Source organism: Polyodon spathula, chromosome 22 (assembly GCF_017654505.1).
Source record: "Polyodon spathula isolate WHYD16114869_AA chromosome 22, ASM1765450v1, whole genome shotgun sequence".
NCBI lineage: Eukaryota > Metazoa > Chordata > Actinopteri > Acipenseriformes > Polyodontidae > Polyodon > Polyodon spathula.
The window spans coordinates 1,056,009-1,200,187 of record NC_054555.1 but is presented as its reverse complement, the minus strand read 5'-3'; the positions used below and the strand labels follow the sequence as shown (position 1 = coordinate 1,200,187).

The window sequence follows — 144,179 nt, the reverse complement described above, 5'->3', positions numbered from 1 at the left end:
GGTCTGGTAAAATAAACACAGACAGTAGGTGGACGTTTTAATTACGTTCTCATTGTGAAAGTATTTTAACAGGGCGTTACTTAGAAGCAATATTAAAAATAAATAAAGTTTACCTGATGTTCAGCAGAAAGCCCCCTTTTTGCTTGCAATTAGCTTTTTTTTTGTTTGTTTTATTCTCCATCATCTCATTTAGCAGCATTCTCAATCCCAGCTCTCATTTACAAGTAAACACGTACGGTAGACAATCAGATCTAAACTTCTTCAGGACCTCATAACAGCTGTGGAAAAGAGCCATCTGTTCCTGTCTCTGCGCAGCCTCACTCCCACTCCTCACAGCTTAGACAGAGACTTTTAAACAATTATCCCGTGGATCAGACTCCCCGCTTGATATTCCACATTGTAACGTGTGCATGGGGTCACAGCAGGGTTTGGCTAGTGCTGTGCATGAAACAATACAAAAGATCCATCACCTGCAGGGTTGACAAATGCTTTTCCCTACTGGACTGCGTTCCCCTCCAAAACCAAAGAGTCAGTCACTGTCTCACAATGTATTACCAGCTGTGCTGCCAACACATCATTTGAGTGATGTGTTATAATGAGCATGTTAGCTAGGCGTGTGGGTTTGTAAAACACCAGAATTACTGCTTGACCCCTGTCTAGTTTGCGTTGTGCTTGGAGGAAACTACAAAACTACTCAATCTGATATCAAACATCATATTTTCTTTGCGTCTTTGAGAAATGCAAATTTACTATGGTAAACCTTTATAGGGTAAATGCAGGACAATGTTATGGGATATGGTGCCTTTCATTAATGGACACGTCAAGAAGTAAAGCAGATCATTTACTACAAATGATGTCATTCAGTGCTGGCATGGGAAAACAGCAAAAAGGGATCCCGCTGATCGGTTGCACCTCACCCTGACGCTGTTATGCTGGGGCCCGTGCTCCAGTGAGCAGGCTGCACAGCTTCAACATGAGCATCAGTTGCTGGAGATCATCCAGAGGAATCCCCTGGACAGCCCCAGTCCTGCAATTTATCACGAAAGCACTATACTGTAGATCTGTTCTCTGTCAGTAGCTCCGCAGGGGGAAGTGCAGTGTAGGCTGTTAATATACTATTTTTAATCTATTGCCTGGAAAAAAAAAAATTAGCTGTGCCATATATCCTTTAATAATGACTGCACACCATTATAGAGTGTTCTTTTTATTTAGTTACCATACAATATCTCTTTCGTACTATGAAATCTGTTGCAGTCTAATCGCTGCTGTTTTTCACAATAAGAAGGAATCAGACACTGTATTCAGGGTACCTTTGTAACAGGGCAGAAGCTGGTCAGGAACTGGCAACCTTGCACACTGCAAGCAAGAGTCTTAACCTCTATGCAATAGAGCTGGGCTCATCTGCATTAATAGCTATAGAGCTTTCTCACTGACAGGGGACAGAGTAGCAGTGCATCACATTACATTTGCTGCCATGGTACCATTGTGTTATATGGTCAGTTCAGCATGCCTCTGTAGATGGAGTGGTTAATTGCTGGAAGCTTTGCCATTTATAGCTGACACTAAATCTCATAACATCAGCAGGAGTCTACAGATTGTAGTGCTGGGTCTCTTGAAATCAAGAAGAAATGTGTAATTATGAAAGTGTGCAGGCTAAGAGCCAGTGTTTACCATATTTTACCAACCCCATTGCATTGGAATTGAAACAGGGGTACTTCATTTAGTTTCCATGGTAGCTCTGCCTTGTAACCACGGCGAGAGTGAATGAAGTCATCACCCAATGATTTTCTCTAACAAGAATCAGCATTGATTGAGCTGATCAAACAGCAGGTTAAGCATGTTGCTTATCTGTTATACAGTCTATTAACTACAAGAAGCACAATTGCACTGTCAGATTATTAAGTAATTGTCAGATTACTTCAAACATCATTTGCTTTGCTAATCGCTCCCTGTCGTTAGCATTTCACTCATGGTCTGCAACAGCATTTCCTGGCAGTGGAGCTGCTGGGAAGAAGCGCTCTGCACCTCCTGAAAAGTATTCACACAGTCCCCGCTTGTCCAGACGGGATAGCTTGACACACAGTTTTGAAGATGCAGTGTGGGGGGTGCGATCCTTGAGAAGGCATGAGCCTGTTTCACGGCTGTTTGGGGATTTCCGCATCCTTTATAAAAGAGCTACATTGGCTATGCTTTCACCAAGTGTTCTGAGTAAAGCAAGGTGCTTTTCTGTCCCTCACTTTACTCAACTCTGCGATTCACATATATGCAAACCAGATTCTCAATGGGAACAACTTGTCCTCCTAATTGCCTTTAAGAAGTATTTCAATCAGCAGGTGATAAATAAATCCATTCATTAATATGTTGATTTTTAAAATAAGAAAAGCTGACCCTCTCTCATGTTTACAGCTTGTTTTGAAATCAATACGACAATGAATGGGTATTTAATGCCTGCTGATTAAATACTTCTTGAAGGCAATTAGCAGTATGAGTAGGAGTATCAGCACACTCCTAGTAACAATCAACCTTCATTTTCTGACAAAAATAAAACGAAATTGCTTCATTGCTTCATTGCTTATCATTTATGTCCAAATCTGCCTTTGCTTGGCTTTGAATTTGAACCAGAGTGCCAGCACTGAACTGGATCTATTCCATTCAGATCATGTGCCAGGCTAAATTCCATTCAGATCATGTGACAGGCTCTATTCCATTCAGATCATGTGACAGGCTAAATTCCATTCAGATCATGTGACAGGCTCTATTCCATTCAGATCATGTGACAGGCTCTATTCCATTCAGATCATGTGACTACTATATGTTTATCAATCCATTTGACCCTGTCCTTTTTTTTAGTGCTGTGTCATTTTACAGCTATGCTAATATCTTGGCGGTCACGCATTATGAGAACCGTGCTATTAATTAAACATGCAAGTCATTAAAAAACGTGTTTGCAATGACTTCATAAGATATTACAGAAAGGTTCTGATTTTACTTACCTAACCATGGTCATCTGGGTTTACAGCAGATGTAACTGGAGTGTTTTACTTGTCATCGATGTTAATCTAGATGTCAGTTCTAGAAAGAGACTATGCCTTTGTAGATACCAGATGTTGTTGAAACGTAGCCATTGTGACCTTTCCCCACCTAATCTCCATGCCTGTATATTTTCTTTTCGGAATGGAATAAATGCATCTAGTTCCTGAAGCAGCCTAGGCAGTGCTCCTCCGTGACTGTTTCATTCTGTGATTATTCAACCATGATTGCTTCATCACTGCGATATACTGTGCATAAAATTCACTATCAACATTGCACCATATATCATATTTCATCATATCTATTTCTCTATCTTTCCATAACAGGTGTAATAAACTGTTTCCAGGACCATCATGCAGTAGAAACTAAGAGGAGCCGTTATTCACGTTGTCATTCACCCTATGTCAGCGGATCGTTCATAACATGCACCTGTCTTTTTGTTTTGCTGTAGTGAAGTTTGTGTTTTTAGTTTTGTCACACGGTGATTTATAGCCATTGTTTTCTTACAATGAGCTGAGCAGTTCGGTACGCTTGCTGGAGCATAGCTGCTGATAATCGTTATCATTGTCATTCTGAAATGAAGGACCAAAGAAGATTTCAAGTCTACAGAACATTGAGAGCGTTGACTACACAGTAAACTTTGAGTCTCAAAGTAAAGCAAAGTATTTTGTTTCCTGCTGCTGGATTCGTGTAACCGGATCGATCCCCATGACTGTTCAGTGTGCTGTTTCATTTGGGGTGACCCGTTTAGGAAATTGGCCGTGCATTCTGCCTGTTTTTTAAGCTGTATTTGTTCCAAAACAGAACAGATCATAGTGAATAGACCATTTGCACTTGATTAAGTGTGTGCTAGCATGCTGGATGTTGCACCCTCAGCATATAAATGCTACAACTTGTTATTAAAGCAAGTTGGGTTTATTGAAAAGTCTGTAATGATGCCTGAACTCCAATCTGTGAAAGGTGATCTGGTCAGGATCCCCAGTAACACACTTTGCAATGACGTACAGCATGTTAACTGAGAATAACTTTTGGCAGCCCCTTAATATTTTTGTGAATGAAAAGAGTTTAAGAGAAGAAGTTTTAACAGGGTCTGCTGGACAATGCAGTGTAACACTAGTCCACATTCAGCTCCTGCACCGTTCTCTTCTTGGCAGATTCAGCCGTTGGTCACCATTAGTCCTTGCTCTTGCCCTTGATCACTGTACACAGTGGGTGTTAGAATAGTAAGTGTTGCAGTCATATAGTTGCAGTTTAGTATCTACCTTTGAACTCAGATTAGGTGAACATAAACTAACGTTGCAGCTCATCCACCAATCAGGAAGCTCCATTCCACAGCACCATACACATGGCAGATGACAGCGGAACATTGAGATAGGACGTCTAGCATAAAAAAAAACAAAAAACAGAATCAGATCTGTGCAATGGTTCCTAGTTTCCAATCACAATACAACCCTGATTGTCAGACATTACCAGGCATTGCCTTGTATCCCTTGTCTTTTCTCAGCCTCTTTCCTTCCTGATTCAGCCAACTACCAGACAGCGATGCCCTCTAATCTGGGTTCAAATGCTTGCACTATCCTAAAGAAGAAGCCATACCTCTCATCATCATTTTGCATTGATCCACACATTTAGTTTGAATTCAACACAAACAGAGATAGCGCTGATATGAGCAGACACAGACTGGTGGCTAATATGAACACAAGCATTCAGTGAGTCATGAACTGAAACAGAATGTCCTTTAAACTAAATGGATAAGCTAGTAAGATATCACATGGTACTTTGCATGCAATTGCATTGTTATTAAAGCACTTAATAGCGTTATCCAATGCTACGGGGAAACCTACAATACAATGACACCAGGGCCACCTTCAAAGTGGATCTCAGCAAGCCACCTTTTAACCACATTTAGAGATATATTTAGTGGCGCATTTTGCAGCTTTCATACTGAATGTCAAACATAATTGCTGGGGGACAGAAAAAAAAGTCAGAGACAAGAGAAAGGCAAACATTAGCCTGGAGAGAAACAACATTATATTTCCCCTGCCAAATGAAGTATATAAAGTGTGATGTTACAAACTTTTAAGCACTAGTTTGGAAATGCCATGCAGTGCCTCGGACACAGGGAGTGAAGGTGGCCTGTTGTAACTCGACCTTCACTTTCCATTCTGCACTTGATAGCTTTATTTGCAGTGTATTTCATTATTATTATTATTATTATTATTATTATTATTATTATTATTATTATTATTATTATTATTATAGTTCTATAGAGAACTTGAATATATGCCAGTATTTATTACTATCACTGCCAAGAACCTGAAGGAATAATGCTATTTTCTTTGTTGCTGTAGTTGTTTTTCATAAAATTTTAGTAGGTACAATATGCAATTCTGCAACCTTCATTTACACTCCTTATAAAAGCTTAACTATAGAAATGTTTTCAATCAGGTTCAAATTCACAGGTATGACAGTGAGAATTGAAAGCAAAACTATTTAATAAATAAACATGAAAAAAAAAGTATTAAAACAAAAAAATAAATAGCCTTGCAAGTAAACCGGCAGCCTTTGTAAATGCTACGGCCGTTTCTAGCAAGTTGTAATGAATTCCCTGGCAGGAGAGATCTGGAATCAAAACAAAGCGAGTCCTTTTTTTAAATTTCGTTTTCAAAATGTTTAAGCGATTTGCAACCCCGACCTTAGAGAGTAATTACCGTTCGCAATGAAAAGTTGAAATGTTCTGCAAGTGGGGCCTGCATTTACAATACTGGGTCTCCCACTGGCTGTGATCAAACACACATCCTCATAACTGACAGACATGTTTACTAGCAGTTATCAGCTCTGTGAAGTGACAGTGATGAACAATGACAAACACAGTCCAGATTAATAACTGTATGTTTTTGTTCCATCTTCAGTTCATTTCCACTTTTGCCTGGCATTTAATAAATCCAGGAACATCACACTGGGAAGACTGAAAAGGAAATCAAATTGAATACTGAGTCGGGGTTCAGTAATAATTCTCTCTGCAGTCAATTTTAATTTCCAAGCTGCTCTTGTCCTGTCAGTGATGCAAATTGCCTTCGAAAGATGGATACTGTACAGTAAAGGGAAATCTCAGCTTTATAAGTGGAAATGATCTTCAGATAAATGAAGTGCAATGCCTTATATTGTAGGAGGCAAGTTACTAGAGAGTGCAGGAAGTCCTAATATGGAAATAATGAGAAATAAATTAATTAATTATTGTTAGTTTTATTCTCCTGCATTTGACTGAGTGGATAGTGGGTGCAGATAAACAATTCATGCATTTTATCAGCACAAGTCTACAAAAAGGACCGATGTCTTGTGCCTAACTTGCATGTTGTGAATCAGAACGATGTGTATATTACTGAGGTCCTGAAAGCCTTTCTGCTTCTGTATTCCACATGTGCCCCCTAGTCTGTATTGGAGTAATTCTGAATGATGTCCAACATGCGTGCACTCAGCATTGCTTACCTGCGCCCATGTAGTCAGGCAGAGTGTTGAATGCAGCAGGCTGGAAGAGCAGTTTATGTGTCATCCCAAGCAGAGGGTGGCACAGCCTTGGAAACTTGTTGCACAGATAGCAGGTTTCACGAGTCAAAGTTTTTGTGAGTCAAAACAAATGAATTCCTCTTGACAGCCAGTGATTTATTCTGTGCACTTGTAAAATAAAAAAGTATATACACAGAAAAGTTCAAGCTCTATTTATAGAGCAGCCTACTGACTAACCATTTATTCTAATTATATACACAATATACTTAAAAGGACTGCTGTGTCACTTCACAAAGGTAGTTCCAATTCCAGAGATGCCCCTACCCCTCTAATGATGGCCTTCTTTTAGTTCTGATGATGCAAGCATGCTGGAATGTCCACCCTCTGCTTGTGTCCTCATGTAAGCTGAACAGAAAAGAAACAGTCATCTCATTTTATAAAACCAAATCCAACTCAAATGCTCAAACTTACTTGACCAGGGGTGGCCAAAGTTGACCCTTCCACTCCTGTTCCAATCCTGCTATACATTGTTTAAAAGAACCAATTAAACCACTATTCCATTGTACCTGTTAAACCTGGAGTGGAATGATCCCTCCAGGACCCTGACTAGACACTGCAAAATTGAACATGCCTGCTCAGTCAATCAGCCAACTGTAACCTGTTTACAAAAACTTACAGTATAAGCTGTGACTGTAAGGTGCAGTTTTCAACACCTGTTGAGATGTCTTGTTGAGATTTTATACCTGCAGTTTTACTTATGTTAAAGAAACCCTGGTAGAATATCATTTGGAGAAGGGTATATTTTACATGACATAGTTCATATTTTTTTTATATAGCGCCTTTCATAGTGGACCACCATCACAAAGAGCTTTACAAGATACAAGACTAGGGTGTGTGAACTATGCATCAGCTGCAGAGTCACTTACATCAACGTCTCACCTGAAAGACGCAGCACAAGGAGGTTAGGTTCACACAATGAACTAGTGGCTGAGCTGGGATTTGAACCGTATATCCATATGTCCGTTTGCTCTATTCGTACTGGTGCTGCAACTGACTATTTGAAACAAGGTACTGTAGAACTTAAAACTTACCAACGAAATGACCAGTCAGCCAAATACCCCAACTGAAATCCAGAAAAACAACAAGACAAGAAATATGACTGCAGTAAATACAGATTATAGTACAGGGTGCTGCAAGATACTAAGTGAGTGTGGAATGTAGAACTATCTTTGATATCATTTGCATGCTATATTGAAACAGAAGTATGAAGTATGAAGTACACCACGACTGGTAAATGCACAAGTACTGCAGCTGGCGATTCAGATTAGAATATTTCAGAAAAGAGACGTCCCTCCCGCTGTTCACCCGCACGCTGAGATTCTGTTCCGGGCTCTATGAGTGTCTTTTTAAAAAATAAAACATCTTCCTTGAACATCAATGGATTTCAGTATGTTTTTACAGGATCAAACGGTGCTTTCCTAGGGCTGTCAGCAGTCTTGCCTTCTTACTGTCAGTTATTCATTTGATTGGCAGTGGTTGGTAGATCCCAGGGTGGAGTCCCAGGACCTGCATCTCTCAGAAGTCTTTCCCAAAACAATTGGGGAGTCTCTTTAAAGTCATTCGATTCTCTGGTCAGATAAGTACCCAAGAGCTACAAGCTGAAGGTGAAAGCTTCAATACATCCATGTAAAAGAATGGCACTTTGAATCATCCTATTTACCTGTACCAAGAGGAGCTTTCTTAACCAAGATTTTAGGCAAGCCGTCTATATGCATCACACAACACTGCCCACTACAGCTGCACAAAGTCACCTCCTGGCTATACTTGAGTTGTGGGAAAACATCTTATAATCAATATAACTGTTACCTTATCTATACTGTATATATATATATATAGGTTAACCTAAGGAACTTTGCACAGCTGTTTTGCAGTTTTCCCTTGCTTTTTCACATTGTTACACAATGCATTTACTGCAGATTACCACGGTTGGGCACAGTTTTATTTAAATGCTTTACCATGCCTCTCCAGGCTTCACAGAGCTTACTAAGATTTAACTATGCTATGCTTTTACTATTGGAAACTTGTATAAGGTTGAACCCCTGCTGTATTGCTATTAAGGGTTAGCGTAAATCAGAGAAAGCACCAGCTTGTAGAACTGAGTCCATTGATTGCAATGCCGGCTAATGTGAAAGGTAGCCTCCAGAGAAATGATATAATCACACTAAACAAGATCAATAATGTGGTATTGGATTTTGAGTACTCTGATAATTACAACCCAGTGAGAAACAGTCTCCTGATGTCTCCCAGTTTGTTATAAAGCACACTTTGTCCTCAGTCCTGTTCCTGAAATGCAAACGCAATGCAAAGAACGGTGAGCCCAAGGGGGGTTGTTTTTGAGGCCATTCGATAAAGATAATTAAAATAAACACAAGTGCTCTACATAAAGAGACTCCCGACTCCTTTTACAGTGCCCAGCATAGTAAACTTTAACAACAGTTTAAACAAGCTTTTTATAAATAGTTGTGCCTCCTTGCAGACCTTGTCTGTTTTGTGAGAGTGTACTGTATTCTGTAGCCTGCCAGTGCTTTTATTTACTCTTCAGGGACCTGATTCCAGTATGTCTGTCTTATCTGTGGAAAATTGAGAAATATTGTCAATATTTAGACAGAGCTCCGCTGCGGCACAGATTCTGTACCCTGTCGGTGAGGCGGTGCTGTGTGATACGCTGTCGTTACAGATTCTGTACCCTGTCGGTGAGGTGGTGCTGTGTGATACGCTGTCGTTACAGATTCTGTACCCTGTCGGTGAGGCGGTGCTGTGTGATACGCTGTCGTTACAGATTCTGTACCCTGTCGGTGAGGCGGTGCTGTGTGATACGCTGTCGTTACAGATTCTGTACCCTGTCGGTGAGGCGGTGCTGTGTGATACGCTGTCGTTACAGATTCTGTACCCTGTCGGTGAGGCGGTGCTGTGTGATACGCTGTCGTTACAGATTCTGTACCCTGTCGGTGAGGCGGTGCTGTGTGAAACGCTGTCGTTACAGATTCTGTACCCTGTCGGTGAGGCGGTGCTGTGTGATACGCTGTCGTTACAGATTCTGTACCCTGTCGGTGAGGCGGTGCTGTGTGATACGCTGTCGTTACAGATTCTGTACCCTGTCGGTGAGGCGGTGCTGTGTGATACGCTGTCGTTACAGATTCTGTACCCTGTCGGTGAGGCGGTGCTGTGTGATACGCTGTCGTTACAGATTCTGTACCCTGTCGGTGAGGCGGTGCTGTGTGATACGCTGTCGTTACAGATTCTGTACCCTGTCGGTGAGGCGGTGCTGTGTGATACGCTGTCGTTACAGATTCTGTACCCTGTCGGTGAGGCGGTGCTGTGTGATACGCTGTTGTTACAGATTCTGTACCCTGTCGGTGAGGCGGTGCTGTGTGATACGCTGTCGTTACAGATTCTGTACCCTGTCGGTGAGGCGGTGCTGTGTGATACGCTGTCGTTACAGATTCTGTACCCTGTCGGTGAGGCGGTGCTGTGTGATACGCTGTTGTTACAGATTCTGTACCCTGTCGGTGAGGCGGTGCTGTGTGAAACGCTGTCGTTACAGATTCTGTACCCTGTCGGTGAGGCGGTGCTGTGTGATACGCTGTCGTTACAGATTCTGTACCCTGTCGGTGAGGCGGTGCTGTGTGATACGCTGTCGTTACAGATTCTGTACCCTGTCGGTGAGGCGGTGCTGTGTGATACGCTGTCGTTACAGATTCTGTACCCTGTCGGTGAGGCGGTGCTGTGTGATACGCTGTCGTTACAGATTCTGTACCCTGTCGGTGAGGCGGTGCTGTGTGATACGCTGTCGTTACAGATTCTGTACCCTGTCGGTGAGGCGGTGCTGTGTGAAACGCTGTCGTTACAGATTCTGTACCCTGTCGGTGAGGCGGTGCTGTGTGAAACGCTGTCGTTACAGATTCTGTACCCTGTCGGTGAGGCGGTGCTGTGTGATACGCTGTCGTTACAGATTCTGTACCCTGTCGGTGAGATGAGAAGAGGTAAAGGCTCTAAAACCATAAATGCAGATGTTGGCGGCCGCCAGACTGCGCTCTGTTCCATAAGAACACAATATTCATCTTTTTTTAAAATAATAGGTCCTCCTTACCACCATGCTGGTGCCTAAGAGCATCTTACTTTTTTTCCTTGATTTTTTTTCCCTTACTTGATTCATCAGCATGCAAGAGTTTGCCTCTGGATCACACTATAAATAAAATGCTCAAACAGCCTGGGATGTGACTCATTTAACTTGCTTTTTTTTCTGTCTAATTAAATATAAATAAATAATTTAAAAATAAAACTCAGTTTTTTCTTATTGGTACTCCTCTTCTTTAATCTTTGTTGTTTCAAAAGGATTTATTTTGATGCTCAAGGCAGGTGCTAAAACAAAAAGGAGAATTCAGCAAGGAACAGTAGGGGGTGTACCGTGTCATCATAATAAGTAGAAAGATAAATATGACTGCAGGTTTAATATAGTACGTATTTTAGCAATATAAAGTATTTTGAGGTTTGGCACAATAAAATGACAAGGGCTCTACAAAGTTACAAGTCTTCCCAGTTGAAATTAAACAGAGATGTTGACATTAGCTAGATTGTTTGGTAAGAATGAAGCTGAATATGATAGTGAAAACAGCATTCAGGATGAATTATAAATCAACTTCCAATGTTAACAAGAACAAAACCACACTGGGATAGCAGACGAAAAATGCAAGGGAAGCTTAGGGAGGAAAAGGAAAATGATCAGCCTCACTAAGGATACTAATTGGCAGTCTTAAAGACAGATCTCTGGTTCGTATCATACGTGCCGGAACCATAACATTCATTCTCATCCTGCTTGCTGCAGCGACACCTTGCCAGAGAGGAGTCTTATGTCATGTGCGTGTTCGTGGAGGTTTGGAGGTATTGAGACACAACTAATTATACTGGACACCCCCAGACCTGTTCCTTACAGCACGTTTTTCTCAAAAAGCCCTCCAGCGAAGTAATGGGAAAATCCTGCGCCGGAGTGACAGGAATGGAGTGAGTCAGTGCTCATTGCAAAGCTGCAGGGCAGGGGTTGAGATAAGTGTATGTCAGCTTAACCTCCTTGAAGCTTAGTGAGGAGTTTATCATGTTCTATTAATAAACATAAATTGCTAATGAAACCCAATTTTAGCTTGTCAAATTTTGGGTGACACTTTAAATTAATCGCTGCAATTGCTAGTTGATGATTTCTATGGTGTTCCACCTGCATTCCTTTGTAACCAAGGTATCTTCAGAACTCGAGAAATCATTACATATTCCCTTCGGTCACATTTCTTTATTTACATTGCATGAACTCTATGGAGTTTAAAAAGTTGCCAAAACTTTTGCATTATATATTTTATATGTTTTATAATATAGTCATAGAGACTCAAGAAGATATGATAACACATCATAAACCATAAGTTCTTTTGAAGTCCACATGGATTTGCAGCGCTCGATCTCCAGCTGTTAATTCAAGGTTAAACTTGTTATAGAAGAAAGAATCCCTTTTATTCCAGGCCTTACGAAAAGTGTTCCATGAACGGTATATTACATTACATGTAAGTTCCCTGTCGTTATTATTGTTTAAATGTAACTCTATACCTTAGATTGAACAAAACAGCTGCATCATCATCCAATTAGAAATGCAATCCAAAACTATAAGTAAATGAATAAACACATAAACAGCTGCACTGGCTGAGACGAGCAGCTGAAAGAAGAACCCCTTTTTCATGCTGTATATGAAATCATTTTCAAACGTGAGATACATTTCCCTACATTATGCAACCCCATGCTGAGGGTTATTATTGATTAACTTGTTGATGGTAGGACACTAAAAATGGATTTGGCCGACCAGAGTAGTTTTGATATCAGCACAAAGCCAGGTACAAGAACCGGTTAAAAATCTCTGTTGTGTAAAACCAAAATCTTGATTATTCACCCCATACCAAATGTCATGTTAAACATTAAACAGTACTTAAAACATCATTTATAGGGGTCTTGTTTACTGTACAAATCCTTTGAGGGTGGCTGAACTGCATTTTTTAGTCTTGATGTATTGCATTTTTGCTGGGGTAAAAAGAAAGACTCCACAGTCCAGATCATTTTGACTGGTCCCTAAAGTTCCTTAAGATAATAACTGCAGAACAAATCACATATTGTATGTATAAGGATCCCTGAAAAAATGTTTATTATTCCCAAATGACTCCTTCTGCATTCTGTATGTCATTTTTTCAGTAGTGTGTCCAACAATTTTGATAATAAAAGTTGGAGACTATGAAGTACTGGTGCCTTAGAAAAGTTCTCCCCATTGATTCCCCAGGGGCTGGTCTTTGTATGTAGCATGCTTTTCCATGCTGATGTATTCCATGTATTAACCCCTTCAGGTACACAAGGAATCGAGCGGCTGTTCAAACAGTTTCTTCATTTCAGAGTGACTCAGGCATCACAACGAGAAAACTGATGTACCTGTCAGTACATCAACTTCCCTTGGACCGTAAAAGGTTGAAGACAAAAGGCAATTCAATATTAGGGGACAGTAGTGTAGGCACTCAACCTCATTGATTCAGAATGCAACCAGGCATCCGTTGAAAGAGTGATGCTATTGAGTACTTCTATTTAACAAAAATAAAGCAAAACAAATGATGTGTAACAAATAATAACACGTTATGGCTGCTTTTTGGCAGGCTCCCACTGGAGCTCCTTCTTAAGCCCCAGTCTTTACAAGATTGAACGTACAGACTAGGTACAGCCTTTTACACTCACCTGCATCATTTTAAACCAGGCTGAATCATTAAATAGTTCTCTCCATTCCCTCCACATTCTCATGTGGAAATGGTATTTAAATCAAGGCTCAAACTGAACCCTCTCCAGTTAATATACCAATTCAACAACATAAACCAACACAAGTGAACATGTACAGAAGTTAAAGATGAACATAAAGACAGCACTGTTAGTGATGTAGCTGGTGGAATAATGATTCTAGATGTGCATTAATAATGTACAGTATAGGAGTGAATGGAAGCAAATACTGGTACAAAATAAATGAGCTGTTTACATGACATGCATCAGGGAATAAGCCCTGTTCACAAGTGAAGGGCCTCACCCTGTTCCAGCCAGGGTTATCTAATAGTCACCAAGCGCTCTGAAACTGAAACACTGTACATTCTCAAATCTATCCTCTCCAAATTGGCATCAGCACAAAGGAAACAAATACCAAGTACAATTCTGAAAAAAAAAAAATTACAAACTTACAATTCTGAAAATAAAACCTAGGAATGGTTTGATAAATATAGTGTTTCCTTTCTGAAAAAAAAAATATACCAATTTAAAAAAAGAAGAAAAAAGAAATCAGCTTTGAGAATCTAGTCCATGGGTTTACACGGGGTTTGCACCATTAAAAAACGACCTCAAGACAATACCAAACTCTTTTTTCTCTGTGTATTTTACTGTTCCCATTAGACCAGGCAGGTCTGCAATAGACTTGTGTTTCCGAAACTAAGTGAAGAGAATAATTGCATTGCAATGTAGAAAAACCACACATTTAATAAAAACATATTTGTAAGAGAAAAAACCTTCAAGGTCAGTTTTATTTTATTCATTCGTGATTGCTTTTTAGTTTTGTGTTGTAAATAGATTTGCTTTCTTTGACAACGTATTATGCTTTGGTTCTGGAAGAACAGCTTTAAACTCGATGAAATGATTTCTCAAAATCTGACAGTACTAACAGTGAGAACTCTGGTGACGCAAGCAAACTGACAGCGACATAGATCAGCAAGCTGATGACAAATGACACAAATATGTGCAGTAATCTGGCAGTTTCCCCATTGTTATACTGTGTGTTTTTCTTAGTACACCATGGTTTTCAATGGTCATTATTTGCGTTACCATACCTCTTGTACTTTGCAATGCTTAGCCATACTTTACCAAGCTATCATGATGTTTTATTATACTTTTACTATGGGAAACTTTCATGAGTTTTGTTACTAAACTCTCCTTTTTACTAATTCTTTAACCCACTTAGTGAAGGTCAAGACCCAAGACTATACATGTATTACTGTTAAGCGGTTTATTGGTTCTACAAACATACATGTGGACTAACATGGCATGGATTTGAACTCAATGCTACTGGACTTGAGTGCATTTCTGGTTGGTGGAACCTCATAATACAGCTCCTCGGCACGAACCCTATAGTGAACAATAGCATTCTGTTGCATGTGCTGTAGTCTGCTCTTTATTTCATGCATGTTTAATAAGGACGGTGGGGTCCCACATGAGTTTAGTGATGCTATTGTAAACAGTGCTGAGTTAGTGTAACTCTGTACTCACCCCTGGCTTGTAATGCAAACTGCAGGGTCCTGGATCAGTGTATATTGCATGAATATTATATCTTGTGTTTTATCAGCAAGCTCCTCTGTACCAGAACAATGTGTCATGGATTATAGTGCGGGGGGGTGGTCCTGTTTCAGTTATTCATTCCTCTCCACTCAATGATTCTGATTTAAAGACAAGGGTAGTGGTAGCTCGCTCATGAACACAGAAAGCAGTAAAATTGCTTCATTAACTTAAAAGCCCAGTCTTATTATTCAGTAGACGAGTTGAAGACATTAACATTTAAAAATGACACGCAACATGAATGGTTTATGTAAATGGTGTGCATGGCTTTGTTTTTTTTATGGAAATAAAAGAAGCTGTAATGATCTCAATTTTAAAAATAACCACATCCCTGATTTTATCAAACAAAAAACACATGTCCATGCTGACAGCAGCTAACAAAGGTTTGGTTTGATCTTTGGTTGATTCTTTCTATCTGTCATTAGTGATTGCTGGTTCTGGCAGATGTAAAGGCAGTGGAACTTAGTGTTTATACAGCTTCTTGGACAAGGAGAGGAATGTAGGCTGGTCTGCTGGATAAGGATACAGAAGATGTCTGTTTAGTGCTTAGAGCCGAGGGGTCTGGGAGGCAGTGTGGCCTAGCAGTTAGGGATCAGGGAATGGGAGGCAGCAGGCCTCGTCCAGGGGTGGCCAAAGTGGTCTCTTCCACTCCTGGTTTTTGTTCCAACCCCAATTAACCAATTAAACCTCCATCCAGACCCTGAAGTAGTTATATACCTCATTTTACTTGTAAAACCTGGAGTGGAATTGCCTTCCCGGACCATGATTGGACACCGTGGCCTAGTGACAGGAGGTAAGGGAAGGGGTTTGGCCTAAAGAACTGAGAACTTGGAAATTAGTGTGGTCTAGTGGTTACACCTGACTGACTAGGAAGCAGTCTACTGGGAGGTAAAAACCAATATATAGGGCTGAGATCCTTCAAGAACCTTACTGGCCAGGTGAGACCCACTCAACCAGCCCTGGCGTGGCTTTAACACTATGTTATGTCTTTAATATTGAAAACAGTGGGCTGAAGAACTTGTACTTTATCTGAAAATAACATGAAAATCTGCAGCGTTTTTTTGCTGCATGGTGTCCTTTGAATCAGTAAGGACAGGGCTTTAAAAGCAGCAGAGCCAGCAGCAGAATCAGCAGCAGCAGCAGCAGCAGGAGGAACGCAGAGCTTCAGATCACCTCTGCATTTGCAGCCTCAAAGTCACAAGGAAATCATTTCCTGGATGTCATGTCTCCTTTCTCAGCAAAATCACACAGTACAATGAACCCTCCCAGCAGTTCCTGCAGCAATGACATCTCCATTTGCTACATGTTGACTGGGTGCTGGGTCACGCTCCTTTACCAACACTTCTAGCCACACGTCTTTGGGGAGCGAGAAGTTTGTTATCTGAGAAGCCTTTATGAGAGAGAGAGATACATGTGACAGCTGCTATCTTTCATCCCACACTTCTGTGGTGGGTAATAACACAGCAGAGCAAGCATAAAAGCATCATTTGTCTTCCAAGTTTTCTGTTGTCTGACAAATGCACTTAAACAGTAGCGGTTGCTACTTCTTCATTGAGCCTTTAGAGGGCACTAAAGAGTCAGGACTGAGCAAGCACACCCCCTGTTCCAAGCCATCATAGGCAGTCAGGACTGTACACTGATTCCATGTGACAAGTTAGCAAGAAACTTGAATTGTTCTGGCGGGATACAGCATGTGACCGGGATTACTAGCGGCATGCTGATATTCACACTCCTGATTGCCTTTAAGAAGTATTTAACGCCAGGTAACCAATAAATCCATTCATTAACGTTCTGATTTCAAAATAGGAAAAGCTGTGCTTTTATCAGCTTGCAATTGAGAACCAAGCAATGGCAGTTAGCTTCCACACCGAGTGTTTTTAAAGGCTCTCATCCGGGGTGCTGGCATTTCTACTGGCGCTCGACAGTCCCGAGTACGGAGACCGAACACATTGGCTCTGTCCTCTTTAAAACACATGTATGTTTCTAATCAAAAGGATGCCATTCTGTGTAACAAAATGCATTCTGCTGTGAGCACTCAGAGCTGGCTGATGACATTACAGTGCTTAGCAAAAAAAAAAAAAAAAAACTAAACAAAACAAGCAAGCTACAGTTCCTATATTCTAATATATTGAGTGATTCTTTATACACATCATTTTATTAAAAAGACTGATAGTGCTGTAGAATAGCCAGTCCAGCATTTGAATGATTCTCAGTGCTCCCTTGGCATAACAAGCAGTGAGTGCTGGGCAGAGTTCCAGTTCCGTATAGACTTGTAATACGTATCTATATATATATATATATATATATATATATATATATATATATATATATATATATATATATATATATATATAATTTACTGCAAATTAAAATAAAAGTAGGTGGAGCACAGCCTCATCCCTTGGAGCATCCTGATGCCACCTGCTAAAAAACAACAAAATAATAAATCTATGCAACGTGTTCATCACGTGAACACAAATGATGAGGCAGAGATAGTGGTGAGTTTACATGCACACCTTATAGGCTGTTAATTAAAACCTGCTGGTAATCATTAACATGAGAAGACTCTTAAATAGATTTTAGAAGATATTATTTTAAAAAAAAAATGATTTGGAGTTAATACCAACCCACACAATATAATTGTGGCAGAGCAAAGCTCTGCCCTTTAAATTGGCAGGGATGGGGTTAACTTCCCCTACCTGCCTGGGTTTATTATGTTCAGGTGGCTGGGGTTGATTAGTTGATTAGGTTTATTAACGATCAATCAGCGCCCAGCCACCTGATATAAAAGGAGGCCTCTGCTTCTCATTTGGGGAGAAGGGAGCTGAGGAAGCAGGTTGGTGTTTGTTTTGTGGTTTTTTGAATTTTCTAAATCCAGTGAAGGCATTGCCCAGCCTGGAAACTTTATTTTTGTGAGTTTTGTTTTTGCTTTATTTGTGTTTGAATATCTGTTATTTTGCCCTTGTGCACTTTATTTTTGTTTATTTATAATAAAATTGTTATTTTTTTGAACTGCAGACTGTCTCTGGGCCTCTATCCACTCGCCAGCCTGCCACAATAATATATTAAATGCAAATGTTTCAGTACAGTGTAAGAGTTTGACTAATGCATACAGTATGTTAGGTTCGGTAAGTTAAGATTCCCATGCTTTATGAGAGAACATAGCTCACAACTGCAGAGTCACTGCATTTCAGATTTCTGCATCTCAAAGTTCAGACCACTGCTAGACTTCCAGGTGATCATTTGGCTCCAGGCTGTTAGAAGCTGCCTGTTTTCTCGTTGGGTAAAGTTCAAGGTGAGAGGCTCACCTGCTTCTTTCAGAGATTAGAAGAGTCACCTGCCTCTGATAAGAAAGACAGGACAATGCAGGAGACAGGAGCGGCTGAAGCATCTCCCTCGTTACACTGTGACTCACAGGAGAATTATTACCAATACGCCCTGTGTTGCAGACTGCTGACAAGTGACAAATGATACATTACTGTGCATTCCCACAATTAGGCAGATTCATCTTTACATTGGTAAAATGGTGGTTTAGTGCCCCTGCTGTTCATTAGGTGGAGCGACCTTTGACCACACAAGAGCTATTGAATTTACTTTAGCAATGGCTTTTAGCTTTATCTTAATAGGAGTCAGCAGGAATTTTGTCAAGAATGATCTGCCCTTGTCACTGTAAATTACACTGGAGTAGGTGAATGCAATTTCAGTTGAGCGCTGTAAGCTGCAAACGTAACCCAGCTTGGAAACCAGGCAGAAGATTGTTGTACTGCTCTGCCCGTGCAAATCGCTTCCTCACATCAAGATGTGAGGTGTAGAGATGAATTACAACGCTTGGAAGTAGACTAAATAGAAAATAATTGTTAGCTGTTTTGGGTGGGACCCTGTAAATGTTTTTTACTGACAAAAATCATTGGATAACAGGTGAAGTAGTCGCTGATAAAAGACAAGAAGGGCGTCTCTCGCAATGCAACATGGGTGAGGGGGAGTCATTTGAAAGTCAAAAGGAAGAGATATATCTCTAAACATGTGAAACCCCACCCCCCACCCCCCAGTCCTATGTAATTAACTAGCTGGCACAGCGACAAAGCCCTGCCTTCCCCCTCTGGAGCAGGACAGAGTGCTCATCTGGGAAAAGCGTTGTGAAACTTCACAACAACTGCCAATTTTTGCTGTCAGCTTGGACATAACTCTGACGAAACCCCAAGGAGGGTTGTTCAGTTGTTCAGTGTTCAATCTGAATATACTGATCTAACAATGTTTAATAGCTAGTTCACTACTTTCGTTCATCTAGCAGTCTGTTAGTCTGTATTATTTGGAACCAATGAACTCTCGTTAAACCCTGTTGAATATTCTGTCTAAATTCTGTTTAATAAAATGTCTGGCATTGATACCTAATTTGAATTATGATTATACTTTATTAATAAATATTATGTTTCATAGAATAAATATGCAGAAGTAAGATGTAATTAATAAACATAGTTAATTAAACCATAATCCTTACAATATCTTTGAAATCTGTTGCTTTTAGACTAGGTAGGGCAGCAAGACAGCAGCCTTGAAGCAGGACAATTGCTTTGTAAACAGTTTTTTATTATTTTAATAAATATAATTTTATGACACGTGCTTTAGAATCGTGCATTTTCTACTATGCACCAAAAACATTTGCACTACAAGAAACAAGACACTTTATCGTCTATGACATGCCATTTAATAGGGTAACAGCTCTGTTCCAGGAATGCTGTGTCGTTAATGTGCATTATCTGTGTCTGTATAGAGGCATGCAACTCCCAGCGTCCTGGTGCTGTGGCAACCAATACCTAGCAGGTTTGGGGATTGACAGATCTTATATTTTCAATACATTAGCTGGAAGAAAAAAAAACTGTTGACCTTCATTCTATCCACCCACAGGAAAAGAGATAACTTCTGGCTACTGGTGACTCATGAGCTTTACAGTTGTGACATGGCTTTTAATCTAAGATACACACCGTGAGGTCACTGAGTGTGGTGGCAGGCTTAATTAAGTCCCCTAAAAAATATCGATATGACATGAGTAACTCTTCTCTTGTGATGCATATTAATTTGTTTTAGATCTGTTTAATGCAATGAATTCATCTTTCCAAACTAATTCCAGTTCTGGGCAAGCAAGCAATCAAGAGCAGCAACATATAAAACAGTTTAGTGAGCACAAATTAATATTGATCTGCTAACAGTACAGAAATACACATACATGACCTGTCAGGTCGTTGGCTTGAAAATGATTCAAGCTTCTACAGTCCGGGGTCCCAAGTCTCTTCCTTGTTCCTAACGTGTGACATTGCTTTGTGCTCCTAAAACTTGATCTCTGGTATTGTTTTCTAGTACTTATGAGATCTCTAACAGCTGTTGGAGTTTTAACAGTAGACTGCTCAGAAATTGCTATACTGCTCTATTGGGTTATCAGTGTGGTGCAGTCATTTGCTCAAGCTGCTTTTGTTTGTGTGATTAACGTGTGATTCTGTTGGCCCAGGGTCAGCTCAGTGGACTATCCTGTTAAATGACAGCATGTATCCCTGAAGCTTTCATTAGGCTAGAGAACCAATCCACAGAAGACAGACAGACTGTTTAATTTCATTAAAGCATTATCTAATCAAAGGTTTACATTAGTTAATGCAAAAAAAACAAGCAAGGTGCAGACTGGTGAAGCACGAGGGAACGTGGTCACAGCATTGCATGATATTAGCATGGTTAAATGTAAAATGATCATGCAAATGGACCATACGAGGACAGAGGTCCAAGACATTGCAATGATGGGTAAAGGTTTGAGTTCGTCTGTGGAAAACATGCAGAGGAAGCCCCTTTGGGCAAAGCTGGTCCCAGAACTTTTCTACAGTTTGCTTCCTGTACCATCCTGCAAAGACTGACACACAGACCAGTGACCCTATTAAACCTGTATCATCCTGCAAAGACTGACATGCAGACCAGTTACCCTATTAAACCTGTACCATCCTGCAAAGACCAACACGCAGACTAGTGACCCTATTAAACCTGTACCATCCTGCAAAGACTGACATGCAGACCAGTGACCCTATTAAACCTGTATCATCCTGCAAAGACTGACACGCAGACCAGTGACCCTATTAAACCTGTACCATCCTGCAAAGACTGACACACAGACCAGTGACCCTATTAAACCTGTATCATCCTGCAAAGACCAACACGCAGACCAGTGACCCTATTAAACCTGTACCATCCTGCAAAGATTGACACGCAGACCAGTGACCCTATTAAACCTGTACCATCCTGCAAAGACCAACACGCAGACCAGTGACCCTATTAAACCTGTACCATCCTGCAAAGACTGACATGCAGACCAGTGACCCTGTTAGAGCTTATCCTGAAAGGAATGGGCTTCTTTTGGCCTGTCATTATCATTAGGTCTTAAAAACAATTTCAAAATCATTTTTTGCACGGCAGGCTGCTGAAAAAGAAAAGCAGCTATTTGATGGTTAAACCTCAAATCTCGACACCAAACAAAGACAGAGTTTTCATAGCAAGGTTATGGTAACCTAGAGACACCAAAAAACATAATTCCCAAGGGCTGAAAACAGCGCCTGTGAAGGTTGAAATGAAATGCAAAGGTTTTTTTTTTTTTTTTTTTTGTTGAATGTGCAGGCCTCCTGGGAAACAAAATGAAAACAAAAGCTGCATGCTTCATAATCTGAATTCAGAGAGGATTTAAATCCAAGTCTTGTTTCAAAAGGGGTTTAATATAATGGCCCCAACCCAATTTCCAATTTGCTTATAAGAAAAAAAGCCAGGTGACACTGTTCAAAATCGAAAGGGTCAAACGTCACTTTGATAAGCTTCATTGTATCGTTTACAGCAGGAGATGCATTTTAATAGCAGCCATTCAAATTGAAAACAAGCTGTCTTGCATGATTGCAAATCTGGATGCTTCTGCCGTCATGACCAAGCGTGCTGCAAGGAGCTCTTTGTGCAAATTCCAATTTCCTGCCAGCATAATACAATGAATTGAGATTTACAACAAGCTCTGTAGTGCACCCAAGAGTTTACTTCAATCTCCGTTCTAAACAAACACTGGTCCAGGGTTCAATCTTTGCTGCCAATCGCCCATCACTCTCCAGGAGAAGCCAGTTAGTTTGTTGCTTCATGATGCAATATCAACTGTTCTGAATCGCCAGTCTTTAATGCACACCACAGTTAATGTTCTTTTATTTTAAACACATAAATTGAAATTCTTTCAAAGTAATAAAAAAACAAAGTAAGAATTACTTTCAGGCATTTCAGGAATAGGTTTGAATGAGGCGTAACTGCCTTCAGACTTTAATCATGCATCCAGAGAAGTGCTTAATTGTGCATCTCACTTCCACTGTTTAATTAAATGAGACAGCCCTGAAAGCTGCTGTGCTACACAGCCACTGCTAAGACATACCTGCAGGCTCAGCTGAAGAGGAAGCCATGTGGTGTCTCTTACCTCCACAGCCCACTGAGAGCTTTATGCGAGACATGTCAATGGATATTAAACTAACTTTAATGACCTGTCTTAGAGAGGAATGTGGGTTTGAACGAGTGCTGAAAAACATCATCTGCTGGTAAAACCATTTATTTTTCACACTTTTTTTTCAAACCTATTGTTTGTTTTGTTTTGCATTCTGTCACATCTATATTCACGTCAGATCCTCCTACAGCAGCACACTGCGAACCTACGATTCTGCACAGCAAGAATAAAAGGCTTCCATCAGTAGTGCACAGTACTGTGTAAGCAGAGAGCTGCCATGTTGAAGTCAGCAGATGATGACAACATGATTTGCAAGATTGGTTAGGAAACCTGTCATTGCCTGCTGGAATGAAGGTCAACCCTCAGGCTCAATGGTTTGTCAATAGGGTTAATGGCTCAGCTGTGCCACGCCATTGATCCGTACATCCACTCCCTAGAGCTGTGGTCCAGAGAGAGAGAGAGAGAGAGACCCCACTGCTTCTGCTGTTTTGATTTGTTGTGCATATGAAATCAAACAGCTGTTACTGAAAATCTTGGAAAATTCTCAAAATAGGCAAATTAGTGATTGTCTAATTTAACTGATGACTTTAACAGACCACACATGCAATTAATTTAAAACAGTAAAAGAAAAGGAACATATAGTCACAAGTGATAATATTCTTGAGACTTTTTAGATGTTGTTTAAGATGCCCAATTAAAGCACAAAGTGGTCTAACATTTTCACACATGAGTGCCTATTGTATCTATATCACTGATTACTGAAAAATTGAAATCCTTCCATGCAGGCAAGTAAATAAAGGCTATAAATGATAAATCTTGAAAATGTTCTAATACATTTGCACACTATTTTATGTGTGTGTGTGTTTGTGTGTGTGTGTATATATATGTATGTATGTGTGTGTGTGTGTGTGTGTGTATATATATGTATGTATGTATATATAAATCTAAAAGAAAAAGGCGATGTATCATATCATATGATGTATCAATCATATCAGGAAAAGTAGTATCATGTGCAGTCTGAGATATAAATTATTTTGTTATCAATTATTACATTAGCATTATTTACACTTACATTAGCTTTTTCTTTTTGATTTTGCACCTTTTAGTACACAGCAGTTTTTATTTTTAAAATGTTTCAGTGACAGCATACAGTGTGTAGTAAGAGCGTTACAGATGAGTTTAATATAAGATTAGGATTTAAAGATAGAAAGATTGAAAATCTGTAGATTGTGGTTGCAATGCTGTGAGCAACTTCATTAAACGTTCATTAAATGACAGATTTTCTTTTCTTATATTGCACACGTATTTCTTATATTGCACGCATGTTTATGTTAACGTCTTTCTATCATTGCTTTATATATTTTTTAAGGAGTTCTGGTTACAGGTCCTTGAGATGCGTGGGTGTAAGAGAGAGTGAGGGAGAGAGGGCGGTCCCCTCCATATGTGGAATTCAGAATCCTGTAGAATTCATTCCATGAGTAAAAGCAGAGGAGAGCCAGGGTAAGCAGGAACAAGTACACACAAGGATAGGTGTTACAAACTGGATTTGTCTGATGGATATTTCTACAGTAGTAAGCTCCAACCTACTAGCTTCATTACGAAAACTAAAACCATGAGCTGAGATTTTTTCATTCTGATTCACGGGAGTTTTGTTTCTAATTAAAGTCAACAGAGATTCCCATTTTTATGCGGTGTTATCTCCAAATTAAAACCGTTTCCCTTTATTATTATGCAAAGATTGTCCAAAATTGCTTGCTTGTATGCTTTATCTGAGTCAATCTAGGGACTTGGTGAGATCGTGGTGGTTAATGAAGGCGGTTTCTTGTCGTGAAGGGTCAGTTTCCTTCTGAAAGGTGTTGGAAGCACAGAGATGAATGGAGACCCTGCTGAGAAAGTGGGAAAGTATTGCAGTTTTCACCAGTGCTAATTCATCTGTGAACGACAAACAATGCTAGACTCTCCAGGGACCCAGAATTATATACTGCTAGCAAACTGTGATCCACAGAAAAGCCAATCTGTTAAAAAGCCTGCAGCCAAACTAGCTTCTATTTTGATCTTCTGTTCAAGTTTCGGATTGGAAAGCCGCCAAGGTATTCCTCTGATAATGATCAACCTGGATTTCAATCAGCTACCTACCTACCTTTTCTGTCCTGTCAAATGTGCAGTGTCCCAATATGAGTATTGAAAAGGTGAGGAAACATGCCTCAGTAAAGTTATTATTTGATGCTCCAAGGTGTAGTTTCTGTCTTGTTTGGTCCTGTCTTCTCTAAACAGTACGAGTGCAGATCCATTTAAAGCAATGGTAACCATGCTGGATTTAGCAGACGTATTTGATTATTTCCAGCACAGTTATTGCCATGGACCTTGTAGGGGACCTTGTTATGCCGTTGAATACTGTGGTGATCCTCAAACATCTAAGCTGTGATTGAGATCAAAGGAAATCTTTCAAATAAAAAATATGTTTGTCGTTTAAAAAGCAATATAACTACATACAGTAAAACAGAATCTGCCCATATACTGTAGAACATATGACACAAACAGAATCACACGCACGCATAACAGTGTGTTATAAAAGCAGTGCTTTCTAAGAAGTGAGTAATATTCACAGTGTCCTTTTTATAACCATTCTACAGGTAATTACTGTACACACACATTTAGCAAGCTGCTCACAGTGTAAAAAGCAGTCCCTCGTAATATTCCAGGATGCTCAAGTCAATTAACACAAGCATGGAAGTTTCCACTGCAGAGCGGCGCTAATTTGTCTCTAATCTACCCTCCTCCCAGTACAATTCTAGAGCTCTCTTGAAAAATGGTGTTAGGGAGGGCATGGACTTCTTAATAAACACAACTGACAGGTGCTTCAACTGCAAAAGACCTTCTGTATTGTGATTCACTGCTTGAATATAATGAATCGTGCCCCTGAAGTTCATTTCCAGAGTGTGAAGAACTGTAGGGTTGGACTGTAGTATCCAGTTTACACTTGGTAACACTTTATATTGTGTCTCTAATGACTGCGTATTTGCATTGTGTCTCTAATGACTGCATATTTGCATTGTGTCTCTAATGACTGCGTATTTGCATTGTGTCTCTAATGACTGCGTATTTGCATTGTGTCTCTAATGACTGCGTATTTGCATTGTGTCTCTAATGACTGCTTATTTGCATTGTGTCTCTAATGACTGTGTAATTGCATTGTAGTTACTCAGTAAATCCATGTGTGCTTATACATAATTACAATGTTAACCAGTTTGAGATTAGTTTGCTTGCAGTGCAAAACTACCCGGCCATGCAAATCCTGTCCAAAGCTTTCTCTTTATTGAATCGAATTGCATGTAGCTCTTCTTTTTGCAACAGCTCTCTTCTATCCATTAATAAAGTGTGGTTGTACTAAATGAAGCGAGGTGGGAGCTAGAATTCAAGCACAATATTAACCCCAGAGTCTCAATACTCCAGGATTTTGCTGGCCACTCCGAGCTCCTCCGTTTCATTCCACTGGTGCTTTCTCTTTCAGTGGGAGCAGGTATAACATCACCAAATGCATCCCTTAGAAAATGCATCCCTTGGTCATAGCTCTGTCGTCATATAGTGATCATGTGCAATGCCTGTTTCAGTAATCCCATCCATTTAATTTTTGCATCCCGGCCACTGGCGAAATTCAATTGAAATAGTAGTATTGCCACAAGTAATTGTACAGGACTTCTTTTTTTCTGTAAAACACCTGTTAAATCGCATTTGCTGCCTGTCTTGTTTTTAGTTAGTTTATGTATTTGATGCTGTGGTCGCACCGCTGCTTGCTTGGTGTTAGCAGAGGTCCATCCCATTACGAATGGATCTTGTACACAATCTTGTATAAATATGTGAAATATCTGTCTTCTAATATCCGTTGTTTCTGCGGCCTTGCCACTGACAACAGACATCAGAGAAGATAACGTCAGTTCTTCCGTGAACACATTTACAGTTCCTTATTTAAGATGCATATGTTATCCTTTATGCTATTTTAATATTTTGAACGATATATTTTTTTTAATGCTTTGTTATTTAGAGGGTGCATATTTCCATGTAAAAGTAATTCTGACGGGGATGCATCTTTTGACGTTACAGAGGTAGCAATAAACGTACACAAGCGCTACATTTTGAAATACTAAAATGAACTTTGTAAGATCCACTAATAAGCAATTCAGTAGTTGAATGTCATGTTCACACACAAGGGCCTATTGTTTCTAGATCACTTATTACTGACCAGAAATGGAAATTCTCCCCCTAGAGGTTTTCATGCAGGTCGCTATATAAAGAAGATCAATGACACATTTGCACATGGCTGTATTTGTGTTTTTTTACTGCCGAGAGCTTGGCATGATGTTTTGTTGTGTGCTGCATGGTGTTTAGTTGACATCTAACTAACACCCAGTAGTAACAGATTTGGAAATACTTAAATGCAATCAATGACACGCGTTTTGACTGGAAGTCTTTACAGTGTGTTGTGTGGGGGTTTGTTTGAATGATCTCACAGTGATCTCAATCACGTCGCTTCTGAATTACCCCAGCTAGTGTCCTTCCACAGCGCTTTCAAGGGATTATTGTGAGAGTAGAGACCATAGACAAGCAGACACAGTGCAATGATATTTATTATAATCTGACAGGACCATCAGCTTGACCCATGGGTTAATCACTTCGACTGACAAGTTCCTGGCTTGATGAGGCTCCTGTTCTATCACTGTCTCTTCCAATTCTGTTTAATTATTCTGAGCAACTGTATCTGAGGGCTCGCTGCATGCTAAATATATCAAGACCATTTCCTATCTGAAGGGGAGCTGTTGATTTGTCTCACCTGCTGGTCATGTGAGTGTATTCCCATCTCCACAAAGCGAAGGCACGGAAGCGCAGTGCAGACACGTTCAGCGCGGCAAGGACGTCATCTCTCCTGCGATCAGGTTTTTCAATGATGGAACAAAAAAATAAAAATATGTGATATTGGTACTGATCTGAAAAAATTCACCAAACACGAACCCCTTTAAACAACACGTCCCAAATTCGAAATAAGAGGGGCTGTATAAAGCGTGCTAGCGCTGGTGATTATTGTATAATCCGCACTGTCTGCCTTTAAGAAAGGCTTTCTGTCCCCAATGCTGCAGGTTAAAAAGATCACTATTTATCTTCATCACCATGGATGCAACTGCCTTCAGGAGACTAACAACATGCTCAGAACTGCTTATTTGCAACAGAATTTCAAAGACCTTTGGAACCATCATTAACCCCAAGCTTCTCTACTTCTTCCCATTAGTCCAAGGTTTCTAAGGGAGGCTGCCACATGACTCCTGCATGCTGCGCTCTGCTGTTAACCCATTCAGCATCCAAAAAAGTTTAAATACAATCCATCTCTAAAGTTTAAATACAATCCATCTCTAAAGTTTAAATACAATTCATCTCTAAAGTTTAAATACAACCCATCTCTAAAGTTTAGACCAGGTTTTTTTTTTTTCTTGGAACTTCAGTGTTTTCTTCTATAGTATAGCTGTTATGTGCCATGCTTCCTCTCCGAGTCGGACTTCAATAAAAGCAGACATCCCGTGGCAGGCTGTGCTGTGGTGGGAATGGGAGCCTTTGTGACTTTTTGTTTATAGAAACTGTATCTGTGTCGCACCTTCTTCAAGCCCCATTTTTTGGAACACAGGGTTACAATGAGGCACTGGTTGCACTGTAGTTCATACAGTGTCTAGCCTAATCACGATTGGTCTATGCAGATTGAAGACGTTGTTGTTTATAGCTTTTAGCTGGTGTTATTAGAGGAAGCTGCAGCCTAGCGATGTTAATAATTACCTGTGAAATGTACTAATTGGGGTGCATGTAATCAGCAAGTGATTAAGTGTGTGACTTCAGCAGCTAGGGCTGTGGTTGAGCACTTTCATGCGTCGATAACAAAGCGTATCAATACATCTGTTTAATTGTTGCTGCCTGAGCATTATCCATTTAAAACATTAGCATAGTAATATTACAAATACAGGCTGTGTGCTAAATTATTTCAGCACAAGCACAACTAGAGAGTAAAGCAGCGTTCAGGAGATGAGCTGTTCTGTTCTAGTGGTCTGTCATAGAAAAACATCCCAGGCTTGATCAGTGTCTTTATAGCTGTATGAGCCAGCACCCTGCACAGCTGTGTGCTCCCTGCAGTACTGATAGAAGCACTGATCCCTGATACCGGCTTACTGGATTGATTGTTTGGTTTACATGCACGATGTCACCAAATAGAACAAAAGAACAACCCCGAAACCTCTAAACGAACTGGAATACGATTATCCTTTATAGTCTTTATTCTGTGGGGGGGGGGAGTGGGTGCCTCTCCTCACTTGACATACAGAATAAGAAATGATTTATTCTGCAGTATGATGGGGCTAACTGTGCGAATACACCATGTGTTAGACATTTTCTTCAAACGTGAAAGTCGTTTGAGTACAAGCAGCTATTACATTTGACACCAGAAACATCAAAGCCTCAGTCATTTTAATTCAGTCTCTTTCATCTCAGACACATGCACTCGGGTTGTCGTACACAAAGAACTGCGTAGGGCCACAGAGTCATTTAAATGAGTCCAATTACCGTCTTGTAATTCCATTGAACATGCAGGAGACTCATAGAGCGCCAGTGCTCTGGTTACAACGTAAAAGACAGAGGGAACACAAAGCCACTTTGTCGCTTGGAACTTGGTTTCAGGAGACAAGGTTTCAGGCCACTGCACGGCACACCAGGGGAGACTTGGGGTTTGATACAGCAGTTGCCTCAGACTAGGTCTCCCGCTCTCTTGGAATCAGGTTTTCAAGCCACTGTTCCTGAAAAAAGCAGCTTTGTGTCCCCTCAGCTTTATGTCTAGTTGTGTCCTACACTGTCTCAGATTGCTGATAAAGTGATTGGGATGTTTGGTGTCAGTTTACAGGGATAATCAATGGCACTAACATATATAACTTCGAAAATAAACATTCAGTGTAACATACTGTACATTTCTAATACCGTTTTCCATTAAACTGAACAAACACATGTCAACATGAGTCTTTTTTGTTTGACATCTCCTTCCTGGTGATCTTAACTATTAAATGATAAGCCTCATTCTTAAAATGAAACATATTTCATCATCTCATCACCCACGCAGAACATTGGAATATTAATGCTACGTCTCTGCTGTCTGCAGCCTGCGTGTACTGAATATCAGTCCATGTCTGCCCTCTGGTGGTCGAGGGTTGTCACTTAACCATGCAGCTGATTCTAAGGGATTTCATGCAGGAATGAAGAACAATGCAAGGAATATGTTGCTGCTGCGAAGTCGTTCTGCTATCTGTGCTCCTTCGTGTTTCCTCAGGTTACAGAATGATTAAACCACGTTTCAACCTGATGACTTTAAATTATGTGTGTTTAAAGGGGAACGAAACAGCAATGGTATTATCCATCACACTGAATTGTGACAAGCTGCTGTGAATCACCAGATCAAAAGTCATGGCTCTGTCACTAATTACATTTCTCCATGATTGCGTTTCACTCTCCCAGGGTCTCTGTAGTCAAGTGTATTTAGACATTCTTAACAGAACAGCACACAGGCTACACGTCATCGGTAGCCAAGACTGAAATATCCATTTGTCATCTGGAAATGTCAAGTGATTCAGCACTGACCAGCTTCATACTGATAATTCAGAGAGACTCAGTTGTGTCATAAAGCTTTTAAGGCAGATGTTATTTTACAAAGTGTTCTGTATTACTTGCCTTTTTGTAAAAGCTTCATGTTGCAGTTCATAGAACCAGCACATCAAGGGGGCAGGCTTCACATGAAAAACACTTTTTTATAAAGCCAGTATTCTCTGCATTTATAGTTCAAACAAGTTTGCCCTTTCCACATAAATGATCACATCCTTATATGTATAGTTTATTTATGCGTCAGCTTCTATCTCAGCACGCTGGTCTCCGCGAAGAAGTGGGACTGTATCAGCTTCTATTTCAGCACCTCCCGGAGTTGCAATATAACTGAAAACTGGCTTCTTGGGGTTTGTGGAGTCAGGATTTCTCATTATCTGAGCTGCCTGGACTGCATGTGAGGGCACAGTGTTCCACAGTGAGCTCTCATTACCTGAGCTGCCTGGACTCCATGTGGGGACAGTGTTCCACAGTGAGTGCTGGCATTTACACACATCATTAGCCCTTGCATTGGTCAAATAATGAGAGATCAGAGAAACACATCTGTTAGATTATGCACCACTTTAAAATAGATCAATTACAAATCAGAATACATGATCAGAATACATGATAAAAGGCAGCGAAGATATACAAAACAGCTAGTCTTTATACAGAGTCTCCTAGAGAAGCATTGAGGTTTATATTTATTGATTCTTCCTGTATCTAGTGTAGAAACTTAATAAATGATGTGGCACTGGGTGTTGCCCCCTTGCTTGGTATGAACCGCATCTTCTTTATTTCAACAAACCTTCAAGTCTGTTACCTTTTAATATTACCATGATCATGTTGAGCCTCTCAGAGATAACTGTTTTAATAATCTATCCCACAAGAGGGCAGTGTTTCTGTCAAAAAATAAACTGGGACGGAAAGGAAAGAACTACTTTAAGACAGACTGTAGTCTTCACAAGTCAGGTCTTTCCAGGTCTTCACAAGGGCTCTAGTGTCTGCAGGTCAGCAGCAGAGCCAATGCGACTGTGTGAATAAATGCTGTTTCAATCCACCGTCCACGTCACGTTTACCATCATCTTTAGTTGCTTTTAAAGTTCTGAACAGACATTTTGTACTTTTTTTTTTTGGACCCACTATAGCATATAATTACTCATTTAACAAGTCCTGGACTTGTAATAACTCCATGCTATACTGAAAACAATATGTTCTTGTAATCTTCATGTACATGCAAAAAATCTATTCCTATAATATACATGTTCCTACGTCACGCCATTCCCTGGTCAGCAGCTTTATTTAAACTAACCTCCAATGTAACAGAAAATAGAAAACAACAGACGGGATAGAAAATATTAGCACACGACAATACGCATCTCTGGCTGGGTTCGGGCTGGTAATACCAACACGCAACTCGAGACCTGTTACTGTGTGATGACAGATTGGGACCCACACACTACTCTGTGTGCAGTGATAGATCTTTGGAATGCAGTTAGACTGCAGTTTACTTACTCTTTGTTCCCGTTTATGCAATTTAAGGCAAGTGCAAATTACTTTGTAACAGCAGTTATAGGGCACGAGCGTGCATGTCTTTGAGTAGCACAGAGAGTAACTCATCTGGACTGTCAGCAGGGGGTCTGGACACCCTCCCGGTTTGTGTCTGATTTTGTCAGGACCTGAAATCCATAGGGGAGAATCTGGACAGCAACACAGTTATTTCTTTGTTAAAAACCTTCCATCAGAATTTAAAATTGCACTGTCACAGTTTTCACTGACATTTAAACGAATCTCTGATCTCTCTGTTCAACAGTGCATCTACATGATTGTGTATTACGTGTTTAATGCTGAATGATTCTAGTGTACTGAAAGCCAGTAAATGCATTGTATATCAAATAATTCTACTTAACTTAACAATGATATAATGCTATTCCTTCAAACAACTGAAGGGATTAACATAAGAAACAGAAGTATATTATTCCCTACAAAAAAAATATCAGACCTTTACAAAGCACACGCCCACTGGCTTCAGGGTTACCCTGAGCCAAATAAGTAAAGATGTTACAAAATACTGGCTTATTGTGACTCTGAAATACACAGCTTTATAAGGCACTTCATATTGCATAACCCTATCTCTATACTGTACATATTTTGTATTTTATGGATGTCTGAATGTTCCTGCCATCATGTTTAGCAGTGAGAGTCTATCTCACAGCCTCCGTTCTCAGTGCAGCGGCTCTGAGTGGATCCCACAGCATCGTTGATGGTACAAAACACCAGCTGTGCATCGTCGCTGCCCTGCTGCAGATAGCCCCCCCTGCGAAGGGAGTCCAGTACCGAGGGATTGCACTGGGCCAGGAGCACTCCAACTCCAAGCTCTTTATAGTCTTTGTAAACCTCCTTCATGGCATTCACACCGGCCGTGTCCAGAAACAGCACTGGACTGCAGTCTATGACCAATGTGTGAAAACTGCGCTTCTCTGGAACAATTGCCTGAGCCATTGTGGCCACATCGCTGTCTGGACTAGCCTCTCCCTTGCCCTCTAACCCGGCCTCTTCCTCTTTTTCTTTGCCCTTCTCCTTCTTCTTTTTCTGCTGCTGCTCTTTTCTCCGCAGGGCTGCCTCCTTGGCAGGGTCCAGCCCCACGCAGCGGTAGAGCGCTTTCTTGAACAGGGATTGGTTGGCGTAGTAGACGGGAGCCTCGAAGCGGAAGACGATGAAGCCGGCATGGGCTCTCAGGCCTCTGTACGCGCTCAGCTCCTCGTAGAGACCGGTCTCGCCCACCCGGCCCAGCTCAGCTGCCCGCGCCCTCTGAGTGCGAGCCAGGACGCAGAACGCAGAGAACGCCACGCCCACCAGCAGGCCCAGCTCTGTGTTGGCCAGGGCTGAGGTTGCCATGGTGACCAGCCAGATGGCTGCGTCCACGCGGTTCACCCGCCACATCTGGGGGATGTCACCAAACTTGCGCAGCGCCCCCCTCAGGTTCACAATGATGATGACACCCAGCACACACCTGCAGGAAAAACGTACACAAAATTGGGTTCTCTTCATTTAGAAAAAAAACATTTTTTTAAACAATTTGTCATGGAATTTCTTTGTCACATATAATATTGTAATGATACATAAGATGATAATAATAATTCTAATAGTAATTATAATAATGTGAATTTTCTGCATAAAATAGTACAAGAAAACACAGCATCAGAGATGGAAATAAGACTCCCATTGCATAGCAGTTTGATCCATTCTGAGTTTAATAACACACGACTGAGCTTGTTACCTACTCTGGCTAATCAAGCTCGTAATAAAACATGTAATGGGTGAAACTGCTATGCAATAGGAGTCTTAATTCCATCCCCACAGCACAGTCAGACGGATTTGGTTGGCTCACTTCTGCAGGGAGTAGAAGAGGGGAGCGATGACCAGCAGCACCAGCAATAGCACTAGGGCAGTGATCAGGCTGGAGAGCTGTGTGTGGCAGCCAGTGGAATCCTTGACCAACGTCTTGGTGAGCGCGGCGCTGGTGGTGAAGCAGCGGAAGAAGGAAGGCAGGATGTTGCAGAAGCCGATGGCGTACATCTCCTGGTTGGCGTCCACGGTGTAGCCGTGCTTCTTGGCAAACATCTCGGAGAGGGAGACAGTGATGGCAAAGCCGATGATAGCGATGGAGAAGGCGTCGAGGGCCACGTTGGGGATTAGGGACCAGTCGGGCATCTGTGGGGGCTGGAACCCTGTAGGGATAGTGCCTGCCACGCCAGAGTGGAACCGCTCCTCAAAGCGGCCATAGTGGGAGGCCAGGGTGGCCACGATGACCACCAGCAGCTCCATGGGGATCGGCGCCTTGAGCTTGGCCTTGTAGCGGTCGTTCAGCTCCTTGGTGGGCACCAGCACCAGCAGGCACAGCAGGCTGGTGACGAGGTCACACAGGTTGGTGTCCTTTAGGTTCTGGAAGAGGCTGACCCAGGTTTTCACCAGGGAGCCCAGACCCTGCACCCGTGGCAGCTTGAGCCCCAGGAGGTGCCTCACCTGGGAGGTGAGGATGGTGAGGGAGGCCCCCGTGGCAAAACCGCTCAGGAGGGAGTCGGACAGGTATACCGAGACAAAACCCACCTGGAAAAGCCCCATCAGCACCTAGACACACAAGCAGCAACCAGATCTTATTCATATTGTTACTATCACTGTTATCATCATTATTATGCAGTGACTTACTGAGGGCGGAAAAAAAATTAAATGTTTTCTGTCTAGATCCTGAGATCCTTTATCTCGTGAACTCGACTTAATGCATTTAAATTTTTTGTCTTTCAAGATCCACCGTATTATTATTATTATTATTATTATTATTATTATGGAAATATCATTTATAAATGTACCGATTACCAGTACTTAGTCATGTAAATCAGATTCTTAATTTCAGCTTATTATCGGCCAAGTCTAAATGTATGGCTGTTAGAGTACATTTCAACTCACTGTTTCAGGCTTCAGTCCCACTCTGGTCCCTCCCACCTGTACCATGCAGCCCCACACTTACCTGATACAACCCTGCCATGAAGGTGAGCATGGTTGCCACAGATATGGCATAGCAGCTCTGGTCGCAGGTCATCCCTGTAGTGAGGTTGCCTGCTCCAGTCATCCCGGTCTGGTTTCTACCCCCTTCAGTGGTGTAGCCAGCTGCCTGCAGCTCCCTGTCCACCACCTGGCCCACCAGCAGACAAAGCACGCCGAATATCCCCACGGAGACATGGCGCGAGGAGGCCAGCACCGCGTAGATGATGCAGGAGAAGAAGGAGGTGTAGAGGCCGTAGACAGGTTCCTGGCCAGCCAGGAGGGAGTAAGCGATGGACTGGGGCACCAGGAGGATAGCCACGATCAAGCCGGACATCACGTCCCCCAAGAGCCACTCCTTAGGCTTGTATTGGGGAAGCCAACTCAGAATAGGGAAGAACCCCAGCACCAGCTCTTTGGCTCGGCTAGGGCTGCAGAGACATTTCTTTTTGAGCTTCCTGGTCAGTACAGACTTGAGGTCTTCCGCCTCCTTCTCCTGCTCTTCTAAAAGCACCGGGATGTACCCCTTCCTGTCCACTGCTCTGCCCAGTGAGGCCCCCTGGTCCCCCGACTGGCCATTCTCCTCTCCAGCCATCTTCTCTACTCCTGCCATCCCTCCTGAAGAAAAGACAGAGGGGTCAGTCCGGTTGTAACTTCTACATATTTATAGATGCAAGTCTGTCGCCTCATGCTGACTAATCAGTGCTTTCACAACAAGACTGGCATTGGGCAACCCACTGAATCCGGAATATCACCTTCACTGTCAGTAGTCTTGCACAGGCCCACCTCTCCACAGCTGCAATAGTTTTCATTAAAAGGGAACTATAATATTGTGTTGAAAAATCAACAAATGGTTAGTAAATGATTTCAAAATAAAACTATCCTATTGAGCTTTAATGACTTTAAAATGTCTTTAAATAACTCCAGTGTGATATTTCATTTATTCTATGCACTTATTCTATGAAGTACTTTTGGACACGTAGTAAACATATTTTCAATTGACTTTTTTTCTCCAAGCCTCTTATGAGGGTATCATGCAACAGGGTAACACACTATCACCAAGCCTAGTACGAGATCACCGTGCATTTTTCTCTTTTGTATGTCCCCATATCGACAAGAAGAGAGGTTGTTTTTGCCCATCCTCATGAGGTCACCACGCATGAAAAAGCTCAAGTCTACAATTGAATTTCCCATCACTTATTATAAAGTACTGTTGGTCTTGCTTTACAGAGTGGCTGTGATCCACTGTGCACAATGGTTTAAAATGAATGGCTGTTATAAAGCGTTGTTTGGTATATTATACCCTGGACCCCCCTCTCCTGTGATGTGCTCCTCTCATGGGGCTCCACTTAAACTGATTCACCCCCAGCCATAAAATGATCCTTAAAAAAACTACTTCCAAAGAGGCAGAGAGGCGCATGGCTGTTCTGAGAGCTGTGTGCACACAACCTTGACGGCTGCTTGACTGATGCTGATTTAAGTCAGTCTCGCAGACACAGAGGCTCTCCGCTGACTGGCCAGCCTCATCATCAGGGCGGGCTCAGTGATCTACTGTGCCGACACACAGGTTTTTTTTTTTATACTTTCTACCGTGTACTTGAGTTTTTTCCGCTGTTGATGACATCAATGTAACTGATCTAAAACAACAACAAAAAAAGAAGCAAATCTAAAGATTCTCCATGACTTCGAAATGCTCAATCAGAATTCTGGGTTAAACCTTCAAGAAGCTAAGTGAAGCAGACCCGCGTTTTGGTGATTGCTCTGAACACCACACACAGCACTAGCTGAAATAGGTGGCAGCTTGATTTATATACCACTGCTGTTTGAATCGCATCACAAACGGGCAAGCAAGTACTTTTTACTTTAAAACCAGATGCAGCTGGTTTCACAAAAGCCAAGTTCTGATCTTTCTCAGACTATCTTAACTAAGCAAGCGTTAGCTAGTTCTAATCAGGGTCTGTGAAACCAGCCAAATGATGTGTATAATACCAAGAAGGGCCCAGTTCTAATGATGTATGCTCAGTTTTACGTGCCCTATCTTGGACTGCCTTGTTGTTACCTTAGGTAAGGTAGTCAAAGATTAGTGCTGATCGAGGCTGTGAAACCAGCCGTGCTTGAGTCATTGTTTAGATAAGGTCCTGTTTGGGGTTCATGAATTGATTATTTGCCCTGGCGCCCCATCGGCACCTCGCTCAGCACATGCATGACTTTAGAACTTTTCTTTTTTTTTTTTTTAATACCAAGTGCTTTGATTATTGTGTATTCAATATGTTGTTGTGAGCTTCTGTTGCAGTGATAGTCAGGCTGCTCAGATAAAACACAGAGACAGCCTACTTTCAGTGAGAATGCTACAAGAGGAGAATGAGCTTCTTTGTAACTTGGCTTACCGAACCTGTTTGCATTTCTGTAGTACAATGCCCCCTCTGTGAGTACAGTATGGGATATCACTTTACACTGTAACACTGTACCTAGAAACCCAGCATATGAACTAAATTAAAAAAGACCCAGAGAACTTTCAATAAAACAACAATAAAGCACTTTGGCAGACATGGGCTAAAATAGCTGTTGGTGGCTCGGTCCATTCTCTCTGCATTGCACGGAAGATCAGACATGCCCCGCGTGTGTTTAACCTCTGTTTTGGGGTTATGTGCGTTGCATGTTATGACGTTTGTTTAACAAGGTACTGAAAGGAATGCAGTAATCAAATACAGACTGTTGTAAAACTCCCAAAGAAACACGTGAGCGTTGTGCCGGACCGGCAAGTAATTTAACCACAAGTGCACCAGTATTTAGTTATTTGTAGAACTGTTTGGTCTACCAATCAACCACCATAATACATACATTATTAAAACAAATACAGCAATAATAATGCAATAAAGCATACATGCATTATACTATATACAAGTTATAATGTTTATATATAATAAATGCATTTTAAACTTTAAATATGAAACTCTTTCACAGAAGAAAAAAAAAAGTTCTCCAAAGTTTCCGCGCATCAGCCGGACAGGAACATCTGGCAGTTTGCAAGTTAACGGTACAAAAAAAAAAACGATAGCAACTACGAAACTTAAATTTAAAGAGACACTTACCGCCGTCTCTGCCACAGTTCTGTTTTCACCGTTAATCATTCAAGCAGAAGCATTGCACAGCACTGGAAGGGATGGAAATTTGAGTATTAAGGGAAACGTCAGCATTTGGGGTTTTTACACTGGTTTTCGTGGCAGCCATAAACACCCCTGTCACGTGATGTGGGAGGAAGCATTGTGCCAATTTACTGTGCAACGTATGTATCATGCGTACGCATAGAATAAGGTATCCGTGTTCAAACGACATTACATAGGTGATTCGTGTACAGTATATGTGCATGACGAGTGCATTGTCCTGTAGTTGAGTGCACTCTGCCTTATTAGAAAAGTTACTGACAGTACATCACGTGTACTTGCATTGCGGCACTTCAGGTTGCTATGAAGACCCTTTCCTATTTCTGAAGCCTGAACTTCTGCTGGTCTTACACGAACACTGTACAGGTTTAAACAGCACACTGTACAGGTTTAAACAGCACATTGTACAGGTTTAAACAGCACACTGTACAGGTTTAAACAGCTCATTGTACAGGTTTAAACAGCACATTGTACAGGTTTAAACAGCACATTGTACAGGTTTAAACAGCTCATTGTACAGGTTTAAACAGCACACTGTACAGGTTTAAACAGCACATTGTACAGGTTTAAACAGCACATTGTACAGGTTTAAACAGCACATTGTACAGGTTTAAACAGCTCATTGTACAGGTTTAAACAGCACACTGTACAGGTTTAAACAGCTCATTGTACAGGTTTAAACAGCACATTGTACAGGTTTAAACAGCTCATTGTACAGGTTTAAACAGCTCATTGTACAGGTTTAAACAGCACATTGTACAGGTTTAAACAGCACATTGTACAGGTTTAAACAGCACATTGTACAGGTTTAAACAGCTCATTGTACAGGTTTAAACAGCACATTGTACAGGTTTAAACAGCACATTGTACAGGTTTAAACAGCTCATTGTACAGGTTTAAACAGCACATTGTACAGGTTTAAACAGCTCATTGTACAGGTTTAAACAGCACACTGTACAGGTTTAAACAGCACACTGTACAGGTTTAAACGGCACACTGTACAGGTTTAAACAGCTCATTGTACAGGTTTAAACGGCACACTGTACAGGTTTAAACAGCTCATTGTACAGGTTTAAACAGCACACTGTACAAGTTTAAACAGCTCATTGTACAGGTTTAAACAGCACACTGTACAAGTTTAAACAGCTCATTGTACAGGTTTAAACAGCACATTGTACAGGTTTAAACAGCACATTGTACAGGTTTAAACAGCACATTGTACAGGTTTAAACAGCACATTGTACAGGTTTAAACAGCACATTGTACAGGTTTAAACAGCACACTGTACAGGTTTAAACAGCTCATTGTACAGGTTTAAACAGCACATTGTACAGGTTTAAACAGCACACTGTACAGGTTTAAACAGCACATTGTACAGGTTTAAACAGCTCATTGTACAGGTTTAAACAGCACATTGTACAGGTTTAAACAGCTCATTGTACAGGTTTAAACAGCTCATTGTACAGGTTTAAACAGCACATTGTACAGGTTTAAACAGCACATTGTACAGGTTTAAACAGCTCATTGTACAGGTTTAAACAGCACACTGTACAGGTTTAAACAGCACACTGTACAGGTTTAAACAGCTCATTGTACAGGTTTAAACAGCACACTGTACAGGTTTAAACAGCTCATTGTACAGGTTTAAACAGCACACTGTACAGGTTTAAACAGCTCATTGTACAGGTTTAAACAGCACATTGTACAGGTTTAAACAGCTCATTGTACAGGTTTAAACAGCACATTGTACAGGTTTAAACAGCTCATTGTACAGGTTTAAACAGCTCATTGTACAGGTTTAAACAGCACATTGTACAGGTTTAAACAGCACATTGTACAGGTTTAAACAGCTCATTGTACAGGTTTAAACAGCACATTGTACAGGTTTAAACAGCTCATTGTACAGGTTTAAACAGCTCATTGTACAGGTTTAAACGGCACATTGTACAGGTTTAAACAGCACATTGTACAGGTTTAAACAGCTCATTGTACAGGTTTAAACAGCTCATTGTACAGGTTTAAACAGCATTGTACAGGTTTAAACAGCACATTGTACAGGTTTAAACAGCTCATTGTACAGGTTTAAACAGCACATTGTACAGGTTTAAACAGCACATTGTACAGGTTTAAACAGCTCATTGTACAGGTTTAAACAGCACATTGTACAGGTTTAAACAGCTCATTGTACAGGTTTAAACAGCACATTGTACAGGTTTAAACAGCACATTGTACAGGTTTAAACAGCTCATTGTACAGGTTTAAACAGCACATTGTACAGGTTTAAACAGCTCATTGTACAGGTTTAAACAGCTCATTGTACAGGTTTAAACAGCACATTGTACAGGTTTAAACAGCTCATTGTACAGGTTTAAACAGCACACTGTACAGGTTTAAACAGCACACTGTACAGGTTTAAACAGCTCATTGTACAGGTTTAAACAGCACATTGTACAGGTTTAAACAGCACATTGTACAGGTTTAAACAGCTCATTGTACAGGTTTAAACAGCTCATTGTACAGGTTTAAACAGCACATTGTACAGGTTTAAACAGCACATTGTACAGGTTTAAACAGCACACTGTACAGGTTTAAACAGCACATTGTACAGGTTTAAACAGCACATTGTACAGGTTTAAACAGCACACTGTACAGGTTTAAACAGCTCATTGTACAGGTTTAAACAGCACATTGTACAGGTTTAAACAGCTCATTGTACAGGTTTAAACAGCACACTGTACAGGTTTAAACAGCTCATTGTACAGGTTTAAACAGCACATTGTACAGGTTTAAACAGCACATTGTACAGGTTTAAACAGCACATTGTACAGGTTTAAACAGCTCATTGTACAGGTTTAAACAGCACATTGTACAGGTTTAAACAGCACATTGTACAGGTTTAAACAGCTCATTGTACAGGTTTAAACAGCACATTGTACAGGTTTAAACAGCACATTGTACAGGTTTAAACAGCACACTGTACAGGTTTAAACAGCTCATTGTACAGGTTTAAACAGCACACTGTACAGGTTTAAACAGCTCATTGTACAGGTTTAAACAGCACATTGTACAGGTTTAAACAGCACATTGTACAGGTTTAAACAGCACACTGTACAGGTTTAAACAGCTCATTGTACAGGTTTAAACAGCACACTGTACAGGTTTAAACAGCTCATTGTACAGGTTTAAACAGCACATTGTACAGGTTTAAACAGCTCATTGTACAGGTTTAAACAGCTCATTGTACAGGTTTAAACAGCTCATTGTACAGGTTTAAACAGCACACTGTACAGGTTTAAACAGCACACTGTACAGGTTTAAACAGCACATTGTACAGGTTTAAACAGCACACTGTACAGGTTTAAACAGCACATTGTACAGGTTTAAACAGCACATTGTACAGGTTTAAACAGCTCATTGTACAGGTTTAAACAGCACATTGTACAGGTTTAAACAGCACATTGTACAGGTTTAAACAGCACATTGTACAGGTTTAAACAGCACATTGTACAGGTTTAAACAGCTCATTGTACAGGTTTAAACAGCACATTGTACAGGTTTAAACAGCACATTGTACAGGTTTAAACAGCTCATTGTACAGGTTTAAACAGCACATTGTACAGGTTTAAACAGCACATTGTACAGGTTTAAACAGCTCATTGTACAGGTTTAAACAGCTCATTGTACAGGTTTAAACAGCACATTGTACAGGTTTAAACAGCACATTGTACAGGTTTAAACAGCACATTGTACAGGTTTAAACAGCACATTGTACAGGTTTAAACAGCTCATTGTACAGGTTTAAACAGCACACTGTACAGGTTTAAACAGCACATTGTACAGGTTTAAACAGCTCATTGTACAGGTTTAAACAGCACATTGTACAGGTTTAAACAGCTCATTGTACAGGTTTAAACAGCACATTGTACAGGTTTAAACAGCTCATTGTACAGGTTTAAACAGCACACTGTACAGGTTTAAACAGCACATTGTACAGGTTTAAACAGCACATTGTACAGGTTTAAACAGCACATTGTACAGGTTTAAACAGCACATTGTACAGGTTTAAACAGCACATTGTACAGGTTTAAACAGCTCATTGTACAGGTTTAAACAGCTCATTGTACAGGTTTAAACAGCACACTGTACAGGTTTAAACAGCACATTGTACAGGTTTAAACAGCTCATTGTACAGGTTTAAACAGCACATTGTACAGGTTTAAACAGCACATTGTACAGGTTTAAACAGCACACTGTACAGGTTTAAACAGCACATTGTACAGGTTTAAACAGCACACTGTACAGGTTTAAACAGCACACTGTACAGGTTTAAACAGCACATTGTACAGGTTTAAACAGCACATTGTACAGGTTTAAACAGCTCATTGTACAGGTTTAAACAGCACATTGTACAGGTTTAAACAGCACATTGTACAGGTTTAAACAGCACATTGTACAGGTTTAAACAGCTCATTGTACAGGTTTAAACAGCTCATTGTACAGGTTTAAACAGCTCATTGTACAGGTTTAAACAGCTCATTGTACAGGTTTAAACAGCACACTGTACAGGTTTAAACAGCACACTGTACAGGTTTAAACAGCACACTGTACAGGTTTAAACAGCACATTGTACAGGTTTAAACAGCACACTGTACAGGTTTAAACAGCTCATTGTACAGGTTTAAACAGCACACTGTACAGGTTTAAACAGCTCATTGTACAGGTTTAAACAGCACATTGTACAGGTTTAAACAGCTCATTGTACAGGTTTAAACAGCTCATTGTACAGGTTTAAACAGCACACTGTACAGGTTTAAACAGCACACTGTACAGGTTTAAACAGCTCATTGTACAGGTTTAAACAGCACATTGTACAGGTTTAAACAGCATATTGCACTAGTTTAAACAGCACATTGCACAAGCCCTATATTGTATTGAGTAAAACCCATTCACTAATTCACCGTCTTCAGTAGTTCCCTGTTTTATAACGTGTAAGTGAGACAGCAGAATAAATAAAAGAGAGGGGGGCTGTATTTGAAAAACAGCTGGGCTCTTGTGAGAATGTTTTCACACACAGCTGTGATACTGCCCCTCCGTGGCTCAGGATCCTGCCTGGTTTAGGAAAGCTGCCTGAAGAAATACTTGAGAAGCTGCTGACTGTTGGTCAATACTTGCGTGTAACAGTGATTCCAGTGTTGTGCAAGTGACTGAGGCCCATTCTGCAATGAGAGGCGCTGTGTGGAAACAGGACACAGGCTCAATCACACATTACTTGGAACATTAATATAACTTTCCCCTGTTCCACCACCACACTGACAAAACCTAAAGCACAGCTCGCCACAGTAAACTAACGTTTCAGAGTACTGCCCTGTATTTTGTGAACGGTTCGATGTACAGAGTCGCCCTGAACCAGAGCACTTAATTCCTGGCGTGGGGTTAAAGTGTTCACTGTATCACACTGTATTTGTGATACAGCATCTATTTTTTTGTGTTCTTTAACTATTAGAGAATGCAAGTATTGCCACCTTCGAATGCATAAAACTGTGCTTGATTCATCTGTGTATTCATTAGCATGCACATTCACAGCCAGCATGCTTAGCTGACATGTTACATGCTGTAGGGTTATACACTGATAGATATAAACATTGACTTTTCCTGTTCTTTTGAGTTTCCTGCCGCTGACATTCTCCTGCAAGAATTCCAATGGATAAACACTTTCATCCTGCAGTTTAGACTGTAGTATTGTTTCTGGTACTGTGTAGAAAACTCAGTATAATTCAATGACATTAAAACTAATCAAACTCAAAACTGTCTGGATAGGATATCATTATGAGACAATACCATCGCCGAAATCAGCCAGGGGGTGGACGGGGGATAAAAGTGATTTATTCTTTCAGGTATTAAATTATAATTTCCTCATGTTCCCTCCCAGGTGGTAGTGCTCAGATAGTGAATACCCACATCTGGGATATTGTCTCTTCAGTAGCCTTTTGTATATTTAAAGCTCAGATGTGTTTTTGTGTATAGGTGTATACAGTATGTGTGTATAAATCTGTACATAACGGGGGGTGTGGGTGTAACCTTGTGGTCGTATTTGTGAAGTCACTCTGAATATGGATTTCTTCACGTTCCGCAAAGGTTAGCTTCTCGGTAGAATCGACACACCTATCCTGTTTTTGGTGACTGTTGTGACACATCACTAACTGACCTTCCTGAGAACTATGATATTCACTTTTTTCAAGTAGAAATATGAAGAAATGTCTGTGGCAGCTGTGTGAAAGGGCAGGTCCCCCTTAGGCTTTCAAATCAGATCACGTTCTAAGCTTGAGGCACCGGGTGTGGTATCTATGAACAACAGAGTATTCTATAAAGTATTTAAATATCTCACTAAACTAGCCCCTAAAAATGAACCCCAGTCCTTATGTCACACCACTAGGGCCCACAGCTCTCCAGTACTCCAGCCTCTCTGCTTGCCAGGTAGCTCTCATTAGGACCACTAGACCACGCTGTGTCACTTCTCCCTTGTGTAAGCCTAACACCTATTGTGTCTTCTTTCTCTCTGTGACATTTGTGATCGACAGATAAAGCATTTTAATCTGATTCCTTCTTAGAAGAGTCTTATAATAATGTGAAATGAAGGGTAGCTTTCAGTACTGAGGTTTTAAACTGTTCTGTGTCTGGTTACACTAGATGCATTATTCTCAGCTTCCCTGTCTTTCAGCTGTTTTCAGAAACCCCTGATTTAGACTGCATGTACTTTACAAGGCAAATGTATTACAGGAAGCTGAAATGGTGATGTATCCATTTAATATATTCTATAGTGCAAAATCAATACGATGCATGGAAACACCTTGTAAAATTTCAAGAGAAAGAACTGGCTACCAAGTAAAATAATAAAACATTGCATCTGCTTGAAGAAGGGTATTTGGAATTTGGTCAAACCCACTGCCTTCCACCCTGCAGCCCAGCACTTTCTCTAACCACTGAGCGACTCAATCCAACTGCCTTCCACACTGCAGCTCAAGATTCTAACCACTGAGATACTCAAACCCACTGCCTTCCACACTGCAGCCCAGCACACTCACCACTGAGCTACTCAAACACACTGCAGCCCAGCACTCTCACCACTGAGCTACTCAAACCCACTGCCTTCCACACTGCAGCCCAGCACTCTTACCACTGAGCTACTCAAACCCACTGCCTTCCACACTGCAGCCCAGCACTCTCACCACTGAGCTACTCAAACCCACTGCCTTCCACACTGCAGCCCAGCACTTCTCACCACTGAGCTACTCAAACCCACTGCCTTCCACACTGCAGCCCAGCACTCTTACCACTGAGCTACTCAAACCCACTGCCTTCCACACTGCAGCCCAGCACTCTTACCACTGAGCTACTCAAACACACTGCCTTCCACACTGCAGCCCAGCACTCTCACCACTGAGCTACTCAAACCCATTGCCTTCCACACTGCAGCCCAGCACTCTCACCACTGAGCTACTCAAACCCACTGCCTTCCACACTGCAGCCCAGCACTCTCACCACTGAGCTACTCAAACCCACTGCCTTCCACACTGCAGCCCAGCACTCTAACCACTGAGCTACTCAAACACACTGCCTTCCACACTGCAGCCCAGCACTCTCACCACTGAGCTACTCAAACACACTGCCTTCCACACTGCAGCCCAGCACTCTCACCACTGAGCTACTCAAACACACTGCCTTCCACACTGCAGCCCAGCACTCTCACCACTGAGCTACTCAAACCCACTGCCTCCACACTGCAGCCCAGCACTCTCACCACTGAGCTACTCAAACCCATTGCCTTCCACACTGCAGCCCAGCACTCTCACCACTGAGCTACTCAAACCCACTGCCTTCACACTGCAGCCCAAGACTCTAACCACTGAGCTATTCAAACCCACTGCCTTCACACTGCAGCCCAAGACTCTAACCACTGAGCTACTCAAACCCATTGCCTTCCACACTGCAGCCCAGCACTCTAGCCACTAAGCTACTCAATACAAATGTAAAATCTTTAATCCTAATATGTAATTGGCCTTCAGATTAAAGGGTGGTCACATGACCATTTAAAACAATCCTGTTAATCCCACACTCCCCTCCGCTCCCTATTGCATTAGGAGCCCAGGGAGACACACACGTTGGAGAAGAGCCATGGCACAGGAGCTGTCTGATCCCAAAGAACACATGCTCTCGTTGATCAGTGAAATGTGGTAAAAATCCTGCTGTCAGTGTGGGTGTGCAATTGCTGCTCTGCAAGGGATCTGTTGATAAAGACACCTGATTACATCTTCCACTGGATTCTATTGGAAGAAAGAGGGCAGGTTGTTTTTTTTTTGTTAAAAGAAAATACAATTTTATCAGTTAAAAATGGCGATAAATTCAGCAGATGCAGAAAAGTTTTTGGACAACAACCCAGCATTCGCCAAGGAATATTTCGATTCCAAGTTCCGCCCGGGAATGATCCGGAACCTGCTAGGGATGAAGGAGGCGGCGGTGGACTTCAGCAGCTTCCATGACGTGAGCATCGTGGAGGAGAGCGAGATCCTCTTCGACCTGATCCGAGACCTGCAGGAGAACCTCCAGATGGAACGCTCCATCTTCAACCTGATGCAGAAGCTCAGCTTCCTGCTGCGCTCCGATTGCATGAGCCTCTTCCTGTACCGCATGCGGAACGGCACGGCTGAGCTGGCCACCCGCCTCTTCAACGTGCACAAGGACGCCCTGCTGGAGGAGTGCCTGGTGCAGCCCGACAGCGAGATTGTCTTCCCCCTGGACACGGGCATCGTGGGCCACGTGGCCACCACAAAGAAGACCGTCAACGTGGCCGATGTCACCCAGGTAATGGCTCTCGAGGTTGGTGGCGACAAAGGCTGTGTTGCTATCAAGGGAATAGGTTGTCTTCTGTCTTGCCTGCATTGGAGGGTATGAGCCTCAGCCTCAACATAGAGTTCAGCTTCCTGTCAGTGCCATAGCAAGAGCAGCCCTGAAGGTCTTTATCACTGTTCACTGATATAAACATAGAGTGACTCCATATTCACTAGGACAGTCCAGGCTTGTTAACTTCCATCCCTATGCATTCTGCTAAGTGTAGTGTTGCTTCTCTTAAAGAAAAGAAGCCAGTGAAATGTACCTGAGACATGTAAATAGTACCAGAATGCACTGCGATGGGAGTTGAAAAGCCTGAACTGTCCCAACCTATCCCAGTGAACATGAGGCCATACGTTCACCCTAATAAACATAACAGCTGGCTGTGACCAGGACACTAGGGTTACACTGTGGGACTGTTCTCTAAAACATGACTGCAGTACTTCAATTGAAATTACATTTTCATAAACTGTGCAGGGGGATTTGTCTGTAGATATAGCTGTAGTGTCAATGTGCCTGCCTGTGCCTTGATACCACTCCAGCTTTGAAGCAAATTATTTCAAATGGCTGAAGACTGCTGGAACCCTATTTTAATATGATAGGGTATAATGTTAAGGTTGTGTAATGCATTGAAAAGCGGAGCATCTGAATGAACTAGTTTCATGTCTTGTTCTGCTGTTAGCCCACGACGTTCTCTCTTCGACTTTTCTTCTTACACATTTTGTCTGTTACTGATCCTTGTGCCTTCCCTTGCTCATCGTGAAGATAGGGTGAATTTTTCATTTATGTCTCTTGATCACCACCTATTGCCATTCAAGTGTTACATGTAAAGATTTTTGAACAGCATCAAATATTTGATTATTTCAGGCTTTTCAAACCTGGGTCTAAGTTTGTGAGCTTAATCACAAAGGGACAACCAGTGACACCAAAGTCACTACGCTGGCCTGGTTCTTGAATCAGACCCATGCCAGTCCAAAGGTCCCCCCTTATGAAAGCATTGCAGTATACTGCATAGTAAAAGCATTGCAAAGTGTAGTGAAGCTTCAGCAGGTAGGAACAATCTGTCTGTTTTCTGCTTGTATATTGCTTTTTGGGCTAATTGTTATTTTTACATGGTTTGTCTAGACATTGCTGTTGATGGATGGGTGTCAAACGTTTTGGAGCAGAAATGGAATGTGCTATTTTGAGTGCCTGGCATTTGGTTTGATTTCACCTGATAAAGGTTATGAAATATAATTTTCCCTGGCTTATAATAGGTATGCATCACTGATAACAGATTGAGGGGCTGAGAGTGTGTCTGAATTTGTGTTAAACTGAAATCTTCCAAAAGTTTCAAGAGAGGATGGGAGAGAGGAGAAGAGGGGGGACCGGTGACATCTCTAGTCCCGTTTATTTATGCTTCGTGTAACATCATCAGGAAATGGGAAGCAATTGTAATGTAAGTTTTGACAAAGTCTTTATAACTATCATAGCTTTCTTTTGGACCAGAATGACCAACAAACGTTTCAAATTACGAATGCAATTACAAATACCATCTACACACGACTTACTGGGCGTGGAGGGGTAAACCAATCCACGCGCTCTGAATCATAAGTCCTTCATTAGTTAATTAGCATGTGTTCGTTAGCATCCACCATCCGCCTTCAAAAACTACAGCCTCGGGGCTTGACACTGCTCTGGCTGTGAATGCTTTCCAGATAAAGCTGCTGCTGGATCTTTATATATGCAAATAGAGCTCTGAGGGGTTATTCAGATAAGCATGTATATAAATATCAGGCACAATCAAGGAATATCCTTTGCTTGTCAGCTGCCACTGGCTAATAATAAACAAGTTAAGCATGTAGGAAAGATCATGATAAGAACTGCAGTGGCAAGCGTCCTCACAACAGGGATCTCTTTTAGGTCCTTTGTTCCTTTCATTATATACACTACCATTAGGTGATATTATCCGCACACACGGAGTGAACTTCCTTTGCTATGCAGGTGATACCCAGCTAGATCTGTCCCTACTGGAAGTGACTCTGCATATAAAGCACACCTCACAGCCTACTGTGAATCGCTTTGTGATGGTGGTCCACTATAAAAGGCGTTATATAAAATAAAGATATTATATTATTATAAAGCCAGGAAATACTTCTGCTGGGGAGTTACTTGCTGCTTGTTGTGCAGACATCAATAGTTGGATGTCTCAGAATTATTTCTCATTAAATTATATTAGGGAAGTTACAAAAAAGTATTTTTTTACCATTTGAGAAATATAGCCAATCTTAGACCTATTTTTTCTGCATCCAATGCCGAGAGACTAATGCATGCCTAATTGCTTAATGCATGTTTAATGAACTCTTAAGTGACTGTCCAGTTAACGCGGGCCCTGCCATGCACGTCTGCCCGCCCGAATCAAACAAAACAGAACAACAAGCTTCCCTCTCCTCCGGGGCAAAGAGGAAGCTGGGTTATTTATGGCGTGATATTGGATTTAAAATCCATAATCTTAATCTAATTAGAACAATCCAGGATTAGTTTAGAGGTCATGCCTTGGAGTCTGTAAGACATTCCCCAGTCAGCACAATTGCTTAAACACCTCCGTTGCAAAGGATTCCTGCTTTAGGAATATTTGAATAGATACACATGTGAAAATTGTTTCCTATCAATGAAGCAAATTTGACCATAGGAACTATCCATGGAAATCCCAAGTTCTGGGTTACATATACCACTCTGTGGAAGTGTTTCTGAACACTGGCACCTTGCATTGCAGTGATAAACTAATGCACAGCTGTACAGTTGTCTTTGAGACCCTGGCAAGCAAAGTTTTTTTTTGTCTTGCAGATACTGGTATTGTTGAGTTTTGTTATATTGAATATTAAAATGGAACAGGTCTGTGCATCATCGGGATTGCTAGACACACATTTGTTTAACCCTTTGTTATCATTGCAACCTGGTTGATGTTAGTATTTGCTGGTGTAACCCCTGGTCTCTCTCTCTCTGTCTCTCTCTCTCTCTCTCTCTCTCTCTCTCTCATGCTCACTATTGCAGGACAGCCACTTCAGTGATTTCGTGGACCAGCTGACGGAGTACACCACCAAAAGCATACTGGCTACGCCCATACTAAACGGGAAGGACGTGGTGGGGGTCCTCATGGCCATCAACAAAATAGGAGCGCCACACTTCAATAAGCAGGACGAGGAGGTGAGGGCTGGGAGCTTTCATCAGTGAAGCATTCACACTATCCCAGCAGACACATTCACTGCTCATAGAACAACAATGTTAGTCTCTGTGTGACCAATATGGGGTAGGTCTGGTCTATTGACCAGAGGATTATCTACAGTCGCTCCCACACAGTGGCTGGAGGTAGTGATCATGGTTTAAAAGCAGTAAACTCCAGTGATCCAATGGCACACAGCAGCACTGAGTTAATCTTCCTGGTCTGGAACATGTGAACATAGTGTTCTTAAAGACCATGTTCAAACTGGAATAAACCTCAATACCGTTCACACTCACTCACTTGCAGAATCAGATTCTGGCCATTGTTTTGCACTATTGAGTGATGAATCTTTCTAGCAAGCGACTGCTCCTGCTTTGTGAGCGTTTACTGCATGAATGAGAACAAGCTCTTTCAGTCTGGACTTAAAGCCTGTGCATTATTAGAGCAATAAATGCAGTCTAATTATTGTGCTTGGTGATCCTGTTGTCTCTTTCAGGTTTTAATGAAGTACCTCAATTTTGCCAATTTGATCCTGAGAGTTTTCCATCTCAGCTACCTTCACAACTGTGAGACCAGGAGGGGGCAGGTAAGAGTGCATTGAGTCTCTCTGCATATCAGGCTCCAAAGGGCCATTGATGGAGACCAGACGAAAGATACCCAGTTCGTTTTGCTCACTGTTTGAAAGCTTGCCTGCACCAAATAATTTTAAATGACAGCTTTCATTTCATTTCTGAATTTGCATTCAAGTTCTCATCGCAGCATCTTGCCAAGTCCATCTTGGAAACATACCCCACCTGCTTAGGCAAGCCTAATGTGTCTCTGAATATCTGTGCATGATGAAACATGATTTTAAGATAAGCTGAGTATCCTGCACTTCAATGTGCAAGATCATGGTGTGGACGTGCTCGCCTGGCACCCCATCGCCTGGCACCCCGTAGTGATGACCCCGTCCTCTGTGCAGCCGTGTGATGAGAAGAAGCCCTTGCTCTCTGTTTCAGATGTTGCTGTGGTCGGCTAGCAAGGTGTTCGAGGAGATGACTGACATCGAGCGGCAGTTCCACAAAGCCCTCTACACGGTGCGTGCCTTCCTCAACTGTGACCGCTACTCCGTGGGGCTCCTGGACATGACCAAGACCAAGGTAGGGGGCTCCCTCCAGTCCTACGCTCACGGCCCCATTCCATTGGCTGCTTCAAAACAGTCATTCCCATCTGCTGAGCGCGTGGTAACATGTGAGTCACAATATGTCTATGTAATCCCCCACTGGAACATAACACTAAAAATGAATTCAACGAATGGCTGCGGTACAAACAGAAGGTCTGTGTCGGCTTCGGCAATCTGCAGCTGTGATACACCACATGAAAATATTATACAGTACAGCCAAGGCACGATGACTTTCTGAACACTGTGGTTCCACGGGCTCTTTGTGTGAGTCTGCAGAGCTGTGTGGTCCACACTGTTCTGATCAGCACTGGGGGAAAGGGGAGAGATGGGGTCAATAGTGACTGATCACAAAGCCCTTCTTCCTCGTTATGTGACCCAACCGCCTATCTTGTGTCTGCAGGAGTTCTTTGACCTGTGGCCAGTCCTGATGGGGGAGGTCCTTCCTTATGATGGACCTAAGACTCCAGATGGAAGGGTGAGTACTTCTGTTCTCTGCATGCTTGCTCTATATGTATGTAGGATTATTAAACCATTGGTCAATCATTGGAATTAATGAAGTATTTGTCTCTGCAATGACATTATCAGCAGTTACAATGTAGAAAAAGAAAAAGTAAAGAGACCAAAGCGCCACCTAAATCGCCCACACTGTGTATCGCCACTATCATGGTCTTTGTGAAGTCACTAAATCGCCCACACTGTGTAACGCCACTATCATGGTCTTTGTGAAGTCACTAAATCGCCCACACTGTGTAACGCCACTATCATGGTCTTTGTGAAGTCACTAAATCGCCCACACTGTGTAACGCCACTATCATGGTCTTTGTGAAGTCACTAAATCGCCCACACTGTGTATCGCCACTATCATGGTCTTTGTGAAGTCACTAAATCGCCCACACTGTGTAACGCCACTATCATGGTCTTTGTGAAGTCACTAAATCGCCCACACTGTGTAACGCCACTATCATGGTCTTTGTGAAGTTATTAAGATCCTTCTGCTTTCCCAGTATTATTGGTACTTACAGTACATATGACTGGTGGATCAGATGACATGGCATGTGACCACTTCACTTGCATTATATGCTACAGATTTTGGCCATACAGTGTACTGCTACTGCTACTACTACTGCTGCTGCTGCTGCTTTTGCATGACATTTTTCTTCCAGTAGAGGGCACTGGCACCTCATTTGTTACAAAGAGCCTCCCAGAACACAGAGGTTACTTGCTGCAAGCTGTGAGACATTTTCACAAGAAAAAATTGCAGCCTAGTTCGTCCATTTCTTTAAAAATTATGAATATCTGAATTACATTTTTACACAGCACCCATGCAATCTTATAATACAAACCTATTCTCCAATATATAACTTAAACATTCATACATGTATAAATCTATACTCACAGCCCATACACCCAGACCTTCATCATAGGAATAGTATGATAACAAACAATCACTATATTTTTTAAAAGCAGACAGTAATATGTAAATCTATATGTATTTTTGTAATTTATTTCTAAATGGGCTCCACATTTTAAGGAGATAATTTAATAATTCCTGCATCTGTTTGGTAGAGTCTCTCTTACTTTCAACACATTTAAATTGTTCATTTCAACAGATTCAAAGCCAGATTACATTAATTTCTGCAAACTGTAACCTTGTTATATTGTGCTGCAGACCACAGCACACTGCACACTGAGCAATCGTGGGGGTTGTGTTCAAACCCCAAAGCTGCTAAAATAATGTCACATGAATAAAATGGGGTTTGCAGAAAGTGCAGGGGAACGAAGGGAAACAGGGCACACATTCGAACAACATTTCAACCAATACCTTCAACAGCGCTATGCTTCTCATAGCTTTGTAAATCCTCTGATTTCATACTATATATTTATTTTTTATTTTTTACAGCTTAAAACTTATACCACTTACAATCTGTTTTAGGAAGTCATCTTCTACAAAATTATTGATTACATTTTACACGGGAAAGAAGATATTAAAGTCATACCGTAAGTCAGTTTATTTGTTTATTATGCATGTATTGAATGTTCTCACTGCTGCAGAACAAGCAGGCTGTGATTGGCACGTCCGGGAGGTGCTGTTGCTTATGCACAGCTTGCTGACTCACACTTACAGCTCTGGACAAAAGTTTTGCATCACCTAGAATTTTAGGATTGACACAAAAATTCTATATGAACATGTTTTATTTAGCATCATGTAATCAAAGAAACTACAAAATGATATTGCAAAAATCTAACGGAAGCCATAATAGCAGTACAGTATATAATGCAGTTTCAAAATGTGGTGAAATGTATGAATTTTGGTTTGTCACCTATGCTATGTGTTTAAATACATACTCACCTCCACAGATCACCCCCAGCTGACCACTGGGCTCTGGTCAGCGGACTGCCTACCTATGTGGCAGAGACAGCCCTGGTAAGAGCTCCCAAATCACTTTCTTTACTTTTAAGTCTTGTTTTTGTTTCGTTCGTTTGTAAGGACACGTTATGATATTTTCTTAAATAATCTCGATTTGCAGATTTGCAACATCATGAATGCCGGCGCTGACGACTTCTTCCAGTTCCAGGTAAGTGTGGCTATTAGCAGCTCTGCTCATCCTCCGATTCTCCAGCCCAGTGACCAGAGGCATGCTTTGGCCGCAGTGCGTATCCAGATCAGAATGCAGGAGGAATGGCTCAGATGCAATTCTTCAGTCCATACACATCCTGCTATTCTATAATATTCATGCCACAGGTAACTATTCATCCCCAAGGCACATCTGCATAGCTCTCCATCTCCTGCTGAACAGTACCTGGGAGGAGCAATCCAGAGGAGGTCCTAAGGAACGATACACATTTCTTAAAGGCGCTGTAAGCAGTGTGTCAGGGGTCACTACGCAACACACTGTATTGTATGCCACTGCTTTTCTTTTCCATCTTTTTAAAATTACTTTACCCAGGCTGCCCTCCGTCTTTGTGTTAACCCCTTGTTCCCTGATCCCTCACCCACCTCCAGAAAGGTCCCCTTGACGACTCAGGCTGGACGATCAAGAACGTTCTGTCCATGCCCATCGTCAACAAGAAGGAAGAGATCGTGGGAGTGGCCACCTTCTACAACAGGAAGGACGGGAAGCCCTTTGACGAAATGGACGAAACCCTTATGGAGGTACAGATGCATCGTTCCCATGGGGTTTAAACAGCACTGGGATAGCGATCTATCGATTGATTGTTTTACCCAGGCAGGAGAACCCAGCAATAATGACCACTGTGCCTTAAAAATAATTTCTACGCCTTGGTCTTTCTCATCAACTGCACAGCTTCAGTGGGTTGCCTTCGCCATCGTTCATTTGAATGGGAATTTTAATGGGTAACATTTTACATGAAGTCTCTCTAATTACTGTGTATTTATATAGTACTTACATAGTAAATGCATGCATGCTTACACATCATTACAATGCTGTTTTGCATTTCCTTTTAATGTTGTAAGTGATTCCAGTGTGACTGTGTTGGCACTCCTGTCCCATTGCAGTCCCTGACTCAGTTCCTGGGGTGGTCGGTGCTCAACACGGACACGTACGACAGGATGAACAAGCTGGAGAACAGGAAAGACATCTTCCAGGACATGGTCAACTACCACGTCAAGTGCAGGAAAGACGAAATTCAGAACATCCTGGTAGGGGAATGACCTCTGTTTGCTTTCAATCCAGAACAGTCATGTGTAATGTGAGGTTGCTTTGTAGATTTGCTGCTGCGTTCATCGCTCTGGGAAGATGTATTGTGGGTTTTATTCATATTTAAAGATTGTAAAATACCAATGTGCTGTGTGTTTGTAGAAAACCAACGAGGTGTATGGCAAAGAGCCGCAGGATTGCGATGAAGACGAGCTGGCTCAGATCCTGGTGAGTTGGCAGGCGGCTCTTCTTTTTTCTCGTGGCAGAGTTACAGTATGTCTTGATGTCCCGCTGTCTTCTGATGGGGTCCTTCCTGTCTCCACCAGATAAAAGAGCTCCCAAGTGCCAAGGAGTCAGAGATCTATGAGTTCCACTTCTGTGATTTTGAGCATTCCCAAATCGATCTGGTCAAGTGTGGTATCCAGATGTACTATGAGCTGGGGGTGGTGAAGAAGTTTCAGATTCCTCAGGAAGTGCGTACAGTGTGTGTGTATATGTGTGTGTGTGTGTGAGAGAGAGAGAGAGAGAGAGAGAGAGAGAGAGAGAGAGAGAGAGAGAGAGAGAGAGAGAGAGTGTCTGTGTGTGTGTGGGCTCGTTCATAGTGCTTAAGTGGTTAAAAAGTCCACATAGGGTGGAAACATTTTACAAAACCTACTTTATGAAGACATGTCTTTTAATTAGTACTATTTAATCATTGATTTTTGGCCATAGAGAATTTCCTCCATCCTGAATTAGATTTTGGTAGTTTGGTAGATGGAGAAATGCATTAAAAGCCAGCCAGGCAGACAGCCCTGGGTGCACAGAAGTCTGGCAGTGAGTGCCTCTCTCTCCTCTGTTTCACAGGTGCTCGTTCGCTTCATGTACTCTGTCAGCAAGGGCTACCGGCAGATCACCTACCACAACTGGAGGCATGGCTTCAACGTGGGGCAGACCATGTTCACACTGCTCATGGTAACCAGGCTTTTCTCTTACTACCACTGACACAGCCTGCTTTGAAACACAGGGAGGGGCAATGGCATTTGAAGATGCATGTTGTTTCTTTCGTTATCAGACTGGCGACCTGAAGCGCTATTACACTGATCTGGAGGCCATGGCTATGGTAACAGCTGCTTTCTGCCATGATATCGACCACCGAGGGACCAACAACCTGTACCAGATGAAGTTAGGGTCACTACTGTATGCTGCTGTACTCCTTTACTAATTCAGCCCAGCCCAGTCCCGCAGTGCAACGCTGGGCTGCAGTGCAGGGTGCCTGGGTCTCTTACTCAATGCCACTTATTCGGTTGCAGTATATTGTGGCTATAACTCAAGCAAGCCCTAGAGTGGCTTTGAGGAGATCAGTAGTTAGACTACCAGACAGGTCTTTTGAAGATGTAGAGGTTGAGTAGCTCAATGAGAGCGCTGGCCTGCAGTGTGAAGGCAGTGGGTTTGAGTAGCTCAGTGGTGAGAGTGCTGGGCTGCAGCGTGGAAGGCAGTTTGTTTGAGTAGCTCAGTGGTGAGAGCGCTGGGCTGCAGTGTGGAAGGCAATGTGTTTGAGTAGCTCAGTGGTGAGAGTGTTGGGCTGCAGTGTGGAAGGCAGTGGGTTTGAGTAGCTCAGTGGTGAGAGTGCTGGGCTGCAGTGTGTTTGAGTAGCTCAGTGGTGAGAGTGCTGGGCTGCAGTGTGGAAGGCAGTGGGTTTGAGTAGCTCAGTGGTAAGAGTGCTGGGCTGCAGTGTGGAAGGCAGTGGGTTTGAGTAGCTCAGTGGTTAGAGTGCTGGGCTGCAGTGTGGAAGGCAGTGGGTTTGAGTAGCTCAGTGGTGAGAGTGCTGGGCTGCAGTGTGGAAGGCAGTGGGTTTGAGTAGCTCAGTGGTGAGAGTGCTGGGCTGCAGTGTGGAAGGCAGTGGGTTTGAGTAGCTCAGTGGTTAGAGTGCTGGGCTGCAGTGTGGAAGGCAGTGTGTTTGAGTAGCTCAGTGGTTAGAGTGCTGGGCTGCAGTGTGGAAGGCAGTGTGTTTGAGGAGCTCAGTGGTGAGAGTGCTAGGCTGCAGTGTGGAAGGCAGTGTGATTGAGTAGCTCAGTGGTGAGAGTGCTGGGCTGCAGTGTGGAAGGCAGTGGGTTTGAGGAGCTCAGTGGTGAGAGTGCTGGGCTGCAGTGTGGAAGGCAGTGGGTTTGAGTAGCTCAGTGGTGAGAGTGCTGGGCTGCAGTGTGGAAGGCAGTGTGTTTGAGTAGCTCAGTGGTGAGAGTGCTGGGCTGCAGTGTGGAAGGCAGCGTGTTTGAGTAGCTCAGTGGTGAGAGTGCTAGGCTGCAGTGTGGAAGGCAGTGTGATTGAGTAGCTCAGTGGTGAGAGTGCTGGGCTGCAGTGTGGAAGGCAGTGGTGTTGAGTAGCTCAGTGGTTAGGGTAGTTGTACCCCTTCCAGGCTTTTAGCATAGTTTACCTGCTTGCTCAGTCTCTTTTCATCTCTTTAGGTCTGGGAATCCATTGGCAAAGCTCCACGGATCCTCCATTTTAGAGAGACACCATCTTGAGTTTGGCAAGACCTTGCTAAACGATGAAGTAAAGCTTTTTTATTTCATGTTTTTCTTTTTTTGAATTCTCTGTACAGCCCATTCTAAGTTTTCAACAGACCAGCTGAGTTTACAAACTGAATTATCATCACAGTTGCTTGTTAAAAATGCAGACTTGCTTCTATTTAAATACCGAAAGATCTTTCGGTTTCTCATTTTGTAACAGAGTCTAAACATCTACGTGAACCTGAACAGAAGGCAGCACGACCACGTCATACACTTAATGGACATCGCCATCATTGCAACCGACCTGGCCCTCTATTTCAAGTGAGTGTGTTACCACAGTACAGTTGCACAGTCATTTTGCAGCCCTCTGAGCTTTGCAATGCTTCCCTTTGCTTTGCTGTGCTTTCACCAGGCTTCATTGCACTTAGCTGTGCTTTTACTATGGGAAACGTTAGTGAAGAACCTTGTACTTGAGCATGTGCATTGCTAGTAATTGTGAACAAAGAGTTGGCTACTGAAGACATGCTGACTAGACCTTTCCTGGGATGCATCTTTCAGGCTATGTTTTCCTGGGATGCATCTTTCAGGCTGTGTTTTCCTGGGATACATCTTTCAGGCTGTGTTTTCCTGGATGCATCTTTCAATGCTGTGTTTTCATGATGTCTCTCAGGAAGAGGACAATGTTCCAAAAGATCGTGGACCTGTCCAAAACCTACGAGGACTGGAGCGCATGGACCAACTTCATGATGCTGGAGACAACTAGGAAAGAGATAATCATGTAGGTGAACCCTCAATTTGAACCCCGCCCAGGGAAGCAAGTCATCCACTCTGGAAAAGGGACATAGACGCACAGATAAGCGATTTGTTCAGCGTTTGTTCAGTTTGTGATCTGAACTTTGCTAAAACTGCCTTGTCTAGTGTTTGCTTTAATGTTTTTGATAGTCTCCTCTATTTATATAAATAGCAATTCATTTCTGGGGGAGTAAAAAAAATACAGACAGTTGTAAATGTTGCGATTGCAACTCTGTGCTTCCTTTCCAGGGCCATGATGATGACTGCCTGTGACCTGTCGGCTATCGCTAAACCCTGGGAGATACAGAGCCAGGTAATCCTGCATTCCCTCTCCCCGCTGCCTTTTCCCATGGTTACGCTGTCCATATACCAGAGTTCACCCTGGTTTGCTTTGTTTTTATAATTAATTTTTAATATGCTTTACCATACCTCTCGGTGCTTTTATAATGCTTGCCTATGCTTTACCATGATTTCACTACGCTTTATTACAGTTTGCTAGGAAACATTTATTAGGGAACTTAAAAAGAATGACATCTTAATGAGGACTGCAACTTGTGCTGCTCTGCCTCTCCTGTAGGTGGCCCTCAATGTCGCCGCGGAGTTCTGGGAGCAGGGAGACCTGGAGCGGACAGTGCTGGAGCAGAATCCCATTGTAAGTAGGGCAGCTGGGAGGTCTGGTAGAACCATACAATAATGTTACGATACGATACATATCATGATATGCGTGGTCGTGATACCATACACGTCACGATATAGGAGATGATCCAGATTGACTTCTTCTATTGTATGAGGCATAATAAGATCAAACGATCATTTAATGATGGATTATTTTGTTAAAAAAAAGAAATAAATGAAATTAGATGGGAGGGTATGTAGAGTATTCATACCAACCATAAAACACTCGTTCTTCACTGAAGAGCCATGTGGTGTCCTGCAGTGAGCAGCTCTGCAAACACACACCTTCTTCACTGAAGAGCCATGTGGTGTCCTGCATTGAGCTCTGCAAACACACTCGTTCTTCACTGAAGAGCCATGTGGTGTCCTGCACTGAGCTTTGCAAACACACACCTTCTTCACTGAAGAGCCATGTGGTGTCCTGCAGTGAACAGCTCTGCAAACACACTCGTTCTTCACTGAAGAGCCATGTGGTGTCCTGCAGTGAGCAGCTCTGCAAACACGCTCGTTTTTCACTGAAGAGCCCTGTGGTGTCCTGCACTGAGCTCTGCAAACACACTCGTTCTTCACTGAAGAGCCATGTGGTGTCCTGCACTGAGCTCTGCAAACACACTCGTTCTTCACTGAAGAGCCATGTGGTGTCCTGCACTGAGCTCTGCAAACACACTCGTTCTTCACTGAAGAGCAATGTGGTGTCCTGCACTGAGCTCTGCTAATGGGAGGCTCTCTTACTCTCCTAGCCCATGATGGACAGGAACAAATCAGCCGATCTTCCCAAACTGCAGTGTGGTTTCATCGACTTCGTCTGCACCTTCGTGTACAAGGTATAGCACTGTTTGTACAAAGTATAGCACTGTCTGTACAAGGTATAGTACTGCCCCACTGTATGTACAAGGTACAAATATTTTCCTCTAGATGTCAGGACTGGCTCTAACTGTTCAGTGGCCCCCCCTTAAAATATCATGCTTCCCAGAACAGTGCTGGTGTGCTTTGGAGGTCTCTTACCCCTGACTGGCTCAGCCCTGCTGAACAGTCTCCTCCGGTTAGCTTCTCAGGTCCTCTCGTGTTCGGAGGGGGATTGTGTGTTTGAGGTCGATGTGTTGCGCTCCCCTCTCCTCCCCAGGAGATTGTGTGTTTGAGGTCGCTGTGTTGCTCTCCCCTCTCCTCCCCAGGAGTTCTCTCGCTTCCACGAGCAGATCATGCCCATGTTTGACAGGATCCAGAACAACAGGAAGGAGTGGAAGGCTCTGCAGGACATACACGAAGCCAAGGTAGCGGCCATCGAGGAGGAGAAGAAGAAGAAAGAGGAGGCAGCCTCTTCAACAGCCATGGCCCAGCAGGGTAACTGGGAAACAGAGGGAATGGACGAGACTGGGAGAGAGCAGGAGAGACTGGGAGAGAGGAGGAGAGACTGGGAGAGACTGGGAGAGAGGGCGAGGGGATCAGGGTCAGGATTAGGGTTAGAGAGCTGGATTGAATGGAAGGCACTGGCAGGTGGATGGGAAGAAGCTGATGAACTAATTGGAAGGGACAGGGATAGAACAGGGCTGTATGTTCTGTTATGCTGGCAGGTTATATGAACCAAACACTGCAGAGGCTGAGAAGTGAAGTAGAAATTGCCTACTTCTGCTCTGCACTTTGGCCATGCTCTGAATGCATCCAGCACCCTTTTGCCCTATGATCACTGTGTCCTTCTGCTTTCATTCGCAGCCCCTCCGCCAGCTTCCCAAGCCAAGACCTGCATTGTCAGCTAAACAGGAAGTGCAGAGGCATGGCCACTTCCTCTGGAGGCTGACACATGGCTGGGTTTTTCCAAGCAGGCAACGCCTGGAAACCATTACCAAAGATCCATGTATAAATATAAATATATTTCTATAATAATCTAGATATATACCTGATGAAATTCATTTGGACCCATTCAGGTTTATTTTTGTTTTCAATAAATAATCAATACATATGAAGATCTAGAATATAGCCACACACTGTCCTCACAAAGTGGTGCTCAGGAAGAAATCAAGTGAACTCCTGTTGCTTTGCATTTTTTTTGTAGTGGATTTGGAATGTAGAGAATTGTTTGTGTATCTATCGGAAGGCGGTATACCAGATTGAGAAAGTGTTTGACGTTCATTAAACCAGGATGCGATTTTAAAAAAATGTTTACAGAATGTAGTTACTCTAGCATGCACTAGACCAGAAGAGCGTGCTTGCATAGCCAAGACTGCTGGTATGCTTGCACTAGAATACATATCAGTGCTGGAAACTATGCGGCTCTACTGGAGCATTCCTCAGTGATACATTGTTGGGTGAATTTCAATCGAATAATGCTGCTGATATTAGTCCCACACATATCATTCTCTTCCAGTATTCCTGTCCCCCAATATAGGAAGCTTGTAATTTTACTCAGTCTTCTGAGAGGGTTTGCCCTTTGACTTGTTACCCTAGTAACACAATTCTTTACCTGCTTCATTATGCGAGTCTCACAATGAAAGCCTTCCCTACATTGTACTATTGTTCTCCAGCTACTGTAGAGCTGAGACCCTCTGGCATGGGTTTGTTAGAGAAACATGTATCTTTCTGAGGCTGCCTATAATTCCATAGAACACAGAGAGCATTGCACAGTATGTGTGGTACATATTAGTTACTTTTGTATTTCTGGGGTTGGTAAACCACTAGATGTATATGAGGGTCAAAATTAAATTAATAAACTGAGGTTCAGGAGGATGGATGGCGTCTACACACATTACATCATCTGATTCTGGCCTATATGAATAGACTGGTAACTTACCCTTCTATTCTGCTTGATTCACTCACAATCTAACCCGAACCCCATCCCTAACCCTATAGCTATCTCTAACCATATGGCTATCCTTAATGATATCATTATCCATAACCCTATCGCTATCCCTCACCCTATCCCTAACCCTATCGCATTCACTAACCCTATCGCTATCCCTAACCCTATCCCTAACCCTATAGCTATCTCTGACCCTATCACTATCCCTAACTCTGTTGCTATCCTTAATGATATCATTATCCCTAACCCTATCGCTATCCCTAACCCTATCGCTATCCCTCACCCTATCCCTAACCCTATCGCAATCCCTAACCCTATCACTATCCATAACCCTATCGCTATCCCTATCGCTATCCCTCACCCTATCGCTATCCCTAACCCTATCGCTATCCATAACCCTATCGCTATCCCTATCGCTATCCCTCACCCTATCCCTAACCCTATCGCTATCCATAACCCTATCGCTATCCCTATCGCTATCCCTCACCCTATCCCTAACCCTATCGCTATCCCTAATCCTATCGCTATCCCTCACCCTCTCCCTAACCCTATCGCTATTCCTAACCCTATCACTATCCATAACCCTATCGCTATCCCTATTGCTATCCCTAACCCTATCGCTATCCATAACCCTATCCCTAACCTGAACCCTATCCCTAACCCTATCGCAATGCCTAACCCTATTGCTATCCATAACCCTATCCCTAACCCTATCGCAAGCCTAACCCTATCGCTAACCCTATCCCTATCCCTAACCCTATCCCTAACCCTATCCCTAACCCTATCGCTATCTCTATCGCTATCCCTATCGCTATATAAAGACTAGAACTTTTTTTATCCATCCCCATGCGGTTGCCATGCATGAAAAGGTTTAAACACATGTACATATTTTGCCAGGACTCAACTGCCACAGTGCAACTGATTTCAAAGGAGCCTCTCTTTTGCTCAACCTGTCTTGTGCAAACTGCATGGGGTCGAGTGTGCTTAACAGAGGATTTGAAGTCTGCAACGACTGGCTGGTCTGAAACAGAGCCGCTGCCTGCCTGCCTGCCTGCAGTGCTTGTTACAAGATTGTCTTGTTGTAAATGTAGACTGTATGATCAGCTACTGTACACAATATGGAACAATACAATAATAAAAAGGCATGGTTTGAGAAGCTGTCTCTGTGTTGTTACTGTAGTGTATGTCTTTGTGCTGTGCAGCGCATAGACGTGCACATCACACTAAAACTACACAACAAAGCACCAAAAAAAAAGGTACAAAAAAATAAAAAAGCATTTCAATGTATTAATTTGCCATATCACATACTTTTTTGGTTTTTAATTTTAACTCAGTCCTTGATTTGGCATTATAGTGTTTAATCCTCATCAGGAAGCATTACCGGATCTTGAATGCGTAGAGCATTCAGGACCTCTGTCTGAATGGGCTGGAACGCTGCTGGAGTGGATAGGAGACCCTCTTTGATGGCCAGCAATTCTGTTTGAGGTGGTGCTGGTTCTCTCTATTGGTGGCTGGTTCACTCTATTGGAATAGTGCCACCAATAGAGTGAACCAGCACCACCTCAAACAGCATTGCTGGCCATCAGAGAGGGTCTCCTATCCACTTGCTAAGCAGGGCCAGCGTTGCTTCGCTTCCCGGGTCAGCCCCATTATGTATTTATATACCAGGCAGTTTCGAGTTACACAACACATGCTAAATGAAGCAAGATCTATCTGGCACGCAGACAGTGCCACCAAAATAGTTTTGAATGTTAAAACTATGTAATGCACGTGGAAACATGACTAAGTTGTTAAACTATTTTGTTTTCATCATTTGAGAGTCTAGATATGACTGTTGCTGAGAGAGTGCTGATTGAGGGCTTTTACGGCTCACTCATAGGGCTTGTTTGTCAAACACATTCATTGCTTTAATACAATTAACACACATCTTTGTTTTCATTACAGTTTTTATTATTTGGAGGCAAATCAACAGATATATTTATTTTTGACCGTATATGAGCGACATCTCTACAGTTTAATAATGTAAACAATCTCTCCAGAGACATTTTCTTTAGTTTAAAAGGAAGCTTTTCTTTCAAAAGTATTTACATGAATTAAAATAGAATTTATAACATCACATAATTTCAGCTATTTTGGTAAAATTATCTACGAAACTAGAGGATTTGAATTCAAAAACACTGAAATGCATTTTTTTTTCACACTCTGAATGCATATTAAAATCACACAATTATGGGGCAAGGAATAAGATTCGAGCTAAAAGCAAGAAATAAATAATAATAATAATAATAATAATAATAATAATAATAATAATAATAATAATAATAATAATAATAAAAAAAAGAAAAAATTAAGCAAACATATGTAAAAAATATAAAATCTTACTACCAAACAATACTAAAAACAAAAACAAAAAAATTACAAAAATGAAGTGCCTGATTTGATAGTCATGATTAGATGTAAAAAAAAAAATAAAAAAAAGAAAGTTCAAAATAAAAACGCTATCTTTTTGTTTTCACACATTTCTGATGAAAATCGCATACCTTTTCGGTGATACAGTCGACCCAACACCAGGTTACACTCTGCAATGCACGCCGGCACGCTGAAGGGTGCTTTGCGATACAGTTAAAATGGGGCATGAATGGGTTGCATGGTTCAGTTTGACATGGCTGCTTTGAAAATCTACACTAAAAACAAGCATTTACAATAGTTGCCCAGCCTCACCTCAAGCAGCAGCCCGGTCCAGTGTGCAGCGTGCCCTGTGCAGGTACAGCTGATGCATGCTTCAAGCAATGCTCAGCACTGCAGCTTGCAATCACCTCATCATCTACAGTATATGGAACTATAGCTATCTTCATGAGGCTGTTTTCAATAGGAAGTGTGCAGTTTCTAACCACAGTATTTTAAAGGGAGACATTGCAATTCAAAGACAAGCCTCCTGGAGTTATTGGGGTTTCAGATTCGAGGCTCACACTTCCAATTGTTTCCTTTTGGTTTTTGTTTTTACAGGTGTTTTTTTAAAGTTTCCCACAACTTAAAACAGCAGGATAATGAAGCCAGCGTTTGGTTTCAAGGTTTGCCCAGTCCACCACATTAGCATACAGTAGATAGCAAAGCCAGTGGGACTTGCTCACAGCTTTGATTCATATATAGTCTAGGAAGGCTTGTATTGACTGTGAGTTTACAGAGAGCCTTAATGGCTATGAATAATACGCATGCAGTAGAGGGATGTCAAACCCTGACTGGATATTCATCCCCAGACTGACCTGAATATTGCTCATATCCAACTATTCCTCTGCAGTAACAGTGCCAGAGTGGATTCTGAGATTTAATGACAGCTAGCGGGTGCTATTTTACAGGTAACCTTCTATTTGGAGCTCACCTGTAAGCAAGCCAAGCGACCTGCAAAAACGTTTCACAGCAGCGCCACTGGTAGGCATCTTGCGCAGGTAGTGTAACACAGAACTTCATTTTTTTGTAAATTCCAAGTTGGCTTAATTAGTATGGAAATGTTTTCTCGTGAGCTTGTGAATAAAAAATAAAAAAAGAAATTCCCTTCCTTTATAACCCGTACACTTAACTTTTGAAACTAATGCATTTTTTTTTTTTTTTTTTGTAGCCTTTAAAAAAAACAGGACTACTAACCCTCCACCATTATCGTCCATTTTCTACTGACACGTCCACATTGAGCAGTACAGCACACAACAGCACACTTCAAATCTAGGCATGGTACTATATATATATATATATATATATATATATATATATATATATATATATATATATATATATATATAATATATATATATACACACACACACACACACACACACACACACACACACACACACGCCATAGAGAAGCCAATATAAGAAGATTAATAATGTAAACCAGCACATTCTCTCACCATTTAGTAGTATACATACTAAGTACAGATGCTCATTCAGGACCACACGCCATCAGTAAGGTTAACGCAGGTACAGTGTGTATAACACTAACAGAATCTCAGTTCAATACCAAGAAAAGCTCAGACTGGCAGGTCCTTTCAGAGTACTGGCTGAATACTGAATAAGGCTGTTTTTTTCTGTTGTACTTAGTTTGCATTCTATTAAATTAGAAGGAGAATCAAGTGATGTAAACATTTTATTGTGTAGAAAGAGAAGGAAAAAGTGGGGAGAGGAGGGGAGGGGAGGTGGATAGGAACAACCACAACCCCTCACCCCCCCACCCCCCCCACCCCGGTTTGGGTCAAGAACCAGACGTAGAGACAGAAAGAGACTGGTTATCCAGACGTCTCAATCGCAAGCTTTCCACGACAATTACAATACAGAGACGAGACAGGGACGAGACAGCGATCCTACGCAGATATAGATCTCTACTTACAGGAGGCTAAAGAGACACATGGAACAATGGGATATATAGAGCCACAAGTGCTTTTGAGGATGGCTCAGATTTGTGCCCTGTCCCCCCGCTTGTGAAAGGGAGAGAGAAAAGAAATGTCACATGAGGTAGAAGAACCCCCCTCTGATTACTCAGCGGCACGAGGATGCAGGATTCTCCGTCAAAGCCTCTGAAATCTGCTCGGCTCTTTAGAAAGAAGCTCATTTCTGTCGCATCCAAGTGGCAAAGCGCCGTCGCACAGGCAAGACACTGAAACGTGCTTCCTTCCTTCGGGGATCTCACTAGAAACCCAGGAGCCTCCGGTGATACAGCAGGCCCCCTCTCTGAGGAGAGTTCTCTAGCAGTGTGTGGAACATTCAGAGCAAGGTGGCGCTTGTTCGTGGAGCAGAGCAGTGCGTACAGGAAGTTCTCTGCATTTCCAGGCAGCATTAGACAATTAAATTCACTCTTGCTCCCACACCTCAATCCTGCTTCCTCCACAAAAACCAGCAGACGCTGAGGGACGGGGACAGCGGGGCAGAAAGATCATCACCTCATTCAAAGTGCATAGATGACACAGAGGAAGCACTAACATTTACAAAACAAGCTGATTTTGTATACGTGTAAACCATTCAGTTTTGTTTGTTTGTTTTGCACAAATGCACGCAGTTTACATCCAACGATTCAGGTAGCAGACGCTGCTTATCGACGATAACGATGTTAAAGCAGTTGCTAGATGACTAATTGGATAATTCAGCTGTGAATCTGACATCCCTTCCCCCCAGGGATAATCAAGGATACTAAAACTGACAAACACACACACACACACACACACACACACACACGTCACAACGACCAATGGGGGAAACCCTATTGCTACACAGCCCTGCCCTGTGGGGTGGGGGGGTGTTCATGTTGTGAACACACACACACACATACATACATACACACACACACACACACACACATACACACACACACACACACACACACACACACACACACACACACCACACACACACACACACACACACACACACACACACACACACACACACACACACACACACACACACACACACACACACACACACACACACACACACACACACACACACACACACACACACACACACACACACACACACACACACACACACACACACACACATACACACACACACACATACACACACACACACACACATACATACATACACACACACACACACATACATACACACACACACACACACACACACACACACACACACACACACACACACACATACACACACACACACACACACACACACATACATACACACACACACACATACATACACACACACACACACACACACATACACACACACACACACACATACACACACACACACACACACACACACACACACACACACACACACACACACACACACACACACACACACACACACACGTCACAATGACCAATGGGGGAAACCCTATTGCTACGCAGCTCTGCCCTGTGGGGTGGGGGGGTGTTCATGCAACACACACACACACATACATACATACACACACACACACACACACACACACACACACACACACACACACACACACACACACACACACACATACACACACACACACACACACACACACACATACATACACACACACACACACATACATACACACACACACACACATACATACACACACACACACACACACACACATACACACCATACATACACACACACACACACACACACACACACACACACACACACACACACAACACACACACACACACACACACACACACACACACACACACACACGTCACAACGACCAATGGGGGAAACCCTATTGCTACACAGCCCTGCCCTGTGGGGTGGGGGGGTGTTCATGTTGTGAACACACACACACACATACATACATACACACACACACACACACACACACACACACATACACACACACACACACACACACACACACACACACACATACATACATACACACACACACATACATACACACACACACACACACACAGGAAGCAGTTTCTGTTCAATGTAAACTTTTTTTTGTTTTTTTTTTATAAAAAAAGAGACAAGGTATTTTTCTTCTTCTTCCAATGTTAAAAAGGTAAACATAAGGAGTTGCCCTGGTTGAGGTACTGAGGCGTGCCCCCGTTGAGTTAAGGCTTGTCAGCGATGCAGGCTCTTCTGTGCCTCCTTCAGCAGGGTGTCGAAGTCCATGGCATCGTACTTGCTCTTCACTGGGCCCAGGCCACCATCGTCTGGGGAAACACATTCGTTTACATTGCGGAACTAGCTGGATACCAAAGGATTAATGCTAGAAGTGGTTTCAAAATACACTGTGCAGCGATGGAAATAAGACTGCAAAGCAGTGTGATCCATTCCTGGTTTTACTATGTTTAATAAGACACAGCTCAGCTTGTTGCCTACTCACTGTGACTAATGAAGCTCCTAGTAAAACCTGGAAGGGGTGAAACTGCTATGCAATAGGATTTGTATTCCCATCCCTGCAGTAAAAGCCCTCTCCCCAAATGTTTTTTCTAAAAGGTATAAAATGCAGAGTCTAAAACTGGTTGACACTTTGATGGTTCTGTGGTTCTGTAACGAGCGAAGACTTAAAAGCTAATTGTTGTTAAGAAACCAAATAGAGAAAAGTTTAAGTGTAATTGTGAACCATTTGTCAGGTAGCAGCCGGCCCCTGTTTCAGTGCAGCAGGGGCTCTCTGTAAGCAACATGAGAGTCAGTGCCCTTCGCCTCACCCAGGTCGATGTAGGGCTTCCTGCAGAACCTCCGCAGACCTGCAATGGTAATCTGGGGGGCGGGCTCTCGTCTCTTCCGAGCCACCTGCTCATTCCTCCAGCCCGGAGGGGTGGAGCTAGTCTGCTGGTAGGTAATGAGGCCACACCTCTCGCTGAGGAGAGAGCAAAATAGTTTACAATCCCTGCAACACAAAACCATTTGAAGTGCATCAATACAGCACAGATCGATCTGTTCTTTTACAGAAACACCAAAGCCAGAGGATCGAGCTTTCTGGGAACCTCCTCTTTGTGTTTGGGGCTGTGGAAATGTAACCCAGTTAAAATAAGGCTCCACTACGCACTTGTTCTTCATGACGATTCTGCAGTCTTCCAGCTCCCCGAATGACTCAAAGCGTCGCCAAAGCATTGGCTGGGTGACTCCGTTCGGGAGGTGGTGAATGCACAACACGCGACAATCATCCTGCACAAAGAAACACAATAAGGAATGTGTTTATTAAAACTGCACGAAGTCCTTGAGATGCACATATGTTTCAATAATAGAATAGACACCCACACACACACACAAACACACACCCCACACACACACACACACACACACACACACACACACACACACACAACAAACACACACACACACACACACACACACACACACACACACACACACACACACACACACACACACACACACACACACACACACACACACACACACACACACACACACACACACACACACACACACACACACATACTCACTGACACACACACACACACAACTTTACTCCCACTTACACTGCTTTTATTTCTTTGTTTCTCCTGGTGACACGTCTCTGAGTTCTCGCAGCTGTGGACAGAGATAGGGAAGCTTTTGGTTTTCTTGGGAAATTAGGCTGATAAAAAGAACAGCTTTAAAGAAGTGGTTAAGTGCTTTGCTAGCAGGTTGAACAATGCAGCCCACACATGCTTAACATATTCAAATATTCAAACCTTCCCAAAGCATATCCAGCAATATGTGACACTTACAGCAGAACCATCTTGTATAAATAGGCTTCACAGTTCACACATATAAAGAAAGGCACTATTTGCTGCAACTTTATGGCATGGGATGAAGAGGTGGGACGACAGAAATAAGCAGCGTCTGCTACCTGAAGCTCTGACGCCCGTTTGGAGATCTGGAACGACAGCAAGGGGTGAACGAGGCGGGTCGTCCCGGAGTCGGGAGTCGTGACGAACGCTCTGGGGACTCCCCGGAGTTATGGGGTGCTAAGGCTAGGGGTGACCCGGATCGGGATCGCGGGGAGCCCTCCCCCTCGCTGGAGAAGAGCCGCTCATCACATAGTGGGCCGAAGTGTCGCCTCAGCCTGGCGTTGACCCCATGCTCTTCCTCCTTCTGGCAGGCAGGGGGCAGCGGCTTCTTGCGGCGATCCCCTGGCGCGCTCTGCAGGCAGTAGTCGTGGTCCCCAAAGGTGCGCTGGACGCTTCTCCTGCCCCCCTGGCTCACCACTTCTTCACTCGCCTTGCCCTCTTTACGCAGGTGTGCGTACAGCTCTGTCTGTTCAGGCATCTTTCGCAAGGCTGATCTCCCTCCTCCCCCCGCGAGCAGGCAGGAGCCTTTTGGGGGGGACTCTCCTTTGACCTCCGGCTTGAAGAGGTCGTCCTCGAGTTTGTGTGGAGGTGTGGTGGGAGGTGTGAGCCCTGTGCACACAAACAAACAAACATCAACGCGAGTTGGTCATGTTTTAGTTAATTAGTGACGTTCAACAAAAAGGTGCGTCATCAAATGATCAGTGATCTCATTACGCATCAGACAGGCAGACTATCAGGAGCCTCACGCTTCTCGTACTGGGACCTGTATAAGGAGATACGTATCGCATTGTAGCACTAGTGTATAAAGAGTGGCTCTCTGTGAAGAGACTGCTTACCTGCTGTTCCACACAGCTCCACTCTCAGCGTCTGTTCAAAGGGCTTGTTATCACTGCACAAGACAGAGGAGAACATGAATGTCACACATTTCAGAAGTCATGCCAAAGGTATTATACCAACATCTAACCCCAATATAGTGCTATGGGCAGTATGCCAACACAGTGTGGCAAAACATGTTCACATATACGACATGACAATATGCAGATTGCTATGGTACGGAGTTTGCGTTCTCACAAAGGGAAGCAGTGAGTTACAGCCTCTTGGTAAGATACCTGTTTTGCAGTTGACTGATTTATAAATCTATGATGTAAGCAGACACCTACCCTTGGGGCTTGGGAGCCAGAGGAAGGGTCAGGCAGGCACGTTTTTCTGTAAGAAACACCAATGTGGAAATGAACAACAATTAACAGAATGAATTAGTCAACACAAAACAGACCCCTGGCCTGCGCAAAGCATAATAAGTTTAAAAATATCAGCTGTACCATTTTGAGCTGCCGATGAGTTGATCACTGCTGACTTTTCCAATTCCTTCTTGCAGCAGGTGCTTTGACTGGGTCTTTCTACTGGGTGGCGCTTCGTAGACCCCGCCTCTTTCTCCTCCCCCAGGCCAGGCACTGGCTCCGCCTTCACCCTCCATGGTCCTCCCCCCCTGGGCTTCTTGGCGAAGCGCCTGGGGCATGACGCCAGTCTCCTGGAGCGCCTCACAGAAAAGGAGGCCCCTTCCACTTTCCTTCCCTGCGCTGACGCTGCAGGCTCCGGGGTGCAATCTGGAGTCGTCTCCTGCTCCGTGGCTCTCGGAACAGCATTCACTGGCTCCGGTTTGACATTCGTCACAGGGGGCCAAGGCAGAGCCCCTTTGGGAGAGCGGGAGGTGACATAGGGAGGGCTGCGGATCCTGTAAGGCTTGCTCACATCGTAGCAGGAGGCTGACTCCAATAGCTCCCTGAGTAGAGACTGCCCCTTCACCTCTCTCTTGCGCACAAACACGCCCCGCGTGCGCTCGCAGCTGTCTGTCTGAGGGGCCGCCTTGACACTCGGCAAGGGGCAGTCTGGCCTGGCTCTCTGCACGGAGCCTGGGCACTCGCGCTCCTTCCTGTCCGCGCCGGGGTGCTTGCGGACGGGAAGGCAGTAGGTGTGCATGTACCTGATGAGATCCACCACCGAGCGCAGCTCCTCTGGCGAGGAGTACTGTGGGGGGCCAGGCGGAGTTGGGGCCTCGGCCTCGCTGGAGGAGTCCTCCTCAGAGCCTCTCTCCTCCTCACTGTCCTCAGTCTCGGGGCCGCAGGTCAGGTGCCGGTGCAACTCTGAGCATTTGCGACTGGGGGGGAGGAATCCTCTGGGCTTTCTGTCCAAGCTGCTCAGACACTGTGGGGACAGCAGGGGACAGACGTGACCTCTCTGTTAAAGAACTATCTTAACATAAGATCATCTCACTCATCGGAATTCTAATGTAAAAGCACAAGTTTTTTTTGCAGTTTTTCTTTACCATATAAAAGAGATGTGCTGATAAATTGACAACAAGTTTTGATTTAATTTTTAGTTGGCAAGAATTTGCTCTAAAACTAGAAGGTTTCGTGTTAAAAACAAAAAGACCACTCAGAAATATCAGCCCATCTCCAAGCAATTTGCTTAGTAAACGCTGCAAATATATCCTTCACAGTAATGCAGCTCCAACATCTTCAGTCTTAAAGGAGGGAAGAGAGGCTTTTACCTTGACTGAAGGCCGCTGGGATTTCGACTTGTGGACTGTGCTGCTATGGCGATGGATGCTGCCTTGTTTGTGTGTTTCATCACTGACAGGTACGTTGGCGGGGGAGAGTAGGAGCTTCTTGAGCTGTGGGGAGAAGTTTGGGAACAACTGTAATTCACACATAACAGACATTGACAAAGATCACTGCTTAAAAACACTATAATCCCCTATACCCCCGAAACCACAAACCCCTCCACTCTGCCCCTTGCCCCAAGCTGCAAAACCTGGACATCAACCTCCTAAATTGAAGCCCCACTTCCAGAGCTGCATCGAGTCCTTGCTGAGAACAATTGTACAGTTCACTTCTAGCAGTTTCAATTGCTGGAAAAGGACCAGAGGAAGTTGCTTATAGACACTTGCATTGAGATTGACGAAGCAGGACACATGTGAGATTATTTTCTATAGCATGGTCTGGCTCATTCTCGTTCTACAAAACAGTCAGGTTGAAGGTGAGAGCCCCCCACTGACCAGGAGGACAATAGAGGGCGACACACAGTTCCCATTTGTGCCAACTTGGCAATATCATGAATGATTTTGTTTTTAATAGTATCCGCTGGGTAATCAAGGAAACGGGGAGAGGGTTACTACATTCAATGAAAAACAGTCTGGCACTATGAGAAGTTTCCTTCATAAAGACTGTGCTGCTGTCCGCAGTCTTCTGGCTCCTCTTATGAATACTTCCCTTGTTCTCTATTGAACAGGCGAATCACTTTGAATGAGGTGCAGTTACAGGAAAAGAACACAAGGTGGAGCTCTACACCACTTAGAAGTAGACAATTTCACAGGCTTACAAAAACCAGAAAAAAAAAAAGAAATCCTGTGGTTAAACTTGTGTAGGAGCTTTCTCAGAGCCATTCAGGGATGACTCGCGCATTCTTACTGCTTACACTGTTACTTGTTTATCCCTTCATATACACCAACACCAGACAGAAGGATATTTACATCATCAGATGGAACACAACGCAAATGCATGGCGATGCAGACGGATCACATTAGTTTACTGCAAAGCTACGTCTTCGCTGGTGTTTATCTTGGCGAGAGCCGAATTCAAATTAGCATGAAGTTCAGCATCTAATCTCATCTAATGTAACGGAAATCATACAGTTTATTAGTCATTCTCCAATCCCAGCTAGAAATTCCAGAAGTCATGGTGCATAGTAGCTTCACTGTAATATTCTGTAGCATCTACACCCTAGTGGAATTAAGTCCTCCAGTAAACTAACCCAAATGTGGCAGGATTTTATAAACCAGCTTGATAACCAGTCACCTGCAGACAGACCATTGCTGACGTTTGCAGCTTGGGTCACTTTCAACGGTATGCACTCCGTGGCTCCTTGCCATTCAAGGACTAACATTAGCATCCCATGGAAATAAAAAAAAAGTCCTTGAACTATTTGTGCTGAGCAGCGGGGCCTCAGCCCTGAAGAACTCGCTTGTGTTCCTGCTTGTCTGTATTCTGCACCACATGGTCCTGTTACTGGGGGAGATGTTTTATAAAGGAAAATGCATTCAAGACACGTTTTGCACAGCCAAGGCTACAGATCAACCTGGAATTCATTGCCGTGCCCCGCTCCTAACTCCCAATTCTGAACTTTTTAATTACACATTTAAAGGCACTTGCCAAAACAGAGGGTTTTATTGAACTCAAAGACATGCTTTTAAATGAAAACACCTTCCTTCCTGAACAAAACCCATTTCCAACCTAAGCCCGTTTCTTAATTACTAAATGCATACTAATCTTTTAAACACATCACTTAAACATCTTACATACAGAAAAAGGTGTAAAAAAAGGACAAAAGCATCCACATGCTGAATATACCACCCCCTTTACACTCGCCAGATCAAAAGCTGCACAGTGTTGAGTTTCAATGCAAAACACATCACTCAAATCCCTGTGTGATTTTAATGAAATCTGGAACGCTTCTGCATCCAGGCATCGCCAACAAGCCACAATTTACAAAACACAGAGTAAGGTTGAAAAGGGTAATTTGATGGAGCCGCTGTTCTCTTTACTTGATTGCATCCCCACTACTGTCTTGCTTGCAGCAGGCAAGTGTAAACGGGGTAACATCAGCTTATTTAGTCAAATGAAAGGACAGGGGGTAGTCACACTATGAGAGAGGGTTCAAGTGAAAAGGGTACAGCTGTTCACTCTGTCAGTCACAGCTCCACAGACAGGAATAGGGGACCTTATCTGGACAGGTAGAGGATATGAATCACAGTAAACCCTCCGAGAGAGAGAGAGGGCGAGAGAGGAGAGCGTGAGAGTGAAAGACAGTCATGAGAAGGAAGGGGCGCTGCAGGAGAGGCTCTGAGAGTGTGAGAGAGTGAGAGACAGTCATGAGAAGGAAGGGGCACTGCAGGAGAGGCTCTGAGAGTGTGAGAGAGTGAGAGACAGTCATGAGAAGGAAGGGGCGCTGCAGGAGAGGCTCTGAGAGTGTGAGAGAGTGAGAGACAGTCATGAGAAGGAAGGGGCGCTGCAGGAGAGGCTCTGAGAGTGTGAGAGAGTGAGAGACAGTCATGAGAAGGAAGGGGCGCTGCAGGAGAGGCTCTGAGAGTGTGAGAGAGTGAGAGACAGTCATGAGAAGGAAGGGGCGCTGCAGGAGAGGCTCTGAGAGTGTGAGAGAGTGAGAGACAGTCATGAGAAGGAAGGGGCGCTGCAGGAGAGGCTCTGAGAGTGTGAGAGAGTGAGAGACAGTCATGAGAAGGAAGGGGCGCTGCAGGAGAGGCTCTGAGAGTGTGAGAGAGTGAGAGACAGTCATGAGAAGGAAGGGGCGCTGCAGGAGAGGCTCTGAGAGTGTGAGAGTGAGAGACAGTCATGAGAAGGAAGGGGCGCTGCAGGAGAGGCTCTGAGAGTGTGTGAGAGTGAGAGACAGTCATGAGAAGGAAGGGGCACTGCAGGAGAGGCTCTGAGAGTGTGAGAGTGAGAGACAGTCATGAGAAGGAAGGGGCGCTGCAGGAGAGGCTCTGAGAGTGTGAGAGAGTGAGAGACAGTCATGAGAAGGAAGGGGCGCTGCAGGAGAGGCTCTCCAGCTCCAGGGGTCTCCAGCAGTAACATGTCTGAAAGAAGGGGTCTGTTAGAGCGGTTGCTATGAGAATCGAAAAGCCCAAAATTAGAAAAATTCAGACCTTTGTTGCCTATCATACCCATGCTGAGGGGTAGTCAGAGGCCCATCCAAATCCACCATAAACAGGAAGGAAGGGTTCTTACTAGAGACAGGTCTTCAGTCTCTGGGCTGGGGGGGGCTGGGAATGGGTGACTTTCTTCCAAGTTGGGCTTCTCCTCCTCCTCCTCCTGCCCCTCAGCCACCTCCCCAAGCGAGGGGAATACAGACAGCCCCCCCACCTCGTCCACCACCATCCCATCCAGACTGTCTGTGAGGGCAGCCAGCAGCGCAGCATTCTCCTCTTCTGTCTGAGGGGGAGAGAGTGAGACAGAGAATCAGTGAGACAAAATCAGTGAGAATGAGACAGTGACTGAGAAAGAGAGTGAGACTGAGGGAGCGAGAGAGTGAGACTGAGGGAGCGAGAGAGTGAGATAGTGAAACAGTGAGAGAGTGAGACTGGGGGAGCGAGAGAGTGAGATAGTGAAAGAGCAAGAGAGTGAGACTGAGGGAGCGAGAGAGTGAGACTAGGGAGCATGAGAGTGAGATAGTGAAAAGATGAGAGAGTGGGACTGAGGGAGCAAGAGAGTGAGATAGTGAAAGAGTGAGAGGGTGAGACTGATGGAGCGAGAGAGTAAGTCAGTGGGAGAGTGAGACCGAGTGAGTCAGAGGATGATGCTGATAAAGTGTGGAAAAGTGATATTCTATGAGACAGTGAGAGAGTGAGACTGAGGGAGTGACATTATAGAGGGATTGAGAGTAAGTCAATGGGAGAGTGAGACTGAGTGAGTCAGAGGGTGATGCTGACAGAGTGTGGAACAGTGATATTCTGTGTGAGACACTGAGAGAGTGAGACATTCCACCTGTTTAAAAGCCCCATTATTTCTATCGGGGAGAGAGAGTGAGATTACAGAGAAACGCCAATCTGCTGCCCTGCCCTGGTTCCCCCCTGCTGTAACTGTGCACACCTCAAAGAGCTCTGAGTCGCCCACGCTGAACTGGCTGGAGGCAGAGGAAGCTGCTGATTGGTCATTGCACCATTGCAGCTCGCTGAGGCAGTTGGCAGAATCGAAATCGCTGGAGTCCAGCTGGAAGAAGTCAATCTCAGGGAAATCAGCGTCCAGGCGGTCAGTGCAGACTTCCTTCTCCCCGAACTGCAGGAAATACACAGCGAGGACGGGTCAGTGCAGCACAGCAAACACAACAAACACAACTGTGTGAATTAAACGCAGCAGAGCAAAGGCTGTCCCTCGCACGACACACAAACAGGATCAGGTGGGTCCATATCAAACACAGAGGATTACTGATGTATCACAAGAGCTCCACCACCAGGCTTCCTGCAGGAATTAGAGGCTATTAGACTGGTCAATACATCAGAGTGCATTGCTGAGTCAGGGTTAGACCGCCATGCATTACACGCTATCAGTTATGTCAGGAGTTCCTATGTTCATAAGAAAATGTACCAAAACTAACTGTGGATTATGCAGATATCAGGTTGTGATAATAAAACAAAACAACACAGTGCATTAGACAACATTGTTTGGAGCTGCTGCAGGCTCCTGTGCTGTTCTGAGCTATCATCATCACTCAGAACCGTACAGTAGTAGGTCAGCTGCTTGCTGAGCACACTGCTTTTTATATTGAATTATTCAAAGCCTGGAGTACGCTGTGTTCTTTCTTGTGTTCTTACAGTTGGTCATGCTTCAGCATACAAATAATATTAGAACAGGATTGCTTCTAACCCGCAGCTCTGTATAACGTGTTAAAAGGATAGAGTTAAGATCAGAGTTAGGGTCAGGGTTAGGGTTAGGGTCAGGGTCAGGGCCAGGGTTAGGGTTAGGTCAAGGTTCAGAGTTAGGGTTAGGGTCAGGGTTAGGAGGGTCAGGGTCAGGGTCAGGGTCAGGGTCAGGGTTAGGGTCAGGGTTAGGGTCAGGGTCAGGGTCAGGGTCAGGGTCAGGGTTAGGGTTAGGGTTAGGGTTAGGAGGGTTAGGGTTAGGGTCAGGGTCACGGTCAGGGTCAGGGTTAGGGTCATGGTTAAGGGTCAGGGTTAGGGTTAGGGTTAGGGTTAGGGTTAGGGTCAAGGTTAAGGTATGCTGTATTTAAAAGGAAAGTGCTGGAGTGTTTTTTTTTTTTAATTTCAGGTGGAGAAGGTTAATCAGTGCCACTGTGCTTTTCATTTCCTTTAAAAGCTCACCCCTCCCCCTGAGCCTGTATCAGTGCTGACTTCTGTTTCAATACTGACAGAGACACACCCTGGCAGGCTGAGGGAAGCAGGGGTGCACTTTCCAAACAGGCCTGGTCCCAAAGGAGCAGACATTAATACTCCTCTCACACCCGCGCTCATGTGCCTCGGTGACTCATCCCAGCTCTCCGGCAGCTGCTGCTGCAACCCCCCGTATCCCCTCCCTTCCTCTCCGCACTATTCCTGGCTCACGGCATTAAGAAAATGGGACTCAGCAAAATCAATTCTAATGCATTCTTCCAGCTGGGTTTTATTTCCAGACCATCTCTGTCTTTCTATTGTATTCTTTACGGTTTGCAGCGTTAATCAATGAGAAACAACAATCTTTCATTTTCTTTTCTTTTTTCCCATTAAGGTATTGATATGATTTCCTCTGCTAGATTAGCCACCTGAGAAGTAACATTCCTTATTACAAGACAGGACTGATTGGACAAGGGAAACATACTGCCTGCCTACTTGCCTGCCTGCCTGCCTGCCTGCCTGCCTGCCTGCCTGCCTGCCTGCCTGCCTGTCTGCCTGCCTGCCTGCCTGCCTGCCTGCCTGCCTGCCTGCCTGCCTGCCTGCCTGCCCTGCCTGCCTGCCTGCCTGTCTGCCTGCTGTCTGCCTGCCTGCCTGCCTGCCTGCCTCTGCCTGCCTGTCTGCCTGCTGTCTGCCTGCCTGTCTGCCTGCCTGCCTGTCTGCCTGCTGTCTGCCTGCCTGCCTGCCTGCCTGCCTGCCTGCCTGCCTGCCTGCTGTCTGCCTGCCTGCCTGCCTGCCTGCCTGCCTGCCTGCCTGCCTGTCTGCCTGCCTGCCTGCCTGCCTGCCTGTCTCTGCCTGCCTGCCTGCCTGCCTGTGCCTGCCTGCCTGCCTGTCTCCTGCTGCCTGCCTGCCTGTCTGCCTGCCTGCCTGTCTGCCTGCCTGTCTGCCTGCCTGCCTGCCTGCCTGCCTGTCTGCCTGCCTGCCTGCCTGCCTGCCTGCCTGCCTGCCTGCCTGCCTGCCTGCCTCTCTGTCTGCCTGCCTGCCTGCCTGCCTGCCTGCCTGCCTGTGCCTGCCTGCCTGCCTGCCTGCTGCCTGCCTGCCTGCCTGCCTGCCTGCCTCTGCCTGCCTGCTGCTGCCTGCCTGCCTGACTGCCTGCCTGCCTGCTGCCTGCTGCCTGCTGCCTGCCTGTCTGCCTGCCTGTTCTGACTGCCTGCTGCTGCCTGCCTGACGGCCTGCCTGTCTGCCTGCCTCCCTGTCTGCCTGCCTCGGATGCTGCCTGCCTGCCTGCCTGCCTGCCTGCCTGCCTGCCTGCCTGCCTGCAACACTGCTTCCCTCAATCCCTCATCTCAATCTTTTTTTCAGAAAGCAAAAATGTTGTGCATTTCAGGACAAGATTGCGGTAATGCCCTCTCGAAGCACAGTTAATAACTGTGAAAGTCTGCCTGTGTCGTTATTATTCTAATAAACTTGTGACTTACTGTAACTTCAACTTGTAACTGTAACTTGTAAGTATATCTTTTAGATCGGCCAGTACCAGTGCAAGGGGAGGGGCTCTGAAGAGACACAATCCTGGCTGATGCATTCAGACTGTGTTGGTGCACAGCAAGTGCTGAATTCTGCAGCAGTTTCTTTTTTTACTGTACGCCACGTAGAGTTAAATGCTATCTCTGCAACAGCGTTCATCCCAGCCTGGCTTGAGAGTAACCCTTTTACACACGGTATTGAGACCACTCAGCAGCGACAAATCCAGCCGTCTGTGTTTCTAAGACCTGCCTGGCTGGTGCAGATTTAGAAGTTCCTGTTTCCAATCAGCCAGGTATTAGGGCATTAAAGATGTATCAGCAATCCATTAGGAAAGGGCTTTCTGTTCTGCAAGTGGCCCCAGGGCATCAGTACAGCATTTGTAAGCAAATAGAATAATCAAATAAAACAAGGAAAGGTAAACACAGCTCAACATGCTTTCCAGTTCTGTTCTTCGAATTCCATCCTTCCTGCCTCTACAGCGCAGGGCTCAGTGTCAAGAGGAGTGCTAAAAATACCCTCATAATTACATCCCACAGCATCCATTGCTATGTGTTACACAAATGTCTGCCAGAGGTCCACAGCTGTGTCCCACTCAGTCACCGAATAAGGCTTGGCTGCTTCCGGACAGTTTATTGTTGTCTCCTAGGAATCCGTCAAGCTGAGGGATGTGTGCGGGTCGTGCTGCCATTCCTGTGCCCTTTACTTTGAACCACTCTCTCTGAAACCAGCACAGGACCAAAACATTCAAGACCTTTGTGTACAGGACCCAAAGTCGACCGTCAGAACTCACAGGAATTTAACAGGGCAAAGGATAAGAGGGTCCCATTATTTCAATGCAGAAAGCTGGGATCTTACAGGACTGAGAATCACAAAGCTGAGATCTGACAGCCAGCAGATTCAGCTCGAGTTTCAGACTGAATAAGCTTCCAGCCCACTCAGAAACGCCTGCCAGGTAACAGACGCCTATCTAGGAGCCCTGCCCTGCTGGAGCTGGCTGCTATCTAAGCAATGTTAGATTTAGCCATTATCCCCAGTCTTGTGACTCACTCATACACAAGCTGCTCGTGATGGGTCAGGTTTCTCAACAGCTCAATAGCTAGCGATGCCAGATTCAGATGGATGCTACAGCCCTGAAAGGAAGAGGTTGGCAATAAACACTGATCTGCAGCCAGAGGTAACTGGTTTAGTGTAAACCTGAGCCAGTAAATGTGGAGAGCAGTAGTTAATGCCAGGCCACGAGGGACTGTCTCCAGAATCCACTGGAAGCCACAGCGTACCTGATAATTCAGAGTTTCACTGCAGCTTCCCAACCATTGCATACTGGTGACTTATCCCAGGACAGAACACCTTCCTGACATTGTCACATTAAACGCAGGGCTGTCCTGGCAGCCCGCAGTGACCCTACGCCTGACTGACATTTGAACTTGTTGTCGCTCTGCATCGGATCTCTTTTCGTTCATTCCGTTTGCACCTCTCAATTTCAGAGCACTATAAGATTGAGTTACAACTATAATTTGCAACGGCATGTACAAAGGACTGAGCAACAGCAAGTACTGTAGCGAGTGGACCGGTCAATGGGCTTCAGTAAATCCACGTGGCAAGGCTGGCATCTACGTGCTGCCCGCTCTTCACCACAGCAGTAGAGCCAAGTTCCCACGCTACTATTTCTAATCCAAGCTCTGTGTGGCCAACAGTTAAGCCCATAATTAATGTAAGGCACCTGAAGCCAGCATTTTAGCCGTTCGAACAGGCATTTTCATCAGCACCAAGCACAGTGACCTAACTGGCCCCAGGAAAAGCAGCTCAGTGCAAATCGGAATTTTATCCTAGATAATGAACACCAGATTACAGGGCAAGCATGACGAGGACCTGGAACTGCAGCACTAACCCTACATACACACAGGGAGTGCAGATCAGGAACAGGCTCGGATAGATTCCGGCAAGATCTGCAAACTCAACAGGAAGAATAAGAAGAATAAGGACCAGAAGAGGTGCTCTACCACCACTACTGTAGTAGCTTCTTACAGGATACTAAATTAGACAAGTATGGTGAATGCAGCGATGTAGAGTAAGCACACTGTAAAAGCTTTTAAACACATTGTAAAGCATGTTCAAACACATACAGTCGTAGCTCAAAGTGAAATAAAGCACACATGACAGGGAAGCACAGTACAGCACATCACAGCCAAGCAATACAGCAATACTGTACGTATTTATAACTTCAACACTCACAAACATTCTGGTCTGGAAGACAAATTTGTTGCTTTTTTAATGTCTGAAAGCAAACTTAGGGTCCAACCAAGACAATGAGCTTTACTCTGCAGACCCCCATGCTCAAGGCATGTCCACACACGCACACAGACAAGCACATGTGAACATGAACACGCACACACGTGCAGATACGCACGCTCTGGTAGAAAGCTGGGCTCTAGCCCAAACTCTTTTCTTTTTCTCTTTTTTAAACTCCACAGAGGCCAGCATCGCTGAACATTACAACAGGAAGGAACCCCGAGCAAAGTGAGGTGCAGCGCAAACCGTTAAATCATATCGAAGTGACCCAGACGATCCTCCCAAACTAATAAATCCTGGGAAAGCAGTCAGCTACTCTGTGGCAGAGCACAGCTCTGCCCTTTAGAAATTGGCAGGGATGGGGTTAAATTCCCCTACCTGCCTGGGTTCATTGTGTTCAGGTGGCTGGGGTTGATTAGATGATTAGTTTAATTAACGATCAATCAGCGCCCAGCCACCTGACATAAAAGGAGGCCTCTGCTTCTCATTAGAGAGGAGGGAGCTGAGGAAGCAGGTTGGTGGTTTTTGGAGTGTGATTGTTGAATTTTGATAAATCCAGTGCAGGCATTGCCCAGCCTGGAAATTGTTATTTTTGTTAGTTTTGCTTTTGTCCTTCTTTTTGTGTTTAAATCGCTTTGTTTTGGCCCTTGTGCCCTTTTATTTTTGTGTATTTACAATAAAATAATTTATTTTTTTGAACTACAGACTGTCTCTGGGCCTCTATCCACTCGCCAGCCTGCCACATACTCGCTGAAGGGTAAAACAAATAATGAATGCTGATTTTTTTTTTTTTAAACTCTCCTACAGTTTAGACAGTACAAAGCTGTTTGTTTGTTAATATAAATGGCAGGGCAGGGCTGTGGGCTGTTGAATCCCTAACCTTTGTAACTCCCAGTCAAAAAAAACTGATTGTGATGACATGCATTCAAATCACTGCAGAACCCCTCTGTCATGGGTGGTTGTTTTGGCTCAGGTCCGTTCCCAGTCTATTGTTCAATGCCTTTGGGTTGCTTGTGAAATGGTTCATTATGAATGTAAATTACTTCTTTCATGTCAGAGTTCATGTTTTGTTTTTTTTTACTATACAGTAGCACCTGTGTTGCCTCTGATTCAAATGCATGGCATTCAGAAGACTTTAACTGCTGTCGGTTTTTGCACTTTAAACTAAATCTGAAATGCAAACCCCTATAAATCAGCAGACTCGGTGGCATGTGGGGCTGTAGTCAGAGAAACAGCAAATAATCAAGGCAAGCTCAAACACTGGAACAGGGAGGGTACTGTGTGTTAATCAGAGGCAGTGCATAAAGGAAAAGTTTCACTAAGAAATAGAGAGTTAACACAGCGACTCACTCAAGCTGCTGCATCTTCTTCTTCCTTTGCCTTTAACATGGGTGTTGCTAGGCACCACTGCTGCAGTCTCATCTCTAACCACTAGGGGTGCAGCGATACATAAGTTAGTGCAACTGCATGCCAGAATTTATATTTTTTTTTAAAAAACGCTCCTGCATTATCTGTAGAGACACAGCCATCCAGTGAGCTAATAAAACCTTTTGCTAACTCTGGTCCAATGCCAACAGCTTTAATCTAGAAATATATTGTGCCCTGAGGGGGTTCAGTTCAGTGCATTTCTCAGTGTGCAGCATGTTCTTTCCTGTAACAGAGGGAAACACCAGCACTACAGCAGCATGCCAGAATCCCAATTATCCAAAAAGAGCACAGCCTTCCGTGTCTGGGAATTGCGTGTGATGGATTCAGATAGCTCTTTGAAATGATAGCCTTGGCATGCCTATAAAACAACACAGCTTGGATTGCACAATATCGGCACAGCGTTCGCTGCAGCACACGGCAGCCTGCATCTCACCCCACGTGTTCCAGTAACCTCACACCAGCCGAGGGATAATCAAGGGTCCAGACTCGGGACAAAAAAACACCTGTAATGCAGATCCGAGGAATAGGAATCGAGCCTCCACTCTCCCATCTGTCACACACGGGGTGAACACACGTCACTGCCAGTGTAGCGCTTTACTGGGTCACTGGCAGGGCATAGAGGAGCCAGTTGAAATCACTGCTGAAAACTGATTGTACATGGATAGAGAGGGACTGGGTGTGTCAATGCAACAGAGGCATACAGGACCAGTCTGTAACTGGGAGAGTGGTCCCCCATCCCGTACCATGGATAGAGAGGGACTGGGTGTGTCAATGCAACAGAGGCATACAGGAAAAGTCTATAACTGGGAGAGTGGTCCTCAGTCCCGTACCACATTGGCACATGCCAGTAAGTGTTAATTAGCCCACGTATAATTGCCACAGGTATAAACGGTGAGTCCAGGATGCTGTAATAGGGTATAGGAACCTGCCACATGTAGGGGAGTGCATTCAGCTAGAGGACTGAACTGGTACAAGCCCTAAAGAGATTTTAGGAGCTGCTTCTCCCAGATAAAAGTGAGCAAAAAGCACCTTTCTACCCATCAGGTCATGATACAAGTTACTGCCCATATGGTCTACTCTGTAATATTATAAAATGATCATCATTTTTTAAGTGAGACAGGGGAAGAATGCACACATACTTACTATCAAGAACCATTTAGTGTACTACTAGGTACAGTTGATATGCAGTGCTCAGGGTTATGCACTAAAATACACAACCCCTGATATATTCATGTAAGATTCATGTAAGCTTGCATGATCAATCAGGAGGGAGTGATTCATCTAGCCAGACCAGAATCTAGCTACTGTGTTTATTTTTTAAACCAGTATCAAAGTTTTAACCAGGCTTGTTCATTAAAACAGCTGCATATGGTGCACAGCAAGGCAATATTGTGTTTTAACTGACAGACTCTCCCACAGATCAGTTCCTGGAGAAGAGATGGGACAGCAGACCACCGCAATACAGACTGAAGGAGATCTGCAGCCATCCTATACGAGGTGAGACTGGCAGCCCCTCTGGCATAAGCAGCATGGAGCAGGAAGAGAAGCAGAGCTGAAGAGCGGAGCTTCAAACAGCCACATCTGCAGTGGAAACAGGGAGGGGTGTTTTTTCCCTGTTCTCTGAGAACGGCCCATGGAAGAGCTGCATGCCTGTACCAGCGAGTCTAAATATGGTCATAGTTCTGCTGCACTGATCTCGTGCTGCCTCTGAAGACATCCCCGAGGAAATATTTCATCTGCTGTATAAACTGCGGAGAGGAGGCCACATATTTTCTGGAGAGGTTATGTAAAGAGGGCCCTGTCATGTGACGCTGCACAGTCCTGTCATGATGTGATGTACGTGAAATACTCTGCACCTATTCTGGGGTTTGTTTTGAAACCTGAGACCTGAAATCTTTTGCAGGGAGTTCATAAGACATCTTCTGTTTAGTTCTATAACCTGACTATTAGATCTTTTAGGCAGAAGCAGAGTGGGCTGCAGAGCTGGACCTGAAAGGGGTTACAGATCATTTAGGTAGAAGCAGCGTGGGCTGCAGAGCTGGGCTCTAGCTGAAAGGGGTTACAGATACACTTGTTCTGCACTGCGATATTTAAATTTACATTCCAGCATGCAAAGTGCTGTGCTATGTAAACGTATTCCACTATCACGTACATGCAGTGTATGTGTGCCGTCGACTATGGAAGCATGTTCCTGGGCTGGTCGAAGGTCTGGAAGGGTGCCACTCTGCCACAAGCAGACCCTCCACATCCCTCACTTGGCTGACTAATTAGACTGAAAGTAACTCAATCCCACAATCAGACAACGAGGAACCAACAGGCACTGTGGCATTGAACTCTGAGACAAACCCTTTATAAATGAATGATCAGGCTTATTCTGCTTTAAATATTCATCCCACTGGAAGCCCTGCCCTGCCCTGCCTTGGTTAAACTCCATGAGCTACCTTTAACTGCCACTGGAGTGATTGATGCAGTCACAAGTGATTTGGCAGGAGGATGTATTTGATTTGAACTCCGTTCAAAACCCTACCTTTTTTTTTTTTTCCTAGTATACCATTTAGAGAATACTGTCCAGTCCCTGATTTGTAAACACAAGGCTGCCCTGCCTCCACAGCCCCCCAGTCCTTCAGAGACAGACAGTGCCAGTGGGCCCTCACACCAGGACCGCTGCTTCATGCAGGAAGGGAGTTTCTCCTGATGCTGTGACTCAGAGACCAGGCTGCTTCCTTGCTAGTAGCCAAAACTGCCTGCATGTGATTGCTCTCCCACTTCAGCACAGCACAGAGCCCCTTGTAATGAATCTGCTAGGAGCAGCAATCAGGTGAGGTCGTTAAGGGTAATTAAACTTCCAATTCCCTTCCCTCAGCTGTGCGAGGCAGCTGCAGTCTCAAGGACGGGGGAGATCTTGTTCTGATGTGCGGTTTCAGTGCAGCCCGGAGGAGCGGTGAGGGCAGCTCAAGGTTGATGACTGCAGAACGATGTGAGCGGGGTTATTAGGAATCCCTTGGGTCGTTCTTAGAACCGCAAAGTAGAATGACATTATCCAAAATGTACACCTTCAGAGACGGAAAATGAAGTGGGCTCTAAACCATCATGCAATCCAGCTCTCAAATAAATCAGCTCTCAAATAAATCAGCTCTCAAATAAATCAGCTCGCAAATAAATCAGTTCTCAAATAAATCAGCTCTCAAATAAATCAGTTCTCAAATAAATCAGCTCTCAAATAAATCAGCTCTCAAATAAATCAGCTCTCAAATAAATCAGCTCTCAAATAAATCAGCTCGCAAATAAATCAGTTCTCAAATAAATCAGCTCTCAAATAAATCAGTTCTCAAATAAATCAGCTCTCAAATAAATCAGTTCTTAAATAAATCAGCTCTCAAATAAATCAGCTCTCAAATAAATCAGCTAGCAAATAAATCCGTTCTCAAATAAATCCGTTCTCAAATAAATCCATTCTCAAATAAATCAGCTCTCAAATAAATCAGCTAGCAAATAAATCAGCTCTCAAATAAATCAGTTCTCGAATAAATCAGCTCTCAAATAAATCAGCTAGCAAATAAATCAGTTCTCAAATAAATCAGCTAGCAAATAAATCAGTCTGCACATGGAATGTTTTCCACATTTCATGAAAGCTATAGTAACAAAACCTTTCAAAAAGTTTCTTCCACAAATCAAAGCAAGATTCAGAACTCCTTGAAAAACAAAAGAAATATCCAAACCTGCACTGTACCTGACAGATAATTGATTTGTTCACAGTGTTGCAGAAAACATTAAATTGTATTCCCGCAGGCCTGCACTAGCATAGTAAGCTCAGTGTCATTCCTGCTCTACATTGTACCTGAAAAAACAGAAGATACGACAGAGCTGTATTTAAATTACTCAATTCCGTGCCGTGGGATCTAGGTGCTCCAGGGCTGAAGGATTGTTCAGCTCCAGTACTGCTTGGTGAAATCTCCTCTCTGCACCAACACAAACATGCAAGGTTTTTTCAACCCTGGAACATTCTCTGTCCCAACAGCAATTAATAAACAGATCTGGCTTTAAACGTTCCTGTGGATACCTGCCCTCTACTACAAGAAGAGCAGCAGGGTACGTGTGATTTGTATAAAAAAACGTGGGACGTTGTTACCAGCTCTTCCAATGAGAATAGAAATTGAAATCTAAAAAAATGTGCGCACACTGACACGGTTCTCCCTCTGAACGCTTCAATTACAATCTGAAGACACAAAGTGGTTCATGCTGATCTGCTGTTCTTTTATGTAGAAGGTACCAACAAGCCACCGCACGTGGTGGAGGAGGACATATTGAAAGCTTGGTTTAGCCAGGAGCACCAGCACTGCATTCTCACACACTGGGCTGAATGATCCAGCAACGCCTGAACAGCACAGTGCTCTTCAAACACCATGGGATGCTGAGATAATACACGATGGGTTTTTAGACACTCTGAGTGGCCTGGTCTGAGATCCCTGCCCAGTCAGACCATATTGTTTAAATGACTACCAGTGCTGGGAAATTAACAGCACTGTCAGTTCTGCCAAATGTGTGAATTGCTCATCAGAGCTGATCTCTGTTAGTAACCTGTAGTTTTCTCCTAAGCTGACACCTTTGGTTTCTGCAAAGGTTATTCGCGTCTCGGAGGAAGCCTGTGGCGCTATCTCCCGGCAGACCCCCGTTTTCCGAAAGGTCATGTTTTCTGGTTTTAAATTAGGGTTTAAATATAGGAACATAAGAACATAAGAAAGTTTACAAACGAGAGGAGGCCATTCGGCCCATCTTGCTCGTTTGGTTGTTAGTAGCTTATTGATCCCAAAATCTCATCAAGCAGCTTCTTGAAGGATCCCAGGGTGTCAGCTTCAACAACATTACTGGGGAGTTGATTCCAGACCCTCACAATTCTCTGTGTAAAAAAGTGTCTCCTATTTTCTGTTCTGAATGCCCCTTTTTCTAAACTCCATTTGTGACCCCTGGTCCTTGTTTCTTTTTTCAGGCTGAAAAAGTCCCTTGGGTCGACACTGTCAATACCTTTTAGAATTTTGAATGCTTGAATTAGGTCGCCACGTAGTCTTCTTTGTTCAAGACTGAACAGATTCAATTCTTTTAGCCTGTCTGCATATGACATGCCTTTTAAGCCCGGAATAATTCTGGTCGCTCTTCTTTGCACTCTTTCTAGAGCAGCAATATTTTTTTTATAGCGAGGTGACCAGAACTGCACACAATATTCAAGATGAGGTCTTACAAGTGCATTGTAAGACCTCATGAATATGAAAGGGCTTGAATTCCTGAATGCAGCAAGCATCACAATCAGGGTCGTTGTATAGTTCATTTAGTCTACCTGGATTAAAAAAACAATAAACTAAACAAACGCAATCCACCTTCAGCACAATCGTGATGGGCCGCTTCCTTTTTACCCCCTTGTCTCCCACTATAACTGCGAGGTTCTGCAGCCTCCAAAGAGGACCTTGAGCATTTCATCCGAACCTCGCGATACATGGTATTGATCATTCCAAACGTGTACACAAGGGAAGCTTCAGGACCACTGCTGCTACTGTACCCTCTCAGCGCCTCCCTTCTAGCACCAGGTTCTCATTGTAGGGATTAGTTACATACTAAAACCTTCCCCGCAGACATTAAGACACACACACGTTTTCATGGGAAGGAATTTGTACAAAGGGCAGAGCTCAACTTGATAAGAAGCACAAATAGTAAAAAAGAAAGTGTTCTCATTTTGCACTCTGACTGTTTTGACCGTTTCAGTGGTGTACGTGCACGGCAAAATCCGGTCAAATATTAACTGTCATTGTGATCATTTAGATTAGTGATTCATGAGCCTTTACAGAAGATGATAAACCACTGCATTGATTAGTTACCGATTTAAGATATTAAAGATACTCAAGTCTTGATTTGCAAAGCCAAGCTGAATGATGTCTGCAGAACAACTGGATTCTATACCATAGGAAAGCAATCATGTTCATTAGCAAAGCCAAGGATTCCTATCAGCCCCTCATAATGAATCCTCCTCCTGACCACTCTGGTCTGGAGTAAGACAGATGGATCGCAGGCATGGCAATGCTAGCCTACAGCCTTAAGACACTTTCTTGTTCAAGTGTTTTTCCACTTCTACACCCCCCTGCAGAGAGCCCTGTGCTGGGAATAAGGTACAGGCTACAGGCACTGTCACAGCGCCTCCTGCTGGTCGCCATGCAGTGCAGGGAGCTGGATGTCTCTGAACTAAGGCAACATCAGGCTACAGTAAGTTAATAAGCCCGAGGGGTCCTTAGTTTCCTTTCTTTCGCATACTCAGATCTTCTAGAACAATCTGAGCATGATGTCAATGAGAAACTTTCTGTCTACACTTCTCAGTCTTGGTGTTTCTAACCACAGTGGCTAAGCAAGGCAGGAACTGGTCTGTTTCTAGCTGCATACGTGTGTGTGTGTGTGGGTGTGTGTGTGCATCTGTGTGTGTGTCTCTGTGTGTATATTTGTGTGTGTCTGTGTGTGCATGTGTGTGTGTATGTATCTATGTGTGTGTGTCTGTGTGTGTGTATCTCTGTGTGTGTGTATGCCTGCGTGTGTGTATCTGTGTGTGTGTGTGTGTGTATCTCTGTGTCTGTGTGTGTATGCCTGCATGTGTGTGTCTGTGTGTGCATGTGTATCTGTGTGTGTACGTGTGTGCGTATCTGTGTGAGACTCTGAAATGTGTCTTGGGAGGTGCATTGCTCCAGTTGTCTTCATTTGCATTCAGACCCAGTTGTGCTGCTGGCTGGGTATCTTGAGCTGTTTAGCAGTAAAGGCAAGTTGTACACGCAGTGTTTCAGCTGAGGGATGTCAAGTCGTGTCATAAGCATCGCCCCCTCCCCGCATCCCCTTGCTTAGAAAAGCCTGAGAAAACGCTGACACACAACCCCAATGAAGGCTGTTCAGAGCACATGGACAGGTTGCCTGGTTGCCTGGTTCCCGGAGAGCCTTGCTGTCAATGATGCTCACGTATGGGCGATGTCATTGAAATGTTGTAAAAGTGTTCCTCGTCCCCCGGGGCCCATTACACTTCCATGGCCCAGATTCAGAGCCTCAGAAAAGCATTCCTGGACACCTTGTTTCCGACTATATCACATGCTTACCCCGGTCCAGAAAGGTGCAGTGTTCTCTGAATGAGAGAGCAAAAGAGAGAGGAGGGGAGAGGAGACTCCCTTAAAGCACAAGGATCTGCCTGTATCTAATAGAAATGTAACACCCATTTTAAGAAGACAGAATTTTTACAATGATTACATCTCTCTCTCTCTCGCTCTCTCAACTACACTGTTTAAAAATGCATCAAAATTATGAAGTGTCCAGGAGCCAGCATGTCTTGGTAAGGCAGTCTGTGATCTGTGTACATATTTCTGCTGCAATCACAAGACCACACACAGACCACACTGTAGTGGGCCCATAAGTAGATTATTTTTCCCATTGTTTGTTACAGAGCTCCGGGTGCCACTGTCCTAAACCTTCCCAGATTAATATTCATTGTTTCTAATCTCTATTGTAAATCCTTCAAGCAGTGAGATGCCCACTCCCTTTTTCCTTCAGTGTACGTTACGGGGGTTACGGGTTTGCAGCCAGCCTCTGCCTAGTTACACAATACACCCTTTAAACAGAAAGCCGGAATGCATAAACTCCAGTGTCTCATTCACTGGCAAACCGCTCAGTCACATGATAAACCCCAGTGTCTCACTCACTGGCAAACCGCTCAGTCACATGATAAACCCCAGTGTCTCACTCACTGGCAAACCGCTCAGTCACATGATAAACCCCAGTGTCTCACTCACTGGCAAACCGCTCAGTCACATGATAAACCCCAGTGTCTCACTCACTGGCAAACCGCTCAGTCACATGATAAACCCCAGTGTCTCACTCACTGGCAAACCGGCAAACCGCTCAGTCACATGATAAACCCCAGTGTCTCACTCACTGGCAAACCGCTCAGTCACATGATAAACCCCAGTGTCTCACTCACTGGCAAACCGCTCAGTCACATGATAAACCCCAGTGTCTCACTCACTGGCAAACCGCTCAGTCACATGATAAACCCCAGTGTCTCACTCACTGGCAAACCGCTCAGTCACATGATAAACCCCAGTGTCTCACTCACTGGCAAACCGCTCAGTCACATGATAAACCCCAGTGTCTCACTCACTGGCAAACTGCTCAGTCACATGATAAACCCCAGTGTCTCACTCACTGGCAAACCGCTCAGTCACATGATAAACCCCAGTGTCTCACTCACTGGCAAACCGCTCAGTCACATGACTCGCCAGTCCTCACAGTGACTGTAGCTACTGGCCTGTGCAGAATGAGCATGGCGATGGGCACTGCTTCACCATTGGTACTGTAGTCACCTGCATTACATAAAACCCTAGCTGTGAAATCTAAAGCCGAGAAATCAAATTGCACTCATACACGAAAGCTACAGTGGGAGCACTTAGTTTGCATGAGAAAAGCAGTGAACTGGGACAAGCCATAAACCGGATCATGCGCATGCCGTGTTTGTTTTCTATTGAAGGCTCCCAGGGGGGTAGTGAAACATGCAGCTACAGGTCTGTGTGTTCAGACAGAGCGTGGTGTCAGAAGGGAGCGACCCCTGGGAGGGCATACACCTCCTATTTATCACAAGCAAGGTCAAACCCCTGACCTGGACACTTAATAACCCCTTGACTGGCCTGCAGTCACTGCCTCTTGTTTTATTATCAGAATTATTCTTTAATCTAAGAATATCAAACCTAAACTAGCATACTGATGCGTTACGTACAGCACCACACTTAATTAAGAACACTACAAAGCTAAAACCTACACATCAATCACAGCTGCTGATCGCATTGGGTTAATTTGCTGCTCAGAGGGCCTCTCTGAGCATCTCTTATTCTATTGTAATTCCCAGCTAGCTCTTTAAAGCATTCTGGATGAATGCACAATATCTACCGTGACACTGGGAACTACCAGCCAAGGCTAGCAGGAACATTACTTCACACTTAGCTTGAAGTAGGGAAAAGAAACTTAGCCACTGTGTACAACTACTAAGGATATCTATCTAAACATTTAAACCCTTTGTAACACGCCTCATTAGTACTGCGTGTGAATCTGACCGCATTGCACTCCTGAATCACCCACACCCCACACTAACACCCCACTTTCCTCTCTTCCTGGGTCCCAAACCAATCAACAGCCGTTACCCTTGAGAGCTGAACACAGAGTGAAGGATGCCTCTGTGCAAAACCACAGCGGCTGTGCACTGCTTCCCTCGCCACTACTCTCAACGCCTCCCCCAACCACGCACGTCCATATCTAATCATGAAAGAAGAGCTACTCCACAGAGACACACACAGTCCAGCCCTCGAAAAGCAACAAACACGAGGGACCCTGTGCTGAAGAACGGGCAAAACAAGCACCCTTTAAGAGACTAATACAACCATTACAACGGTATAAAACACTACAAGAAACAGATCTGCCATTAAATTATTATCTTCAGCAGTTTCCTGCTGTGTTTTAACTGCTGAAATGATTGAATTCCTCTCAAAGAATTGTGCTTGTTTCAAAACTGGAGCGACATTTATGTCATTTCTTTATGCAGCAGTGCAGTATTTAGAGCATAGCATATTCTAACAGGGTCGTTCACACAAACACGCATGCACAAAGACAGACACAGAAAAATGTATTCCGAGGTGTTTATAGAGAGACCTTCTACTGAGGGAGAAAGCAGTGCCTGAAATAAACTGATAGCAACAACAGAAATAAATACTGCTGATAAGAAGAGAAAAACAGATTTGCCTGAGATACACAGGAAGAAATGGACAGACAGAACCGGACAGAGGGACGTGCAACATGCAGCCAGGGAAAACTGCATGACTTAGGACTGCAGAAATATTTCACAGTCATTGAATATTGTAATCTAAGATTGAACACATTCACATAATGTTAAAAAAAAATCAGACTCAGTTTGATTTTGTTTTAAAATGCATTTTGTGCTGGAATACAAACTATTTTTCTTAATAAAAGATATATTCATAGTAATAGTAACTACAGGAGACTAATGTCTAACATTGAGCTGTCGCATATCAAAATACAGAACGTTATATACGTTGAGCATGGGGAAGTCTATCATGTTCCAGAAATATTGAAAAGGTATTTTAGTTTTTCGAGTATAATTACACACAGTAAAAACCAGTACAGAATAGAGTGCTGAGAAATTGAAATGAAGGAGAAGTGACTGCACCAGATCTAAGTACCACGAGGCACAAGAACGAAAATGTTTCCTTACAACTCAAGAGAAAAAAAAAAGCACGCATGTAAGCGTACTGCACGCCTCACAAGGGCAGGAGGTATGAAAGGTCAGTGGGCAGCTGGCACCAGTCCCACGAGATACGCTTCCAGGGAAAAGCGACCGCAATGCTCCGCTGCCTCATCACTCTTTAGAGGATGTCAGCTTTTACAACAGTGGGATTCCCAGAATTCCCAAAACGGTTCCCTATAGGAAGTGGGTGAAAGAGCATCAACGCTTGCATCAGTCACACATCCCTCAGCTGTTCCTTTCAAAGCCAGATCCTCTGCTCCTCTCTTAAGAATCATTTGCCAACATGAGGGCATCATCCCATTTTATTAATAACAGATTTGCAGTTTTTTTTCCCCAATCGGTTTTTCAAATGAATTTCATTCACCGCTCTAAAGCAACGTGTTAAGGATGGTTTTACCCCCAGGAATGAATATTTATCAGAGTGCTTGTCTGATGATTTCTTTTGGAGTACTCTAACACGTCCATGTTATTCAAGTGTACACTTCTCACATATAATTATGATATTTATTGTAGCTCTAAGGACGTCTTCATCAAATTGAAAATGTTACGAATAAGTGTTTTCATTCATGGCTGATGGACGGTTTACTGGAACTGAATGGTGTGGAACTGAAGTACTGGACTGAAACCGGCACCACATCCTAATGTTCTTATGCAAGTCATCAGTGGCATTACATGTAATGCAAGCTCCTTGTAACACTCAACAGGACGAGACTGTGTTTTAACCCAGTTGCCACGGCACTGCCCCTCACTAGAGCAGCTGATCGAAACAGACAACAACCTGGCCTAAAATGGAGGCCAGCGTTACAATGTGTCCGAAACACCTTTGATTTTTCAACCAGGCAGACAGCCAGCAGAGCGCTGTAATTGAAAAGAGAGACACAGACTCTCAACCACCGACACAAGCAAACACACAGGAACATGCATTCACACGCACACACACACACACACCAGCCCTTACACACACAGAGACACACACACACACACACACACACACACACACACACACACACACACACACACATACACACACACACACACACACACACACACACACACACACACACACACACACACACAGCCACCTTCAAACCAATTAGATACAATAAAACTGTGTATGATCTCTGTATACTAAACTAAATACATAAATACAAACTGTTGTGCATCTGGGCTCGTAAGAAAATGAATATTATACTGCTCCTGTAATAGACGCTAGCGCCCACACTGCTCCTGTAATAGACGCTAGCGCCCACACTGCTACTGTAATAGACGCTAGCGCCCACACTGCTCCTGTAATAGACGCTAGCGCTCACACTGCTCCTGTAATAGACGCTAGCGCCCACACTGCTCCTGTAATAGACGCTAGAGCCCACACTGCTACTGTAATAGACGCTAGCACCCACACTGCTCCTGTAATAGACGCTAGCGCCCACACTGCTCCTGTAATAGACGCTAGCGCCCACACTGCTCCTGTAATAGACGCTAGCGCCCACACTGCTCCTGTAATAGACGCTAGCGCCCACACTGCTCCTGTAATAGACGCTAGCGCCCACACTGCTACTGTAATAGACGCTAGCGCCCACACTGCTCCTGTAATAGACGCTAGCGCCCACACTGCTACTGTAATAGACGCTAGCGCCCACACTGCTACTGTAATAGACGCTAGCGCCCACACTGCTCCTGTAATAGACGCTAGCGCCCACACTGCTCCTGTAATAGACGCTAGCGCCCACACTGCTCCTGTAATAGACGCTAGCGCCCACACTGCTCCTGTAATAGACGCTAGCGCCTACACTGCTCCTGTAATAGACGCTAGCGCCCACACTGCTACTGTAATAGACGCTAGCGCCCACACTGCTACCATAACAGACACTTCTGCAACCATTGTTTTTATTGTAAAGGTTTTCTGTGAATATTATTTTATTATTTTATTTTAACTGTTCAGTGTCTCTGAAATGAGGATAGGAGTTCAGACACTGTGTTGCAACACCTTCGAGAACTCTGCCAAACTGTTTCCACAGGCTGCTGTGGACTGAGATCTGGCCAGCCTGCACCAATCACTGGAGCAATGATGGTCAACTCCCCTATACCAGGATCGAGCCATTGCACAAGCACCACTCCTTCCGCAATCCGCCTTCCTCGCCAGGATGCTCCTGCCAGCTCCTCTCCTGCCAGTTCCTCTCCTCAGCAGTGCAGGGTCCAAGTCCGGCCCTGCCACAAGTGACATGAGTTTGCAGGCCTCAGTTTGGCTCAGTTCCGGCTCCATAGGGGAGGTCCTGTGAGGTAAGAACGCTGTCTGTGTGCACTGTGTCCCAGATATACTGAGCTTTCTCTCCATTGCAAAGAAATGTTTCAAAACAACAAAGTCTATAGAGGTCTAAATCTCATGTGTTTCTTTATTTTGAAGAAGGCACTTTGTCGAGACCTTTGACACTCAACTTTGCTTGGTTTTATGTACTAGTTACTGTGATTGTTCTAAACCATTCTGCCCAGAGCCCCCCTACATGTCAGTAATAAAGCACCATATTCACAGGGTTCCCGGTAACTTGTTAATACTGTAAACTTTGAGTAATTTGTTAATACTGTAAAGTTCAGAAAGTGTTCACATTCATTTAAGATAAAATACCAAAGTGACAGCAGATTTTGAGAATTGTGAAATAATTCCACCACAGTACTTGCTGCAATATGGCAGTTTGTTTCCCCACTCCCTCACTCCCCCGCCCCCTATCCCCTAACCCCTTGAACCCAGCCAGGGCTTATTCACTGCAGCTCGCCAATAATCCCAGCGCTACTCACTTCTTACATCAGCCTGGAGTTATTTGCAATGAGTAACTGGGTTTTTGTGTGTTTTACATCCTTAATGACTGTGGAAAAGGACAGCACAAGCCTCACAAACTGCCCCCCCTTTCCCCCTGCACAGACTGGGAAACGCTCAACTCAACAAGCCCTTCGACAGCTGCAGCGGTCATTGCAGTGTCGCTACAAAGCTCAGAACTCACTACAAAACATCTCTCTCTCTCTCTCTCTCTCTCTCTCTCTCTCTCTCTCTCTCTCTCGCTCTCTCTCTCAAGAAACGTGTTGTGATGCTACCCTTCTGAACACAGAACATTGCTAGATTCACCCTCCACACTGATCTCCTTCAACTGAACAGGGTCTCTTTGGAATAGAAAAGACATTAGGCTTTCAAATCAGCGTGGTCCCTCAGAGCTCCCCTACTGGACACATACCTTCAATAAATAATCAATAAGCAATCATGGAACCAGCTAACAGGAGACAGCCCGCTTCTCCATCTACCCCTAAAGGTCTTCAAATGTTTGTTCAATCTTATCATCAGTGTGTTTACCGTCAGCGTCCTCGATATTTTATTTGAGCAATGCACTAAATCTCTAATGAAGGCGCTGAACGTGGGGTTCACTGAATGCCACTGCTGCCCAGGAGGGAACGTGAAGACAGCATTCTCTTTATGAGGCACAGTTAATCAGAGCAAAGAAGCACAACACTCAACTGCAGGACAAATGAACTGGGGAGGTCAGTCCTAACAGATAGAAGGTGGACAGTGGTTACATCACACACAGAGAATAACTACTTAGAGGAAAGATGAAGAACGAAGGAGGAAAGGGAGCCGCCTTGCAGTCTGGGGGTGCATCAACAGTACCCAGTGCATGAGCAGCATTGGGAAATGCATTCAAACAACATTCAGCGTTGAGATCTGCTACTGGGACCTGCACACACATTTGTTTATCTTCTGCACATCTACTGCCTCTGCCCCGCCTCCTCACTGAATCTAACAGAAATGTGCACCTATAGATCATACTGGCACGTGGCCCAGGAAAGCAGAGTTCCAAAAAGTGTCAGGAAAAAAAAAAAACTACAGCCACCTACTCTCCCAGAAATTACTGAATACAGTTGCACTCCGGGAGAATGGAAATGTGCACACAAACGCTTGCAGGTGTTGGCTTGTCACAACGACTCACCTACGGGCTGAGCTGCTATGAATGGAATCCTGGTGGGAGATGCCTCAAGCCTGCCTTCCTGACAGTCTGTGTGATGGGGTACTGCAGCCTGCTTAAAAACACACTATTTACACAGGACAATATCTACTGAGGTGCAAGACATGCTACCCCCTCCAAGACAGAGGGGCTAAAACCGAGGGCTTCTGAATCACATGGCTAGCGTATGCAGATTGAGAGCAGAGGGCCTCGTAAACAGTGCTGTGAAATAACCATGCAGTGTTTGCAGCTGTGGTGCCTCCTCAAAGCGTACTTCAACACATCTTACCTCCGCCCACATACACATTACTGGCACGGCATCAAGTGTCTGTTTGAGTACCAACGGTATCAGAAAAAAAAACAAAGCGCTATAAGGAAACGTATTTCATTTTCAAATCCTCATTAACCATGATCTCCCTTGTAAAAGTTTACAGCTGTAAATCTGCGTGGTAAGTTTCCAGTTTTCCCACAGCTACACTGTGCACTTACCAGAGTTTGCCGTGTGTTTTTATGTGGTTTGCACTGCTCACCTGTGCGTTACCATGCTTTATTACACTTTGCTTTTGTTATACTAACCCTTTATAGGCGCTGTGCTTGGGAGAATGCTGGGTCCCATTACTGTGTATCAATGTATACCAGCACCAGATGAAAAGCACCCAGTCATTTCTGTGGAGCACACAGTACACAGGCTGCCAGTATCCACATATTCAGCTGATTACACACCTACAATCCTATTGACTTTTTATAGCAGGGTTTATTCATGTCATCTTGTCATATCTTTTCAATTGTCAGATTATATGAATGCTGTTAATATATTTTGCTTGTGTGTGTGGCGCCGGGCATGCTGGCAGACTGTTTGTAGTGGGAGGGGTGGTGTGTGCTTCATTACACATGGCGTCGATGAAATGGTAGGACCCTGTGTTTGTACAGTATAGGAGCTGGCAGGAGTGCTCCTGGTGTGAACTGTATAGGTAGAAATCCAGTTGAGGCAGACCTACAGCTATGGCCAATCTTTTGGCCCGAGCGGCTCTTACGGATGCTTCAGCAGTAAAGCACACTATCGCTTCATTGATGACCTGTTCCGTTATTCAGAAGGATCGCTCCACAGGCCAGGCTCGTTGGTGTTATTCGGGCTAATTTACTGTTCTGAGTGAAACAAGTGAAGAAACAGCTGCTTGGATTTGTGTGGATCTCTGTTCTGCACAGAGGCTGAGAAAAGCAGCGATCCTCACAAACCCAAGCAGCTGTTCCTTCGCTTGTTTCAACTGTTTCTTCACCTCTTTCACTCAGAATGGTAAATTAGTCCAGGCAACGCCAATGACCTTCACCTGATTTCTGTGCACAGCTCAACCCTAATAATCGCTTTGTGCAGCTCTAGCCAATTGCTAACTTCCAACATTGCTTAAAAATGACATCAGATCACCATTCTGGTAAAACATGCAAAACTGTAACATTTTTTTGTGAAGTAAAATGCGATTCTCGTTTTTTTTTTGTTTTGTTCCCTAAGCTTGGAGGCACTAGTTGCTGGGTGTGTGTGTGTGTATGTGTCTCTCTCTCTCTCTCTCTCTGTCTGTCTGTCCGTCAGGTGTGTCAGAGGTTTCTGTTTGCATTCCTTCAGCTTAAACTAAATGGGAGAACAGATTGAGGCAGTCAGCAAGGTCTGCATTCTCATTAGAGAGGACACAGAAAGCAGCGTGCAAACAGGAAGGGATCTTATTCTGGTATAAAGATGGACGGGGCTCCACTGTGATCTGTTTGAGGACAATTCGTTTGCATATGTTATTTATATACAACTGACAGCTGCACAGTCTTCCATGTGAACACTGAGACTCCCTACGTCAGCTTCCCCCTGCGGGATCTGTTTGTAAATGACAAGATATACTTCCCTTGAGGTTTAGGAAGCAAGACATGTTAATATTCATCATTTCTCAGTAATCTGGCAGTGGGGGAAGCTGCATCAAAGTTGTAGGATTGCAAACAGATGAAACCGGGGGAAATGACTCAAATACACAGATCCCCAAATGTTACGCTTGCAATAGAGAATTCACTCGCTAATGCTGCTTCCTCTGGAGCAGACTTCACTTACATAACATTACTTTGCATCTGCATGATGGTAGAGAGAGCGTGTGTGCTGGATACATACATATATATATATATATATATATATATATATCTATATATATATATATATATATATTCAAGTTGTTTAAATGCTTGATAAAGGCACTAGCGAGCTGGAGAGCAGCGTGAGTCATACAATCAGGGGCTTGCTGGCTCGAATCCCAGCAGTGCTGATCTCCACTGGGGGGGCACGCTGCATTGCTCACTGTGCTCACGATCACTTGGGCACAGCTTGATGAGGTGCACCTTGGTGGCCCCTAATAGTCACGGTCCCCGAGCGAGACCAGGCTGAGAAGCCCTTGCTGCTCAGAAGCCTGGTCAGATCTGTTACTTGGGTTTCAAGGTGACACAAGGAGACGGCTGGTATGACAGCAGTAACAGTGTTTCCTCTGTCTCCTCCAGACAGGGAATGCACTGTATTGTATGTCACCTGTGTCTCAGTTACCAAACATACAGGTGTGGATATTGTTAGAATGAACAATGAGCCACGTCCTCGCCACTGACAGGTTAATCCAATAATCTGCAACAGCTCAGCCAACCATGAGGCAGCCCCATGGACAAGCCTACCGCCACCTACACACAAGCATGCAGAACAGACCACTGCAAAACTGGACTCAAATTCAGCAAAGCAGTTTAAAAAAAAAAAAAAACAGTACAGCCTTCAAAAGCTCAGCCCATTTTGGCACTTTGCAAAGTGCTGTGAAATGAGCATCTGTGACATGAAGCAAGCACGTCTGCAAGGTGAGGGAGCCTGATTGGAAGACTTCGACACGTTTACAGCGCATTCAATTCACGCACGTCTTTGATAACCACCAGCCTCCTGAGCTCGAAGCCTATTTATTATTAGCCCGTTTTAAAGTAGTAAGCCTTTTTTTTTTTTTTTTAAGGTCACATTTGGTGACCTTTTTTGTAAAATAAAACACGTCTGAATAAACGACTGCCAAACGTGTCCAGATTTCCACCGCTATTGAACAGCTCTGTCACCGAACTGCCTGCCCGCAGCCGCGGACCTCGGCAGCGCGCACTGGCACCAGCGGCTCTGGAAGGGGAGTGCGTCAAAGGAGCCGCCGCCTCTCGCAATAACTACTACAGCAGAGCACATGACTGCAGCACTGGCGATTACACCAGCCTCGAAGAGTGGAGAGCAGGGCATTGACGAGACACCGCAGATAAGCAAAATCCATTTACTTGCTTATAAAATTACGAGGAACTGCAATAACGCAGACGCACGCCCTGCATGTCTGCTCATATCCACACTGTCAGGAGCCAGTTTTTTTTAACTGCATGCAGCGCGGTGTACTGCTATAAAACTGCACCTTTCGTTTTAGGACAGGTTACATCATATCTTGTTGCAAAGAGCAACTTCAATTTTTTTTTTTTTTTACAAGGAAGTTTAAACTGTTCTGCACTTTGCTTCTGACTGTTCAGTAAATAATCTACGGTGCTCGTTTTCCAAGAACTGGGGTGCGGGTGGCAGCGGGGGCGGGCTGACAGACAAAGTCACAATTTGTGTAATACCGAACAGCACCGCTCGTAACCAGCGGGCTCTCAGATCACCTTGCAGGCTTTTTACATTCAAGTTGCACTGCGAGCACAGCCTTTTCTTGGTGTGCCACGGGAGCCCAGTGCAGTCTCCCTGCAGGAATGAACCAGTCGCCTATTAAAATACACTTCTCTAACTTCAACGCACAACGATAGCACACTACAGTGGCATTACGATAGGGTTACGTATTCTAATTCATGTACTACATACACTTTTGATCCTGCAAAACAACATTTTAAAGTTTAGCAACAACCATAATAAATAAATCTCTCTGCACATAAGAAAAAAAAAAAAAAACGCAATCACATAAAAAGCTAAAAAGCACTCCTCGAACTGTTAATAATGCTCGTCTATACCCAGTCACCGTTTCATGTCAAGTAACTGTTACATATGAGACAACACTGGGTTACGCAAACAGCGCAGCTATATAAGTACTCGGTTACGCAAACAGCGCAGCTATATGTCAGGAAAAAAAACCATAACCACAAAAGCATCCAGCCAACTGTTAAATAATATTCGTAGTGTCTATAATTCATCATGTGATGTTAATTAACTGTGTTACATGTGATCTGAGCCCGTCTCCAGCGACACAAACAGCTACAGTGTCAATATAGAGAATGTGTGTTTTTAAGCCGCGGTACAGCAAGTACTACGTAATACCAGCAAACTCATCAGAATTAAAACAAAAAAATGAAAGAACATTTCATCAGCAGTTTAAAAGCGTTATCTTAATCAATTAAACCGGTTACTGACCCTTTGTACCACATTGCAATTGAAGAAATTACAACTCACTCTGAAAGATAAGCAAATCACAGGCACACACACACACACACACACACACACACACACACACACACACTGACACACACACACACACACACACACACTGACACACACACACACACACACACACACACACACACACACACACACACACACACACACACACACACACACACACACACACACACACACACACACACACACACACACACACACACACACACACACACACACACACACACTGACACACACACACACACACACACACACACACACACACACACACACACACACACACACACACACACACACACACACACACACACACACACACACACACACACACACACACACACACACACACACACACACACACACACACACACACACACACACACACACACACACACACACACACACACACACACACACACACACACACACACACACACACACACACACACACACACACACACTGACACACACACACACACACACACTGACACACACACACACACACACACACACACACACACACACACACACACACACACACACACACACACACACACACACACACACACACACACACACACACACACACACACACACACACACACACACACACACACACACACACACACACACACACACACACACACACACACACACACACACACACACACACACACACACACACACACACACACACACACACACACTGACACACACACACACACACACACACACACACACACACACACACACACACACACACACACACACACACACACACACACACACACACACACACACACACACACACACACACACACACACACACACACACACACACACACACACACACACACACACACACACACACACACACACACACACACACACACACACACACACACACACACACACACACACACACACACACACACACACACACACACACACACACACACACACACTGACACACACACACACACACACACACACACACACACACACACACACACACACACACACACACACACACACACACACACACACACACACACACACACACACACACACACACACACACACACACACACACACACACACACACACACACACACACACACACACACACACACACACACACACACACACACACACACACACACACACACTGTCACACACACACACACACACTAACATCAATGTAAGTTAAACAGCTGAACATTATTGGTACACACACACACACACACACACAACTGACACACACACACACACACACACACACACAGTGAAATACACACACATACACACACACACACACACACACACACACACACACACACACACACACACACACACACACACACACACACACAACAGCGAGTTATATGCGCAACATCAATGTAAGTTAAATAGCTGAACATTATTGGTACTTAATTATCGACGCAAACCCGGTGGGCCAGTGAAATATGATTATATTTTAGATGTTCAATCAAATCCAAAAAAAAAAAAAAAAAAAAAAAAAAATCAAGTTTATTTTTTGTTCAGACTTTTTGTATTATATATTATGAATTAAATATATATTTTTATAAGCGTATTCCCATTTAATAAGTTCGCATAGAAAAACACCACGTGCGTGAATGGGAAGGTCCATACATGTTCTTATCACACTATCTAGATATATTTTAATTCAAAATATTCTACATTAAGATGATGGTTCAGCTGGATATAACAAAAAAAAATAAAAAATCCCTAACACTGCTAACAAAAAACAGCAACTGGAGTGTTTTTTTTTATAATTTCGATGCTGTTCTAATAAAAGTGAAACGTAGTAGTTTATGAATTGAATGCACAATGTCATTTCCCGGTCCCCCACGTGAAGTGCAGTACAGCACGTCAAGCAGCAGCGCGTACCGGCTGCAGTCTGTCTCACACACCGGCTGCCACGGCTCTCAGTGCTGCTTTTTCAATCGGACAATTCTGACGGCAAATGGGCAAAGCTGCGGCATGCAGGTGCTGGATCCGGCGTCCCCTTACCTGGCTCCCGGTGTTTTCTGTCAAGTAATTGAAGACGAAGGAAGAGAGCTCTTCATCTAACAGTGAGGTGCAGTCCGCCATCTTCTAGCTAATGAGAGCCGGAGAGTGAGAGAGCGGAGAGTAGAGGGTTTGAAGGACTGCAGAGGCGGCTGGCAGCCGGCAGAGGGTGAAGTGTGCAGTGTTAGTATGTAACACGGCTCCCCGGTGTTGTAACAGATTATAAAACCGAGAACACATACATAACGCAGGTAAACGACGCCTTGTTTGTTTCGGTGTTTTAAGGACTTTTTTTTTAACACACCTGCAGTGTTCAATGCACTGCACTGTAAAGCATATATCATGATGCTTCTTCGGTAGAATCTACCCTTAGATGTAGAGAATGCTTATTTTAAATTTCAAAGCATGATGACTCATTCACAACACAGTTTCATCCATACACGACCATCTCAACAGACTGATAAAAAAGCAGGCTCATCAGTAGCACTCATCAAGCTTGCAAATAACATACATCTCGGGGGCGCACTGGTCTGGAGCAACCCCCCTGTACAGGCCTCTGATTAACACTTACATGCATTGTGACCTCATGTGGGGCTGATACAAAATAAACTCTTCTAGTGTTTATCTATGGGGACATATGGAATGGAGCGCCATGGATTGCCTGCTATGAGCCCCATATAAAGCAATGAAAATAAATGTAAATCAAAATTATATTTATTGTGTCCAAAACTCCTTTTAATTTTTCAACATTTCATGCATGAAAGAAAGGGTAACTCAACCAGGAGAAGAGTTTGAATCCTTTTAAACTGTAAAGGAGTTGGGTGTTTTTTTTTTTTAAAGAATGATGTAAAGGTCCATGGGGATGTGTTAGAGGTGTTCTGGACACAGGTGAATGTCAGACTGTGCTGTACCTGTTCAAGCACACAGCAGCCTGGGGTCGCTTTCATCAGCCAGCAGGCATGAAGGGAATATTATACATGTTTAAGACAATGGACACCGTGAAAACATTAAAGGATCATCTGTCATTTCCTGCTGGCATTCTAGCTTGCCTTTGTTACAGAGCTGCTTGCACTGGAGTGATGCAATCTGGAGAAAAAAAAGGACACATACTGTAATGTTTGGAAAAGCTGAAGTACAGGAATTAAAAATTCAAATCCAAATAGCATCAGAAAAACACACACACACACTATATATATATATATATATATATATATATATATATATATATATATATATATATATATATATATATATCTCGAACTTCCGCAGCATTGCCCAATACCTCTGCATCTAGAACAGGCTTACCCAGGGGTTTTGTTTCTGCGTTTGACCTGCTGTTGTTTTAAGGTTTCTAGCAATTAGTAGGTCTCTGTGATCTGGGGGAAATAAAGATGAGAGCTCGTCACGAATACCTCCAATTAGCATGCTCCCAACCGGGCACATTCTCCTTGCACAGCTGGGCTACACACGTGCTATTAACACATGGGTTTTCAAATAGAGCCCGCAGCCTGCTGATGGCAGTACAGTACTAAAGCATCTTTGACAATAACCAGGACCTGAAAGAGAAACGGATTCAAGTGATATATTCTAGTTATTGACTGTCTCCAGTTTCACTTTGGGTGCTTTCACAATAGCCTTGCTTGAGGCGACATTGATCAGAGCCTACAGACCTCTTGATTGATCGAGCACGTATTTATGCCTATGGGAATGCTATTAGGAACAAGGACTTTAAGGAGAAAGCTGAGGCTGAAGTCAGATTAAAGGATCCTGTAAAGTCATTCACTTGATTACAGTGAGCTGTATAGTGTTAAATGACCAGAAGGTGGTATTGGTGTATATAGCGCTTAGTGTCCAGTTGGTAGATTAAACGTATGTATGCAGTAGTGTTGCCGTGCTGTCAGTAAAGGATTTTAGCGTGTAGATATCTAAAGGTTTGTTTATCCCACCTGCCTCTGACTCTTGTTACATAGCTGCTCACTCAAAGGATCACATTAGTTTCAGGTCACTGAGATGCTCAGGCACAGCCATTGATTGTGGAGTAATGGGAATGAAAATCATAGGTCTGATGTGAGGGTTCAATAGTCCAGCACACACAATAACACAGCCCCAGCAACTGTAGGGTATACATCAATAACACAGCCCCAGCAACTGTAGGGTATACATCAATAACACAGCCCCAGCAACTGTAGGGTATACATCAATAACACAGCCCCAGCAACTGTAGGGTATACATCAATAACACAGCCCCAGCAACTGTAGGGTATACATCAATAACACAGCCCCAGCAACTGTAGGGTATACATCAATAACACAGCCCCAGCAACTGTAGGGTATACATCAATAACACAGCCCCAGCAACTGTAGGGTATACATCAATAACACAGCCCCAGCAACTGTAGGGTATACATCAATAACACAGCCCCAGCAACTGTAGGGTATACATCAATAACACAGCCCCAGCAACTGTAGGGTATACATCAATAACACAGCCCCAGCAACTGTAGGGTATACATCAATAACACAGCCCCAGCAACTGTAGGGTATACATCAATAACACAGCCCCAGCAACTGTAGGGTATACATCAATAACACAGCCCCAGCAACTGTAGGGTATACATCAATAACACAGCCCCAGCAACTGTAGGGTATACATCAATAACACAGCCCCAGCAACTGTAGGGTATACATCAATAACACAGCCCCAGCAACTGTAGGGTATACATCAATAACACAGCCCCAGCAACTGTAGGGTATACATCAATAACACAGCCCCAGCAACTGTAGGGTATACATCAATAACACAGCCCCAGCAACTGTAGGGTATACATCAATAACACAGCCCCAGCAACTGTAGGGTATACATCAATAACACAGCCCCAGCAACTGTAGGGTATACATCAATAACACAGCCCCAGCAACTGTAGGGTATACATCAATAACACAGCCCCAGCAACTGTAGGGTATACATCAATAACACAGCCCCAGCAACTGTAGGGTATACATCAATAACACAGCCCCAGCAACTGTAGGGTATACATCAATAACACAGCCCCAGCAACTGTAGGGTATACATCAATAACACAGCCCCAGCAACTGTAGGGTATACATCAATAACACAGCCCCAGCAACTGTAGGGTATACATCAATAACACAGCCCCAGCAACTGTAGGGTATACATCAATAACACAGCCCCAGCAACTGTAGGGTATACATCAATAACACAGCCCCAGCAACTGTAGGGTATACATCAATAACACAGCCCCAGCAACTGTAGGGTATACATCAATAACACTTAGAACTTAGATAGGTCTCAGTGTGTTCCTCGTTGAAATGTATTGCTAGACACTGCCTCGCTCTCCCCCCCCCCCCCCCCCCCCCCCCCCCCCCCCCACGCTGTTCCTCCCACTCAGATTTAAGCAGAATCACTGATCACCCTGTGCTCTCTAGAAAGACACAGTATTGATTTATCTACTGTGTCTGAAATCCCCACCCAACCTCTCAAAAGAGCTTCTCTGTGAACGACAGGCTTTTACCTTCCCGGTAAAATAAATAATTCACTCTGCTTGTGAGTGTTCTACCATATAAACACTGTCCATAAAAACAGGGGCCTGGCCACCTCTCCCTCTCTCTCTCTCTCTGGCATTGAGACCCTTCCGATCTCCTGCAACTCACAAGTGCCTGCACATCACACGACCCAGGCAACGTGTGCATGAGTCGCTCAATTATGCAGCACTCATTTTATTGTCGTTCTAGTTGAACAAATCAGTGCCGTGAATCGTTCAGATGATAAAGGGTTTAAAGTCGTCAGATCTTACACAAACACACAGAGCGCCGGGCAAAGTTTACTCTGTCTGCATGCCATGCATTGTTTTACACAATCCCTAACTCATAGTTCTGTGTGTACTCCAGCCCGACAGCAATGACAGTCACCTGCCCTGAGATTAGTAAGAGTAAAGGGGTACCAATTTGGGATGCACAGGGACTCTGAGAGGAATGGAAGGTACAGAGCGAAGCTCAGTTTAACAGTGTAAGAAGGCACTGTGTAAGAGTTGGAGAGTCTGTTAGTCCGTATTGTATAGAGGGGTACATTTCAAGGGGCACTGTCACAGCGAGTTGTATTATAGAGGGGTACAGACTGAGGGAGAGTTGGGGGCTCTGTTACAGTATAGAGGGGTACAGATTGAGGGAGAGTTGGGGGCTGTGTTACAGTATAGAGGGGTACAGATTGAGGGAGAGTTGGGGGCTGTGTTACAGTATAGAGGGGTACAGATTGAGGGAGAGTTGGGGGCTGTGTTACAGTATAGAGGGGTACAGATTGAGGGAGAGTTGGGGGCTCTGTTACAGTATAGAGGGGTACAGATTGAGGGAGAGTTGGGGGCTCTGTTACAGTATAGAGGGGTACAGATTGAGGGAGAGTTGGGGGCTCTGTTACAGTATAGAGGGGTACAGATTTAGTGGGAGTTCCTGGGCTCATTAACAGTGAGGTATATTACAAACTGTAAAGAGTTCAAGATTGAGGGAAGTAAAGGGACTCTTCGACCATAGTGGTATGGATTTCATGTCGATGTGCACTTACATCATGATGATATGTACTACATGTCTGGTGCGTGTGGATATGGATTCAGACAGAAATTATTTGTAATTGCAGTTGAGTTAACAGTAGGCCTCTGGCAAGTTCCACACCCCTTCCAGTCAGCTTGAGGCAGGCAGCTCTTGGGAGCTCTTCTGCTGACAGTTTTCCAGAGCATGTTCCCTGAGCACCACATTGTGCAAATGAGCCTTCCCACTTCCTCAGGGGCCTTCATATTTGCATTCTGTGTGCAGCCTGGTTATACAGGGAGAGGGGATACAATTCTGCCTTGATATGTACAACTACATACTTGTGATGAATCACAACACAGCGTACAAGATACCTCACTGTACCAATGCCCCCAACTCTGCCTCAATCTGTACCCCTCTATACTGTAACAGAGCCCCCAACTCTCCCTCAATCTGTACCCCTCTATACTGTAACAGAGCCCCCAACTCTCCCTCAATCTGTACCCCTCTATACTGTAACAGAGCCCCCAGCTCTCCCTCAATCTGTACCCCTCTATACTGTAACACAGCCCCCAACTCTCCCTCAATCTGTACCCCTCTATACTGTAACAGAGCCCCCAACTCTCCCTCAATCTGTACCCCTCTATACTGTAACAGAGCCCCCAACTCTCCCTCAATCTGTACCCCTCTATACTGTAACACAGCCCCCAACTCTCCCTCAATCTGTACCCCTCTATACTGTAACACAGCCCCCAACTCTCCCTCAATCTGTACCCCTCTCTACTGTAACAGAGCCCCCAACTCTCCCTCAATCTGTGTAACATTTAAAACACATTTACTATGTTTCATTTGTTAGTGGAGGTGTTTCCAGGAATGAGTTCTTCATGTGCTGTCTGGCTGCTGAGAGTAATACAGGACCAATAGGAATATGTTCCCAGAGTGTGATTCTCTTGGGAATCCACATCATTCCAACACAATATTGGAAAAGTTCTTTTGGAGGAGTAGCAATAACAGATTTGACTGTGTCAGCTAATGGCCATCGCATGCCAGCATTTTCAATTAAACATTTCCTTACTATCGCAGAGCACTGGAAAGTTAGGCTGTTATACAGTAGTTGCTGTATTTGATCTGCTTTCTTTCTATTCTACCTGTTTCTATTTGAGGCCGAAGTTATGAAGTACATGTAAGAATGCCCATAGTGTTTAAACATAGAACAGTGTAAAGAGCAGGTAGGAGTCACGGTCAGGGTTAGGGATAGGGTTAGGTATAGAGTCAGGGTTAGGGTCAGGGTCAGGGTCAGGGTTAGGCATAGGGTTAGGGACAGGGTTAGGTATAGAGTCAGGGTCAGGGTCAGGGTTAGGGATGGGGTTAGGGACAGGGTTAGGTATAGAGTCAGGGTCAGGGTCAGGGTTAGGGATGGGGTTAGGGACAGGGTTAGGTATAGAGTCAGGGTCAGGGTCAGGGTTAGGGATGGGGTTACGGACAGGGTTAGGTATAGAGTCAGGGTCAGGGTTAGGGATAGGGACAGGGTTAGGGTATAGAGTCAGGGTCAGGGTTAGGGATAGGGACAGGGTTAGGGATAGGGTCAGGGTCAGGGTTAGGGATAGGGACAGGGTTAGCTATAGAGTCAGGGTAGGGGTCAGGGTCAGGGTTAGGGTTAGGGACAGGGTCAGGGTCAGGGTCAGGGTTAGGGATAGAGTTAGGGACAGGGTTAGGTATAGAGTCAGGGTCAGGGTCAGGGTTAGGGATAGTGTTAGGGACAGGGTTAGGTATAGAGTCAGGGTCAGGGTCAGGGTTAGGGATGGGGTTAGGGACAGGGTTAGGTATAGAGTCAGGGTTAGGGTCAGGGTCAGGGTTAGGGTTAGGGTTAGGGATAGGGTTAGGGACAGGGTCAGGGTTAGGGTTAGGGATAGGGTTAGGCTCAGGATCAGGATCAGGTTTAGAGTCAGGGATAGGATTATGGCTAGGGTTAGGGTTATAGTTAGGGTTATGGATAGGGTTAGAGTTAGGGTTATAGTTTGGCTTCGGCTCAGGGTCAGGGTCAGGGTCAGGGTTAGGGATAGGGTTAGGGTTAGAGTTAGGGTTATAGTTTGGCTTCGGATCAAGGTCAGGGTCAGGGTCAGGGTCAGAGTTAGGGTTAGCATAGCAGTCAGGGTTATGCGATCTTCTCTGCGTTGAGTAAACTGGTTCCTCGTTCTCCTGCTGCCTCAGATATGTAATGCACTCTATACAGTAACGTGATTGAATCCCTTGTGTCTGCCCCTGCCCTGTGATTAATTGTAGAAGTGTGTGCTGAATATATGAGGCACCGTGGTGAGGCTGACATTCCTTGTGTTCTCTGTAAAGGCTTGTGCCGATCTAACAGGAAAACCCTGAGGACCATAGTTACTCAATTCTTTGCCTACGTATTGAAACACTGTTACAGTATTATTTCTCATTTTCACGCTAGGCTGCAGGTCTGGTTCTGACTCTCCTAGCACGTAACTCTGTAGCTTCTTAGCAGGTGTTTAAAGGAGACACAAGGAACACTGGCACTATATATTACTTAAACAAACAGGAAATCCTGCAGAGTTAAAAAAACAGGTTCTGTTAGAATCTCCGTGGCTGCAATGCAGCCGTTTATATGAGACGCTATCTACTGAATCCCTGTCACTTGAGTAAGGCCGGCTGTTTTGTGTTGAAATGTTTGTTATTTCAACAATGAGAAACAGAAATGGCTGGAAAAACTAGTTAGGGTTACTGCTAAGCTCACTTTTTTCGTTCGTAACTTTACACTTTGTTTTTGTTACTAAGCAATTGTGATCAGCGATGCACAACAAAAAAAAACAGTAAAATAAAAGCTAACTGCTGAAGAAGGAGAGTCAGAGTGGAACTGGTTTCAGTAAGGACCTGCCAGTCTCACCCGGGTCCTAGCAAACCTGTGCAAGCCAGACACTACGATTTTAGTTAAGCCTCTGTACTGTATACAATATATATAGAATCTTTCTCATTGGCCAGTGTTAACACGCCTCCTTTGTGGTTGCAGTCCAATAAAAAGGCTTGGTGTCTCTCGGGAAAGTTTATCAACGAAATTAATTATTCCCACCTTGATTAATATTTAAGCAGCCACAGACTAGAAGGGGGACAACTGGAATTACTAGCAGAGATGCAACCCTGCTCCATCTGTCTCCGTCCGGCAGTGACTGCTCTCAGTTACATCTCTCCTGAGACCGCAACACCCCCTCCTGCCAACTTCCTGTTTGACCCCAATTGATCAAACCCAACTGAAAGGGGAATGCGAAGGCCAGCTTTGCCTTTCCACCCTTAACTGCACATGGTAGGGCATCGTCCACCCTGACGCAATTCATATGCATAGCCTAATATCCCAAGGACATGGCACTGCCCTTCAGCTTCTCTTGCTACTCCAGAGAGCTGGCTTTACCAATGGGAGACCTGGCAGCTGGGAGGAGCCCGCTGTGTGTGCGTGCGTGAGTGTGTGAGTGTGTGTGTGTGTGAGTGTGTGTGCGTAAGTGTGGGGGTGGGAGCCTGCTGTACAGAACACATCATGTGTGTGAATCAGTCGTCGTGCTTCAGTGGGAAATCTGGTAGAAACCCAGCTAATGCCTTCTTCAGATCATATTACATTAGGGATGCTTTTACTTGATTATTCTGACCGGGCGTTCTGAAGTCATTGCATTGCCCTTCTAGAATGTTAGCACAGTGACTTCAAGTTGAAGTTACAATGCAGGAACAATGCAGCTAAACTAAAGTTACACTGCAACAGTATGAGGTTGGGTTTATGAGTTTTATGGCTGTAGCCTCATGGCTATAGATATTGACTTGGCTATTGAAATAATAAGTATGCCACCAAACGTTGGACTGTGACTGTGACATTTCTCACCCTTTGCACAACATACAGGACAATGGGGCATATTTTCATTGAATTTTTCCTCTGACGGTGCCAAGAAATTAAAATCATATTAAGGTATTTGAGTGAAGACAATCCATCAACTTGTAAAAGATGATGCTAGGTGTGCAAATTGAACTGGGACCAATAATCTGCAGTTTAACTCTGTTGCAGGTTCATTAGAATGAACTACACTTTCCCATGAATGGATCTGCGCAGTAGCATAATCTGCAGTTTCGTAATCTGCAGTTCATGTGCAGACTAACTCAATTGCTTTCCTGCTGGAAAGGAGATGGGAGAATGTTGGTAATAGATAAGATAGATAAGCACAGGCTCCAGTTCCATCGCTGCCCTGCTTGTTTCAAATCAACGTGTTGCTATTTGAAGCAGTGTTGGGGGTCGCCACTGGCTGGTTCAGGCTGGAGTGTGATCAAGAGGTGGCTTGTTGCCGATCTTGGCTGGGGGTTCCAAAGGGTGTGCTGAGTTGGCCCTCACGTTCCCATGGGAAGGGTTCAAGTTCGGCACCCTGCACATGCAGGTGGAGACTCTTCCCAAGCTGGAAACTTGCTTATGGGGTTCAGCAGCTTGGATGCACCATTAGCTTCGGTTCAGCAGGTTTAAGGGGGTGTTTGATTTGTCAGTGGGAATGGAGGTCATCCATTGATCTTCAGTCCTCCTGGTCAGTGGTGGAGTGAAATTGGGCATTTGGACGGGGTAGAAAAACAGGGAGAATTTTTTTTTTCTTTAACCAGAATGGGAACCCATTGAAGAGAGACCAAGGGGGTTAGACACACTGCCCTGAATATTATATTGCTCTACCAAAAGACTGCAGTGGATAAGACTGACAGCTTATTGTGTTTCAGTGCTGCTTTACTGTGCAGTGCTTTGGCATCCTGCAGGACTCCAGCAGTTTAAGGTTGTTCTCAGTGACCTGCAGTGGATGAAGCTGGACTTGCCCCAGCCTGCGCTCACCCATTCTATGTGTAAGGTAAATGCTGACCATGAAAGATTTGTTCCACTTGAGCAGCCTAACAACCATCGGGTCTCTGTCGGAAAACAAAACCCAAGCAACGGCTTTCTCCTTCAGCTGAGAACGCTGACCTTGAAACACAATTTACACTGAAATCCATTCAACTCGTCCTGCCGGTCTGCTAACATCACAAGCCTTTCGCACCGTGGACTGGCAACTATAACAATTCTCTTAAAATAGTCGCCCAGTCACCGAGGGGATCTGAATTGAATATTTTCCAGATTGTTGTAGGAAATAATAGTCTCTCGGGCTCTTGATTGATTTCTTTGAAACAGCTGAAGGTTGGCGCATCAACGGGTAGAAAGCTGAAGCAATCCGGCTTATCTTTTATGATGCAAGCAGAGTCTTCCAGTCCTAATGGGTTTTGGCTGCAGGCTCAGCGGTGGCCATGAACAACCCCCTGATTGAAACACAACCTTGCATTCAAGCTGGTGCCATCCTTTGTCCTATAAATATCTCATACTATAAATCTCTACTCCACAGCTTGTAAAGCTGGAAGCTGAGCGATAGGATAAGAATAGAGCTAGACTATAAATGATGTATTAGCCTCTCACACGCCTTCCTGTCAGTCCTGTCCAAAATACGGATCAATTTATAACGCCCACAGTACATCTAACAATGCACACACATGTTGGCTTTGCTATAAGACTTTTTTTATTATTATAAAGCATGAAATGCAAAATATTGTACCTTTGGAGCTACACTGTCAAATCTAGCAAGAAGGTAATTTTCTATTCTGTAGCGTTTTCAAACTTCCTTTGGATAGATTAATACTGGAGACTGTTGAATCCTCCTGGTTGCTAGCTCAGGTTACTCTATAATGTAAATTATTCAGTGGTTTCAATGCCTCAATGAACTCTCCTGCGGCAGTCTCTCCAGACTGACCATGAAGCTTATGGTTCTGGCTGAGTGCAAGGTTACTTATTCCCAAGGAGCAATTTCTTACCCTGAAGACTGAACCTGAATTGCAGCTCTCCCCAGCTCTGTTTGTTGTCTTAACTCCCTATGCTTGTGAGAAGGTTATTCAATTACAAAGATAGGCATAGAGATACACAGGCACGCACATGCACTGTGATAGAAAAAGATGCACATGAATACAGAGATGCATAGATTCACTGAACTGCAAATGGAACTCTATTAGACAAGACTGAAGCAAGAAGAGCGCTATAGGGGAATAGAGTCTTACAAGGAAAGAAAAATTTGGACCAGCATAAGGAGTAAACACCAATACAATCTAACCATCTGTGAGCAAGGGGATTCAAACCAACCACCACCCGAAGAAGGAGGGCAGGGCTCGTCAATTGTCGATGCAGTCTGGCAGTCTGTAAATCCCTAGATTGACTTGCAAAGGAAAGTGACCCACATGAGTCAATACCAAGCAGGTCAGCTCTGCAGCAATTACTGCTCTTATATGCAAGGCTGATCAGAGATCTTGCTGAGTTGTGTGATCCTGTGACTTTTTCCCCTTATTCAGCAGTGCGTCTAACCATATAATGTGTTACCTATTATGTGTTGTACAGTATATTACTGTGTCTGGACATCCCAGGGGGTTATGGAAGCGCCCTAGATGCCGATCATGAGCAGACGCTGGAAGAGTTGCCCTGACCCTGGATGTGGTCGAACTTTTGTATCTTAGCATTTTGCAAATAAATTGATTAATTCAAGAATGCTGACTCTTACAGTGACAGTCAAGTAATGGAAACATGATAGTAGCCAAAACCATTTCAAAAGATGAGCTCTTTTATATGCTGTTCCCCAATGTCCCAGCAGAATGTACATTGCAGGTGCAGAGTTTCAATAATGAGTCAAAGTATTACAGCGTATCAGCAGACAGTGTTTCCTGGCACATATGCTGCAGTAATGATTTAGGAATAAAAATACAGGTACTGTACTGATATATAAGAGGGATAAACAAAAAACAAGATAAAGATATGACTTTAAGATAAAGTCGTGACTTTGTCCCTCGTTGATTATTTTGGTACAGTCACTTTAACTTGTGCTCTGTTGAGATCGTAGTTAAAAAAAGAACAAAAACACATTCTGGATGCTGGCAGCTCTCACAGGACAGACGATAGGAATCATACTTCATTGCAGAGTGGTTTTCTCAATGGGTAATCCTGCTGTTCAATTGAGTCTCGAGCATTAAAAGTTTAGCTGTAATATAAACATCAGCAGATCCATGTACTGTTATATACGAAATATTCTGTGGGAATCGGATTCCCCCTTGGTGTTCTTTGACAGTTCATTGGGAAGAAAAGAAAATGAGTCACAAGACTCACTTGGAGACCCATAAACACCTTGACGATAAACGACACAAGCATATCATGACGTTTTACTCTCTCCAACACCTTTCTCTAGAGAGTCGCTTCTTGCTGGTTCTCCTGTTACTACTACAACCACTGCCAAGACTTTGTGCTTTCCAGAAACTCAAAGTTTCCAAGCCAGGCCTCCAGAGATAAGAAGTTCTCCATCCACAACTGTGCCCTTTCCAAAACAGACACATAATACAGCGAGTTCCCAGTTACAGAAGAGGAGCCAGGAGGCAGGAGCCAGGAGCCAGCAGTAAGTGTCAAAAGAGTGCCCTGAATCGTCACTGCTCATCCCTGGCTCCTGGTTAATGTGCGTCCTCTCCAGGAACTACTCCTGAACTGCTATAAAGAAGTTGCCATTGATTTTTCCACATCAATTATTTTGTGTTAAGAAATGTATGCACCTAGTCCCAGTTCTTTTCTGTTTTTAAGATGTCAGAAGTAAACATAAATCATTTAGTCAATGGATATGTGGGTTTCTAGCTTTATTTAAAAAATGAATTATTCAGGGATTTATATAGTGGACGTCGGGATGATTTAAGATTCAGAACTGCAAGCTACCCTGCCTTCCTGAATGTCGATTCAATTCTGTACAAACCAGAATACAATACTGCAGCCCAGCACTCTCACCACTGAGCTACTCAAACACACTGCCTTCCACACTGCAGCCCAGCACTCTCACCGCTGAGCTACTCAAACACACTGCCTTCCACACTGCAGCCCAGCACTCTCACCACTGAGCTACTCAAACACACTGCCTTCCACACTGCAGCCCAGCACTCTCACCACTGAGCTACTCAAACCCACTGCCTTCCACACTGCAGCCCAGCACTCTCACCACTGAGCTACTCAAACACACTGCCTTCCACACTGCAGCCCAGCACTCTCACCACTGAGCTACTCAAACCCACTGCCTTCCACACTGCAGCCCAGCACTCTCACCACTGAGCTACTCAAACACACTGCCTTCCACACTGCAGCCCAGCACTCTCACCACTGAGCTACTCAAACCCACTGCCTTCCACACTGCAGCCCAGCACTCTAACCACTGAGCTACTCAAACACACTGCCTTCCACACTGCAGCCCAGCACTCTCACCACTGAGCTACTCAAACCCACTGCCTTCCACACTGCAGCCCAGCACTCTCACCACTGAGCTACTCAAACCCATTGCTTTCCACACTGCAGCCCAGCACTCTCAGCACTGAGCTACTCAATCACACTGCCTTCCACACTGCAGCCCAGCACTTTCTCTAACCAATGAGCTACTCAAACACACTGCCTTCCACACTGCAGCCCAGCGCTCTCACCACTGAGCTACTCAAACCCACTGCCTTCCACACTGCAGCCCAGCACTCTCACCACTGAGCTACTCAAACACACTGCCTTCCACACTGCAGCCCAGCACTCTCACCACTGAGCTACTCAAACACACTGCAGCCCAGCACTCTCACCACTGAGCTACTCAAACACACTGCCTTCCACACTGCAGCCCAGCACTCTCACCACTGAGCTACTCAAACACACTGCAGCCCAGCACTCTCACCACTGAGCTACTCAAACACACTGCAGCCCAGCACTCTCACCACTGAGCTACTCAAACACACTGCCTTCCACACTGCAGCCCAGCACTCTCACCACTGAGCTCCTCAAACACACTGCAGCCCAGCACTCTCACCACTGAGCTACTCAAACACACTGCCTTCCACACTGCAGCATAGCACACTCACCACTGAGCTACTCAAACACACTGCAGCCCAGCGCTCTCACCACTGAGCTACTCAAACACACTGCAGCCCAGCACTCTCACCACTGAGCTACTCAAACACACTGCCTTCCACACTGCAGCCCAGCACTTTCACCACTGAGCTACTCAAACACACTGCAGCCCAGCACTCTCACCACTGAGCTACTCAAACCCACTGCCTTCCACACTGCAGCCCAGCACTCTCACCACTGAGCTACTCAAACACACTGCCTTCCACACTGCAGCCCAGCACTCTCACCACTGAGCTACTCAAACACACTGCCTTCCACACTGCAGCCCAGCACTCTCACCAATAAGCTACTCAATCCCAGTAGCTTCACAATCCAGAGCTCTCCCTACCAAACCTCTTATTCCATTGTATTGTCTTTTTTTCTGTATTATTTTGTCTTCTTTCTTTTTTAACCCTTTGGGGTGGGACTGCTGAGACTCTTCACATATCAGATGAAAGGCACTGCATATCACAGCTTCTGTAGAAAGTAAATAATACAGTCTGTTTGAACAAACAACACTGAGGTGAAGGACATCAGCATGATATATTATATATATAAGAAAATACATCAAATGCATCTCTGATATTAAAAAATACAATCTGTGAACTGTATTTCATTCCCTCTCATCCCATTCTGTCACTGTGACTAACAGTCTGTGGGATGAAGAAGCTGACACCCATCTTTCACTTCCTCAGGGCTGCTGAGTTAGTTTCAGGAGATTACAAACTGCAGAGTTTGTGTTCTGTAGAACAGAGTCAGGCTGGGGGGAAGATCAGCAGAGCCAGACAGCTGCAGCAACACCCATGTTTGGCTTACATGCACTGCATAACAACAATGCATGCAGGCCTATCTTTGTGCAATTTTACCAATCGCTCTTGCTGGTGCAGATACAGAAGCATTGCATTACCAGTGTAGCTCTGACAGTTAACACGATCAGATCTGCTACAGATACAGCTGCACTAGCCCTGCAGGTAGAAATATTGCATGGCTACTTAAACGTCAAGAGCCCAGTTTTCCTCATTACTGCACTTCTGTTATAATAAGGAAATATTTTTCAACCGAAATGCATCTCCAAACAACAGCCAACCCTTTCCAGGTGGTTAATACTGGGAGGGGAGAGCCAATAAGCTGAGAGACCCATGAGGTGAAGGGCATGATCATTTCTCTCTCTTGACATTTCATTTAACTTCTTATTCCAAAATGTAAAAAGAAAAATCAGATTTAACAAATGGCACAGAAGCAGAGCGTGAGAGTACTGGTGTGTTAACAGTAAGGATTATGTGCTTCTAGTATCATTTTGTACAAGCCTTGCGGAGCACCATTCACCATCACTATCGTCCTTTTCCATTTCTCTTCTCTCGTGACAAGTGACCACAATGCACTCAAGCAATATGTGTGCTAAACTGAAATATAACATAGATTCAAATGCTCAGGGATCAGCTTGTGTACCTGTAGTGAGGACCTGTGTCTCTATTGAAACACTCAGCTGTGTAAGTACTCAATTATGTGATAAGTATTAGGATTTCATATTCCGCCTCGATAGCCATGCAAGATGACCCCGCTATTACACTCACTGAGCTGCTACTTAGAACAGACCTCAGATGCATTAGCAACTTGGCTTTATAAGGATGATTGTGTCACATTAGGGAAAGCCAGTTTTAATATCATAAGCTACATCACATAGCTGCCAAAATGCAACTTTAGGTCCCTCTGGTGGGAAAACCGAGCACTGCAGAGCTCCAGGCTAACCTTTTAATAGCAATGCTTGTGTATTATAAAGTATTATAAAACAGAGTGCATAAGTGGTGACTGCCTGGCGAGACGACCAGGAACAGCAGCCAGCAAGATTGATCTATTCAAGGTTATAATGAAACTCCATTCCTTATCTGTTGAGAACTTTTCTAATGAAATATAAAAGGATGAAATGATTTCGCAGTGAGGAAGGCGTTTAATGAAACAACTAGTCCAGGGTTGGGCAATTCCAGTCCTGGAGGACCACTGTCCCTCCCGGTCTGTTCTAACTTTACTCTAAGTTTTAATTGGACCAATTAAGTGCTTATTAGAAGCTTAATCGGTCAGTTGGAATGAACACCAGGAGGGGCATCGGCCCTCCAGGACTGGAATTGCCCACCCCTGAACTAGACAGTATTCTTAGTCAACCCTCAGGCACTTCGCTCCTGCTGGCCCACTCTTAATGGTATAACAAGTTAATAGTTCTTATGATTGCAGTTTATCTATGCCTTTCCCATGGTTATACTATGCAATTACCATAATTAACATGCTTCACCGTACCTCTCTGTGCCTATGCTTTCACTGTGCTTTATTACATGTACTGCAGTAAACTTTAATAATGCTATGCCAGCCAGTTTCCATTCTGCCATTTTCTGTTTTCTTCCGCTTGCCACTCTACATCACTCCTTCACTGTTGTATTCTGTTGCCAGGGTTGGCTGTGATGCATTTGGTCTCCATGGTTTTGTTTTGTTGTTTTTTTCCTTCTCTCCGTGATTGTGCGCCATAATCCAAACCTGACTCTCTGTTTAAACATTCAAGCCTTTCAAACATTCCTGTCCATTCTCTTAATGCACGCCTTCCTGAAGTCACGAGGTGAGGCAGCAGAGAATCTGCCTTCTTTAACATGCTTTGGGCTTGCATCTGCACAGCATGCAAGATCAAGAATTAGAATTTAAGTTTGCCCTGCGAAATTCAATATGGCTTGTAATTCCATTCATGCGGCACATGTGATGAGATAGCCTTAACTGGTCTGCGATTCTTCAGCCTCAAGCATGCAGTGTGCATGTGATGACTGATGAGAGACAGGTAGTGAGGCTGAAGCAGGGACCAAGACACCAGGTTCTACCCACACTGCAGTTACAGGCTGGTGACTGCATGCAACCTCCAGGGAGATTCATTTGACCTTTTTCCACTCCATCTTGATCACAAGCCCCGGTGTCTGGCTAATTGCAAAACCAGACACCTTTCAGCAGCTACACAACTTAAAGGAGACATTTGTCAAGCAATATTTTCCACGTTTCTCCCTGCTGATGTTGCTTCCCATCACCCTTTTATATCAAACTTCCTTTGAAACTTTTCTTCAGTGATACCTGGCTATAATTCCTCTGTAAACGCTGAGGACAAAGTGCCTAAAAGAACAGAGTGGCCCACTTATTATTATTATAATAAAGCTAGGGCTGCGTCACAGAAATAGCTTTACTATTCTCTTTATTGAGGACAAAGCAAAGTACAGTGCATAATACTTCTGGCTTTGCAGCTCACACCTGCTCTGCATTTCATGCAATATTGTTAGGGTTAGATGACACTGTGCATTCCTTCAAAGTCCTGTACAGAGCAGATGTACCTCACCAGCAGGGTCTCAGAAGCCCAGTCACACTTTTTATTAGGGGCTGCGGAGTCCCTACTCCATCACGCTGCATGGGGAAACACAGCGCTACACAGCCAGGTCTCTCCAGTTTGCAGGGACTGGGCTGCTTAATTGATCTGGGGAGGGCTGTGCCATGCGGTGCCCCCAGCCTAGTCCTAGGGGACGATGCTAGTATTGGGTTTTGTGCCACACACAGGCTGTGTGAATGAATCGAGATCTTCAGCAACCGGACCTCTTTCACTTAAACCAACACAAAGCGTTCGTACTGGAGCACAGCTGTGAATGTCGTGGGGAGCCTCGCAAAAAAGCTGTGCGGGAGTAAGGCCCAGATATTAGAAACTGGATTACCATGGTGTTATCTAAACTGGCTGTGCAATGTGTCAGCTGACGAGGCGCAGCCCTGCCTAGAGAAGCTTGTGCACATGCCTTCACAGCAGCTATTCATACACTGCACAAATTAACAGGGATATAAAGGAGCAGTTTAGTTCTACATGCACTCAGATTACCCTTTTACATTTAGAATCCAGCAGCAGCTAGTTCTTTTATATTGCTTAAGTTCTGTTCCAATAGAAGGCTGAAGATTTACATTGACGTTACTGTAGACCGTGTACTATAAACTATTAAACGCTGTTGTAAAGCTGAACAGGATAAATCAGCACAAAAACCCAACTGTGTTCCAATTCCCCCTGGAAGCAGTTAGCCAACTGATCTGCAGATACCTGAATCCCAGTCTGTGGGAGGCCTGAAGTTTGTTCTGTGTATTGCAGTCTGTCAGCAAGAGCGCTCCCTAGTGTTACTCAATAAAGAAAGAAACTGACAATTACACTGTGTGCAGAAACAAGAATCATTGGAACTGTACCATGCTAAAAACATTGCGTGATGTTTAATACGCAAACAGAGCTTAGTTATTTAAAAACAAAACAAAAACAAGGTGCCGGGCAACAGGCCAAACCCCAGGCCCCTTAGCAGCGGATTAAAAGGTAGGTAAAAAGAGTTTCACTACAACCTCTGAACTCCTTCTCCCTGTGCAAGCCTCACTGCGAACTCACAGCACTCGCCAGAGGACTGAGTCTGAGGATCGGAGTGCAGTGATGTTGGGGTTCACAGCACTCACCAGAGGACTGAGTCTGAGGATCAGAGTGCAGTGATGTTGGGGTTCACAGCACTCACCAGAGGACTGAGTCTGGGGATCGGAGCGCAGTGACGCTGGGGTTAGGAATCTTGTGTCCGACACCCATGCAGCTGTAGGCAAAGAAACCAAAAGCAGAGAAGACATAAAGTGGCACATTTCCAGTGCGTGCTTGAAATTGGTTTAACTTTCATGCCAGCATCAGGACATGCAGCTGGGGATGCAGTCAGTCAGAGTACTTTATTCAGCAGTGCTGCACTACCAACCATATTAATAACAATGAAAGCACTCTAGCTATTATATAATCCCCAGGGTCTTCACGCTTGGTCACTGTGTAATTAAAGCGTTGCCTCTTGGAATCCAGACAGATCTGTATCAGTGCTCTGGCCAACCACTGGTGTCCAATGGACTGAACATTTGCAGCCTGCTGAGCCAAGGATGATGTTACAAGAGAAACGCTGTCCACGCTGTGCAGGCCCTCTAAAAGCAAGCTTCTTCAGACCAGAGCCCTGGATTTCCAGGTCTAGCAGCCACTGTGTTTCTTTTGCAAGGACTAGTGACTTAGTAAAGCACAGTGCATGTTGGAGTTTCATTTTCTCAGCAGATTGGGGGAGCTGGGGGCGCTGGCATGGCCCCCCACCATTGGCACCACCATGAGGTAGTTGGATGGGGCGTACCCCCTCTGGCCCCGCGCCTCCACCAGGCTCCATTCGGGGCTCCCTCGTTTGTCGTGGGGCTCCAGCACCGTCACCTGCTCCCCAGCCTGCAGGTTCAACTCGTGGGAGCCACGCGCTGAGAAGTCGTAGCCCGCTAACACCTGGAGGAGGGGAGGAAGAAAACGTACACGTGCTGCATTCGACCTGTGATTCCAGATACATGCAAATACTATATCAGGGTCATCTGTATCATGAACAAGCAGATCACTGTGACGCACAGCCACTGTGTGCGCATGTAAACATGTCATTGTTTACAGACAGACAGGCTGGCAGGCAGGCATCTGCATGTACAGTACCTCCATATTCTGATAATCGCAGTGTTAAAGAATGTCCTAACCAAGTTTCATTACAATTGGATCTCTCTCTCTCTCTCAAACACTACCACTGTACTTACTTTAGAGATTTAAGATTTACAGTTTTATATATATTATGATAGTTAATAATATATATTATATATATATATATATATATATAATATATATATATATATATATATGAGAGAGAGAGAGCGAGAAATCACTTATCCAATTTGTTTTAGCACTGGGATTATCAGATTCTCTTCAATAAAAATAAATTAGAGATGGCAGGCTAACCACACTTACATCTGCTCCATAGCATTCATCAGAGGAAGAGAACACTCTGTGGCTCTTTCGGTACTTTCACTGCTCCACCTGCTGGCTTGTTGTGGGAACTTTTTAAACATGGTCTCGCTCCAGCACTTGTCTAGTCTGCTGTGGGGCTCCACATTTTACTATGCGGTCCTTGGACCAGCACTTCTAACACACCTGGTGTGAAGTGCAGCTTTCTGTAGCTCTGGCTCTGAGCTGGATGTGCCCAGGGCACTAGTCATGTCTCTGTGATGTCACTGTGATTTCACTAACCTGGAAGCAGGGAGGGGCTGTAGTCTTGTCTGTCATTGTCATCTCAGTGTAGGAGTGTCTCCTGCACTCTGCACCGCCCACAACAGGAGATAAATACTGGGAAGAGGGAAAACAGGAGGGAGAGATGGAGAGGGATGGAGAGCGGGAGGGGGAGAAGGACGGAGACAGGGAAAGGGAGGGTGTCAGCGCCACCTGGTGGTAGGGTTTTAGTTTTCCAGCTGGGACGTACCCCCTTCGACCTGAAAGAGACCCCAACGGGATACAGTCAAACAAAACCACTGGTGATCCTTCAGTCTGTATTAGAAATGCACAAAATAATTCAAGGAATATGCAACATGTTACATTGTATTATACTATACAGGATGTACCAGTACCTCCAGCCTCCACCAGCCACCGGTGCTGGTCTCCACGCGTGTCCATCTCTTGCAGGACCCCCACCAGCTCCCCCCTCAGCAGGGTCAGGTCCAGCTCGCGGCTGCCCCCCACGTTGCTGCTGACCTGGTAGATGCGCTCCGGTCTGTACTTCTGGGAGAGCGTTCTCAATCGCTGCTGGCTGGAGGGGCTCAGGGGCTGGAAGGAGAGGAGTTAGTGTCAAACGCCATGACCACAGCGTCTAAGACACTCACACAGAGAAAGCAGAGCTGTTTAATGGAGTCACAATACTACTTCAGGCTGTCCTAGGATGCAAAGTAGGAGCATGCTAAAAACAAGGCAAAATGCAAAATTCCCAGAGGAGTATTTATTTAGCAAGGGCTTCTTTACCATTGCTATTGGGGTGTTGAGATGTTTTCCGATGATCTGGCTGGCACTCTGCACCTTCTGGGTCCCTTCTTGGATAGCATCTCCCACCCAGCCCCAGAAAGCACCTGGGGGCAGGTGGCTGTGAGGGAGCTGAGGGGAGCACAGAATGCAGTGTGAGAAACCGTGGGACCTGGTAAGAGGTTCAGTCCGGGGAATTGGTCCCCCAATCCTGTGATAATAATTACAGTTTTTGAACTATCCCATGTTTTAACTCTGCAACGGTTACCAACTAGCTATTCCTGTTAATAATATATAGAGTTTCAGTGCTGTAAGTCAAGCATCACAAAGACCATATCACATATTCTGCTGGTTAGCATGTTCTCTGTGAAAATCAGGAGGACACACCCCATTGACTATCTGCACCACACATCAAAATGATCTGAATCTGCTTAATTTCACACCTGAAAGAAACAGAGAGACATGCGATATGAACATGCCTATGATGGCTGATTTATTGGACCCCCTGCAGTCTGCCCCATGCAGGTCCAGGGCACACCTGTTGCAGGTACCCTTCGCTGAGCCGCTCCACCTCCGCAGCCAGGTCCCTCTGTATGCAGCTGAAGGCCCCCAGGGTGTTCAGGAGGAGCTGAGTGCCAGTGGTGTTGAGCCGTGGCAGCTCTGACAGCAGCAGCGCATTGAGGGCCTGGTAAGTGTTTGCGACCTCCTGCTCCTCGTAGCTCACGGAGCCCAACCGACGCTTCTCCTCGATCTGCTCGAAGTCCAGCAGCTTGTGCAGGCGTTTCCGGATCAGATTACGAGGGCCAGCCATCAGCTCTCTGAGCGTGCAGATTGGCCTGAACACCAGGGCCTCCAGCCTGCGCCTCTGGAGAGAGAAAGGGAGAGAGAGAAGGGGGCAGAGAGAGGGATAGGCTGCGCCTGTTCCAGATAGAGCGTCGGGGTATGGAAATCATTACTCACGAGCGTGGGGTATATCCACTGGTGCATTGCTTCTGAAATCTCCTTATAGCACCTGACAGCCTCTTCATTTTCAATGTCCAGATCCCGCTCGTGTGGTCTACTTCTGACGAAGTCCTTCAGAGAGAGAGAGAGACGATTACCTCATCCTCCCTATTGTAATCAGAGAGCATGGCCAAGCTGTAAGAGATTAGAAAGAGAGGGTGTGCTTTTTTGTGATACTTCTTCAAATACACAACCTGCATACCCAAGACCTATAATTATAACCGTGATTGCGTTTTCATGATAACCAAGAGGAGGAGGTGGTCAGGGCTCAAGCAATCAACGTTCAAGCTCAACGAAGCCTCCACACAGAACGAGAAAATCACTTCAAGAGCAGCTGCTTCGCCTCATTGTCACCCTCAGAACAATTACAGGAAGAGAACAAGCCAAGTCACAAGCACACTCACTGGTTTGGCTGCATGCTTGTGCATTAGAATTCACTTTTCTTATTCCTCATGCCTGGGAGAATCAAAGGTAACGCCCTCCCTTGACAGGCAGGTGCAGTGGAGAAGCCAAAGAAAACTAAAACAAAAACTCCCTGCTGTACATTACATCTTCTAAAACCCACCCACAACACAAAGCTAAAACAAGAACTCTCTGCAGTGCATAGTCTCCATATTAAAAAGGCCACGTCTTTTCCTTTGCATTCCACAGTCATATAAATGAGAACTGATTATCTATTTGAATTGTGTTTTGCAGTATAACTGCAGTGATGGTGAGAGTAACCCTTACCTCTAAATGCTTCAGATAAACAGCCACGTTCTCCTGCAGGTCTGCAACCCCCTTTTCCAGGACACACATATATTCTTCCAGGGCGTCAAACTCTTTGTCTTCTGTCTACAATCATAGAAAGGTCTGAGTAACATTGACTTGCTTAATCAAACCTGTGTTTCTGATATCTTACTTCTAACTGTAGCCTAACTTTTGAAAAAGAAAGACCACTGAGATTAAGAAAGGTTTGGGTTTATTTGTGAACAGCTCTGCACAGCTTTGAACAATGTGATCTTTAAAATGTAAACAGAAAGGTTTCCCCAGTTAAAGTCTTGCTGGCCTGTTTTCTGTCAGCACAGTGGTTTAGATTCTCAAAGCTATTTACTCCAAATTGTCGTAGATAAACTATTACAAGACCCTGGATTAAAAAGTCATTTCTTTTTTGCTATCTTTACTGGGTGTGTTTTTCCTTTCTGAAATAAAATAAAACACATGAATGACAATTTAGAGTTCAAGGGATTTGAGAATCAAGCCCAGTCTATAAAAACACAAAATTAATGACAAACACATAAACGAGATGCTTTAGCCTAGCCCCAACTCATAAACACTACTGCCAAGCAGCATAGCAAAAAAGCCCCCACCTCAAACACCACTGCCAAGCAGCACAGCAAGGGGTTTGATTACAGAACTTACCTTGGGTACAATGCCAGCTTCATGCTTCATCATCTGGCTCAGCCTGGCTGTCTTCTTGGCGATACTGTGCCTGTTGATCCGGCACAGTTTATCAATGATTGTAAGGCTCTCTGTTTTCTTGTATTTGTCGGCTGCAAGGATTACAAGTCAGGCAAGTCACATGTGTTTGTGTTAGTGACTTATTTGATAAAGATGTAGACTGGAATAGCCTTCAAGGAAGGGTATTGAGGACCAGTGCTTTAGCACATGGTCGAAAGAACTAAAGAATGAAAGGTGTGGAGTCCTCATCCTTACCCACTTCCCTGAGGCGCTTGTACTCATTGATGTGGATGTTGAGCTCCACAGCGGCAATTGCAGCCTCTTGAAGCGGCTGGTAGTCGGGGTGAGAGGGCTCTGTGTTCTTCAGCACATTCTGCAGGAGCAGCGGGTAGCGGGCAATCCTCTGCACTGGCATCACCATGAAGAAGGACAGGCTTGAGGCGTTGGTCTGGGGTCTGGAGGGGGCGCACAAACGGAAACGGAGTCATTGAGTGACAGGAGAGATGGTGCAGAGGTTACTAGCGCTTCCAAAGTTACTCAAGAGCAGGGTTAAGTCATAGCTGATGAGGATCCACAAGACAAAACCAACCTCAGTTTAACTGCTGAACAAAATCCACAGAAGAGGAACTTAAGCACAGAGCTAGACCGCAGCTGAGGAGTTACTGAAACTGCAGTATCCTTTGAACACAGTTAAGCTGAAGTTTTAGTGTAGCGATAAGCCTGGAACAGCCTCTACCTGAGCCTTGCTTTCTCTGAGCTGTGTATCCCCTAGAGCAAATGGGACACAACGTTTCTCCAGCCCTGTTATCCACGTGCAAGTCAGTTACAAAGCCCTGCTAGAGGTGCAGTTCAACACAATAACCTACGCAACAGTCTTTATCGTTTGCATGATCTCCTGCCAGAGTCCCTCACTCTGCTTGTAGCTGGATTCCAGTGCAAGCGTGTTGGTGTAGCTGGCACAATACTCCTTGTAAACACTCTCCAAGTCTTCTCTCAGGCCCAGAAACGCATCGCCTATACAAAACACAGGAAGACACTAGGATTTGTAAAAACTGGCAATATACTGTTCAACATATTGACTCATCAAGATTACCGTCCTTATTGCAACACTGCTTGTTTTCTGTTCCCCAAATAGTCAGTTATTTCAATCGAGGGCATACAAATTGTTGCAGGAGGGAGCATGATTTTGATGCACTGTATGATGCACACAAGCCAAATACTCCTTCTCTTGGGTGCACGTTGGCACATTTTTCTCTGTGACTGTATATTCCCCATCTGGTTTATTGCCGTTCTTAGCCTGAATAATGCAGGCAATGAGGGTTGAACTCTGTGTGCCCCCAAGCTGTAACAGAACAGAGGTGCATGGAAGTGTCTTTACCGATGAGGCCGAGGAACTGTGGGTCTGTGGGGGCAGTCCTCTCTAGGAGGCTCAGCAATCGGATGGAGACGTCAATTACGTCATCGATGTTCGCAAACAGTCCTGCCAGATCCACTGCAGGAAGCTGAAGGGGATAAGAGGAACAATAACTTTCCTGCTGTTTCAATTCCGTTGACGTCAACATTTCCTAACATATTGATTGTCTCACCAACCCTAGAATTAGACTGTAATTACAATACTGTTATCCTTAAAGCAGTTTTCACCCAGTGCGTGTCCATACAGAGTCTCCTCATAATCTCATCATTATCTAGAAACATATCTCGGTAAAAATAGAGAGCCCAACCCAAAAGTCTATAAGAGGTTGTGATAAAAGTTTGTTGAAGATTTGCAAAAAGTTTTCAAAATAAAGGCAGTTGTCGTGTTCACCCTGTAGAGTGAAAGCTGATGGACGGGCACACATAACTGCATTGGAGAGTTCCCATTGAATGAGGACCCCAAAAAGCACCTGCTGATGTTTATTATTCATTGAGATTCAGCACCTGCTTGAGCTGCAGGCTGCTTCGGATGTCCACAGTGCAGAGCTGCAGCATGTTCAGGTAGTTCCTCTCGGTGGACAAAAGCTCCTCGACAGCTTGCAGCTGATTTCGTTTCATTCTGTCAGGGACGGGGGCAGCTTCAGCAGGCACCTCCTCTCTGGAGCTCTCCGTCTCAGGAGCGCTGCTCTCAGGATCACCCTCCATTTCGGCAGAGTCTGGAGAGGGAGAGAGAAGAACAGAGGGAACCGGATCTGTGAGATGCTATATCCCTATCCACAGTGTACCGCAGCACTGTGGCACAGATAGAGTAAGAAGAATTTTAAGATTTAGGTTTAGACTGAAGGACTCAGCAGAAAGCAAATCATGCAGCGTTATTTAAGAATTGCTATAATGCTTTGTGCCATTGTTAAATGAATTCTGCAGAAACAGGCCCTGGTCTTGTACTTTCCAATAGGGCAACACTGCCGATATATCCCTGTTGATATAAGTTTGACCCCGTCAATTTGCACAGTCAGTAAATTTGCCCTGTGCATTTCTCATAGTTTGCCATTGTTTTTAAACATGTGCTTTACAATGCTTGACCATGCTTTAACTGTGCTGTATTACACTTTTGTTATGTGTGCTTGTGTCTATATAAGAAGAAGCACTTGCACAGAAAGCCCCATGCACGTGATAACTCCTTCATCATGCCTCTGTAACTGCCAGGCCTGTAAAACCACTGCCTGTCCTACAGCATTCTACACAGGTGCTTCAAGAATTTGAGATATGAGGGTGTTTGTTTTCCGATTAAACGAACCTTATCAGAAATGTGCATGCAACCTCCAGTACGACGTGAGCTACACCTTGAATGGCTCTCCACTCGCACATTCGCGACTGACACGATATTCTATTTTAGTAATGCGGTTCCTGTAAACAGTAATGGAGCGCTGCCTGTTCGCCAATGCTCTGAAGCTTTCATCTTTTGTCACCCTGCTTTTGTTTGTAATGTTATTTTCTACACAGCTCTATTTTCAAAAGCTGTACAGCAATGTCACTACAGAGATAGGTCGCATTTGGACCCGACAGCTAACACCTTCGCAAAGCAAATAAAAGCCCTACACAGCACTCCTGTATTACAAAGGTCTTAGTGCTGGTGAGGGGTGTGAGCTCATATTTAAAGCATATTTAAGAATGAGATGACAGATGCATTGGACCAATTAAAATATGATTTATATTTGCAAAGGCTTTTCTAATTTCCTGAGGTAGCAACTACAGGCACCGGCTCGGTGCAAACACAGCGATGGATGGTTAAATATATAAATACAAAACATCCTGGTTGCCAGAATAACAACAAAAACAACAATCTAACAATCTAACAATACAACGGGGAAGAATAGCGACATAATACAACAACAACGCCTTGCTGCGATACAAAACCGTAGCAATGCAAAGCTAGTGCCCACACAGCCCCACAACGGGGAAGAATAGCGACAGCCACCGGCACATTCTACCCCTCTGCCGCTCAGACGCCTTGCTGCGAGCATGTTCTTTGAGCAGGGCTACCGCTTGCACACAATGGTGCTGGCAATGATTGCTTTACCAAGCGTTCATAATACCCTACTGCAAGGCTATGCGCATAACAGGTTATTCTATTCCGGCATCTACAAGCTGCATCCGAGAATTCTTGGATAGGTGCAGCTAGAAGAATAAAAAAAAAAAAAAAGAAAACCCTAATAATAACAGATTTCCTTTGATTAACAAATATTAATTCTGCAAATTAAATGTTTGTGGGTTTGTAGGTTTTCCCCCAGAAAAAAAAAAAACATGTCAAGGTGATCTGCCTTTACTGTGTATTCTACACACTTAGATTTTAACATCCTGATTTAACATAAAAAAGACAAGTGACAAGAACTCAGATATTCCCAGCACAATAAAAGTAAATAATAATGCTAACAAACGAAGGAGAGACCTGATTTGAAAGCTTAGCACTTCTTTGATCACAACATGATCCGAGTCTGCGCCGCAGTGTAGGTCTGTGCAATCCAGCCACAGTCTTCACAAACCCGTCACCTCAACCTGAAATACGTACGACGATGAAATAGGGAATTAAAGACGACCCAAAGATACAAAACCGTAGCAATGCTGCCAGCCAAAGCTAGTGCCCACACAGCCCCACAACGGGGAAGAATAGCGACAGCCACCGGCACATTCTACCCCTCTGCCGCTCAGACGCCTTGCTGCGAGTTACTAGGTTACAGGTAGGCGGAGAAGGGGCTGTTCTTTGAGCAGGGCTACCGCTTGCACACAATGGTGCTGGCAGGGAGCTTGTTTGCTCAGACTGATTGCTTTTATCATCAGACAATGACCAAGCGTTCAGGGCTGTGCTATACAGTACCAAGAGCGCACACCTGCTGTAATTGTATGCTACCCTACTGCAAGGCTATGCGCATAACAGGTTATTCTGCATTCCGGCATCTACAAGCTGCATCCGATTTCACGGATATTCTTGGATAGGTGCAGCTAGTTTATGAGAAGGAAAAAACAAACAAAACATTTTTAGAATTATATGTGGAAACAAAGAAATTAATACATCTTGAACATTTATCTAAAAAAAAAAAAAAAAAAGAAACTCAACTATCATCAGAAATGAGAGACCATACTCCACTATCATCAGACATGAGAGACATATCCACTATCATCAGACAATGAGAAGTACTCTTATCATCAGACAATGGTGATACTCCACTATCATCAGACAATGCCATCTAAAATACACAGATCACAGACAATGAGAGACACATTCCTTTCAGATTGAACAAATATTAACAATGAGAGACACATACTGACAATGAGATACTCCACTATCATCAGACAATGAGAGACGCATACTGACAATGAGAGACGCATACTCCACTATCATCAGACAATGAGAGACGCATACTTGACAATGAGAGTACTCCACTATCATCCCCAATGAGAGACAGACTCCACTATCATCAGACAATGAGAAACATGTCATCAGACAATGACAGACACATACGACTATCTGCAATGAGAGACTACTTATCATCAGACAATGTATTCTACACACTTGATTTTACTATCATCAGACAATGATACTTACTATCATCAGACAATGAGAGACACATACTCCACTATCATCAGACAATGAGAGACTCATACTCCACTATCATCAGACAATGAGAGACACATACTCCACTATCATCAGACAATGAGAGAATAATATACTCCACTATCATCAGACAATGAGAGACGCATACTCCACTATCATCAGACAATGAGAGACACATACTGACAATGAGAGACACATACTCCACTATCATCAGACAATGAGAGACGCATACTCCACTATCATCAGACAATGAGAGACACATACTCTATCATCAGACAATGAGAGACACATACTCCACTATCATCAGACAATGAGAGACACATACTCCACTATCATCAGACAATGAGACTATCATCAGACAATGAGAGACACATACTCCACTATCATCAGACAATGAGAGACACATACTCCACTATCATCAGCAATGACTACTCCACTATCATCAGACAATGAGAGACACATACTCCACTATCATCAGACAATGAGAGACACATACTCCACTATCATCAGACAATGAGAGACACATACTCCACTATCATCAGACAATGAGAGACACATACTCCACTATCATCAGACAATGAGAGACACACATACTCATCAGACAATGAGAGACTATCATCAGACAATGAGAGACACATACTCCACTATCATCAGACAATGAGAGACACATACTCCACTATCATCAGACAATGAGAGACACTCCACTATCATCAGACAATGAGAGACTATCACTATCATCAGACAATGAGAGACACACATACTCCACTATCATCAGACAATGAGAGACACATACTCCACTATCATCAGACATACTCCACTATCATCAGACAATGAGACATACTCCACTATCATCAGACAATGAGAGACACATACTCCACTATCATCAGACAATGAGAGACACATACTCCACTATCATCAGACAATGAGAGACGCATACTCCACTATCATCAGACACTATCATCAGACAATGAGAGACACATACTCCACTATCATCAGACAATGAGAGACACATACTCCACTATCATCAGACAATGAGAGACACATACTCCACTATCATCAGACAATGAGAGACACATACTCCACTATCATCAGACAATGAGAGAGACGCATACTCCACTATCATCAGACAATGAGAGACACATACTCCACTATCATCAGACAATGAGAGACTACTCTACTACTCAGACAATGAGAGACGCATACTCATCAGACAATGAGAGACACATACTCCACTATCATCAGACAATGAGAGACACATACTCCACTATCATCAGACAATGAGAGACACATACTCCACTATCATCAGACAATGAGAGACACATACTCCACTATCATCAGACAATGAGAGACGCATACTCCACTATCATCAGACAATGAGAGACACATACTCCACTATCATCAGACAATGAGAGACACATACTCCACTATCATCAGACTGGAGAGACATGAGAGACACATACTCCACTATCATCAGACAATGAGAGACATACACTATCATCAGACAATGAGAGACACATACTCCACTATCATCAGACAATGAGAGACACATACTACTATCATCAGACAATGAGAGACGCATACTCCACTATCATCAGACAATGAGAGACACATACTCCACTATCATCAGACAATGAGAGACGCATACTCCACTATCATCAGACAATGAGAGACAATACTCCACTATCATCAGACAATGAGAGACACATACTCCACTATCATCAGACAATGAGAGACACATACTCCACTATCATCAGACAATGACAGACACATACGCCACTATCATCAGACAATGAGAGACACATACTCCACTATCATCAGACAATGAGACACATACTCCACTATCATCAGACAATGAGAAACACATACTCCACTATCATCAGACAATGAGAGACATCATACTCCACTATCATCAGACAATGACAATGAGAGACACATACTCCACTATCATCAGACAATGAGAGACACATACTCCACTATCATCAGACAATGAGAGACACATACTCCACTATCATCAGACAATGAGAGACACATACTCCACTATCATCAGACAATGAGAGACACATACTCCACTATCATCAGACAATGAGAGACGCATACTCCACTATCATCAGACAATGAGAGACACATACTCCACTATCATCAGACAATGAGAGACACATACTCCACTATCATCAGACAACTCCACTATCATCAGACAATGAGAGACACATACTCCACTATCATCAGACAATGAGAGACGCATACTCCACTATCATCAGACAATGAGAGACACATACTCCACTATCATCAGACAATGAGAGACACATACTCCACTATCATCAGACAATGAGAGACACATACTCCACTATCATCAGACAATGAGAGACACATACTCCACTATCATCAGACAATGAGACACACACATACTCCTCCACTATCATCAGACAATGAGAGACGCATACTCCACTATCATCAGACAATGAGAGACACTCCACTATCATCAGACAATGAGACACATACTCCACTATCATCAGACAATGAGAGACGCATACTCTACTATCATCAGACAATGAGAGACGCATACTCCACTATCATCAGACAATGAGAGACACATACTCCACTATCATCAGACAATGAGAGACACATACTCCACTATCATCAGACAATGAGAGACACATACTCCACTATCATCAGACAATGAGAGACGCATACTCTACTATCATCAGCATACTCCACTATCATCAGACAATGAGAGACACATACTCCACTATCATCAGACAATGAGAGACACATACTCCACTATCATCAGACAATGAGAGACACATACTCCACTATCATCAGACAATGAGAGACACATACTCCACTATCATCAGACAATGAGAGACACATACTCCACTATCATCAGACAATGAGAGACACATACTCCACTATCATCAGACAATGAGAGACGCATACTCCACTATCATCAGACAATGAGAGACACATACTCCACTATCATCAGACAATGACAGACACATACTCCACTATCATCAGACAATGAGAGACACATACTCCACTATCATCAGACAATGAGAGACGCATACTCCACTATCATCAGACAATGAGAGACACATACTCCACTATCATCAGACAATGAGAGACGCATACTCCACTATCATCAGACAATGAGAGACACATACTCCACTATCATCAGACAATGAGAGACACATACTCCACTATCATCAGACAATGAGAAACACATACTCCACTATCATCAGACAATGAGAGACAATGAGAGACGCATACTCTACTATCATCAGACAATGAGTGACACATACTCCACTATCATCAGACAATGAGAGAAGCGTACTCAACTATCATCAGACAATGAGAGACACATACTCCACTATCATCAGACAATGAGAGACACATACTCCACTATCATCAGACAATGAGAGACACATACTCCACTATCATCAGACAATGAGAGACACGTACTCCACTATCATCAGACAATGAGAGAAGCGTACTCCACTATCATCAGACACCCGGAGAGATACGTACTCCACTATCATCTGTTAGCTTACGTTTTGTTTTATTTTTTTGTAAGAAATGCAGTCACAATAATGGGGAACAATCCTATTACACTCTCGTGATCTGCAGCTGGTGTGCAATGATGTGGGAACATCTTTGAAAAGCAGAACTTCAGGGCAAAACTGATGCAACACCTCCTGGTGACTGGGTTGTTCAGAAAGTAGAGAGGAAGCTGGCATGATCAGATGATGTTTTGGCATGCCAAAAAGGAATTGTGATCAGAATATTGGCAGAAGAGCAAGCACAAGACCATTCGTAAAGGAGTTAGTCAGACCTCATTATTGCAAGCCATTTTCACTTCCAAGGCTGCAGGGTGTGTGGATTGAGTTTGGAAGAGAAAGATGAAGCCACGTAAGTATGAGCCTGTTAACAACTACCATTCTTTTTTTGTTATTACTTTTTTGTAAAGGTATGTCTAGAACAATATAGGCCTTCTAAAATGTGGCACTTTGAATAACATTGAACAGGTTAAGGTGTCTGTGACGTTTAAAGGCATAGCAAAGTGTAGGAACAGGAAAAAAGAGCAGAACGATAAACGCAATGTGCAGCCTTTATAAAAACTACCCATGGTATATGCACTTTTACCATGCTTCATTACGTCTGGCTATGCTTTTGCTAGGGTCCATTTCTCTAAGCAATAATAGCATTGGAGACTGTATACTGGAACAGCTGAGCCTGTGATTGTGGAGTCCCTGCAATGTGCATGTGTTGCGTTGAATTTGCTATGCAGAAGGTATTTTGGCACCTTGTAAAGATTAGATAATTTCTGTTCAGTGTTAAGCTGCTTTTTTCAGTGTCAAATTATTAACAAAGTTCATTCACAGCTTTTTCATCAGCGAAAGTATGGTTTAAAATATTTACAGCAAAGTATAATAAACCACAATGAAGGCATGTTGAAGCACATCAAAGAATGGTAAAGAGGTTTATAGGGCATAATAAAACCATTGTACATGCATAGTATAACTTCAGAAAAAAGCATGTGAAAACTGCAAAATTACAGAGCACATTTACTGTGGTAAACTTTTAGAAGGGGAACCCCTTTGTGGTAGCCACTCTTTTGTGTTCTCGTGGTAAAATGCAGATAGAGTATCGCTGTCTAGAATGGAGACACATAGTGGAGACTCATATACATTGCATGAGAAGTAAGACACAGTACAGTGTTTAACTTATTGATTATGAGAGCAGTCAAAACAGCTTGCTCCATTTATTACTGAACACACAGGTTATCTACCTGAACAAGTTTCACTTTATATTAGCAATATGTTGTTTAGATGTTTCTCAGTCATGTAGAAAAGAGCAGGGTATCCACACATCCCTAATGTAAAATAGTATGTCTTGGTTTTAAATATACATGTATTTATAGCCATATCTGCTGAGATCTAGGCTACTGATACAAAACAAAAAAGTATGAGACACAGGTAACAAGTATATTCTTCTTGCTTTTTCCTATAGTGTGCTTAGATGACTCATTGCATCAAGGCTGGAATCTGGTGTTACCTGCTCTTGGAGGAACTGGAAGCTGAGAAACTAACTCTACCCCTCCTGCACAAAATAGACCACTTCCCTGTTAAGGGAGAGCAGAATACTGCCTGTAGCTTTCAGCCCATGTTCATGTCACAGAGATCTCTGACTGACAAGAAACTGCAATCACAGAAGCTAAAACTTAAAGAAGGAGCTTTTTCTCGTCATGATGCTTGGGATTCTCTTAACCTTTGCTTTTTTCCTCCTGGAATCCTGGGTGCAGATTGCGCCGACAGCAGGATACTCCCTAAGGAACTGTACGGTCCAAGGCTCTCTAAATTACACTGACCGACTGAAGGTCCTTTGCTATCAGATGAATTTCTACCACGTGCCTTCTGATATCCCTCACAACACAAAGGTCTTAGACATTTCTGGCAATCGTATCTCACAGCTTCAGGAAAATGATTTCAGAAACCTGACAAACCTGAAGAACCTGAACGTGTCTCACAACCAAATCTCTCACGTGGAGCCGGGCACGTTCCGAGATCTCGCAGGCTTGCAGGAGCTAAATCTGACCCTGAACAAGCTGAGCGTGCTCTCAAGCAACATGTTCTATGGACTGTACAACCTCACGGTGTTGAAACTGGCTTGGAACCGCATACAAAAGATACACCCCGATGCCTTCCTGGTCCTTGCCAATGTTAGGGTGGTGAACCTGACATCGAATGCGCTCTACCAGCTTGAGGAAGTTCAACCTGTTTTAAAATGCCCTCACTTAGAAGAGCTGAGCCTGGGATCCAATGGCTTTTCAACTTTCAACACCAAAGAGCTGACAAGCGTTCCCTTGAATTTGAGAGTGCTTGACCTGTCTAGTAACCCATTCACTAGTTTTAATGTTAGCACAGACATTTTCCCCCACCTCGTGGATCTGGATCTCTCCTACTCAGGTGCAAAGGATGGGCTGCACTGGGAGATGAGAAATCATTCTTTTTTAACTGGTGTGAAGACACTGTCTTTAAACGGCACCCGCATTTCAACACCTGGGATCTTCCCTGTGATAGAAAGCTTCGCTAGTTCTTTAGAAGTTCTCCACCTAAATGATTTACATGTGGATACAGTGGATAACATCTTAAAGAACGTCTGCCTCTCTTTACCTAATCTCCAGATCCTCAGCCTGCGAGGGGATAACCTTAGCACTCTCCAGGACAGGCTCTTTGAACGCTGTTTGCTGGTGTACCATTTGGATTTATCAGATAACCAACTGAAAAGCGTGTCGGATTTCTCTTTCAGAGGGATGGACAGCTTACGTGTCCTGTACTTGTCCCACAACCAGCTGGTCGCTGTTCCCAATGCCACCCAGAGCATCAGCAACCTAGAATATTTGGACTTCAGCTACAATCTGATCGATCATCTACAGAGCTGGGATTTCAACAACTTGACCAGGCTTAAGCATCTCATCCTGGTGGGGAACAAAATATCGATGATCACGGGTTCTCTGTTCGGATCCTTAGTCAGCCTACAGGAGCTGAAACTTGGTATTAATCTGATCCTGTCCATCCCAGAGCCATTGTCAGGCAGCCTACATAAACTTGAGATCCTGGAACTGCGATCCAACAAGCTGAGCATCATAAAAAAAAACACCTTTCAGAACCTGGGTTCCCTTAAATCCCTCAACCTAGTGGACAATCAGATAGCTGACATTGAGGAGGGGGCTTTTAAAGGGTTAGTCCAGCTGAAAGTGCTGCTGCTGGGAAGCAACAAGCTTACCAGAGACACTTTTACAAGAGAGAATGTTTTGACAGGCATGCCTTCCCTCACTGAACTTCAGATCTTTGACAACTACTTGGAGTATGAGAGCAACGCAGAGCTAAAGACCCCTCCTTTCAAAGCCCTGAAGTCTTTGATCTTCCTTGCCATTAACAGCCAAGGTCACAATGGCCTTGTCCATCTGCCTTCCAATTTTCTGGAAGGGTTAAGCTCCCTCAAAGAACTACATGCTGGCAACCTGAACTTGGACTTTATACACCCCAGTACCTTCAACCACACTCCCCAGATGTCCTTCCTTGACATTAGCAAAAATGCTCTCAGTTCTGTTGACCCAAAAACCTTTCAGACGATGCCTAACCTCACAGAATTCATCTTGAGCCAGGCACGCCTGCCATCATTTGATTTTCTGGCCCAGGCCAACCTTTCCAAGCTTAAGTTCCTGCGAGCGAGGGGCAACGAGGTTTCTGTGGTCAACAAGACTCTGATCCTCTCCCTCCCTGCGCTCAAGTACCTGGACCTGCAGCAGAACCCATTCACCTTTGGATGTGAGAACGCCTGGTTCCTTAACTGGTCCAGGCAGGACCCCTACACACAGGTTATCTACCTGAACAAATATTCCTGTGGATATCCGGACAATCTCAGAGGAACGAAGCTAGAGGACTTGAGGATAGAGTCTTGCACTGTGGATCTGGAGTTTATCTTTTTTGTCTCAACTTCCACCCTTGTGACTCTTACCATGGTGTCCTCCTTCATTTACCAGTTCCTCCGCTGGCAACTTGTCTATGCCTACCATCTCTTCCAAGCGTTCTTATACGACAGGAAGCAGAAGCCGTCCCGACGCTACGAGTTTGATGCCTTTGTTTCGTACAACACGCACGATGAGCCTTGGGTCCTGAGGGAGCTTCTGCCCAACCTGGAGGAGGGCCGTGGCTGGAAGCTGTGTCTGCACCACCGAGACTTTCAGCCCGGCAAGCCCATCATTGACAACATTGTGGACAACATCTACAAGAGCCGCAAGACCCTCTGCATCATCAGTCGCCACTACCTGGAGAGCGAGTGGTGCTCCAGGGAGATCCAGGTGGCCAGCTTCCGTCTCTTTGACGAGCAGAAGGACGTGCTGGTCCTGGTGTTCCTGGAGGACATCCCTGACTGCCAGCTCTCCCCCTACCACAGGATGAGGAAGCTGGTGAAAAAGAAAACCTACCTGAACTGGCCCAAATGTGAGGAAAAAACCAGACTGTTCTGGCACAAGCTGAACACAGCACTGGAGACCCGAGAAGAACCCGATGAGGAGAGTCCGATTCTAACTGGCTTAGACTCCTGACTGAAACTTTATGCTTCGTGTTATTATAGTTTAACTTTAATTACTGGTAGAATGTTTTTTAAACTCTCTTCCAGGGATGAAGACTCTCATTGCAAAGCAGTCTGAGCATTTGCTGGTTTTTCTGAGTTTAATAAAACACACCTAACACTGAAGAACAACATCTCAGTACCGGTATCAGAGAACAATAAGCTACATTCGTTTTATATTTTAAAAACATATTTCTAGAGAAACGATGGATGTTTTTGCACCACATTTACTGGTACTGAGTCCTGGTTGCAACACGTTTTAGAAAATAAATACATAGATACAATGGGGTTAAAATGAACTAAAAAAGGGAAAACGACCATTAAAACGTTATTTCAAATAATCATTGGTGAGGTATTGTGGCTTTGGCAGTTTGTATGAAACAATGACAGCTCAGGTAGTCTATAACTATATTCAGTGAACTCACAGCGATGTTAGTGTAAAGCCGCTTTGGATTCAGTGAGAGACACTGTATAAGACAGCGCAGCATTGTGCCAGTGCTCGTGCTTTACTCTTAATACTCACAAGGGGGAGCTCTTGCACTGGATAAAAGCAACGATACCTGGGCTTCTGCAGCGTTAGTATTTAATACTGCTGTGTGGGAAATGACGGAGAAGGGATCTCTGAGTACAAGAAACATAAAAATGAAAAAGAAAAAAAAAGTTTAATTTATTTATTATGTATGCATTTTTTTTAATGCTGTTTGGCAAGATTTGTTTTGTTGTTGCATTCAATATTCTTCTGTGAATTCTACTCTGTAATAAACAATTAGGCCTACTAGGATTTAATGAAAAATGTCAAGAAACTGCTTTGGAACCGCATTCAAAAGCTGACGACTGTTCTGAACCTGGGAAAGTGGATCTAATCAGAGCTGCTTCCCTTTGCAGCCACCTTCTCCAGTGCAGTCACTGGTTGCAGTCACGGTCGCAGTGTGTGCCCCCACACTGTCTGGGCGGGTCTCGTCATGTAGACTCTTGAAACCCCCGTATTATCCGAGCATGTTCTCATCTTCCATTCTTCTCACACATGATTAAAACACAAAGAATTGTGCTTGGATTACTTCAGCTTAGAATGTGTTGCAAAGTTTGCAAACTTGTTTTAGATAAAAGATTGTTTTGGGTCTAGGAAGACACGTTCACTTGTGATCTGCTTATCAATAATTAACTTCAAATGCCTTGCAGTAGATACTATCCAAATGCACATTCAGTCATGCAGGAGAAATTCATGCAGACACTGTGTAAAGGTGAATAAAGGGTTTCCTCTTGAAGTTTCAATTTGTTAACACTCTTTTTAACATTAACTTGTACAATCAAGCGACTGTTCTATTAATCAATTAAAACCGCTACCTGTGTATGTATCACCCTCAGCTCACTTTCCCACTGCCTGGTACATTTTCAAAGATCACTACTAGAAAAAGCCCCCTGAAGGGGGAATTCAGTTGCAAGATACAATAGTTCTATTAGATCCACTTTTTGCAGTAACTACATACTGTAGTTATATAGCTGAGCCTACAATAAAGGCTGTATTTTATCATGGGCTCGGGTATATATGTCACGGTTCATGTGTAAAGTCAGTACATCTATAGATTAACCAGTACATGTGTAGATTAACCAGCTCAGCGGACAATCTATAAAATATATGTGTAGATTTACCTAAGGAGACGGTAGTTAATGCTGCAGCATTTGAAGCAAATTCAGAAATAAAGTAATATCAGGGAGCCTAATGGCAAAAAACAAATACATACAAAAATTAGAATTTCTCTAAGATCTGTTAGGCATTTGGGTAAAATAATGATTTATTATTTATTTTTCTTAAACTCCAGCTTTAGGATTTTTTTTGGTATTATTTGATGAATCTTTTTAAACTTCACTGCATCTCTTGCATTATCATTCTGCTTTTATGCTTTATGTTGTTATAGTTTAACTTGTTGAATTACTGCTAGAATGCTTTTTAAACTCTATTACAGGGATGAAAATAAGACTCCCATTGCAAAGCAGTTGAGCCATTGATGGTTTTACTGAGTTTAATAAAACACACCGAACACACCTAACACCTAACACCTAACACCTAACTACGTCATCAAGCCTCGGCTGGGAGGCTGTTTATCCCAAAGCTCACAGTGTGGCGTTCATTCAACATTCAAACTCTCCACTCTGCACATCTACCTGCGGTCTACCTCTGCAACTACTGTTCTGTGTCCTGCCGTTCCTGTTACAGGGGTCTGTAACAGGAACTGCAAAATCCCACAAATCTCAAATCCCAGTAGCTTTTGATCTACTGGAGGTTGCTTGGTGCCCTTCTCCCTCCCACCAACGTGTTTAACCTCCTGCTTCTCCCCTCCTCCCCTACTCACACATCTGGTAATACCCTGGACCTTATCTTCCTCTCCGGTTGTAAGGCATCACCATCGTCCATCATAACTGCCCTGTCTCAGACTGTCCAGCAACAGGAATAGCAGACACGGAATTGGAAGACTGCTGCTCAGCACAGCTGGATGCCTTTATTTAAGTAACAAAACAAGCAAAAGAGACTAAACAAAGCACACAAAATAAAGTAATTCACTCGAGCTGTGCTAACACAATGCAGGGACAGGGAGCACAGCCAGCTGCCCCCAGTCCTTTCCGTAAATAAGCAAGCCACAATCAAGACTCTGGCTCCTCTTATATATCATGTGGTCAGGGCTGATTGGCAATCAGATCAATCAATCATCACCTAGCCACGTTCTGCACGTGGACTTGGCAGGGATAGGGTTTAATCCTGCCCCTGCCAAATGTACATTCAAACTAAACCAGCTTTAATAAAAAAATAAAAAAATAAATAAAAACACACACCTACCCCTGTAACAGATCTTTCAAAACACTACGTCTAAAACAGGAAGTGAGAGAGTCGGTCGCATCTTTAGAGGAAACTGCAGACTTGCAACATGTCCTGTGGCAGGAATTGGTCACGCATTTGACCGAGTGCTTCTTTAAAGTGTTTTGACGTGTTAAAGTGTGAACAGAACTCTCCAAGCAAGGCATCCATTCCTCTTTAGAGTGCTTCCGAATGACATTTCAACACAATAGCAGTCCTGGCCCCATAAATAGTAACCTTTTGCATTCTGATTCTGAGGTTTTTTTTCACATCTTATTTCTTGTGTTTGCTGTGGTCGTGTTCCAGCTCGTCATTGGAAATGAGAATGTGTTCTCATTCCAGTCATCTGGATAAATAAAGGGTTTCACTGACTGATTGTTTACAAAGGCGGGGACCCCACATATGTGTATATTATCTGTTATGTGTTGCGTGTGGTGTGTTTAAATGTTGGTGTATAGACATTGGTACACGGGATATAAACGGGTCTGTGTAACACGAGTGTTTAAAATGTATATGTGTATTTAGGCACGAGGATTGCACAGCACTTCACGTGCAAGTAAAATGTAATAATATGTGAGCACGGGGAATTGCACTTTATTAATTCACGTGCTGGGATGTGAATAATTAATTGGTAATTGAATCCCAGCACAATAGTATATATAGATGCACGTTGTCACATACTGGGGTTGGGTGTTCCGGAGCGGGATTGGAGACGGAGAAAATAAGCAGTAGCAGTAGCAGTAGCAGTAATAATAATAGGGGAAAGTATCCGCTCACCGTGTTTGTCAGTGTCTGTGCGTCCACCGTTTTGTTAAGTATTAGTCCGTTTTTTGTTTGTCTGTTTTATTTTGGCTACCAGTGCCGTGTCCTTTTTCTGTTTGTTTGTTCAACCCTTTTATTTTGCAATAAACCGGCGCAAGCAAGCGCCATCATCATTTCATTTCATCCGTCCTGTGTTTTGTGTATTGCCTTACCTTTCCTGGTTCTGACGCCGCCCACTTCGGCCGTCTCTGTGACACTGATTGTTTGTGTGACACTGACTGATTGGTTTGTCTGTGGTTTTGACATCAGCCTGAGCCCCTCAAACACAGAAGTACAGGCAGTATAAAGAGATCCATTCATTATTAGAGCTTGTTTAATAATGTCCATGTTATAATGTTACCAGATGCTCTTCTCAGATCATAGGAATCTGTTTTCATTGAATGAATTGATCGGAACGTTATTAATTCACCTGATAAATAGACAGGAGAATTTCAAGTCCATCTGAGACAACGGAGTTGACAGGAAGAAACATGATAGGACAGAGGTACAGGGTTTGCATTAAGCACATGATTGTACTTTGGAATGCCACACATGTGTTTTCATCTTCCTAATATTGAAGTAAATTATCCAGATTGATTTCAGAAATGTTGATCGACCACTTTCTGTACAGGAGAATGTCAAATGCAGTTGTCCTTACAAAAGAAAAAAACGTATGGCGATTTATTGAAAAATATATGACACTGTATTTTTCAAATATATATATATTTAATATATTTCAATATATTTTGTTCACCTGTGAATTTACCTATTGATTGGTTTGCAAAGTGACAGCACTTCATTATTAGGGATGCTAGCACCTTCCTTGTGCTGTTGTATCACCACTTGTTTATTTTAGGTACA

General features: G+C 43.9%; 5 protein-coding genes across 6 annotated transcripts; 2 read left to right on the top strand and 3 right to left on the bottom strand.

Moving 5' to 3' along the window:
• Positions 1 to 29,232: 29,232 nt before the first annotated feature.
• On the bottom strand, positions 29,233 to 37,922 carry LOC121297351 (sulfate transporter-like). The gene is made up of 4 exons (XM_041223630.1): positions 37,759 to 37,922; positions 34,653 to 35,284; positions 33,516 to 34,255; positions 29,233 to 33,137 (listed from the first exon to the last, which is right to left on the bottom strand). The coding sequence occupies exons 2-4, from the start codon at positions 35,277 to 35,279 to the stop codon at positions 32,315 to 32,317; spliced, it is 2,190 nt and encodes a 729-aa protein (XP_041079564.1). The 5' UTR covers positions 35,280 to 35,284; positions 37,759 to 37,922; the 3' UTR covers positions 29,233 to 32,314.
• Positions 37,923 to 45,890: 7,968 nt separating this feature from the next.
• On the top strand, positions 45,891 to 62,650 carry LOC121297460 (rod cGMP-specific 3',5'-cyclic phosphodiesterase subunit alpha-like). The gene is made up of 22 exons (XM_041223792.1): positions 45,891 to 46,689; positions 49,750 to 49,902; positions 50,415 to 50,504; positions 50,917 to 51,057; positions 51,481 to 51,555; positions 53,014 to 53,078; positions 53,439 to 53,505; positions 53,609 to 53,660; positions 54,089 to 54,234; positions 54,598 to 54,741; positions 54,902 to 54,967; positions 55,066 to 55,212; positions 55,583 to 55,690; positions 55,791 to 55,900; positions 57,181 to 57,268; positions 57,446 to 57,546; positions 57,896 to 58,003; positions 58,267 to 58,330; positions 58,595 to 58,669; positions 59,433 to 59,516; positions 59,865 to 60,033; positions 60,403 to 62,650. Exons 1-22 carry the CDS (start codon positions 46,219 to 46,221, stop codon positions 60,444 to 60,446), a joined length of 2,568 nt encoding a protein of 855 aa, XP_041079726.1. The 5' UTR covers positions 45,891 to 46,218; the 3' UTR covers positions 60,447 to 62,650.
• A 5,272-nt stretch (positions 62,651 to 67,922) lies between these two features.
• Positions 67,923 to 104,247, bottom strand: LOC121297292 (peroxisome proliferator-activated receptor gamma coactivator 1-beta-like). Its single transcript, XM_041223530.1, has 12 exons — positions 103,685 to 104,247; positions 76,406 to 76,591; positions 75,545 to 75,748; positions 72,295 to 72,417; positions 71,066 to 71,948; positions 70,907 to 70,952; positions 70,583 to 70,635; positions 69,806 to 70,355; positions 69,453 to 69,504; positions 68,999 to 69,117; positions 68,658 to 68,809; positions 67,923 to 68,159 (listed from the first exon to the last, which is right to left on the bottom strand). The coding sequence occupies exons 1-12, from the start codon at positions 103,763 to 103,765 to the stop codon at positions 68,068 to 68,070; spliced, it is 2,541 nt and encodes an 846-aa protein (XP_041079464.1). The 5' UTR covers positions 103,766 to 104,247; the 3' UTR covers positions 67,923 to 68,067.
• Positions 104,248 to 121,444: 17,197 nt separating this feature from the next.
• Positions 121,445 to 128,634, bottom strand: LOC121297447 (rho guanine nucleotide exchange factor 37-like). Its single transcript, XM_041223774.1, has 12 exons — positions 128,428 to 128,634; positions 127,889 to 128,012; positions 127,377 to 127,524; positions 126,766 to 126,965; positions 126,472 to 126,602; positions 125,800 to 125,904; positions 125,029 to 125,142; positions 124,607 to 124,933; positions 124,072 to 124,200; positions 123,684 to 123,879; positions 123,310 to 123,548; positions 121,445 to 122,529 (listed from the first exon to the last, which is right to left on the bottom strand). The coding sequence occupies exons 1-12, from the start codon at positions 128,626 to 128,628 to the stop codon at positions 122,302 to 122,304; spliced, it is 2,142 nt and encodes a 713-aa protein (XP_041079708.1). The 5' UTR covers positions 128,629 to 128,634; the 3' UTR covers positions 121,445 to 122,301.
• A 6,639-nt stretch (positions 128,635 to 135,273) lies between these two features.
• Positions 135,274 to 141,037, top strand: LOC121297336 (toll-like receptor 13). Of its 2 annotated transcripts, none has more exons than XM_041223607.1 (2): positions 135,274 to 135,439; positions 136,541 to 141,037. In XM_041223607.1, exon 2 carries the CDS (start codon positions 136,776 to 136,778, stop codon positions 139,638 to 139,640), a length of 2,865 nt encoding a protein of 954 aa, XP_041079541.1. In that variant the 5' UTR covers positions 135,274 to 135,439; positions 136,541 to 136,775; the 3' UTR covers positions 139,641 to 141,037. The 2 variants fall into 2 exon arrangements, with proteins under 2 accessions (XP_041079541.1, XP_041079542.1); XM_041223608.1 differs by having other exon boundaries at positions 135,274 to 135,443.
• The last annotated feature ends 3,142 nt before the right edge of the window (positions 141,038 to 144,179 follow it).

Excerpts from the sequence above, each read along its gene's own strand:
- LOC121297447 (XM_041223774.1), bottom strand. The coding sequence starts at position 128,628 with ATGGAGGGTGATCCTGAGAGCAGCGCTCCTGAGACGGAGAGCTCCAGA. Across the intron at positions 126,603-126,765 it reads CAAGCGCCTCAGGGAAGTGG|CCGACAAATACAAGAAAACA; the intron begins GTAAGGATGAGG and ends TAATCCTTGCAG. Across the intron at positions 122,530-123,309 it reads CAGCCCCTCCCTGCTTCCAG|GTGTTAGCGGGCTACGACTT; the intron begins GTTAGTGAAATC and ends CCCCTCCTCCAG.
- LOC121297292 (XM_041223530.1), bottom strand. The coding sequence starts at position 103,765 with ATGGCGGACTGCACCTCACTGTTAGATGAAGAGCTCTCTTCCTTCGTC. Across the intron at positions 70,953-71,065 it reads CTCATCGGCAGCTCAAAATG|AAAAACGTGCCTGCCTGACC; the intron begins GTACAGCTGATA and ends TGTTTCTTACAG. Across the intron at positions 68,810-68,998 it reads AGAATCGTCATGAAGAACAA|CGAGAGGTGTGGCCTCATTA; the intron begins GTGCGTAGTGGA and ends CTCTCTCCTCAG.
- LOC121297336 (XM_041223607.1), top strand. The coding sequence starts at position 136,776 with ATGATGCTTGGGATTCTCTTAACCTTTGCTTTTTTCCTCCTGGAATCC.
- LOC121297460 (XM_041223792.1), top strand. The coding sequence starts at position 46,219 with ATGGCGATAAATTCAGCAGATGCAGAAAAGTTTTTGGACAACAACCCA. Across the intron at positions 58,004-58,266 it reads ACTAGGAAAGAGATAATCAT|GGCCATGATGATGACTGCCT; the intron begins GTAGGTGAACCC and ends CTTCCTTTCCAG. Across the intron at positions 58,670-59,432 it reads TGCTGGAGCAGAATCCCATT|CCCATGATGGACAGGAACAA; the intron begins GTAAGTAGGGCA and ends TTACTCTCCTAG.
- LOC121297351 (XM_041223630.1), bottom strand. The coding sequence starts at position 35,279 with ATGGCAGGAGTAGAGAAGATGGCTGGAGAGGAGAATGGCCAGTCGGGG. Across the intron at positions 34,256-34,652 it reads TCATGGCAGGGTTGTATCAG|GTGCTGATGGGGCTTTTCCA; the intron begins GTAAGTGTGGGG and ends TTGTGTGTCTAG. Across the intron at positions 33,138-33,515 it reads CTCTTCTACTCCCTGCAGAA|GTGTGTGCTGGGTGTCATCA; the intron begins GTGAGCCAACCA and ends TTTTTCCTGCAG.